The sequence below is a fragment of the Harpia harpyja genome, chromosome 9, assembly GCF_026419915.1.
Source record: "Harpia harpyja isolate bHarHar1 chromosome 9, bHarHar1 primary haplotype, whole genome shotgun sequence".
NCBI classification, from domain to species: Eukaryota; Metazoa; Chordata; class Aves; order Accipitriformes; family Accipitridae; genus Harpia; species Harpia harpyja.
The window spans coordinates 46,601,777-46,745,354 of NC_068948.1; the positions used below are offsets into that span (position 1 = coordinate 46,601,777).

The 143,578-nt window shown below is 50.9% G+C and overlaps 1 protein-coding gene across 1 annotated transcript; it reads right to left on the reverse strand.

Moving 5' to 3' along the window:
• Positions 1-11,314: 11,314 nt before the first annotated feature.
• RTN4R (reticulon 4 receptor) lies at positions 11,315-80,283 on the reverse strand. Its single transcript, XM_052797884.1, is given in 4 exon segments — positions 11,315-13,111; positions 13,114-13,276; positions 13,278-13,336; positions 79,864-80,283. Coding segments are annotated over 4 exon segments (1,719 nt in total). The 5' UTR covers positions 80,162-80,283; the 3' UTR covers positions 11,315-11,912.
• Positions 80,284-143,578: the final 63,295 nt, after the last annotated feature.

Below are 143,578 nucleotides of genomic sequence, written 5' to 3' on the forward strand. Positions count from 1 at the left end.
GTAATGACAATATAGGGCTGAGCCCTTCCTAGAGGGACCGAGGTCTGGAAGAGAAGTACTGCACAGGAGCTCTGCCTCTCTTCATAACTCTTGTGACACAGGGGCTGATGACTCTGTTAACCTCTCTGTTTTGGCTAGGTTTTGCTGTTGCAGGTTGTGACAAAGGATGGAAAAGGTCCCAGGAGTCCTAATGTAACAGCCTGCCAGCCCAGCAGCATGGTCCTGGGTCTCAGGGTACAAACACCCTTCCCGGGACTGGTCCCCGTTCCCCAGTGAACCTCCTACGGCCAGCATAGCACCTGGACTTTGCCCCCCCAGGTAGTCTGCAGCCCCCCCAAAACAGGAGACAGCACCTCTGAGTGCCGGTGCCCAGATCTCAAGTGGGCTAACACAAGGCAAAACAGACCTGGAGGAGGGAAGAGGGGGAGGACAGACTTAAAATAAGATTGTTGGGGAAAGCAAAAAAAAAGAAAAAAAAACCCACCACACACCCTCTCAAACTTGCATGCTTTGAAAATGTGTGAGTTTCTCTGAGGCTGCAGAGATGACAAAGAAGGAGCCCCAGGGAATGGGTCTAGGGAGGGGGGCCTCCATGGAAATGAGAAAGCCCCATATAACAGCACTGCTTTGCAAAGGCCCTGCAGGGGTGGAGAGGGATGCCAGTTATACCATCACAGCATATTAGTGCACTTTGTTTCTATATTATTATCCTCCTGTTGCTAGAGCCATTAAAAACTGTCTCTAAATAGCTCGGCATGGTGATTTACTAATTGAGTTAACTTGGCTGCAGTGGCTCTGGTGCTGAAGGATGTGGTTTGTGATTAGATAAGACCATTGCCCCTTTCAAAATGAACAACACATTAAGAGGTTTTTCTAGGTCATGCTAGACTGCTCAGCACAGCACTCTGCCAAGCACTGCACAGCCTAGGGCCCATGGCCCCAACCCAAGATAGACAGTCATTACAGCTAATGAAGGTCTGTGCTTTTCTTCCCCCGGAGGAGGCACGGAGACTGAGAAAAACCCAGGAGCATCTTCAAACTAGAATCAGGCTCTTCTGCCTCAAAGTCCAGGGAAGGCCAGCTCAGGCTGCTTGAACTTCCCAGGTCCTGCTACACAGGTGGTGAGTGAGGGGTCCCCATGCTCCCAGGGGATGCACGTACTCAGATCCCCCCCCAAGATGAAACCCTGCTTGTAGACCTCAGCTCAGAGCACAACAATGCTGTGGCATGATGGTCTTTCAGGGCAAAACCCACTGGTCCTTCCCCTGCATTTTCCTTGCTATTTCTCCCCCAGATCTGCCAGCACCATGACCCTGGACAAAACACTTGTTCCAGGAGCAGCAAATGCTTGGTCAGACTCTTCCTCACTAGGACACATCTCAGATGCATCTCCCAAGTTGTTGAGAGCCAACACAGACCCACACCAGGGAGGACCTGGCAGCTCCAGTCTCAGTTGTGCAGCAGTTGGTGCAGAGAGGTCCTGGGCTGCCCACAAGAGAGTTGATGGATCTCATTGCTCTTCCGTGCACACACGTATAGTGTTAGGCGAGGTAGTTCTTCAGTTCACATGGGGGCCAGCCTCCTTGGTTGTCCACACCAGCCAGCACTGGTGAGCATGTAGCTCAGCTTTGTTGAGTCTTCCCTTGGCAGGAAGACACAAGGCTGCAAGGGGCTCAGTCGCAGCAACCCGTAGCGCAGCCTAGAAGCAAGTTGTGTGATGCTAAGGTCCCACCAAACCTCAAGAGCTGCACCACTCCATAGCAAGAGTCAGCCCAAAAGGAAAATAAGATGGCAGCATGCAGGTATGTTCATTTAGGTGTGCCCCAATGTTTCTCGTACCATCGTGTCCTCCAGCTCAGACTGACAAAGAGTTTGAGGCAAAACCTACATTTCTAACGTCGCAGAACTCAATACAAGGAGATTCTTCTTCCCTCAGTAGTGCTGAGGCTTACGCCTTTGCCTGCACCACTATCCCAAAGGAGTGACCAAGGGAACTGCAGGCGACAGGCACAGGGGAAAGCAAAGCTGGAAAAGGGCTGGGGACAAACCGTGAGGAAAGACAACTGCAGCCAGGGTCCTGGAGGCACCGTTCCACCAAAGTGCTTTCAGGCGTGGAGATGCATTTGAGAAGACCTCCCACCGGTGAGCAGCTCCTGCGTCACACCTGCCTACGACCGCGCTGCTCCACAGCGGCTGCGGCCGCTGAATCTGCCCGGCTCAAAGCACGGAGGGGAGCTGCAACTCATCAGGGGAGACAAAGCTGCTCTCCGTGCAGCTCAAGCGCCAGCCAAGCGGGTGTACTGGAACGTGAAATAAAACCCCATTTAACAAGAAGCCTGAAAGTTTTTAAAAAGTGAAATCATCTCGGCTAGAGGCTGGTTCCCCCTGTCAGCCAAGAGCTTCAATTGGCAGCCAGACGAGCACCTGTCAGGGCTGGGCTGGAGTCATTAGCAAGATCAGAGTCCTGGCAGAACAGCGGGAGGCTGGACTAGATGACCTAATTTACGTCCCTTCTAGCTCAAAAAAGTCTGTGATGTATTTTTAATGAAGCACACACAATAAACTGCTAACATAATATTAGAGGCTCACTTCAAAGCTCAAATAGGCAGGGAAATCAAGGTGAAAGTTTCTGAATTCATCATTATTATGTGTCACTCATCTTCACTATGACAACCCCTGGGCAAAACAGATGTTTCCTTTCCAGTCTTCGGTACACTGTTTGGAGCCCACCCTCCTCCTCATTTTTTTCAAGCAAACCAGAAAGAACCTGGAAAGTTTAAAGCTTGATTAGACACCCCTTATACATACATGCATTGTTCGAGCCCCATAAAAGGTTTTGCAAGCAACAAAATTTAGTGACTCTGGAGAAGGATGGAACTAGGTGATTGGAACTAGATGATCTTTAAGGTCCCTTCCAACCCAACCCATTCTATAAGGCTGGGGTCGTACCTTAGACAAGCTTCAGGCCACCTGGGTTGCCTTCCATTCTGCTGTCCCCTTCTCATCATATAGCTGGTGCCTGTAAAGTTTATGATTTCATGAGATGTGTCAGGCAGCAACAAGAGCAGGGCTGCTCCCTCAGGGAAGGCAAGCCAGCAGTTGAGCTGGATCCCATGGCTGGAAGGGGGCATGAAATCAGCCCACAGCTGGGGTTCAGAGCAGCAGGGCTCCGTAGCCAGGCAAGGACATGACCAGTGCTCCTCCAGCATGGCTCCAACAAGGACTGAAGTCACCAGGCTGAACATAAATAGAGCTCGTGGGCCCATGGTTTGGGTGGAAACCCCAAACAAGGCTGGTCAGAACCAGTAGCACCTGTCAGTTAACTCAGGGCCCTGGCAAGAGTATCAGCTGCACCAGTGATATAGAAACAAACAATGGAAAATGGGATGTCTGTGTGTCACAGTTTTCTCCTTCCCAGAACTATTAGGCCACTCTGGCAGGAGAAAACAGATTTTTTTTTCCCCACAAACACCCATTCCTTCTGGGGTGGCCCCTGTTTCACCCAGTGGTTGGAAATAATCTCTTCAGTTGTTTAAAGACCACAACTCTGGTGGAAATAAGTAATATATTCCAAGGGTGGAAACAAATCAGAAGCCTCTGCTCCTCTGACTGCACCTAAATATTCCTGACCTCTCCAGGTTACAAGAGTTGGCCAAGAACAATCTGGTCAAAGACCAAAGCACGTCTCTGGTCCAACCAAACCAACGACACCGCAAGAACTTACCCTTGTGGAGTCCGGAGGGCCTTGGTATTGAACCTCTCTGGTGAGCTGCTGTTGCTGGAAACACTCCTAAAAGTGACACACAACCTCAAAACATACACAGTAAAGTTAAACATCCCAGCGTACTTTCCACCCCCACCCCTAACTCATAGAAATAAGGTGTGCATATGAATGCATTCCCAGACCTCCTTGTTTGGGAGACTTCAAGCTGCTTTCCCTTCAACACCCCTCATCCCCACCAGCCTCATCCCCACAGTCCCAGCAAGATCAGTCTGGCAGCAAGGGAGGGGCAGTGAGGAGTAAAAAGCAAGCATTTAGCAAAATACAGATTTTAACAGTCTTGCTTGGAAACCTTGTTAGAATTTCAACTTTTGCTGCCCAAAGCAAATGGGAACATTCAGTCCTAGCGTCTTGAAGTCAACTTGAAATTCGTGTGAGTGTCTGACATCACCGGGTGAGGATCGTGCCTGTTATCCGGCTTTGCTGCATCCTGTTTGAGCTCAGTCTCTAATTGTCATGCAGAAAGGGACTGAGCCTTCCAGGTAACTTGGTGGTAATTTCACTGCGGGGCGGAGGGGAGGATGGAGACAGCTGATGAACGAGCAAAAGTGATTGATCCCTGTCTCAGTGTCAGGACACTGAATGGCTGTTTGTCAAGAAACAAGAAAATGTCACTGGGATTTGTAGGCGCTTGTAACTATTACATAAAGCACTTTGACTAAGAATCGTATAAGATAACTTTCCGAGACTGCTGCTCTGAGAGTGTGTTAATACAACCACTGGCTCTTCTTGACATTTCTGCAAACAACTTATAAATATTCCATGGGAGCGGTTGCTCCTGCTGCCGCTGTTGTTGCGGTTTGAATGGAAATACCGGGGGAGAAAAGAGCAGCTCTGCCCTTATTTAGCAAGCGTGCAGCTAAATAAGAGTCCTCAGTCAGCCCACTCCAGGGCTTTGCTCCAGTGAAAATAAAAAGCAGTCGAGCATCCTGCCCTTCTCCTGCTGAAGGAGAAGCTTGGATGCGTGTGAAGACCCAGCACAGCCTCCTACCACCAGCCCCTCCGCACCCAGATGGGCGCTGGGAAAGAGGTTAAATGACTCACCTGAGGTCTCATACTGTGCATGTGACACTGCTGGAAACTGCAGCTCAGCCAGAGCTGTCTCTGTTGCTTTAATCCAAGGCTCAGAGGCTAAACACAGAGCTCCTCAAGCAGGGCAAGGCAGCGATGCGGAGGCTGATGTCTGAGGGTCAGGGGTGGGGGGCAGCACCATGTGTATTTGGGGACTGTTCAGTCTGGGGACTGGTGGGTGCTATAAAATAAAGATGCTGTGCCACTCCTCCCAGACTCAGACATGCTAGTGCATAATGCGCCCGGATCCCCGGCCCGCTGGGGTGATGGGAGGGATCATGCAGCAGACCTGGCGAGAGATGCTGCTGTGCTCCTGAGCCATGTCAGATATCCATGCCATGAAGCTCCTGGTCCTTCTCTAGAGGTGTGGGATCAAACTGCACTAGAGAGGCTTGTGCCGAAAGCAGAGCAGGATCAGCAGACACACAGGCAGCGAGCTGCAGGACTGCCGGTTTGAACCCCACTGACCACAACCAGCCAACAGGCGCAGTTTCACGGGTATAAAATGTCAGCTACCTACTCATGTGGAAAAGTCCAGCACTCCCTCCTCATACCACATTTTGCAGTCGTCCCTTTCTGCTTTAAATCCAAGCAGTAATACTCAAAACCAGCCACAGAACAACAAATGCAAGTAGGAGCCAGCCACAACCACACCGCCACAAAGGAGCTGAGCCATGAGCAAACCACTGCCAACAGCCCCAACCCACAAATAAACCACTGCAGATGGACCCTGACACAAGTAAACCACTGCAGATGGAGCCACCCACAACCGAAATGCTGCGAAGAAGCCCAGCCCATGACTCATCCCAGCTAGCGCGCCTGTATTGGTGCCATGCGGACTGTGGCAGCCTATCAAAAGCTATGATTTCATCCCCAAAGACGTTACTGTTTTTATACTTGATGACAGCTGGGCCTTTTTAGTACCTGCTGACCTAGAACAAGTCTCAAACTGTACTGAAGGTGGGTCATTTCAAGATTCGAAGTGCCTCATCATTTAGTGAGTGGGCAGTGTATACCTTTATGTTCATCATGCCTCTCTTTGCCAAGTCTCCATTATCCCTATTTATAGATGCCCTGGGAAGCAATTCCATTAAGTGTCACCTGCCTCAGCATTTCCCTGTGCAGTGCCCTAGTTATGGCACAAATCAAGGGGTCTCTAATTAGCGTTTCTGTCCCTAGCCAGATTCAAATACTTGGGCTTGGCTTTACAGGGAAGGTCTCTGTATAATTTCACAGATTCCTTGCCCTCACCATGGTTGTACCCAGAGTTCATGCTGTCTCCGGAGCTTCCCATCAGCAATCGTGACACCATGGTCCAATATCATCCCTAAGAAACCTTTGCCTCTCTTGCCTGTTCTCCTGCCCACCCCCATCTCTCAATGACTTTGGGTTTTTTTATCCTTTTCTGATTTTGAGGAGGCAGAATAGCAATAGCTCTTCTCCCTCACTGTCTAATGATAGGGAACTAATCCAGAAACACAGCTTCAAATTAGAAAACCTTCCAGCCTTCATTATTTCTATGCATCATGTTGGTTTGCAGCAAAACTCAGCAGGTCAGATAATCTTCTCTGTGTCAGAGCAGAGAGATGTGGAAACACCACTTGCCCACAAAGTTTAGGAGATCCTGTTTAGGAGCAGAGCTCTCAGCCCTGTGGAAGTCACAGGCAGCTGGGCATTTGCCCCATGATCTTCTATGAGCTATTGGGGAAGGATGGGGCAGAGATGCCAACTGCTTGCACCCCAGGGCCAGGGTTAAAAGAGCAGGTACTTGCCCTCACAAACAGGTAATTGCAGGCACTACTGCCAGAAGCAGGTTCCAGTCCCTGACACAGCATTGCCAGCTCTCAGCACTGTCCTGAGTCTTGTGTGATTTGGTGTTTCTCTGATGGTTCCCTGACTCAGAGGAGGAGTGGGGAGACTTCAGCCTCAGATGAGAAAAGCTTGGAAACACGGTCTCCAAAACCAGTACGCAGCTAAGCAGAACTCAGACGAGCTTCATTAAGAAGCCCCACATATAAAAGCTGATTTCAGTTTGGGGACCTGAGTAAAGTTTTTTAGCAGTTGGAGAGTCACAGTGCTGCTGTTTGGGGGACCAGCTTGGAAATGGGAGTCCCCTGTCTCAGGGGAAGGGCAGGAGAGGCAAAGGGAACTTGCATGTCCTCTCACACCCAGTGGAAGAGGGGCAAGAGGGGAGGAAAGCAGCTGCCACAAACACGTTTGAGGCAACTGTAGACTCCTAAAGTCTGAAGCCCAGAGAGACCACTAGCTCTGCCTGAGCTTGTCTCCCTCAGGACACTGCACTTCTTCTAGATCCCCTGCATGCAGCACAATGACTGTTCCTGAAACACTGTTGGGAACGCAATCTGCTGTGTGCAGTGGGCAGAGAACAAAGCTACCAAGGTCCAGTGCCTGGCCGTGGTCAGCTTTGGCTGGTCTTGTCCTGCTCCCAGCCTCTCCTGGTCATCTGGTGATGTGTTTCCAGCAAGGCTGTTTCAGCAGCTATAGCAGTGAGGTTTAAACCCAGCTCTGTGAGGGACTTTCAATGCACAGACCCAGACTGTTCATCTTTTGAAGGCTTGGAGGGGCTTTGCACAGGGAAAGTGAGAAATCCTCGGGAGACCACAGCTTACACTAGAACTGCTTGAGCTACATGTGTCAGAGCATCTAAGTCCTTTCCAATCAACATCTAGGATTTCTTATGAATCAGGCCATTAGTGAGATTTCTTTCACACTGCATTACCCCTCTATTTCTCCCCTGGCTTTGATCAAACAGGTCTTGCTGATGGAAACGGCGTCAAAGCCACAGCATCCCTGTATAAAATTTTGATCTCAGTGAATCAGTTATCCATTAAAAAAGAGAAAGCTAGCTTTCAAAACCAGTTTGATGAAATTTCTTTTACATAAAATGTGTCCGTGTCAGGTGTTGCAACTTGGCAGCGTGGTAGTCAGAGATGGGGACCTCTGGAGTGAGGCTCACCATACCTGTGTCAGGCACCTCATTTAGGATGGGACAAATCACCACCTGGGGGGGACACACTTTCGGACTCCATTTCCCCATCCATAGGCAGAGGTACAGTCCCACCTCCCTGCCTTCTGCAGGAGGATGGGAAGACGGAGGGAGAGGGCAGAGGATAAATACACTTCACACATTACCACGACAAGGAGGGACATAATAATCTCCTTGGCTAGCCTGGAGCCTAGCGGTGCTTACAGGTGGACCTGAAAAACGTGTTTCTCTTTTGGTACCGTTCCTGCTTGTTGCAAGGACAAGTGTGGAGCTGGCAGCAAATGATAAGTGTGGATCTGTGGAGGCAAATGCTGTCAGAGAAACAAGCATGAACACAGTGTCTTTCTATCATTGCTTGAAGGCCTGTGTTTTTACTGCATCTTCAACAGTGGGCACTGCGTTATCAAGGGTCTGTATGGTGACAATGCATAGGGGACACTATGTGCTGAGTTGTGCAGCTCTGCACTCTGTGATGAGGAGTCCCTTCTTCCCAGGACAGTCTGGACTCTCATCCATCCAGAGCCATTCTGGCTCCTTGCTGTTGACTTTATTTAATTTCACTCCTGGCATCAAGGACATGAGCAGAAAATTGGCTGTGACTTGCACAGCAAGAAAGGAAGAGAGAGTATCATGAGAGGGGAGCAGTCAACAAGATCCTGAGCCCTGCTTAGTAAATCCCATTTAGCTCAGTGACATCTGAGTGTAAAATAGGTCTAGGAATATCTGGAAAACTTGTGCCAACCCCAGCAAAGCACAGAGCAGAAGCGAACCTGCCTTCCTTTGAAGTCTCAAACCCTCACCAATACCAGAGCTCACCCTTTGCCTCTTCCAAGCTCCTACAGGTGTTCCTGCTATCCACTGCATCCCCTTCTTCAATAATTTGTCATTCAAATGGCCTTCTAATGCCTGTAAACACAGAAATTGGCATCTGGACAGCAGGAAATCTAGGAAATTAGCACAAGGGACTCTTCTGGGCTTGTGGCCAATATACAGTCCTAGGAGCCACTGAAAGCACAGCAGAGTCAAGCTCTAGAAAGCAGGAAGAGTGTCACTAGGTTGGCATAAAGCAACTCCTAGTCCATTCAGGGTAAGTGACAGTAATGCACTAGTCTGCTTTGTGTTAACCACAGGGAACATCGAAGCCAAACTCCTATGATGTTGATTTGGGCACGGACAAGCCCAGATCTCAGCTCTGTTCAGGGCCCATTTAGTTGCTGTGGGGAAATGCCACAACATGCAGCTGTCCTCTTTTTTCTTTTCTTTTTTTTTTCAGGTTCATCCTGTTTTTTTGCCACCTCGTCTGGTTTCCTCATGCCCATAGAGCTGTGGGCACTGGTCCAAGCATTTTGACCACAAGACTCACTAACTACTGTACAAGGGAGACATGCGGTGTGCCCTGAGACTATGACCAAAACAGGAGTTTCCACAGCAGCCCCCCACAGCATCCAGCACTTCTCATTCTAGCTTTTCTATGGGCTTTGGAGTGGTGCTGACCCCATGGCCAACCAGGCTGAGCTGCTCCCTGCTACTGTGCTTCAGCTTCATGCGTAGGTTTGAATCCCTCAAGAGTTTGGACGACGCTTTTGGATGAGTACATGAGGACAGGGCTGCTTTGGGCATGCAGGACCTCAGAAAATCCTTCAGCACTGGCATGAAGGGCACAAATTCTAGCAAGTATGGCAGAAAGCAGCTGGTAATGTACTGATCACTCACCTGTGTGTGTGGATAAGCATGCCCACAAACTGGACGTGAGTGCAGGCATCAGGATTGTCAAGGCTGTCTAGCTTACCAAGGCCCTTAGGAATCCCAGCACAGAGCACTGACTTCTTGCTTCATCCTTTGGGCAGGACAATGTATTTGCACGGAAACTTGCCTGGCTCCTCTGCAGAGGATGATGCTGGTCATGGAACTGGGATGGCAGCAGTCAGATCTGCTGGGATCCCAGGGCCATGCTGCACAGCATCTCCTGCCAGCGATACAGCTGGTACTGACAGATCAGTCCCCATCTCAGTGCCAAGAGTGAGCTGTTCACCAGTACGGGTCTATGCCACAATTTTTTGCCAGCCCCAGTGACGGATTAGGAGGAGACAGGTCACAAATGCAACTGTCTGGGCATTGCCCTCCCTGTCATTCAAACAGGGGGAAACTGGCTGTGGCAGAGGTAGAAAGTACCCAGCAACACCCCGTGAAGTTGTTGCAGGTGGGCCTCAGATACTGCCCAACTGGCAGCATCACAGTCTGTCTGGGACATGAGCCACCCAAGCACCCCCCCCGCTTCTTCCCATGGTCACTGTCCCCTCCTCATGAACCACCAAGCCTAGAGTAAGGCTGGCACTAAGTCACGACCCTGCTGATGTCCTTCACTCCTGGCTTGTGATGGTCCCTCCCTCCTCCACGTGTGGCCGTTGTGTGAAGCTGAGCACCAGTCCCACTGCTGTGAACCCAACAGTGGCCGATGCAGCCTGGAGACCCTCGCTCAGCCTGACTTGCACACATAGTCCTCTAGTGCATGTTCCCAGGGTACACCCATGACTGCTCTTGCTCTTCTCTGGCCCGCGCTACATGCCACCTGCCTGTGACAGGCTGGTCTTGCATGTATAGACCTCAATATCTCAACAGTCTTCCTGAAGAGAGGAGTGCAGAAGAAAATTTATAGTTTGATAAGGAAAAGCAACCTCCTGGCAAACTCTCTGCTCAACCCTGCCGTAACCTGGAGTACATGCAGAGTGCACGGGGCGGCTTTCTGCGGTACAAGGAGTACACAGCTAGAACTAGGCAGGTGCTTTATGGCCCACTGGGTGGTATGGGGGCACCCAGACATCAATGGCTTTATTTTCATAGCATCCCGAGGTCAAAGGTGGGGGTCATACAGAAGTTGAAGTCACTGGCACAGTGACTCCATGAAGCCCTGGTGGCACAGCCAGGAATGGACACCAGCTCTCCAGCACAGCCAGCCGGAGCTGCAAGGCCAGGAGCTGCGTGTCTGGGGAGATACACCCTATTTCATAAATCCAAGCTCCACTCTGAAACTACTTTCTGGTTCATTAATTACAGAGCTGAGTCTAGTTATCTGTGCATATCAGAAGAAAAATGGCCCTGCCCAACTTCTTGGGATTGCTTACTAATGTTCCTCTACCTGCAACCTGGAGTCCTCGGCTCCAAGGTGCTGGGCTAATATTTCCTGCTGTTCTGAGCATCCTGAAATATGAATGATGTTGGGCGAATTCAGGGGACAGCTTTGAAGGGAAACAGGAGCATTAGCAGAGCATATTTCATGCAAGGAAACCCTTTGTTGGCACCACTTAAAGATTGCATAACCCTGCGGAGTATGTCTTATTTATTACTGTCGTGTTAAACGCCCAACCTGCCTTCAGATCACGGATTACTCAACATCCTTTTAATTTTTCAGCTTTTTAGCTGGTTAGCATACCTCACCCCCTTGCAGATGACAACCATTTAGCAAAAGAAATCTTTATTTTATATTTTTTTTGTATACTTGTACACAAGTAAAATAAAATGCATATCTATATATACTGCAATCTTGTGAAGGAAAAGGTAGCATTCTTTAACAAATGCTGCCCGTAAACATGGTGTGATGGAATGAATACGGAAAAACTGCAATATTCATAAACATAGGATTAAAACAGCATCAAATTCATTACCTCTGCAAATGGGAACCTGCAATACTGTTCAGTGTGATGTCAAGTTACAAACAGATTTTAGACATTCTTTTCAGAGCATTTCTTACACTTTTTTTTTTTTTTCCTGTAAATAAACCGTATTTCTTTACCATCTGCTGTAGCAAAAGCTGCTTTGTGGGCAAGTGCAGTTCCGAAGACCAAAGGTATAATTCACAGGTTTCAGGACAAATAAATTATGTACATCTTGGTGTTTGTCTTTTGTGTTTTTTGTTTTTTATAAAGGCATCCAGTTAACTTTTGTGTAACAAAGCTTTCTCAGGGTGGATGGTAGTTTTGCTTTTGTTTGCAACATTTATGGAGGTCAGCAAAAGTCTAGTATTAAAGTGTCATCAACCCAGGAAAAGAGTTAATTTTAGCAGAATAACAGTAAGCTCCACACCAAGGGGGGGATCAAAAGGCTTAGGCTGAGCTGTAACGTGGAGCTGTTTCCTTGCTGGGTGAGGCGGCACTGGGCCTTTGATTTGTTCTTTTTAGAGCAGCCCTGCCTCTTTTTGGTTGGGACTGTGGAAGGTTCAATAGGCTCTAGAAATTCTGGTTTCAACTTGGTCAATGGAGGGTCTACAATGCTGGGGAAGGTCCCAAAGGGGGAATCGTTTATTTGCTTGTTGCTGCCATTTTTGGAAGGGTCCGTCTCAACGTACTTGGTTTTGGACATGTTCTCCTTGTCCTTGAGAGGGTTGTTGGAGGATGGCCGGCTGCTGTGGGAAGAAGGACCTGCCTTGCCTTTAGCTTCATAAATAAAAGACTTATCTGTTTCTGGCTGGCAGCACTTCGGGGAGCCGTCGTGGGAACCGAGAGGAGGGACCCCGGTTGGCAGTTTACCAGATCTGGTCTTAGTGCTAAAAACGCTTGTTCGTATCTGGTTGAAGGAGTCGACGCATCCTTCCAAGTCGGCGCTCTGCAGCCTTTTGAGGTCTCTCCCTGCCAAGCGGGGGGGAAGGTGGCACTCCAGCTCCGAAGACGATCCTTTAAACTGCTTAAACCAATTCCAGAGAGACCTAGCCTGGCAGTCACAGATCCACTGGTTGCCATTCAAGCGCAGGTACTGGAGGGACACCAGGGGAGCCATAGTTTCCCCCGTGAGAACGGTCAGGTTGTTGTTAAACAGATACAAGGTCATCACTTTCCCAAGGTCATGAAAAGACCGGCGGTGAACCAGGCTGACTCTGTTCTGGTGCAGAAGCAGCCGGTCGAGGTTGATTAGCCCGCGAAAGACGTTCTCTGACAAGCTCTTGATTTTGTTACCGTGCAAAAACAGGTAGGTGAGGTTTGCGAGATCTATGAAGGTGTCATCCAGCAGGTTCTGTAGATTATTATCCTGAAGGTAGAGATATTGCAAGGAGAACAACCCTCGAAAAAGCCCTGTGGAGAGCTCCAGGAGCCCACAGCGATCCAGGTGTAAGGTGTGGAGGTGAACGAGACCCCGGAAAGTGACAGGGTTGATAGATTTCAGGTTCGTGTTGTCGCTGAGATCCAACTCCTCCAGTTTGTTGAGCCCATAGAAGGCTCCAGGCTCAATGAGGCTGATGTTGTTGGAGTGGATCCACATGTTTTGCGGCAGGAGGTGAAGCTGGTAGACCTCACAAGGGTTATCTTGTTGTTGTGCAAGAAGATGCGCTGGCTCTGGATGGGTATCTCAGTGGGGATTGCTGTCAGTCCTTGCTGCTGACAACTTATTGTAATCTTCGGTTCACTGTAGCATACACACGCCCCCGGGGCAAGACTCCACTTCTGACTGGATGTTCAAGCAAAGCACCAAAATCAGCAGTTTGCTTCCTAAAGGATAACAAAAATAGTATGCAAATTAGCCAGGGTCATGGGAGAGCTCTTTTCTTTGCAACTAATAGATGAGCCTGAAAATCACCCTTCTAAGTGCGTTGCCACTAACCACAAACTACATATGCCAGGGGAGCCAAACAATTAAAAAAGCAGAATTAAAAATGCTCTACCACTCAACGCAATAGCTAAAATCAATATACACTTGTAGTGACAAAGTTTGAGAACCTCCTCAGCCTTTTCACACTTGGGAGGCCTCTGACTTTGGTGGCGAGAGTGATCATCATCATGTATTTGCGTCACGGGGTCCTGAATGCACATCTAACATAAGCCCTGTTCCAAAAGACCTTACCTCTGAGCAAAGGGGCTGTCTTCTGGGGGGCCATTTGTCTCTCCCCACAGGCATATTTAGCACAGTTCAGCCTATGGGAAAGCATCTGCCCAGCCATGGCCGATGCCTGCAGCCACGGGGTTGTACTAGGCAAACTCTGCGTCCCATTCCAGCAGTGCCACCAGCTCCTTGCTTTCTGGGATCATTGAACAACTCTCCAAAACAAGCAGGTGTCCCCAGATTGCACTCAAAATGTAAGATGGAGATGTGGCTTTTGTGACTTTCCATGCACAATTTCAGACTGATTTGGTCTTCCTGTAGGAAATAACTGTGAGGGATTCCCAGAATAACTTACAGGTCAGACCTGCCTGTAGATGTCTCAGGGCCAAGAACATCCTTTCCTTCTCTCGGTCAAACCTTTACACCACATATTCTTGCTTCCCTTCCTCTCTCCCCTTTTTTTCCCTTTGAATCTGTGCAGCCACCAAGGAAGAGGAGAAAACAGCACATTTTTCCATAGAGGGCAGATGGGCAGGGATGGGCAGAGGCTCTGCATCTTCTGAAAGTGGACCTGGGAGGGAGGGGGGTAGTGTGAACCTCCAAGCTGAGAGGACCTGCAGAGATACCTGCTGTTCCCTACCCATGGTGGGGGAAGGCGGGGAAAAGAGGCAGTTTCAGCAGTGTTTTCCCAGCAATTAGCAGCAAGTAATTAGATTGCTTCCTCTAAACCGCGTACGGGAGCTAAAATGAATGGGCAGCAACTGTAGCAGCGGGAGGCTCTGTTTGTGAAATACCACGTGCGAGCAGGGGACACGTTGTGTCTCCTTCCCAGCTCATCACAGCACCTCTGGCTTAAAAGACACGTTCCTCCCCATCGCTGGGGGATCGCCAGCCCAGGGACAACAGCAGCTTTCCCCTCTTCACTGTTGTTGGAGGTTTTTTTCTTCCTTCAAAGACTGAAAATATTGTTCAGGGCATGTTGATGCCTCATTACACCTTAAGGTAAAATAGCAGAGTTCAAAAAGTCAGGCAGAAAAGGACAACGATGCAGAATGGGATAAACTGGGGAGACTGGAGAAGCGCCTGGTCGCATCCAGCCCACGCGTGCAGCGTGCTGGCTCCCACAGGGCCAAATCCTGGAGACAGCGGCTGCATCTCACAGAAAAGGCTGAAAGGCAATCACGTTGCTAATGAAATCACATCATCTCTGCATCAAAGTAGCAACTTCAAACCCCAACGATAAAGGATTTAAATCATACGGAAATCTCACCAAACTGTTTACTGAAGCAATAACAAATGTATCGGAGAAGCCAAGGTGGGAAAGTTGCTTTTTCTGCAATAACAGGCTGGGATCCCAGGCCTGAGTTTTCAGTCTAGTCAAAATAATTCACCATGTGCAGCTAATAAATCTGTGATGATCCAACAGTCCATAATAGGCGGGAGACTCCTATATATCATAGTCCACATGGGAGAAAAAATAAAAGCTCAGCATGCAGAGATAATTTGAGCCTGATATTATTAGCTGCTGAGCATCCCTGGAAGGCAGTGTGTTGAGTGCAGTATTATGACACATGCTGGCTGGCTTGTCATGTTTTGACATATCACATCCCATTGTATGGAGCAAAGTAAACACAAGACAAGAGAAATCCCTTGCTGGAGACATGTCACACCAAGAGGAGCCTCCTGGAAATTAAAACAAAGGCTGGCAACTCTCTGACCAGCACAATTCCTCGCCAGGTGATTAACGAAAAACCTGTAGCCAGAGAAATAGGACTTTCTGGAGCCTCTTTCTTTAGTTTTTGTGATTCAGATGATGGGGGCCGGGGTGGCTCTGGAGGAACGGGATTCACCTCTCCACTCAATACCACCCACCCGCTGCAGCAAAACAGCGCTCGGACTGCAGACACCGCTGCAGGCTCCACGGCTCTTCCCAGCTGCTCCTCTCCGCCTTGGCAATACTGCAGGGGCTACAGCCTACTCAGGGAAAATCCAACCACAACCCAGATGCATCCCACATGCTTTATAAATATGTGACACGCTCACAGCAGAGTGAATGCAAAGATCCATTCCTATGGAGAGGAATCACAATGACAACACTCCTGTTCAAGCTCCAGCCAGGGGAGGCAAGTGCATAATAAATATGTGTATACATGGGGAGAAGAAAGAGGAGAACATGAAGCAGCAGGCAGAGGACAAGCCACGCATATGAATACCACCCTGCCCTGTGCCACCCCCTCCTGACAGCCATGCTTCTGCACCCTCTGGATCACTTGTGCATTGAGCGTGGAACCGCCAGCCCTTTCCTACAGAGAGAGCTGCTGGGGCCGGGGCAGCAAGGTCCCCGTCCCAGCTTTTTGGGTGTGCGCAAGGCTGGGAGCACGCTACGGCTTCTCCCCAGCACAGAGGAGCAGAAGGGAAGGGGCAAATCCTGCTCCCCTCTGAACCACGGCTTTTTCTTCTCCTGCTGCCGATGCCTCGGAGGCTGCCGGGAGCTGTGAGTCAGTGGCACTGATAGCCGGCTGCCAGTGGAGCAGCATAGGGAAATTAATTACAGGCAGGGCTAGCCTGTGTGCTTTAATTAGGGACCTGGTGTTCATGAGCTGCTCGGATTAGCTCCTTCCACCGGAGACAGTTACTGTCAATCATCCCCGAAGCTTTTTTTCCAGTTAGTTTCCCGCCGTGCATCTCAGCCGTGTCCTGACCGATCCATGACAAGCTCAGCACACCCAGCAGTCGTCAGAGGGTCCCTGGCCGGCGCAGGGCCTGAAGCAAGGGCAGGATTGGGGTGCCGTCCACAGACAGCCTTGGGAAGTCAAGGCGACCCTCTCTTCCCGAGCCAGACTGGGGTGTGCTGCGGCAGAGGACCGGAGGGACCGTGCCTTGGACTTCCCCTGCTCCTCCAAGGAGTTTCTCCATCACTGGTGTTTCAACCAGTAACTGTGCCTTGTGCTCGGTGTGTGCCCAGACCACAGTGGCCATGAACCAGCCAGACCTTGCGCCAGGATAGTTTCATCTGTCCAATTCCGGGCAAATATTACCTTGCTTTTTTCTGACCAGGTGCCAAGCGACCACTTTAGGACAGGAATGAGCACAAGGCAGGTCCTGGGACAGGAAGGTTGCCAAGACCTTGGCATCAAGGCACATTAACACAAATGCACAGTTTTAGGATGGTTTGAAGCACAACAGAACTTGTTCCTGTCTGCCTGGAATATACTCTCATATTTTCAGGTAATCTCTTAACTCTAGACCAAGCCCTGCAAGATCGAGACAGGCGAACGGTATCACTGCCCTGTGCCCCGGGGGCTGGAGCCCATCAGCTGGAAACAGGCACCTGTTTTGGGGCCCAATATCATGACTCAAAGCACAGACCCAAGTCCCTTTATGCTGAACCAAGCACCGCAGCATGGCGTGGGGCATCACCTCACCGAGCCTCTCGCTCTAGCACAGAGCTAGGGCCATAACGCAGGGGAAGGAGCTGGAGCCTGATCCGGGGACTGTACTGCAGAGGTGTGTACAGCAACTGGGCACCCCAGTGCCCATCAGCTGGGCACCCTGGCACAAAACCAGGCGCTCCACCTTCTTCTGTTCTCCTCCCCACCTCGCCTTGTTCCTCCCCCTTTTTGATGACCTCCTCCTTTCCAACCACCATGTCCCAGGACTTGTCCAGCTGAGGGGAAGGCAGCACCCAGGCAAAACAGTCCATCCCCAGAGAGGCTGGGATACATCCTGGCCATGCCCAGAGCCCGTACACTGTCCTGTACACCACGCTGCAGCTTGTTTCCCTTGGCACAAAGCGGAGGGGAAGGATGAAGACCTTCAGGGGCTGGCCAGGCAAAGGTCACACAGACACAGCTTGAAATTTGCCAGGAACAGTGTGAGTGTCGTGGGCTTCTGCTCCTCTTGGGAGGCACCAAGTATCCATGATGCTGAGGGGTCCCAGTGAGTGCTGCCCTGAGCAGAAAGGTCAAAGCCCTAGTTTGGGGCAGATGACAAGAATCCAGAGGACCTGGGCAGAAAGAGCCCAGCTACTCTGCAGCCTGGCTGGCACAGGCAAATGCCATCGTTTGTTTTCTTGGAGCTCTGGGTTCAGCTCTGGCTTTGGGGTCCTTCCTTTTCCAGGAAACACAGACCCTGCCCTTAGGCCAGAAGTACAGGAGAAATTCACTGGTGCCACAGCGAGGAGGGAGGTCAGAAGGTCCACTGTGTGCCCGTTCCCAGAAATACATGCCAAGCCCAGCTCCCAGTGGGGAACTACAGCATCCTTCCCTTGACCTGCCAGATAAATCCAACCGGAGTTCTGTGTACGCAGTGTGCTCCCACCACCACTGCCGACTGACTGACACCGGACCCTCGACCACCTGCTGGACAATTCCACCTTCAGGACTCAACCTTAGTGCCCATCCCTGAGAAAAAGGGTCTTGGTGTGACATCCATTCCCTCATCTCTTAGACAAGAAGCCACTCCTACCCCTTCCAGGATATGATTAAAACTTAACTGGATAGTTCCAGTCAAAAGCAAAAGATGAAAGAAAATCCACTACCTGGAACCTTCAGTCCCTCCAAGATGTTGGCTTTGAGTTTAGCATTTGTTCCTCCAGAGCTTTCTTAAAAGCCAGAAACCTCCTTCAGTCAAACTGCTGCACTTCCCCTTTGCCATCTCAGAAGTGTTATGACTCATGGAACTGGGAAGCAATTAAAGTGGGTCCATTATCTGTCTTTCCGCTAGTCCCCTGTGCGATCGCGTTGTCAAACATGGCAATTAGAAAGAAAAGGCTCCGGGGGCCTCTAATAGATGCTTTGCAAACTTTTTAAGAGGCCAAAGCAAAATGCAATTTTCTGCAGTTTGCAGAGCCGTGGCCTTTCTCTGCCGCTCTGCACTTGTCTCTATTGATTTGGAGATATTATAATGCGGCTTTCCTACAGTGGAGGGTCAATAATCATTTGAATTCTCTCCTGGTTGGACATAAAGGGAGTACTTTACAATACAAAGCCTTTTGCTGATGCACACAGCATTTTGCCTTTGTTTATAGTACGGAGACACTATAGCCGCTTAATTCCCTGTTCTGAACAGATACGGTTTGAAATTCAGCACATCGCTTTGAAAGACACTCTGCAAAGCAGCTTCAGCGTCTCCTGCTTCGTCCTGTGGCCAAAGGTGGGTCTATGCGTGTGAGTGTGTGTGTGCCAAAAGGAAGAGGGCAGCACTTTTACGCATTTCAAGTCAAAGGCGAATTGAGAGGTTTATGAAGAAGGAGAATTGGTTTGGACTAGTCTCACCCCAGGCTGGAGTTTCCCTCCCTTCTGCCTCCTTCCTCCCTCCCTCCGCTGCGGAGAGGTAGGCTGGTTCGTGACGGTGCAGCTGGAGCGGCTTTAGGGTGAGAAGGAGAGGAGCGATGCTTTGCCACCACACAAGCACCTGGGAGAAGCAACCGGTGTCACAGCTCTGGGGAACTGAGGACCTGGAGCAGGTACGAACAGACCAGGTCTCAGCACACAGGTGCCCACTGCCCTGCAAGCATCCTCAGGCAGCTGCCTGGCAGCCAGCTGCAGCAGAAAATTTTGGGGCTGTTGCAAGTCCTGTGGCGTATCTGCAGCTCCGTGGGGATGCGGGGGGGTCAGGCACCCCTCTCGAGGGGAACAGTCAGTGGGGACATGGGGAACGCAGCTCCGTGTCTGCTCTGGGGCGTTGAATTGCTCTCCAGGCTCAGCTGACTGGGTCAGCTCCATCTCCGTGGGCCGTTGCCGGAGCTCAGAGTCCCAGCTCACACCAAAACACCTATGCCCTGTTCCGGTGCCGAATCCCAGCTGCCTAAAAATAGGCGGCTAATTACCTTTTAGACACCCTTGAGGGTCTGAGATGCCAACACGCCTGCTGGCAGATTTGACGCAGCTCCTCTAGTAGACCTGTGCTGTTCCAGCAGCTGGAGCTGGGTCTGATATAAATGGCAGCAGGCAGCAATGTTTAGGCACCTGAACGCCACCCCTAACTTCTATAGGTACAGTCTCTGATCCCACATGCCCTGGGACTGCGTCCAGATCCATTAACCTTTGGGACTGTAGTGCTCTTCATTCCCTTTGGCAGTACAGCCTCAGTCCTGCTCTTTGGTGTATCCAGCCTCCACCCTGAACAAGACAGGATTTTAGCAGAAAAAATACCATGCATGGTCAGAAATGAAAGGTCATTTCCATAATGCATCCAGGCAGGGGATGGAGGCAATAGATGTGCCATTTCCTAACTTCTAGGTGTTCATCTTTTCCACCTAAATCATACTCCCTTAATGTGATTTTTGGACTTAATATTGCAGGGATATTTTTAAGGGAAGAAGGTAAAAGCGAGTTATATCATGTGCAATTCTTAGAATCCATCCTCACAAATCTCCAGAGGGGTTTGAATGCTGATTCTTCAGCACTGCTTAGGGCTGAGCTACACGACTCATTACGTGAGCTGAGTGCAGCACAAACCTTAACCAGGGCAGCTCCATCCATTCATAGGCGTGTGCCCAAGCAGCTCCCGGACGGCGATGCTCCCCATCCCTGCCAGGGGCTCTCCAGCGCTCCCAGCATTTTGGCAGCAGCGTGAGTTTAGCCTAACAACATTTGGGCAGGGTTATACTTTTGGTGGTTTGCCAGCATTTCCCTCAGCAACATCAGGGAGAGAAAGGAAAAGGTGATAGTTAACAGTATATTTCAGCCAATTTGAATACGAATTTGATGAGGAGCAAAAAAAAAAAACCAGTCTCTTCTCTAGCCAGAGGGTTTTCCTCCTGCTGAATTTCAAAGGCTTGCTGCAAGCCACGGAGGTGTGAAAGTCTCAAAGAAAAGGTCACCGGAAACCTTCACAGGGGAAAATATCAAGGGATTTAAATACAGGAGTCATTAGGTCCCTGTATAACAATAACACTAATATAAATTATTATAGCCTAGTAATGCCCTGTGAGGCCACGAAATGAGAAAGAGAAAAGCCCTCGTTGTAATACAAGAACGTGAGAAGAGCTGCACAGAGTCAGACAAGAGCCCATTTGGGCTGGTCTGACACAGTGGTCAGGAGCAGATGCGGATGGAAAGGCAATACTAAATGGTGTGAGCACTGCCCTGGCATCTTCTCCAAACCCCGTGCAAACAGTGTCCCAGGGCATGCCTGAGGCAGAACTTCCCTGTCTCCTTAACAGACTATGAAACCTTCTTTCCAGTCCCTCAGGTTTTCTCCAAGCCCTAGGTCATTGTATGAATGCTGGTCCAGACATTTTTGCTGTACTTCTCTGCATCTTTTCCAGGTCCTCTTCACTGTAGGGGTGGGAGGACGATACTTGGGATGCAACTGCAGCATGGACTTACGCAGAGGTTTAGTTGTCCTGCTCTGTCCCTTACAGCTCCTGCACTCTGCCTGCCATCGTTCAGCATCACGCTGAGCTTTGCAGAGAGCCCTCCACAAAGTCCCCAAGATCACTTTGCTGAGTGGCAATAGCTCATTTAGAGCCCATCATTGTGTTTGTTTAGGTAAGGGTCTGGGCTGTTTGCCAGTGTACATTACTTTGTATTTATAAATGCTGAATTGCATCTGCCATCTAGTCTGTGGTTATGAATTTTACCGTGAAACCCCTTGCTGCAACAAATCATGTGCCCAAATATCCACTTTCCTTCAAGCAGAAATATTATCATAGTTCACAGTTGTGCCCAAATCTTAAAATGTAAGCTGGCTGTAAGCAGTGACATCCTCCTGATCCAGCAGCCAGCTGCAGCAGTAGTTCACAGAAATAAGGACTTGGTAATCCCTACCTATCAACACAGGTTAAAGATGCTCCTTAAAATGGTTTACATAAAAAGAGGAATAAACTTTGCTCGCATCTTTGAGATGAGGTTATTCTCTTAGGCATTAAAAAGCTGACCTAGTTATCGCTGTTTCCTATGGATAGGCATAGGAAAACCCTATGGATATCCTAGGCCATGCTTCAACGAGTGCTCTTGCCAGCTCTGTGCTCTGCCATCTCACCTGGTGAGACTGAGTCTCTGCCAATTCTATCAGCAGAGGCAGAATTTTCTGCTGTTCTCATGTAAGATGTAATAAATCTGCGTGTTTTCCATCCGTCCTGTTTCCAACTATCTATCACATATCTGGAAGGGAAAAGCTTATGACCTTTTAAAGGGAAAAGCTTATGACTTTAGAGTAAAAACATGGAGAATTCCTGTAGAAAAGGCCTCCTATGTGGGTTTATACCATTCAGTCCTGGGCCTGATACCATTCAACCCTGGTCCTTCCCATGCAGATAGTGTAGGTCCCAGCTGCTGCTGGCCCATCCAAACTCTCCCAATATTCCCTTTTTCTTCCTCTGGTTTCTCCACTGTATGCAGAAGTGTGTCCCCTTTCAGGATGTGATCATCTATGGCAGCTTAACACTGGAATAACCATGGCCATGTTCAGCTTTCCTAAAGACATAATGCAAAGTCTTGGCATTGCCTTGCTCCTGGCCCTCTCTAGTGTCCCCTCCACCAGTGTGACACCACCAAGGTCCCTGCACCACGGCTTCCCCCAGGCCAATCTCAGCATCAGCCTTTGTACTCAGTAGAGCAGATGGGATTTGTAGGGATCTGGCTCCGAGCAGGTGAGTTTGACATGATACCGTGCCAGTTACCAAATACAACGGCAATAGCTCGAGGAGAAGCAGAAATCTCATGCAGATATCCAATGCAGGGGACAGTCCGTGACAAAGGCAGAAGTCCAAGGCAAATATCTGATATGGAAGTCAGATGAGAGGTAAGAGGTCGGGGCAGAAAATGCCCGGTGCCCAAAGGGAAGGTGAAAGCGCATGGCCTGGAAGAAGCATTTGGGGCACTGTGGGAAAAACGAGCATGAAGGAGGGAAACAGAAGAGGATGGGCAGGAAAGCTGTGGGCTTGCTGCAGGAGAGCCAGCAGAACAAAGATAGACAGACAGCCGTGAGAGCCTGCGGGTACAAGCTGAACTCTCCAAATCTACCTGTCATGAACTCGTCTTGGACGACCACTCTGGATAACTGTTGTGATCCTAATCCACTACACAGAGCTGCGATGGTGCCCTGACTGCAGAGCTGAGCTTGGCCAGACTGAGCCCAGTGAGCCAAAGAGTAAGTAAGTGGGCTCCTTCCTGACAACCTGGGAGAAATGTCACATCTCCGCTTTTTCCAAGTCTCGGGCACCAATGGCCATGGTATTATCATAGCTAACCCTGCCACACTGCCTTTTGCAAAGCATCATATGACTGAAATCCAGACCCAGCCCAGTAAAAATCCTAGCAGATCCCAGCTTGCCTAAGAAAGCAGACCAAAACAAGCTGTGATCGGTCCCCAGCACGGTGGGTGAGGGCATCATAAGTGGTCACGATCCTCATTTCCATCTTATCCAGATGGGATGCATCCAGCACATTGCATGAACAGGATCATCTATGATATAGCCACCATTCAATCCTCATACTGTGAAGAATGAAGTGACAAAATATGCATTGTGAATCACAACTACCTCCCACAGAAGTTAGTATTATCTGTGCCATATTTGTAAAAAATCAGGGACAAACAGGTGTCCAAAGGAAGTAAACTCTGCTTCCTGAGATGACTTAGATCTCCCATGGAGCCCAAAGCGTCTCAGGAATGCTTCAAAACATTATTACTAAGAAGCAGGGTTTCCTGCGTATCCAAACCTGGCACTGGTGAAGGCACTGTGTGCGAGTGACTCACAGAAAGGAGAGGTAAAGCTCCAGATGGCATTTACACCTGCTCTCCCCCAGCCATCTGGGACTGCACCCCACCTGGCAGCTGCAAACCCTACCCCCACATCTTCAGCACTGGAACTGCCCCATTGCACTAGGCAGCATTTTTCTCGGTTTTCCTCTAAAACGACACTTCACTCAGCTCTTGCTTACAGACCCAGCATCTGCAGATAAAGTGGAGTGGAGGAATGAAGTCTAGGAAAGAGCCTGGAAGGAAAAGTTGCTCCAGAAATTTCCCATGACCTCAGTTTGGTTGTCTGCGTGGACGTGGACAACCCTTGCAGCTGAAGAAACAGCTTGGGAGCCAATGCCCCAGGCAACACAAGCGGGACGGGGAGAGGGAGAGCATTTTCATTTCAACTTTAGACGCAACCACTTTTTCAAAGAACAGCTAGGAATGAAAACATGAGAGCAGACACAGGTGACTGAAGTTCCTATTTCTCTGCCCTGCTCACAACCTGATGCTCTCCTTGCCGAGCCTGGATGACCAGAGCTCTCCACCCCACCCCGTGAGCTGCCACCTTGAAGAGTGGAGTAGCAGAGCCATGCACTGAAATGTAAGGTCCCTACCGCGGAGCTGCCTTACAGCGAGCTCTGTGGTGCAGACAAGGGCATTTCTCAGGATTCCCCTGGACGCCTGGCCCCTCCGTCCAGGCGGCGGGACAGGAGCCCAGCCTGGCCATGCTCCCCCCTCTGCCTCCTTCCCCCGTCTCTCCTGGCATCCCTCCCAGCTCCCTGGCATGCACCCCCGCTACGTTCACAGGGCTCATTCTTTCTTTCCCAGATAAAAGCTGGGACTGATTTTTAATAAGTGTGCAAATTCAACCGCCGCTGTCTTTATCGGGTGTCGGCTTTGTCTCCTTTGCAGTTTCAGCATTAGACATGCTTGCCTGCCCTTCTGCAGCTCTCTCATCCACTCTCGCCAGATAAGAAACACAACACCCACAACTCTATAAACATATTTCTCTGAGATGTGCAGATTCTGTGAAGCCAAGCTAAACAAGAATACAATAGGATGCTAATGATACACCTTCCTGTTTGTGTGGAAATCGGGAAGCGAGCGATGGGGAAAGCATCCCAGCCTGCAGCTGAGGCAAGGCTTGAGCCTCGCTGAAGGCAGCAGTGCCTAGTGCCTGGCTGAGCTACCCACATCTCTTACAACGGGTATCCACCCCGAGTTCAGAGACCCCAGAGTATACCACAGGAATTTGCACCAGATTCCCATGCCGAAAGCCCTCTGTTCAACTTCCAGCCTTTGGGTCTCATTACAGCTACAGCAGATTACAGCAGCTGCCTGCTTTTTAATCAAGGTGGATAAAAACTCTCTATTCAGACTTCGGCTTCCCCTCTTTATCCAGAGATCATGTTCATCCATTTCACCACTACAGGGCATTAAATGTTCATAATCACCTGTTATCCAATATGGCCCTTAAATCAATTTTAGAGTCGCTGCCCTCGAGCAGGGAGTCTCCCAGCCTGACGGAGTGGCCTACATTCTGCGCTCTGAGATGGATGACCAAGCATTTAGCTGTATTAAAATTCATGTTGTTTCACTGTTGCCAGTCTACCAAGCAATTGCAATTGCTCTGCATTAGAGACTTGCCTTCATCATTATTTATCATGGCAAAATTTGAGTCAGCTGCAAACTTTACGGGCAACTAATTTATATATATTTTCCAGATCATTCATGAAAATAGTGAAATATACTGAGGTGAAAGATGAATCCTGCAAAGCTACCGTGCAAGCAGCTTGTTCGGCAATGATCCTCCAACAACAATCACATTTTGAGAGCTTTTAGCTGCCTGTTTCTTAATCCATTTAATAACTGTCCATTGATCCAACAGAGAGTATATTTTTGACCAAGTAAAACAAGTGCCTGACGTAAGTCTAAATATATTATGAAAATCCAGATACATGAGCAGAGACTGTTTTTTTCTTTGTCCACATCTAATACACCACAACATTACTCCATGCCTGGGGCTTGTTGGCATTGTGGCAATATGATTAATAAAAAATAGTGACAGCAATAGCTTTAAAAACAATATAAGAAAAAATTAAGAACTCGACTGGGTTTAAGAATACTTTCTGGAAAATCTACCAGAAATCAAATCTGGAAATTAATGGTATTTCTATGTCTTTGATCTTTAGCTACGTTAACATTTCTGCTTTCTCCCGCAGCACTCAGATCGAACCGAAGAGCCTCTCCTTACTGCCTGGGCTTTCCCACTTGCTGCTTTAAACCAGTGGTGGGCACTGGCCTTCCCTGCCTCTGGGACTCCCCTGGTTTTCTGATATTTATAAGGAATTAGTACTGGGACCTTGTCAGCCAATTTTGACAGCGCTCCCATGCACACTCCTTAGGAAGAGGCTTGCACATCCATCCACGGCTGGATTACCGTCACTCTCCATAAACCACTCCTGACGGATGGTGTCTCACCTCAGCTGGGCATCCCTCTCCAGAGATGCTACTTCACAGCCTCCACAGGCAAGGTGCTTAAGCACTCAGGATCATTTCAGAGAAAATAAAACATTTCCTTAGCACTGACTCCGTGAGACTTGGTTTTCTCCAGGACCAGGTATTTATGTCACTCTACCACTGCCCTGTCAAACCAATAACCTTTCTTTACTCTTCCACAGCGGGCAAGGCAGGCATTGCTGTCCCGCTGCCGGCCTTGTCTGAGAAAGGGATGTTGTAGCAACACATTTTGCTTCAGCCCCTGAAGCATATTACTTAATTAAAAGAATCAAACCATGAAGCTTATTGAAGGCAATCTCCATCCTATAGCCAGGACCTGCAAATCTCCACGGGGACACAGACTTCACACCCTGCAGTTCAGTCACTCCATGCAGAGCAGTTTTAGTGCAGCAGGACTAATTTCCCCTAATACTAAGTGGCTATTAATATTTCATGATACTAAGTGAACTTTTTTTCCATTTCATTTGCCATCTTTATTTGTTTAATTCTCCTCCTTCAGCACTGAGAGGGAGACCAAGGACCAACTGTCGATGTGGGGGAATTATGAATCATATCATCAAAGGAATTAACTGAAGTGAAAAAAGGAAAAAATTGGTCACATTGTGAATAGAAATTACATCAGAATCACAAAAATGCACCTGGGAAGCTCAATCCTTCAATAACATCAGGCACCAAAATGGCACCCGATAGGAAATATATACATTTACAAGCAAAATATCCCATCTCTTACAGCCTGCAAAAAGCTCATCCCAGCATATTCACTGTTACTTTTTTCAGTGTTTCTCACACTTGATGCAAGCCAAGGAAAAAGAAGAGTAAATCTTGTGGATTTGAAGACAGAAAAAAATGACTCCTCATTTTCCCCTGCGCTCTTTTCCCTGCCAAAGTGGAAGCAAACTCTCCTCTCTCTGGGGAAATAGCTTGTGCAACTTCTGACAGGAGCAAGGACAAGGTTCCGGCGGGTGCTATTGTCGTGGTTTAACCCCAGCCAGCAACTAAGCACGACGCAGCTGCTCACTCACTGCCCCCCAACCCGGTGGGATGGGGGAGAGAATCGGAAGGAAAAAGGTAAAACTCATGGGTTGAGATAAGAACAGTTTAGTAGAACAGAAAGGAAGAAACTAATAATGATAGTAATAACAATAATAAAATGACAATAATAATGGTAAAAGGATTGGAATATACAAAACAAGTGATGCACGGTGCAATTGCTCACCACTCGCCGACCGATGCCCAGTTAGTTCCCGAGCAGCGATCCCCCCAGGCCAACTCCCCCCAGTTTATATACTGGGCATGACTTCACACGGTATGGAATACCCCTTTGGCCAGTTGGGGTCAGCTGTCCTGGCTGTGTCCCCTCCCAGCTTCTTGTGCCCCTCCAGCCTTCTTGCTGGCTGGGCACGAGAAGCTGAAAAATCCTTGACTTAGTCTAAACACTACTTAGCAACAACTGAAAACATCAGTGTGTTATATCAACATTCTTCTCATACTGAACCCAAAACATAACACTATACCAGCTACTAGAAAGAAAATTAACTCTATCCCAGCTGAAACCGGGACAGCTATCCAGATGACGAGTTTCAAAGTGTGCTTTGTGCCAGCCTCGGCATACAAACCCCTTCAGTACTCTCACCTTCCAAAACCAAAATTCCACAAAAATTGCCCAGCAAACCATCTCAGCCCAGCAAACCCCCTCCAGCCTTGTGTAAGGAACCAGGCCAGAGATCTCGCACAGGGAAACTACGAATACGTCAAGAGTAAAGCTAGGAATTTCGGATAGTCCTTTTCTTCTGGTGCCTCTGTCTCTGCCTTCCCTCCCCTAGGGATTTTTTCAGAGATGCAGTGATAAGCAAACTCAGACAATCTCATCTTGATTACAGAGAGTCAGAAAGGCTCCAGCATTATTACTTACATCCTCATGAAAACCTACTCCCACCCAGGATTTAGATGCTGCCATTTCTGCTTCGCCATGCTTGGCCTCTGCCTTGCTATTTTCCTTTTAAGATGTTATATGGGGTGACATCCCCTTCACCCCCACCTTTTGCTGACAAAACAGTCCAAAACAGCTTCCCTTGTTGGACAGCTCGGTCAAACCAGCACCATGCTGTAGCATCGTGTAACAAGTAGCAGCCTGACACACCAGGCAACTGGGGAAAGCGCACAGAACAAATCAGGTTGACAACAAAGGAAACTGCAGACAAATTCTGCACTGACTGATAAAATGCCACCTCAAGGAAGAGTCTTCCCAGTGGTTCAAGGACCAAGCCTGTGCTGTTTCCAAAGGAGGGCAATCTCTTCTTGGCTTTGCACCACTTTTATCCTGGTCTCTGCTGCTGTGTATGCGCAGCATCTCCTGCCTGCATCCCTCTCCTAGGCATTATCACAGAGCAGCCTTTCTTCTTCACCCTGTCACAAACCTAAGTCTTCCTCTGCCCTGAGCAAAGCCTTGCGCTTCCCTTCATTCACCATTTTGTACTTCTGCGGGGTCCGGCTGCCGGGGAGGTCTGTGTCCTGCCCCAGAGCCGTCCACACTCCCTGCATCTCCAGCTGTGTGCTGGGTTCAGCTGGTGCCTTCAGCTGGTGGCTTCACATAGGTCTTTCATTGATAAAATACCTTCTGGATCTTTATTCTGCCCAGGTGATAGCACGCTTTGCTGAAGCCACCATGTGTCCCTCATCCTTAAGATAATGCTTTTTGAATCCCTAAATCCCCTTTATTATCAAAATATTCCAGCTCTTTTCCCAGCAGTCTAGAGGTCACCTTACATTTTTTCCATTCCCAAATGTACAGTCTGACATTTGCTAATGTTAAAATCCGGCAGATATTTCTTTCTCCTCTCCTCTTACATGTTTAAATCCTGCTGAAGGTGACGCATGCTTCTTGGCCCTTATGTTAGTTGCTGGTGCCGAGAGGCTATTATCAGAGAACCGGCTAATCCCAGATTTGGAAGGTCCCTCCGGGGTTTCCCGTGATGGGGTGGGGGGGGGTGTCTGATGGGTGGGTTTGTTCAAAATCGCTGCCTGAATTGAAATCAAACAAGTTCAACGTCCTCCCGTTCATCTTCCCTGGGACTCTGGCCAGCGCTCACAGCGCAGCATCCCCTCATCTCCGGCTGGCCGGAGAGCAGCAAGGCGAGTGAATCAGCAACAGCGGCAAACCTCCCCAAGAGCTGCCAGCCCCTAAAATGCAACTGCCGCAGCGGTTCTCCAACTCATCTCGGCTGCCTGTGAAGCTGATGGCACATAAATTTTCTTGCCACTTGCCAGCGTGAGTGTGCACGCCTCCATCTCCAGGTGTTGATGGACATCAGCGCGCAGGGGTTTGCTTGGCCAACTGAGTATGGAGAGGCTTGCAGGGGTGCCCGTTGGCGTACCGCTGTTTCACCCATAAGCCCAATGTGGTTGTCATATCCCCCAATGCCTGACTTGAGGCAGAGACCTGCACCTTCGTCTCCAGTTGGCTGGGCAAGGCACACAGATGGACGACACGCACTACAGCATCAACCAACTCACTCCTGACACATTACGTGAAACAGCAACTCGTACTGGATTGGGGAATGACTTCTATGGGCTGAAAGATCCCAATTGAAGCGTAATGTCAACTGGTTGATGTATCGAGAGGAGGACGTGTGCTGTGATAGGCCATTGGGACCGCTATTAGACCCAGACTCATTAGGCACTCTCGTTAATGATCTAGATGAGAATGGGAGAAAATAGCAGGTTAATTAAATTTGCCCCTACTGAGCTGGAGAAGCTTTTAGCATTAGTGGGGATAGATAAATGACAGGGACGGTTGTGGAAAAAAAATGGCAGATTGATGTAGGCTAGAAAAATGCAGCTACTTCTGGGGAAAATGATCAGCCTTCCAACTAATCAGTGTGAAGGGGAAAGAGTATAGATAAAAGAGGCATATCTGAGGAGCTGCCAGAGAGCTGCAAGATGATGGCTGATAATGAGTGAAGGGAAGGTGGTTTACTTGGGAGTGAATTTTTGCTCTGTGCTTGCATTGCCAAATGTTAGTTCTTGCCTGGGGCTCCTAGAGACTATCAGAAAGAATACAATTGTTATTATTGATCGCCGTTACAACAGCTCTTAGGTTCTGATGTCCTTGCTTAACCAAAACACCAGGAAACTTAGGGAAGTGGTGAGAGAAGGAGCATTATCCACAGGTGAACTTGGAGGACCGGCTCTGTGCACAGGTTGAAATGTCTTAATTGTGTGTCCTAAGGGCTGCAGAATCCTGGAAAAATACTAGAGGAAGCAGCATAGCACAGTAAATTAACTCAGCTGAAGGAGGAGCAACTGACCTACCAGGCCCTATAGCAAGGCTCATCAACAAGGAGATATGGAAAGACCACAGGGGAAAACATGCTGTCCACCCTCTCTGTTTCAAATGTGAACCTCAGAAACGAGCTGTGCAATGGCAGGCTACCCCATGTAGTCAGGTTGGTACCCACATGAAGACAGAGCTGCAGAGAGCCAGTGAACGAAACACACGCCAGGTCAACCCTAGGCAGGTTGTTTGCAAAGAGCTGGAAAAAAAAAAAACAAACCAGAAAGTTTTGGACAAAGTAGTGCCAGCCCAATTTCTGCATTAGATTGGAAGAGAGCATCTGGATGTAAAACCATCACCCAGACCAGCACAGCACAACAGGTCAAAGTTATTGGGCCTCCTTTTTGTCATCCTTATGCAAGGGAAGGGAAGGACATTTGGTGCTCCACAAAAAGAAATTTTTCAGGAGAAAAAGGGACATCAAAATATCACCTTTTAGAGGTATAAACACTCCCAGGCCATGACAGATGGGAATAAAAGCCCCCGCCCCAGCTCTGCTCCACACAAGTCAGAACTTCACCAAAATCTGCCAACTTAAGCCAGCTGCAGTCCGAGTGCTCTGTGAAATAACAGCAATGAAAGTCAGGTCCTGTGACACACAAGAAATTTCTCTCCAGAGCAGAAGCAAATGTGAGAAAAAACTCTTCGAGAAAGAGGGAGACTAAGTGTACTTAAAACCATTTCTAAAGGGAGTAACTTCAAAAAAGAGGGAGAATATATTCAAGGCAAATGTGGAAGTCTGACTACTTAACTACAGAAGAACAGAGACAAGGCAACTTGGCAATCTCTGAAAAAAAATGTTAAGGCTTGATAGTGGCATTAATGCACAAAACCAAAGCAATTTTTCTAATGCTGGCAAAATAATTTCTACATGTCAGGAGGAGCAGACCCACAGCTTTCAGAACCACAGGAGCCCTTACGCCTGGAGGGGAGTTCAGCCATTCTCAATAATCACAACAATATGAGGGAAGCCCATGCCTGAAAGACATTTACAAGAGACTGAGAAGAAAATCTAAATGAGAAAGAGAGAATTGAAAAGCACTTGCAACAAGGGACACATAAGGTTTCTGCTAAGATGCTTGTAAGCTTTGGTGCATCTGAGACTTGCACAGCCTTGCAGAAATTAATAAATGGGTGATAGAGTGTACCGATTTAAAAAAATAAATGTATATATAAATAAATGATTGTCAGCTACAGACCACTCATTTGAATACAGATTGTGTAACCACTGATCAGATCACATCCAGACACAAGCAATTCAGCAGAGGAAACAAATGAAATACAAGAGGCATGAAATCAGCATTTTTAACTTAGGAGCTAGTTATAAACTACCTAACCCAAGAGAAGAAACCCTCAGGATAATAGGGATAGACCAAAAGGCTTCAATTTAGTTCTGTGTTGGTGGATACAGAAGATACTGAGAATGTGTGGTACTTAAAGAACGTACTGAATTGGCTTTGATGGAGCAGAAGATCCCACCGAGCCTTCCACACCAGTGACATATCCTCTGAAGGGACACATCATCACCTCTGGCTCTTCTGCATTTGCTTCACCCACCCGTCTTGTAACAGGTCAGCTGGACCTCAGCGTAAGTTTACCATCAATCACCCTGTCTCTGTGGACCATCTGAAATAACATGCAGAGTCGAGGAAAGGTATCATAGCTTTGTCTACGATCATTAAGAACATTTCAAATTACATTTGCATGAAATTTGAACTAACGAATGCACTGACGTGACATCGAGAAGGACCAACCTTTAAGAGAAATGGTTTGAGCTGAACTTCAGATGAAGTCACTGACCTGTTATCCCAAAGGAAAGTACAAATAGTCTGACATTTTAGAGCATGGCCTCCCCAGTGACTCTGACATTAGAAAGAGAAAACAGCTTTAGACTACAAGAAGAGTTTACATCAGCTCCAGAAATCCAGGCTGACTGGAAACCAGGTCCAGTGCCATCCCAGTCACATTCACAGCACTGGTATGCCAGTCTAGACTCTGGAAGAACTGAGTTAGACAGGGTGGCCAAACACAACACTTTCCAAGCAAAAGCAGATGTTAATGGACTAGCTACCTAAGCAAAAATGAGAAAGTAAATTGAGATATTCTTGCGTATAAGGAGTACTATATATTTTTAGACACCTTTAACAACAGTGAGTTAGTGGACAGAGCATGAGAGAGCGCCTCGGAAAACAGAAAGACTATTTAAAAGGGTGGAAAGCAAAGCCCCTGTGTATAAATTGTGATCTTTAAACAAACAAGAACATCCCCCTTAAGATAATCAGCTGAAGCTCTCATTACAGTGTCACAAGATGATGCTTTTCACACAGACTATCTAGACTGGCCAGGCTCTGAAAACTGGTGAGCTCCCACAGCAAAGTGGTGGCCCTGCACATCTGCCCAGACAGAAGAGCCATTCCTCAGCAACTCCTCAGGGCTGGTGCAAGGCACATGCATCCTCGGAGCAGAGCTTGTCAGATCCCACGTGCAGGTTAAAAATCACCAGTTTCTAGCAAAAGACACCAGTGGCATCAATTCATAATGATGATGATGACGCAGGAGCATCACAGCGCAAGGAGAGGCTCCTTCATAGACCTGGTACCCTACGTAACTTGAACACGTCTACCTGCACCTCACTGGCAAATTCACAAGCTTAAAGCTATGCTTGTGCATCACTAAGCAGCATCTCAATGGTTGGTGAGAGTCTCCAGAGAAAGGGGGGCAACTTCAGGCATCTGAACTCTCCAGATCATAAACACATCCAAGTCGGTTTAAGACAAACCGATAAGCAAGCTGAAGGGCTGGATCAGTAACCTTAGCAGGAACAACTGAAAAATGAAATGTGTTGAGCATGGGTCTGCCATGACAAATACAATAAAAACTTGCAAAGAATGAGGCAGGAGATGAACCTGAGACTGGGACAGAGAGCAGAAGGGAGAAGGTCTGCTTCAGTCCCTGCTCAGAGGACTGCTTCTTTATTTGACATGACACATCTGGGAGTTAAAAATCAGAAATGCTCCACTGAGGAGAGATGAGGAAAAAGGGCTCCCTCCCCTGCTGTGGGCTCAGGCAATAAGCTCATGCTGTCCTCTGCTTGCACCCTCGGGATCCTTGCACTGCTGGCAGAAACTGCAGAGCACCATTCCCCTGCCCCAACAGTAGTACATCACTTGGGGGTGGCTGTTGAAAGCCAGGCAGCACGGACCACGGGGCTTTCTGACTCAGTCTCGTCTCCTCAATCTCTTTCTCATCCCCAATTGCAGAAGCATAGGCAGGCTTCACCCTCAAGCTACCATGAATTATTTGGAGTTCATTCTTTGCTGGCCTGATTTTCAGAGGTATCCCAACCCCACAGCCACAGGTGGGTGCCAGTGGGATTGACAGAGGTGATGAAGTTAATTTATGTCGGCACTTGCAGTCAGAGCTGTAGGGGAGGGGAGCATCCCGCACGAGAATGCCCCGAATAAACAACAGCAGCCTGGATGCTGCAGCCCTGCGTGTCACTGTGCCGTGGGAACACACCCTTCCTCAGCCACGACTGAAGAAAGTTAGGAGACTCACTAACTTCGGGACTTTTCGTGTTCACTGAATACCTAAGAAGCTCTGAGACTGCGGCATGTGGATGCCACATCCCCTAAACAGCGGGGAGAGCTGCTCTGCCCCATTATACAGCTGGGTCGTATGGCTCAGCACACCGCAGGCTGGGGAGTTGGTATTGGTAGAAAGACCAGGGCCAGAGAAGCATCTTCAAGGTTAGGCACCAAATATGGCAGGCTTCGTGTTGAGAAATAATTAATAAATGCTTGAGTGAAAAGATGTCAGGGCCCGGAGAGAGGGAGGTCATCAAGGGTTTGCCATCCTTTTCTCCCAAGACATCATTTTTCAAACAGCTGCCATACAACTGTGCACTACGACTGCTGCCACAACCTCTCCCCCGTGCTGAACTCCAGTCCTTTCTCCACTTTCTGCACCCAAAAAAAGCCCCAGCCTCACTCAGAAACCAAAACAGCTCTCATCTGCAGGTAAAATATTTTGGGGGAGGGATGACATTTTATTGCGACTCCCTTGACACTAACAGACAAAACAAGAGGGAACTCTGAAATGCTTTTAAACTAGGAGAATTCAAAGAAGGAATTCAAAACATTACCTGCGGTTTCCTTGACAGAATATGACCCACACGATGACTTCCCCCAGTGAGATTATAGAGCTGTCACTCACTCCCACCGCACAACACAGAAATTAGCAGATCAGGCTGATGATGAATGTCTTGTCTTCACGTTAAATGTAGGCTGCTCTGATCCCATTGCCCCCCTCACTTGTACAGCTTAGGAAAGGCAAGGGGAGGGGGGGCAAGGGGCAGGAGTCCCATCTGAGCCTCAGCCTGGCTGTCAAATGCGGGAGATATGCGGGCACCACATGCTGAAGGTCTTGCTAACTTTCAGGATTTTATCACTGATCTTAAGATATTTAGCAAATTTTTTGAAGTCCCAGCTTCTGGATTCAGTTCATCACAGGCTTCTCTCTAATGCTACTTTTTTTTTTCTGGCAACTAAGATGAAAATGCTAACTCATCTATCTCCCCAAAGCTCAGAAGGAATGAGGCAAACAAAATGTCCCAAAGTGTGTGTTCTCTGAGAATTTCCTTCCCTATTCAAAGCTGAGGTTTGTGGCTGCTGTTTGCAAACACAGTGGATGAGGAAAGGCTCAATGACAGGCTCACAAATCACAGCACCCCCCTGAAGAGAGTGACACCCCTCTCCTGAGCAACAGGGTACCATTCTCCATGATCTTCTGATTTTAGCCGGCCTCCCTGTGGCTGCAAGCAGGGTAGTGCGGAAAGAGCTCGAGAAGGTCTCAAAACCAGCTGAAGCCTGAGTACACGCTGTCCTCCGACGGAAAAACAGTTAGCAAAAGCAAGTTTGAAAAGTGGGAGCAGAACGCACAGGGATCCTATTGAAGAGGATGGTTTGGAAGGACAGCGGGGAGGGAGGAAGATGCTGACAACCCGCCAGCGCGGGCTCTGCGCGCGGCAGAGGCGTTGCTTAGTCCGACCTGTGGGTTTTGATTTAAAGGGCTGTGCCTTCTGGAGTCCAGATGACCAATAAGTGCTCGTCGCTTTTAAGAAAGCCCTTGTGCCTTGCAATAATTCACCACTGATTGCCTACATTTCCTTAAAAGAGCTCATTTAGAGTTGATTTAAGTACTCCTGGGGAGGGCAGGCTGGCAGGAGGGGGGGCAGTGATTTACAGACCTGGTGTCAGCTGCAGAAGCAGCAGAGGCTCTCCTGCCTGCAGCAGTGATGCTGGGGACTGGCTGGAGGGTTACTGTGGAGAATGTGAGGGCCAGGGACCCCCCAAAAAGGGTCCTGGAGATGATCCATGGCAGCCATAAATCTTACAAAATCCTGTTTCCCCCTCTTTAAGGGCCAGCTCTGACGCAAGCATGGATTTGCTGTGTAGCACAGATCCCAGAGATTAGATGATGTTTACAGTTGCATTTCACTATTCTAATTTGGGGGAGGGGATCTGATCAGTCTGGACTACAGACTCTAGGGCACAATTCAGCTGAGAAAGTGCAGGTGTTTAGAAAGAGAAACATCATGCTCTGGACTCCATTGACTGTAAAGAGTGCACAGATGACTTGCTTAGATGTAGACATTCAGGTTTGGTCAAATAAATGTCACTGGACAACCAGATCAGATGTACATATCCATATTGGGCTGATCTGTCTTTTTTTGAAGTGACACCTCCTGCAAGGGCCTTCAGTGAGAACTTGTGTGGACCCTGAACGTAGTAGGTTTTGCCCCACTAGATGCCTTGCTGCTTTACAGACCCTCCTGTCTGAGGTCTCCTGGCTCTGCAGATAGCTGCTCGGCTCTGGACAGCCTTGGAAGCAGAGGCAGGGGCTCAGTAATGTGCGTAGGCAAACCCCCAACGGCTCCCTCCGTTCCTGATCATTGCACAGCACCTCTGCTGAGCATCATGCCTGTGACACAGATGTCTGAGAATGAGAGGCAAGTGTCCTCCAGGACTGTCCTGCTCTTCATTCTCACCCACAGCCTGCTGTGGAGCACAGTCATCCCCAGGAGCCGGCTGGCAGGTCCCTGCAAAGCTCTGTCTCCTGAGAAGCAGCAGAAAAGCAAGAATAATCCAACAGAGTGCAAAATTTTAACCACATATATCCTTGTTTTGGAAGTGTGCTGCCTCTTTAAAACACTGTGGCTTATATTTTCATACGTTACTATCTGGAAGGACTGAAAAAGAAGAAGAATAGAGAATAGGAATAGCAAGTAAGAAAAGGATCGGTTTAGAAATGAGCAGAATGGGGAGCTTTCTGCTGTGCTTCCCTCCCTGTGTCGAGTCCCCCTCTCCATTACTGCCCTCCCAAATTGAGAGCAAGGCCAGCCAAGCAGGGAGTTACTCCACGCTCGCACCAGCGAGGTGCAGAAGAGGATCGGTGCCTCTCTCGTGTTCATTGTTTCCAACCCAGGAGCCTTGTCTCTGATTCCTCCCTGGATGAGGACTGGAGAACTGTCATAACAGGGACTGGTTTCCATAGCAAACCCAGCATTTTCAGATGGAGAGGCTCAGCCCTGCATTCACTAGAGCTGAAAAGAAAAGCATTTATTCCCCCATAAGCATGAAGGACAGGGAGAAGTCTAATGCCACGTGTGGTTTATATTTCATGAGCTTCTTCAAAGCAGAAATAGCCTGCTAGCGAGTGCCTGCTGGCAGCTCGTCTCTCTCTAACTCAACACATGAGTTGAAGCCTTCGCGATTCAGAGCTGAGTCTTGCTCCCTATTCATTGTGTTGCTGGTTTCACTCAGTAACCGAGGGTCAGCAGTGGGCCACGCTCTGCACAGGAGGATATGCTGCTCTTGGCCCACATGCATTGCTGAGCAGCAGCGATAGAAACCAGCACAAGGGCAAAACTGAACTGAAGGCACTGTAACCTCAGCGGCAGGCATGGGAGGACGAGACAGAGGGGCAGCCAGTGGACGTGAGATGGAGATGACCAAGAGTGCTGCATCCGACGGCAGGCAGGAAAACAGAAAGCAAGGGCCAGGGACACATGGGATTAAGAGCCAGATTCTGGAAAGCACCTGGGGAGGGGTTGGCCATTGCCAAGGCCAATAAACATGAGAGCCCACAGGTTAGGAAGAGCGGGGCACCCTCATCATCAGAGCTATTCTCAGCTCTGCTCTGCACCACCCTGCCCGATGGCAGTCACTCCACGGTCCCAAAGAAGCTGAGACTGGACTGTCAACTCTCTACCATCCTACAGCAACCATGAAAGTAGCACAGGGGCCACACTCGCCCTCCAGCATCTCTGCTTCTCATGCGAAGCTGCTTGCACAGGGACATGCCGGTGTTTTGGGCTCTGCCTGCACAGCTGCATGGAAAATGGTGGAAAGGACACCTTCCACATCCAGCTCCCCATGCACAAGTCCATGCGATACACAAGCACTAAAACAGCATATGGCATTTCTTACAGCTAATCACTGTTGTGGATCCGTTGATTTGTGGCTCTGCTGTGTGAATCCAAATGGGTTAGTTATTTAATCTTTCTCCACAGCCAACAAAACTATAAACCACTTTAAAAATTAATCCCATGCTCCCAGAAGCTGTGGGTTTTCAACAAAGGGACGGTGTTACAGAAGGTTGGGAGGGAAAACTTGTTTAGCTGACAAAGGGGAGAGAGAGATACATTGCCAAGGCCATAAAGGGTTACAGAAAGCAAGAGAAATTATTTCTCTTCTCCTCTGTGACTAGGGATCCACAGCTCACTTCACACAGCCTGTGTGCAAGTCAGTCACTGTGGTGTCATCTGCAAGGCTTTTGGGGACTGGGAAGAGATGGTGGGGGGGGCATCTTTCCCTGCACAGGGGCCAGCAGCAAGGAGGAATCAATCCTTTTCTGGACTGGTCCTTGGCATTCAGTACGGAAGAGCACCCCAGGAGAAGAGGGATCACCCGTCCAGCCCTGACCCAGAGCAGTCAGGGTGTTCGCCCGTAGTGGCAGCCCCATCCCCGGAGCCTTTTGGCAGGACTTGTGCAAGTGCTGCACAGACTGATGTGTCCCTGTCCTCCAGAATGAGTTATCACGTCTATGCAGAGCAGACAGTGCAGGCGTTTATTCCTCCTCCAGATGGAGAGATCTGCATTTGCAGTGGACATTAAATTTGTAGCAAAGAAAAAAAGAAAAACCGTGCTGCAGCCATAAACCTCCTTCCCTCAGCCAGAGAGCACAGAGCGCTTGTGGGGCAGTAGAAGAGATGTTGCCCAGCCCATAAGGGGATAAACGGGTTGTCCTCTGAGAGGTCTCACCTTTCTCATAGCAACACTAAAGGGTGGACAAGCATTTTACAGCCTTGTGCAGAAAATGCATCAAAGCATTTGTAAATGCGCTGGCAAGCATCGCCTCACCCCCCCCCCCCCCCCCCGTCCCCTCCTCGTTGCTTTTTCCTGGCTACAAAAATGAACATCTCCAGTCACAGATCGGGGCTGAGCATTTTGCAGGTAGAAGGGAACACTCTGTTTCCCAGCTTGGTGCTGGCAACTAGTGGTGTGGCCCCGTGCCCAGCTGCATTTCGGGGACAGTCTGCTTCCTCCCTTCCTCCGACCCGTGACATTCCCTTTCGTGTGGGAGGCGAGAACAGCCCGTCCTGCAGCCCTGTGCCCAAGCCCTCTTCCATGACGGGGAACAGATCCTCATGCCCTGGTGCAGGAGGAGACTTCCAAACCCATTTACAAATGCCCGTTGGTTAAGGAAATGCGGTAAAGGAGGGAAGATGCTCTTTTACGTATTAATTACATGTCAACTCATTTGCTCTAGAAGTACACCGGGAGCACATGAAGAATTACTGCGTTACTTAGAGAGTAAATGACCCCTAACTCATAACAGTGGTCTCCCAGCTTGGCAGCCATTTGTTAATAGCAGTGAAAAGCACCAGATTTCATTACAGAACATAACAATGAGACACCACACGTTCAGGGCTCCAGTATATCCCTGCCTGAGCACAGGGAAGTTATTTGTCCCACTGAAATCAGCAAGAGCTGCTGTATATAACGCTCCTAGCATCTCAGGCATTTGATTTTGGGACCAGGATCTTTTTCCTCCAGCTGAAAAGCCTGTAGCGTGCTGTCGATGCAGCACATCAGAGCAATGACCAGGGGCAGCTTTCACTCCTCTGCGGCTCTTCCCAAGCCAGAGACCCAGCAGCCTGTGCATTCTTAATTGACAGAATTAGGAAGCTTATTTGAAGAATACTTGAGTCCTCAGAGTCTAATTTCCTGCTGTATAAATAATACATCAGCAACAGCAGTCTCCAGGAAAAAAAAAATAAATAAAATAAAACCTAAGAAGCCCAGATGAATATTCTAGCTTCCATCACACTGTGAAAATCCTTTGCAGAGGTTTTTCACAATAGCCCCCAACTGCATTGTACCATTTCTCGCCTCGTCTGATTTAACGAAGGGGATAGGAGCTGAAAATTACATGGGCCTCGCCGCTGCAGGCGCGATCACACCTTTTGATGAGCACAGCGAGAGCCGGGGCTCTCCGGAATAAACGCTCCAGCCTCCCAGTACGAAGCCTTCAGCTGTATATCCAGTGAAGCCCACCGCCAGCATCGCCAGGAGCCCCCCAGCCTCACTCAGCAGGTGGCAAAAGGGCCCACGATAGCAAAGCACCGTGAATCTCCCAACCCGGCGCCAACGGCAGCGGTCCCGGTTCAGCCCCCACCGCTGCCTTTGCCTCCCGTGTCAGCCTCGGGGCTGGCACAGCTCCAGGAGATCGAACAGCAAGTGCTTATGTTATTAAAAGCCACGTTGCTGTACATTACATACATATTCATGGGTGGGGAGAGGGTGAGAACGGCGCAGGCATCTGTAATTTTGGCGGATCGCAACTTTTTAGGGCTGAATTTGCAAACTCCCCTCACTAGAGCCGGGTCCAGGGTGAAACATCAGTCCGGTGTATCAGAGCGCAGTTCTGGTCTCGCTGGACCACTCCTTGCCCCAGCATCACCCCACGCTTGCGTGTTCCATCCCCAGATCATTTCGCACCGCTGTTTAGCAAAGCCGCACGCAGCTGCCGAAGCCTGGACTTAACTCCGATTTACTCAGCACTGGGACCTCTACTTTTTGACTTCATCCTTGCTTCAGCCCCGCTCTGCTCCGCAGACGTTGCCGAGAGCTGCAGGGAAAGCAGCTGCATCTTTGCCGGCCAGTGCCGTGCTCCCGGTGCCGGGGGTGCTGCCGGCGGGGAACCACCCCAGCCGCGGGATGGGGAAGGGGCTGCAGCATTCGGGCGTTCGGGGGTTCGCCTGCCAGAGCCGGGCTGCCTGCGGGGCTCCCACAGACCGAGAAGCAAACAGGCCTCTGAAAGGCTAAAAGGAATTGAGAAGGGGAGCTCGAGGACTTCATCGGAAATGTTTCCGCAGCACAAATATTTGTATTCCTCTGATGTGGGATTTACAAGCACACACTCGACTCCGGCAGGGAGAGCCTGCAAATATGAGCGAGGTCTCTATGTACTCACCGCTTGCTCCTGCCTTCCTCTGTCTCTCTGGCTTTCTCTCTTGTGTTACCTGTTATTTTTTGTGTGCCTGAACCAGGGAAATGTGGTTTCTGGCAAGCCAGCCAGTTAATGGCTGCTCTGGCTAGAGGCAAAGCAGCCCGGGAGAAGGGGAGCATCACAGGAGAGCTCGGGGTGCTCGGGGACGGCCCCGTCTCGCAGCCTGTCCCACGCAAAGCCCGAGCACCCTGAGCCCCCGCTGACGATGCACCTGGAGGCACGAAGCGGTGCGGAGACCGTCTCCCTGGCTGTAGGTCTGTGGCTGCCCTGCTACAGGCAGCTCCAGAGGAATCTCTGCTGCCTGCACGGTCTTTTCCTTCAGCTCCCTCCCGGCAGGCAGCCCCATCGTTTCAGGGGTGTTCCCTCGTTCGCACCTGATGGGCAGAGTAAAAGGAAGGGCTGTGGCAAATGGAGTTGTTCCTCTCCCCGCGCTCTGCCTCAGAGGACCACAGCATCATCTCCGCCTCGGAGAGATGAAATCTGGAGCAAACGCGGCAGACAAAGGGGCCCGTTTGAAACAGCGCTGCCGATAAATAATTCATGGGAGAGAAGTGGTGAGTCTCAGGGGAACCAGTGCAGGGATCTGTGAATCTGGATGAGTTTGCAGTGCTTTAATTATGCAAATTGACAAATGTCTCTACACTGAGAAATTCTGCTAGTCCTGCAAAAGAGCAAGAGCTGGAAAATAGCAAGAATCTCCCAAGGCTGCGTGCCTAGCCAGCTGCCAGCCGCAGCTGGCAGGGCGAATCTCACCCAGGCCCCTGCGGAGCTAGCTCTGCTGCTTTAAAGGGCAGCCAGCAGGATCTCCCGTGCAGTAGATGGAGTACAGTGCCCTGACAGCTTCACCTGATCTACGCGGCCTCGGCCTCAGCCCCTCTCTTGCACCAGCACCCTTTGCTCCCAGGATGAGCCAGCTCAGGGAGTGGGAATGCACAGCCAGCTCAGGGCTGTTGTGGGATCACAGATCGCGAGTTCACATCAGATAACTTCAGCAAGGACAGCCGGGGATCCCCCGAAGACCTTTCCCGCTGATTAGCTCAGCCGTGGTAAAGGCAAAGGGTTGTGTGGGGAGATGCGGTCTCTGCCCCCCCAAAACACAAGGGTGGGAATGTGGGACACTTTCTTCTGCGTGTCTCAGAAATTGCTGTCTCGTGGCCGCAGCCCAGGCGCTGGGCTCCCCCGGGCTGGCCCTGAGCCCTGCATCAGCAGGAGCCAAACACCCAAAGGGTGGAGGACCCGCAGTCGCCTGCTGAGGGATGCTCACTTGTGCCCGGGCGGATACGGGGGCTATCCGTCACGGCTTGACGAAGCAAAGCCTTTGGCTTTGAAAGAGACTTTTGTCACACGGAGCTTTTGGAAAGCCGAGCCTTCCTCGGCCTGTCGACAGGCCAGGCAGAAATAGGGCAGAAGGAAGCCGAATCTGGGGCACTGGGGGCTGGCAATCTCCCCGGTAGCAGCTAGCCCACGTGGGGCGCGTGGAAATCAGCTCCATTACAGAGCGGGCGTCCCCTGAGACCCCAGACGCTGCCTCCTCATTCCTGTGCCCAACACGCCGTTTGTCACTGGAGTAGATTAATTTGGTACCTGATCCAGCCTCATTAGGATCGAAAGGAGGACGGGGCACAGCCTGCTGAGAGCAGGAGGACGGTCGCAGTGAAGCCCGTCACGGAGAAGGGCATCTTGGGCTTTTGGCCGTGAGCAAGAGGAGGGACCCGAGGCCACGGACACTGTCGTCCCCGCTTCCCTCGTGGCTCCGCGTGGTCAGGGCTGTAGAGCCGAGGGGCTGGGTGGGACGCAGCATCCTCCTCCTGTGTTGCAGGCTGGCCAGTTACAGACCCCAATTTCTCACCGCAAACCATTCACCAGCTATAGTTATCGTTTCCCCACTACATTAACGGTTGTCGGTTTCATTTCTGAAAACTGACTTTTCCTCAGTTTTGATGAAAAATATTTGATTTTCTTTAAAGATATGCAGTCCTCTGTTACCCAAACCCAGACACTTTCACTGAAAAATTAACACTGCTTCTGAATTATTTTTGTGCTTGTCTCTTTGGAAGAGGGTGGGAGAAGAAAGAAAGGGAACTGTATCATTGAAAAAAAAAATGGGAAAATGTCGACGCAAACAATATTTTATGCAGAAATGCCTGGTTTGATTGAAAATCCATTTTCTCACAAAATAAATTTTTCATGAAAACTGTGTCAGAGCCAAATCCAAACAGGGACAACCTGGAGCGGAGACAAGCCACCTCGTTCCACTGATGCTGATTTATGCCAAGCTGCCTGGAAGCAGGAGCTGGTGGCAGCTGCCTTGACCTGTCAGGTGCAGAAAAAAGCGGTTGAGCCTCCCAATCCCAACGCAAAGCAGGGAACAACGAGGCTCAGGTTCTTCCCAGCACCTTGGCAGCCAGAGCATCACATTGCTGGCTGCACTGCTGCATCCCTAAGCAAACCATCCTCTCCCGTCACATTTTTGGCAGCCTGATGGCAGGGCAGGATGAGGGCAATGGTTAAGGTGAAATGCAAGGTCTGTTTGGGGGTGATCTGCTCTGCTACAAGCCAAGCTGACACAGCTCAAAGCAGGAATAGTGGGGCACAGCCCAGCACCACATGGTTCCCCAGGATCCCGCTGTTTCTCAGGTTCTCCATCCCCAGAAGAGATTGGAAGGGTGACACCCCAGAAATACTGTACTCCACTCCAGGGCTGCAGAGCAACTCCGATGAGGTTTGTCCCTTTCCCAACGCACCCATCGCTCTGTGGATGGAAAAAGCTGCTCACGACTGCCAGCCCTCAGGGCTGCAGCAGCAGCACGTGACACATCCCCGTCTGCAAGTGCCTGCAGAGCTGTTCAATCCAAGCGGGACAAGCAACCGGCCCGTCAGGGGACTTGGGATACTCTGGCACCAGGTCCGTGCTGGAAGCAGACACTGGCAGCTGGATGTACCCAGATGTCCTCCGTTTCTCAGACAGGCTTCTCTTAGGGGTTTGCTAACTGAGCTGCTGGTGTGTTAAAGACTCGTCACTCGCTGCAGGCTCGGTGCTCACGTCAGTCACCAGGTCCTCAGCCGGTGTCTTGGAGGCACGGGGTCTGCTGGCTGTCTGCCCTGCACATCGCACGGGCGGCTCCGCGCCAGGAGCAGAGCCGGGCAGGAGCACACACCTCCCAGCACCCCAGGCACGGTCACTGGAGCTGCCGGTCGCATGGAGAACAAGGAACGAAGACCGAGAACCACATACGAGAAACATGTTCTGGCCACAATCCCCTTCCTGGTGAACAGCTCCTGTATACAGTGGGTCATCCCCTGCACCTCCAAGCAAAGGTTTGGATACCGCACTGCGCCAGCAGCCCCAGGATAGCTTGCAGCACGCAGGAGCCTTGATCGTATTTGGGGAATTCTTGGGTAGATTTTGGGGTATGTCTTCAGATCTCTGTGCTCCCATTCGTTTGGCACGGTCATCAGCTCTGGGAACAGGTCAACTCCAGCCACCCCCCCAGCTGCCCCTGCCATTGTAGTTGTGCTCCAAGACCAGAGCCGAGACGTCCCCCGTGCCAGCAGGACACACGTCCCCACGTGCAGAGAGCAGCGGAGAGCTCAAGGGGGTCACGAGCTCCTCACCAGGGCACGTCCAGTCCCAGACCTGCCATAAAAGCATAGTGTGGTCCTCCTGCAGAGCCAGCATTTGTCAGACACACCAGCTCCTTTGCCCCGGCTGGCTTGATCCACGCTTTTGATGCATTGCAGCACCGGGTCCGTGCCGGCAGCCACGTTTCTTTGGGGCCACCAAACCCTTTGCAAGGTTGCATCGCGAGCTCTGGCTCTTCCGCGGCACGACCAGCGAGTCCGTCCTCCTCCTCCTCCCTGGGGGACTGACCGTAACGATCTCTGCCAGGCCCTTGGGTGGGCACAGCCTTATTTTGCAGTTCTCTTTTTGGGCAGCTTGGCCAGGTGGAGAGAGAAAGCTGCATCTGACCTTGAGTGGGGATCAGAGGTCGGTGCAAACTCACTTCATTCGGCGCAGCCCGAAGAGGCGAAGGCCCCATTATTTTCTGCCTCAGCACTGGAGACAGACAGCAGCATCTTAAAACAGGATTCTCTCATCAATCATTTATTGGATTTATGCAGCTTCACTTAGGAACCTGATTTATATTTCCTCTCAATTTACTGCATTTGAATTGTTTGCAAATAGGCACGTGAATCATCGGTTGGAGCAGAAAAAAAGCTATTTTCAAGCTTCATTTAGGCCGTTCGAAGCATTAATTTTTAGTTGCAAAGGCCATTTTTTGCTAAATTGGTTTTTAGATCTTGTCTTCCTTGTGCTGGGTTATAAATTTAGTGCTGCTGGAGCAAAAATGATCAGAATTGGATTTTTCAGCCTTTTGAGGCAGGTGCAAGGGCCCCATTCTGTGCTGGGTTGCACTGCAGCACCAGAGAAGATAATTTGGCTCTCGCCGTTGAGACAGAAGTACCCGCCCTCCCCCCCAGCACAATTTAGCACGAGCTCTTGAGGACAAACTGAAGCCCTGCGCACGCTCTCTTGTCTGTCTCTGGCATCAGGACTGGATTTTTCCTTCAAGCATATTCTGAATCCTTAAGCTATCCTCCAAGGCCATCTTTGGTCTTGGAAAATCACCTTTGAATCTAGCACAGGAAAAGCCTTCAGCTCAGCTGTTTTAAAGGTGAACTTGTTTCAGGGCCACAGCATCCCAGCAGCATGTGTGGGTGGTTGGTGGATGATGTTTTATTTAAACACAAAGGCATGAGATTCCGGCTCATTTCAAACAAATCCTTCAGTGGGAAAATATGCACATATTTTTGACACAAATCTGTCCATGGCTCCATTAATTCTCTGCCAAAGTGCTTTACCTGCTGGAGCAGATGATAATTCAGCAATGTAAACAGAGCCTTTTAATTTCATTTTGGGATCACGAATGGAAACAAACTGATTAACAAAAGCAGGGTAAACAATGGTTCTGCCTCCTCCTGTTAGTATTAATATTCACCTAGTATTGATGCTATTCTCCCAGGAGCCTGTGTCAACACAGCGAGCTGGGTGCTGCGATGCCTGCGCGTCGTGCGGAGCCGTTCACGCCGAAGGACAAGGTTCGGTGCCAGGAGGATGGCTTTTGCAGCATGCACGCCGGGAGAGTGCCTTCTCCACAGCAAGATGCACCAGCAGAGAGGGGAATGCATCCCCTCGGCTTTTGCTGCCTTCCAGGGAGCTCCCTCTCCCTGCTGCCAGGGTCTGCCCCACCACCCCGGCGGGTCCGCATCCTTGCACGCCCGGTGCTAATGCTGCAAGGGAGTGACTCGGAGGTGGGACACGAAGCTACTTGGCAGGTGAGCCTTCAGGCCTTCCAAGAGGGTTTTGCTCAAGGGCAAGGGGAAAGGATAAAGCCGTGACACCGCAGAGTCCCCGAAAGCAGCCCCGGGTGGCAACCCCAGCCCACATGCCGACCTGCATGCTTTGTAACGCTCCGGCACTGCAGAAAGCAAGCAGTGTTTGGGAGGTGACACAGCACGTATAAAAGTGTCGGTAATCTCCTGTAAATGATTTAAAGTGCAAGCATGGGGGAGTGAAAAAATGTTATCCCAGCTTGAGCAAGGGCAGAGGGAGGTGTTCAGAGCTCTTGTTCGGGACACCTCCACCCGCGCTGCAAAGCCAGGAGAGACCGTGCACCCATCATCCACGGAAGCCCAGGGAAGAGCTGGCTCTCTCCCAGGACTGGCAGGGCACACAGTGGGACTGGGGACATTACAGCCGCTCCTTCTCCACACCACCTGATACCACAAATGTATGTTCAAGCAATAAAAAACAGCCAAGACGTGCCTCCTGCCTGGACAGCAACTCCGCCACATCCAGCTAGCTGGGACTTGGTCCATGCTGAGATGCACACACGGGTGGCAGATGGCTTGTGGCAAACGTGCCGCTGGCTCCTGGAGAAGGGGAAGGGCTACGGGACAAGCTACAGAGATCACGCTCAAGCCACAGGCGGAATTAAATCTTGATGATCTGGTTTGTGTGCCATTCCAGCTGCTAGAGAAGAGAAACCTAGAAGGCAGCAAAGCTTTGGTGCTACAAACGCAGCTTTTTCTTGCTTTATTTTGTGCTAAACACAACAGCTGCTGTTTTACTCTTTGCTCTGCAGAATGATAGGCTGGACCTCTGCAAGGGACTGGCACGTGTGGGCAGCTGAGCATCTTTTAACATACCTCTTGACCCAGTATGAGTCATGAGCACCATGATGGGAGAGCTGGTTTGGGGAATGCAAACACTGGCATCAGAGGATGCCATCTCCATCGGGAAGGTGTCTCCTGGGACACCTCAGGAAGCCCTGAAGGAAGTGCTCATGCCCAGCCTGGTGTGTCTGGGGACAAGAAGGAGAACAGAAAGAGAACTCTGCGGGTCTCGTAGCGAGGTGGTAGCTGCCAACAAGAGACCAGGGAGGTGAAAGGAAGGCACAACATCCACACCAGGCTTTGCTGGGCCTGGGGGTCAGGAAGGTGATGTCTAGACCAAGAACTCACCGAGATGACTTATACAGATATCTATACACATATCCTAAAGTCTATGACACTGTGGATCCAAATAACAGATTTCACTGGCTGTTGTAGACCAGTTACTTAAACCTGGGGCACTCTGAGATGTTGGACATGTCAAGTTATTTGCTGACCTGGGTCAGAAACCTGGGAGTGATCAGCATGACATTTTCCTGCTCAAACTGCGGCAAGTCAAGGTCAGGGGGACAACTCCCATTCCTGGTGGAGGGACTAAGGAATGGGTGGAAGTAAATGCAGGTGGAGTGGTGAAGTACAGAGCTGTTAGGCAACATCAGAGCTTTGCAACAAGGGGACTAGGAAACCACGAAAAACAAGGGTTCCAGCAAGGTAATTTAGAAATTGTGTAATAACAAAGTAACCACCTGTGTGCTAGTTTGTTGCAACTTAATTTCAATTCCAAGGTTGTCATAAATATTGAATAAACAATGATTTCTGAAATACTCTTAGTGCAAGTTGTTTGTGAAGTAGTTCCTGTTGCAAGGCGTGCTGGTAAGCAGGGGGAAAACTGAGCTCAAACTGCGAGAGGACACCAAGGACCTCCTACAGTGTGTAATCTGCAAACTGGTACAATATGTCCTTACGACTGCAGTTCAATTACCTCTTGCAAGAAGAGGTGAGCGGGTAGAAAATCAGCACCTGAGGGTCCCATTTTGTTCATCAAAGAGATTTTTTCTCAAATCAGCTTAAGAGCATTTCGTTAGTGGGCCTGCAGAAAATAAGGCTAGCAGCAAGACCCCAATATAAGGAATCTCCAACAGCGGCAGAATAAAAAGATCCTCGAGATGGTGTCTGTGATATGGATGGAAATGCCTCGAGAGTCCCCAGGACATCCTTGGATCCTGCATTTGAGCTCTGCGGTTCCCCCTGCCAAGGACACAGAGGAGCAGTCCGCCAGCCCAGACGGGCTCCTGGTGTCTCCAGGCTCATTTTGTCCAGGAGGACGTGCTCGGAGCGGCGGTCGTGGCAGAGCAGAGGCCAGAGGGAGTCAGCCAGACTGGGAGCTGGGAGCGGAGCTGGGTTTGCTGGCACACGCGGTCCCATGGGGACAGCATCTTGCTAAAGGCAGCTGGTGGTCCAGCCAGCGCGACTCCCACCCCAGCACACACAGTGGGAGCCTGGGAAGCTGGGGCAGACACTTGTCACCATCCTCCATTTGTGGACCGGTGACATCAGATGTCCTCACTACAGAGAAACGTCCGTAAGAGGAGATAGCCGGGTCCCTCCAGCTCAGAGCTAGCTTGGGCAAGGTGAGTTACTGTTCCCGTCACACTCACAGCAAAGTTTCCATCTGATAGATCAGAGCACAACAAGCTAGGAAAGGCAATAAGACTATTATTTGGGAGCTTTTGTTTAAAAATAATTCATACTGTTTCAGAACATCTGCAATGTTTTACGCTACTTATGTTCACTGTGTGATTTATACACATTTTACCAAGCAGCTGCATGGTCTGTCTGTCTTTGGAAACTAAGCAGTTAGCACCGATGTGCTGTGGATTTTCACGCGCGCACACACAGAATAAACCAACCAGAAAAAAAACATCCGTGGGATGCTTTACTGTAATTTTAGAAAACCGTTAAAAAAAAGACAGATGAGAGAGAGAAAGAAATCTCAAGCTTCTAAAAGTTAAATCCCTGTTTCTGCAACACTTAAGCAGCTCTGAATCTGGGTCTTAGCTGCTCCTATGAACCCATTTTTAAATTCTTTTTTTTTATACAAGAACTGGCATATTGAACCAGAACAAAGATCATCAGGGCTTTCATCCTGTCTCTGGCGCAGCCACCAGCCTCCACTTAGGTAAGAGTAGGTGAAACAGGGCAGGAATATGCTAGCCCTTCCCCTGACGCACTGTCAAAGGTAAGAGTCAGCAGTTTGGAGACTTCCAAAATTGGGATTGCACGTGAACCATTGGCTTTATGGCCACCAATGGATCCCGGAAAGCCAGTTTGCCTTTCTCCTCTTTAAACTCACTCTTTCTTTTGAATCCCACAGCATCCTGGGGCAAAGATTTCTAGAAGTGACAGATGTGCCATGAGACTCCGGCTGCACCATTTTACTGAGCGCTATCAAGTGTTAAAAACAGTGACTAATTACTCTCTGCTCATCTGCCCTGCCCCTCTCATTGCTTTGGAGACCTTTGTGTAGAAGGTCTCCAAAACTCTAAAAACCTCTATGTGGGTCCTTCCCTATCCAAGACCTGTTTTGTACCTCTGATTATCCTGGCTGTGCTTCTCACAAGCTTTTCCTTTACTACAGCATCTTTTCTGAGGCGGGGCAACAAGAAAGATATGGGTTATTTAAAACATGGACATACCATAGGCTTATTATATACATATTAAAAAATCTTCTTTGTGGCATAAAATCTTTGCACATTCAAAACAAATTGATTCCTTGTTAACATTAAAAAGTGATCTCAGTTTTCAATGCATGAACAAAGTTGCTGTAAAATTCTTGTACACAGAAGCTGACATTTCCAAACAAAGCGGTACAAAATTAGCCTCATACTCCCAGCTGCAGGGAATTAAGAAGGCTTTTCTAAAGCATTTAACTGCTTGAGGAGCCAAAGTCCCAATAAATTCAACCTGCAAACTCTGATGATGGGATACGGTCAAACCAAAGCCCCTTGGCTCTTTCACTCGGAGACTCTTTAGTACATGCAGAAAGTGGAGTTTGTTGCTCAGCAAATGTGTATCATTCCAATAGCAAAGATTTTCCTTGGGCTTTGGCACTGCTTTTCAGTATGGATGAACATTTTAAGGACTAACCTTAAGAAATAAACTTCTTCAGAAGAAAAAGTCTCCATAGAAAAGCTGGGAAATTGGTGAGAAACTAATTAAAGAAACAAGCACAAAACAACCACTTTAGCAGCACAAGCCTGTAAGACGAAAAGAAAATGCAGACTTGCAACATGAAAAGAAATAAAACTAATTTAAATTTTAAAAACATCTTTTTTTTTTTCTCCCAATTGCTTTGTGCTTACCCTGATTTCTCTGCACGTAACAGCCCCTGGCCACAGCTCAGCCATTGCCATTTCACACACACATCGACAGTCCTCTGCAAAGCTGGGTTTGAAGCAGATCTGTGCTTGTTCAGACCACCAGATTCTTCTCCAGCCAGGCAGGAACAGCGTTTGGGGCAACGTACGTGCTTTCACGGAGGATCTTCCTCCTCTTAACCCATGCAGTCCACTGCAATCCTACACAGGGCAAGGGATGGAGCCCACGAGCCTGGTGGCTGACCTCCAGCAACCGTGTGTGCCATGGGGTGAGCAGGGGGGTCCGGCCATGCAGGAGACAGGTCAGGGACCTGCAGAGAGAATAAACCTGCCCCTAAGGCAGCTTCCCTGCCCGGTCCACAGTCACTGGCTGGAAAGCCCTAGGAGATAACCGTGTTCTCCAACCTCCTGCATTGCAGAGGCAGTAAGACTACCCGGATTTAATTCTCGCGGCTGATCAAGAGGGAAATGCAAAGTCCGTCGGCGGAACCTGCCAGTGACACCAGGCTCGCCATCCCCCTTGGCACAGCAGCTAGCTCCTGTTCCTGCTAAACAACATGTGCTTTAGCTCCAGCTCCTGACACCAACCCTTATTTAACCTTTGCCTGCTAGTCTGAAGAGCCCTTGTCACTCAGGTATCTCCTCCTGCATGGGCCTTAGCAGCCACGAGCAACTCCAACGGGTAAACTTAGGTATCTGAGCTGGGGCTGGTGTAGCCGCGGTGGGCACGGGACCCACAGCTCTGTGCTAGACCCTCCCCAGGCTGACGCCCCCGCTGACTGCCCCTCTTGCCTCCTGGGAAGAAAGCCTGCCCCACACAGGTCCTGTCTATCTCCTGTATGGTGCTGTCACCGTCTCTTCCAGTTTGGAGCCCCTCCGGTCTGCTCTTGCGCAGATCTATGGTGCCTTCTGCCTACCCCAGCTCTCACTGTCCGCATTTCTGGTCTCACTTGGCTCAACCGACTTCAGCCAGGGGAACTTACAGACCCCAAACTTAAAACAGCAGCACGGCTCAACTAGCCCCATCGCACTGTGTCCTCCCAGAGCAGGAGCAGCGCAGGCACGACGTACATAGCGGGAACCAAGTGCCGAGGCTGTGGTCTGACAGCCCTCTCGGGGGGCACAGCACTTTCCACCAGCACCATCCATGCAAAGGGTGGCCCAGGTCTCCGTGAGTCCCGTCACAAGCACCAGTTGCGGATGCCGGGGCAGATCCCTCAGGAGGGAGCTGCGGCTCTGGTCTCTGCCGAGGAGAAGAGGCTGCGTGGGGTCAGCAGCGTTTCCAGCCACTTCACAGCCTGAGCCTCACGCTCAGAAATTGCAGCAAGACGGGAAAGGTCGAGCACTAAGAGTCCTTGATGCAATTCTTTGCAAAACCACTCCGCAAACTAAAAACACTCAGACCTGCTATTTAAAGAGGGGACTTTCCCAGGAGACAAGCTTGGCACAGAGAATAGGAGAGGAAGGAGTTATTAGCCTTCCTATACATTGTCTAGCGTTGCTGCTAGCATAGCTCTGGCCTGGCTTCACCTGACACCCATGGAAATGCCTGAAATGGGTGTTGCAGAACCTGTGGAAAGGGGAACTCCTGCAGAAAGCATGGCCAAGCACGGAAAAGGAGGAGAACAAGCAGTGCCTGCTTGGAGGTATTGTGCAGACCCAAGCGTAACTCCCTGTCTGTCAGCTGGAGTAGGAACAAGCTCCTGGCTAAGGGAGATACGGACCTGAGCTGCCTCCAGCTGAGCTCAGGCTCATTCCTGCTTTCTGCACCAGCCGTGACATTGTTGGTGCCTCTACCCACTGCTGACGGGGACAACGGGGAGAGCTCTCACCATGAGACCATTCGCGCAGGGACATGGACAACAGGGCAAGTGAAGCTGTGAGTCACCATAAGCCTTAGGAAGGAGACAGACACCAAGAAGCTCAGCGCAGGAGGACGGCAGGACCAGGATCCTGTGCGTGGACCACGGGTGCGTGGGTGCCATCCCTCCCAAGATGGAGGGTTTGTAGGATCTGCGCCCATTCTGTCTAAAATCAATCACTGCTGCCTGAGTTTTGTCTCCGTTCAGACACCTACGAAGCCGTCACCTCTGCACCTTCGTGGCTCTGCTCACCCCCTGCAGGGGTCCTGCCTGTCCTGGGAGCCCAAAAGAAAGCCATCCACCCACCGAAGTCTGCCACAGGCAGCACTTGCAATCTCAGGAAAGGGTCCTGAGCCAGAGAAGAGGTGCTGACCTCTATTAGCAAGGCTCCTGGTCCACCCCCAGCCCTGCTCATATGTTCACCCCCTGCCCCAAATGCTGAGAAAATGCCGATTTTTCACTTTGTCTGTGTTTTTGCAGTGAAAGGGAGTATTTCTGCAAAACTCACGGAGCTCAGTGTGAACAAAGGAGGAGGAGCCAGCAGAACCAGAGGGATTTCCACTAGACAGATTTGCAGCGCAGGGAAAGAAGCAGGAGAAACTTCTGTGCACGTATACACCTGCCTTTGCCACACACTGCATGTGCCTGGTGTGCACACACACCTGCAGTTCCTACTGTGCCCCTGCAATTTAGGCACCATCTATTTTTCCCTCAAACTTAAAACTGGCAATTAAAACTGTCACTGCCCTGAAGGCAGGCCCACTGAAGGACTCTGATGGTTCTAGCTCAGCATCCCAGGATAACCATGTCCAGCACGCTCCTGGGAATTTCTCCTGGACCTACCACAGCTCCCAGTGATGGAACAAAAGAGGGGGACCTGCTAACCCACCGGTCTGATCCTGGCTGCAATCCACGTGGCAGAGAAAAGGGCAGCCAAGCTCTGAGAGCAAAACTGAGGAGTGATGTCCAGCTTGGGAGGGAGCAGCAGGCGGCTGAGAGTGCACCAGGGCAATCCCTGGTCCCTGCAAGTTGGAGACAGGTCCCAGGTCAATTCTGGCCCAAGTCTTGGTGCCGCTCTCCCTTGCCATCGACACGTTATTCTCATTATCCTAGCCTCAACTGTCTTTGCTCTGCCAGCAGAAATGAGCTGGGATGCTGGGATGCTGCCAGCAGATGCAGCCCAGCGGGACTATCAGGGATGCACGGTGCCAGCATGCAGGGCCATTGCCCTGCCAGCTTGGACTGCGCAAGTAGTTCCCTGGTTTGGCCATGGTCTCCAGCTCTCTCGGGTGATCTAGGGTGCCGGCATGTCTTTTTTCTCCAGGATTTCTGACTCCTCCAGGAGAATGACATTTCCCTCCCTTCGCCCAGGATGCACCTGGGTGCAGCTCCCTCCAGCTCTCCTGAACAGCCTAGGTACCGGCTTGTCTTTGGGAGACATAGAAAGCTCACGGCCTTTGCATCTCAGAGGGGTTGGGAGTCAGTCCTTGGTGCAGGGAACTGGGATTGAGCCTCAGCCCTGCCTCTGCCACCCTGCATTAGGGGTCCTCAAATGAGCCCTGAGCCAAGACTGTGCACTCCTGCAGCCTTGGGGCAGTTGTGCAACTGTGCGGGAAGGGAAAGGGCTCATAGGAGTAAAGCCAGTTCACCTCTATTTTGACCATTTTAACCACCTCCATTTAACGCCTGGGCCCAGGCATTAGCTACAGCATGAACTCTCCAGTGAGAGAGTGGAGCCTGCAGGCATTGCCTCTTTCCAGGCTGGGAGAAAACAAAGTCAAAAGCCCCCTGCATCCCCTGTGCCAAGCACTGGCATTGAACAGCGGATAAATGCAGAGGAAGGAGGGAGAGAGGCTGCTGCTGTCGAGGAGAGGAGAGGTGCTGGCACAAGGCTAGCCAGCTTCACACAGAGAGGAATAAAGTAAAACAAAACTTCATTGTCTGTGTCCGAACGCACCAGATCCAACTCTTCCTGCTCCCCAAGTCTGTGAATCTGACAGGGCATGTCTGAAAATAATAAATGCTCATCAAAAATGTGGCGTCCGGCCAGTGTCATAGCTCAAGTCACAGCGCTGGGACTGAAGGCCAGCAATAAACGTAATCACGCATCAGTGGCCTTCTGCAAGTCCAGAAGGGAATTGGCCCATACTGCAACAAAAGGCAGGCAGGATTAAAGTATCGCTTCAGTGCAAAACCATCCCAAGTGAGTTTAGAGAAATTGTAAAGAAGAGCCTAAAACGATACCAACAGCCAGGAAAAACGGTATGAGGTTGAAGACACATGATCTGCCTCTCCTCTAAAGAGAAGCTAAAAGAGGTGACCTGATAACAGCACCTAAGCACTTTCAGGGAAGAAAACTACAGGGTACTCAAAGGCTCTTTAATCTAGCAGAGGATGGCAAAGCAAGATCCAGTGGCTTAAGGTTACAGCCAGAGAATTCAAATCAGAAATAAGATGAGTCACAGTGATTAACCACAACCACAAACGGTGGAGGGAAACAGCAGCTCCTCCATCTACTGGTGCCTTCAAAGCCAGACTGCTCAAAATACAAGCTGCATTTCCACACCCAGTCTCTCAGGCGTAGCAGGGCCAAAGAGCCTGCACTGCATCTTTCACGTCCCTGCTCCCGAGCCCTACCAATGCGAAACACAAGATCTTGCCCTCTTAGACAGCATTTGCTGACGCAGACAGCCTTGGCACAGAGGCAGGTAAGGTCCTGGACCTGCCTTTGCAAGTATTTCCCGTTCTCCCACGGCATGTCTGGGGCACTCCACCGCTGGCCCGCCGCACCATCTCTCTTTCAACAAAGCCCCACAGGAAAAAGCCTTAATTGACCGGCTTGAGGGATGTGGCGGCCAGTCCCTCCAGCACGGCCAGCCCAGGCTGTACTTAACACTTGCAGCTCTTTCAGTAGAGGTCCCAGCTCTGGGTCCTCAAGACGATCCCTGTATTGATTACAGCCAATGCCTGGCACCTCCAAAACCGGCCCTTTCAAGGTGGGACTTCTACGTTCATGGTCCCTTCCCTTCCCAAAAGCAGATTATAACACGCATGCTCACCCGGGGCGGACAGCAAGCCCCGGCAATGCAAACAGCACACAGCTACTTCTCCCCAGGGCCCGCTCCTTCCTCGTGCCCTCTCTGCTCCCCGGTTTTCAGGATTTTGCTGAGATTCTGAAACTACGTGCGGCCGGCGAGACAAAGTGGCACAGATGCACACAGCCTCCCCCCTGCCCGAGGAGGGAGGGAGGGTTTTGAGCAAGTGCACCATGTGGCAAACGAAACCTGCCCCCTGAGCACGCTCTTGCCGTGGTCTTCATCGCTGCTTCATTGCCAGCTTTGCCCTTGGCCATCTTTGTCCTGGGCCGTTCGCTCGTGCGCTGAGCATCACCCTATTGCACCTGATTTTCCAGCCTCTCTGCATCGCGCACTGAACTGTTGTTTGCGACACCTCCCAGTTTAGCACCATCTGCGCCTTTCATTACCATGCTGCGTGTGCCTGCCTCCAGCTCGCTAATGAAGCTGTTAAATAAGAAACACCAATTGCCGCGTGTGTCCCCTGCATCCCACGCGCAGCCTCAGCACCCCACTCTGCGCTCTGCCATTACCCATCGTCGCCCTCTGTTTACAACCCCCCAGGCAATCTTTGCTCTTTATGACAGCACTTACAACCCAGGCTGTTAAAACTCAGTCTGAGACAAAGATTTCATGTGAATCTGCACCAAATGCTTTAGTAAATCTCAGTCTTGCACAGTCTCTTCATTTTGTAATTCCAGTCTAAAGGGTAGAGCCAGCTGAGATGCTTTTGACAGAGCATTTAGAAAATGCAGCACTCCTGAAAGGGACTGCAATGAGGAATCACAACTATGGTGACAGAGCTCCCCAAACAAACACCTCGACACAATTTGCTTTAATTCCTTGTTTCCCGAACACTTAAACATCTATTCCAAAATGGATCCTGTAGCTTCTTTTTTATTGGTGAGAAGAGTATCTATTACTCTGCTCGGGAACTACAGAAAACAAGATGCTGCAAAGCAGCCGGGATTATATTTCCATGGGAAAACTTAAGAGTTATTTTTGTTCTTCCTTGGGAAATCTGGGCCGGGGAGAAGAGGGTGCTAACACTGAAATCTCCCACAGAATACAAATGCTGTTTTTTCAGCATCTCTCCTGAATAGTAATCCAGTTTTCTTAGCAGGATTAATTCCTTATAATCCTAGGGCACGGTTTGCCCTTGTGTCAGCTCTTTCCTCAGCCCTTGTTCCTGAGCTTAGTAGTGTCAGAGTAGCATTGCCGTGCGTTGCCCCTGCAGCAGGACTGGGTCCCAGGTTGCCGAGAGGTCTTTTTCTCCAGTTACCCCTTGTCTGCCAGAGCTGGCTTTAGGGGGGGAAGAGCCCCATACCTGTCGGGAGGTGGACGCTCAGCACCTGCACAGGTTTGCTGAGGTCTGGCTGCTGTGTGCCCAGTCTCACTGAGCTGTAGACACCATGCTTCCCTCTTGCACAAAACTCCTGTGCAGGGAGGCTCCAGTTACGGAGCTGGACCTACCGACCGCTTCCAAAAAACTGTGCATCCAGTGGGGCTAAGGGACTAAGCAACCCGGTTTGTATCACCAGGCCAGGTCCCTGTTTCAAGGACGCACGTCTCCCCTTCCACGCCAGGGAATCATTTAGGGAGTCTGGGGCTCAGCTGCAGCAGTGGCTTCCCCAGAGAGGGTGTGCTGGTTTTGGTTAGGATAGAGGAGCCCAAAGCTGCATTGGAGAAAACCGTCCTCTGAGACCTCATGCCACCACCCAACGTTTGTCATGGAGCCGTTCAGCGGCTCAGCACCAGCTCTGCGCTTGGAACCAGCCGGGACGCAGTTGGCTTTGGCCCAGGACACCCAATTTCTTCCCCCTTTTCCTGCTTCAGCAGGGACGAAAGTTGGCACCCAGGCATTCACTGCTGCTGTGGGCCATCCTGGCTGCCCGGCCAGATCAGCACCAACTTTTTCCTGCCCCAGCCTAGGGGAGACCCCTCCATCGGAAAAAGTGCATCGTCCTCGCCTGAAGACAGCCAAGTTACAAGGCAGGGGGAAAACGCAGCTGGGGCTGAAGAAACCACCCTGGCTTCCTGCTGGCTGTAAAGGGAATGGGTGATCCTACAGTCTTCTCCACGGCCAGGTGAACATGGGCTCTGCAGCGTTACAGATACGAAGGTGGTCCAGGACTGGCCATGGCCAGCTTGGATTCCCAGAGTAGGATTGCTCCAAGGCATGACCAGAGAGGATGCCTTGGTCTGGAGAGGAAAGGTGAATTCACAGCTCAGCAGAACACAATAGGCATCCAATTGGCTAGAGCGCATCTTCTGTTAGTCAAAATAAAATGTAGATGCTTAATTATTAATCAGCTCATATGCAAAGTAGGTATCATAGCAGAATGGGGGAGGGGGGAACGCATTGTTCCTTAAGAATAAATATTTAACATGATACAGAACAGCATCAATTTTTAAAGAGAAGTTTTTGTAACTGCTGAAGCTCTCGAACTGCTAAAGAAGCAGAACATCTTCTAGCAGCAATGCCAGCTTCCAGAGTGGGCAACAGCTATTTCCACACAGGGACTGCAGAGGAGGAGGAAGGACGCGAAAGCCTGGGCCCCAGGAATAGCAGTTTTGCAACCATCATCCTCCTACGCCCACAGCAGAGCAGCACTAAAAGTGCAGCCCCAGTTGGTGGGGTCAGCTGAACTGCAAAGGGCTCAGCCTGCCCTGCTGTGTCCATGAAGAAAACCCAAGTGATTCCTCCCGATTTCAGGTCTGCACAGTGAGAGCAAAGGATTGGGAAGCCGAGATGCTCCAGCCATTTATGCTTTTGGGGACGTGTGAGGAAGGCTCGTGCTCTCTACCCTGCACGGGGCGGGTGATGCTGATGGATGCAGCACCCGGTGTCTGGGAATCTGCTTACACCCACCCACGCTCTCACCCTTCCCTTTCCCCGCTCCTTCCAGTGCCTCAGCACCCATCAGCTGCTTGGGGCCCTGCCTGCAGCCTCAGGAATGAGTCAGAAAGCGAGTTATTCTGCCGGTCCCTCTGCAGGGAATACAGTCTGCTCCAGCCCAGCTCAGTCCACAGAACCCTCCTGGCCCCAGCACCGCCAGGCGCTGAAGCCGGAGGAGCCTTTCTCCCCCCTGTGCTGCTCGGGGCTCATCCAGCACTCCCGTCGGGATGCTGCTGCGGCAGTCAGCTCCCAGACGAACGTTCGGCTGCGAATACCTGGTGCACGCTGGACGGGGCTGACAGCCGGGAGCCTCCGGCAAACAGAGCCGGAGTGATTCCACCCACCACCGGCTCAGCTCTCTCCTGCCCCGGGCAGCTCCGCAGCCGGGGCATCACCTGGGGCAGCTGTGGGCAGGGGCAATGGGGCACTGCCCCACGGGACGGAGAGGACGAAAGGGCTTGCGCAGCGGAAAGCAGACCCCACAGCTCAATCCCCACTCTCCTAAGGGCTCGTGAAGCGGGAGCTAATCTGCCCTTTCAGCTTTCTGCTTGTCAGACAAACCAAGGGACAGCGAAGCCATTTTCTCAGGTGGGAGCACCAGGAAACGATGCCGGCTGAAGGGAGACCCGGGGCAGGTCCCCGGTGCTGGGCTGAGGGGCAGACGGGGCCCAAAAACAGCGGTACCAGCTCTGGGTATGGATGCAGGGAGGGATGGGAAGGCCAAAGGTGCCCGTGGTGGGTGGCATGAGCATGGAGAAAGGGTGTGCGTGGGACAGGGACTCTGCAGGAAGGTTTCCCAGGCAGGGCAGGGAGCCTGGTGGGAAGCGGCAAGATCCCTGGCCCCACATGCCGTGCTGGATGAGCTTTGGGAAATCTCCGCTTCTTAAGTTTCCCATCCCCTGCCAGAAGCCAAGGGGTTTTGGATACCGACTCCAGCTTCTTCCCAGCACAGACTCAACACCTGCTCGCAAGCGGTGCGTGGAGCAAGCTGCAACACCACTGCGAGGCAGTGGCGGGATTGTCTCTTCCCTGCTCCCGAAGTGAAAGAGTTAAAGCAGCTACAACCATCCCGCAGCTATCCCTGCTCCCAGGGACTTCAGGCTGGTCCCCTCTCTGCTGATGGGCCACAGGAAAGCTATTACACTCTCCCTTGATATATACCTCCCATAAATCCAGGGACTATAAATTAGGGTAACCTTCTGCTTTAAGGGCTGTCTGAGCTCTGCAAAGACATCCCAAAGTCAGGCAGATTCTCACCGAAAGACACAAGTATTCTGTCCTCACTTCCCTGGGGAACCACGGCCCTGGGACAAGGAGCAAACGCACCCCAGCCCAGGGGCACAGAGCAGCCGTGCCGACCGCTGTATTTGCTCAGGGCTTGGGGAAAACCCCGATTTCTGTCCTCAGAGGGGACGGGAGACCAAAGCTGGTCTCTGTGCCACTCCCGCCGTCCCTAGGACCTGTCACCCCTCCTCGCGACGCAGCTCCTCTCTGCCGCTGTCCCCGTGCCTCTGGTTCGGAGGAGCGACCGTCTCGCCGTCGAACCACAAACTGCCGCCGTGCTGAACACAAGGGGATGAGCACCAAGTCCTCACCATTGCCTCTCAGAGGTCAAAGAAGAGGGCTGTAAAAAAGATGCAGCATTTCCCTGCTCATCTTTGAAAGCACGTTGCCCCTGTAATGACTCTGCACCATGTCTTGGCAGGAGCGGAGACAGCTCTGGGCTAGCACAGACCCTGTTCCTCCCCTCCTCCACCAGACCTAAATGGGTTACTGTGGCCTTACGCCACATGTCTGTGCTCAGGATCCAGCCCCAGAGCTGACCCTCGCTCCACCAAGACCGCCCGAGCTCGCTCTGCCCCGTCTCATCCTCCCCTCTGCCCCTACCTCCCAAACGACATCCCCGCTGCCCGCACGGATGCTCCAGGCTGTGCTGGGAGCCCCAGGGTCACAGGCAACAGAAATGGAAACGGAGAGACCAAACTGGGATTTACCTTCCTGGATCTAGCTCCAGGCTGCTGGCAGGAGTAACGCCGCTGACCGCAGCCCCAGGGGAACGGGATCCGCCGGTCACCCACCGCCCTGGGGCAGAACAAACCCTTCGCAGAGTTACAGCCCTTTTCCAGGAGACTTTCACCTGCTTCCTTCTCACTTTGCTTTTTGCTTCCCCTGGGGCATCCCTCCTGCCTGCCAGGCACTGAGTCAGTCTGCGGGCAGCAGCGCGAGAGCGGGACCCACTTTACGGAGCCCACCCTAGCCTACCTGAGCCCAAGTCTGTGGAAAGACAGCAAACTGAGCCCTCCAAGCACGTGGCACGTAAGGCTGATTCGCCCACCCTGGGGGAGGTTGGTCTCGCCAGGCTGGGGGGGGGGAAGCAGAGGGGTGCAGATCGGTGGTCTGGGGGGCTGCGCTGCAATGGATCTGAAGTTGCCAGCCCAGTGGAGATGCAGGTTCCAGCTGCGTGAGGGCTCCCAGGCTGCGGCAAAGCCAACTCGGGCAAGAGCAACAGCCTACGTGTCTGCAGACAGCTCGAGTCCCGGCCCATCTGCAAACGCCCAGGTGACAAATACCTGCAGGACCAGGGGGTGGCTGTGGCACGTGGCTGCCCTGCGTCTGGCAGGACTGCGCTGCCATGCAGCCGGACCTGCCGTGACCTTGTAGCCACGGAGGATGCAGGAGTTGGAAGATGACAGCCAAGAGCACGAAGACATTGCCATGAGCCTACGCCACAGGGGCCAGCGCTTGCCAGCCACGACCCAGCTTTCTGCCTTGAGAAGGTCTTGCTTTCACAGCACCAGCAACGTACGTGCATGACCTTGAAACGCACAAGACCACATGCAGGGCATGACAGAGCAGATTCCCATCGCCACACTGCCATGGGCTGCCATGGGTTCGAGGCAAGCCTGCCCAGATCCGTGCGGGATTGACACCTTCTCTTACCCAAGCTACGGGCAGGCGGCACCAGGGGTGAAGGGGACGGGACCCAGATCTAGAACTGGAGCAGCCTGGTGTAAAGCCACTGCATGTCCCCTGAGGAGCAGCCTCAGCCCTGGCTCTGGTGCTGCCACTCAGCGTGTCTCACAGCTTAATCTGGGCAGAGCATTAACACACACCAAAATTTAAAGTTGAAACTAAGCAGATCAGCTCCCCAACAGAAAACACCCCCAAGAGCCCAGCCTGCTCATCTGCTTCTCGATGAGAAATCTAATAAAGCCATTGAGGTGAGTTAGGGCTGGGCACCATTATTCTCCCCCAATTTGCACTGTCAGCCCCTTGTAAAACATGACATATGACTCTGAAAATTCATCTTGGGCACCAAACAGAATTTATTCTGCTGTAAAAAAGAAATGTGCAGAAAGAGATGGTGAACAGTGGCCCAGGGACCTCCACGCCACTGAAAACACACACACGCACTGATCTCAGCAAACAATTGATTCTATTCCCCACCGCTGCCATCCGTCTCTGCTCCATCCATTGCCCAATGTGGCTGGCAGGAGAATATGAGTTTTAAAGGTCACCACTTAATGATGTTAAGGAGCCATCCTCCTTTCCAGATAAAATACTGATCAATCTGTAATATTTCTGACTGGACTTTGCTCACGGAGAAGATACAGGGGGATTCTGTTCCCCTTTATGTTTCAAATACACTTAAAGCCTTTTCTGAAATCAAGCTGATAACTCACGCTGGGGACAGACACGGGCTGGAACTGACACATCATGCGTCCCGTTTGCAGGCAGGAAGCCAGCAGAAGGGGTGATGAAGTGCAGTTTGGGTTGCTCTACAGCATAAAGTGCTATTATATCCTTACATAACTTAACGTATAAACGTTTGGCTATTGCCTCTCCTGTCACCTGTGGAGAATTAGAGCAGTTAGAGCAGCCCTGGACCCGCTCTTCTCCACGCATTTCACACTCCGGGGCTCCCAGAAGGCCTCCGGTGCAGCTCAGAGGCGCTGGTGCCGCAGCTCTGCCGGTGTACGGCGCCGCTGCTCGACGCTCAGCAAACTCACAGAGCTGGAGCATCTTCTCCCCGTACAGCTTTGGGAGGCCTGGGACCCTGGGCAGGCACAGGGACAGCGTCACCCGTGTTTCCGAGTGTCGCATCCCGGGGACTTTTTGTCACTGAGACTGTGCTGGGCTGTGAAACATCCCTCCAGCGAGGTTCCTTGCGGACCACTCTGGCAAGGCCTGTCCGATTCTTTGCTGAGCCACTTCCAGGCTGCTCTCAAAGCACAGCAGCCAAGAAGAGCTTGTTTAACAGGTCCGGCTCCCTACGGCAAAATCCCCGCTCCGAGGAGAGCCGGCAGCACCTCTGTGTCCCATCCCTGCCTTGCAAAGGAAGCGCAGGGCAGCCCTCCCACAGCCCAAGCATGGGACCTGGGCTCTCCCTGCTTCAAAAAGCAGCCTGACTTAAACATTGGCCTCCCGAGCCCTCTCCAAACACGGGCAGCCTGAGGCAGGAGCGCTCGGCGATGGAACTAGCGCGGAGCCCGAGCAGCGCGCACCGTCTCCCACCTGCACCTCCCTCCAGCCTGCTCCGCATCCAGGCTCTCGGCCAGAGACAGCCCCCTCCTGCGTAGCCTGAGAAAAAGACAATCTGAATACACAATCTTCAAAATGAAGCAAACAGCTCCATTTGAAATTACACCGAAGAGTATTTAATTTGCTTTTGGATGTGCAGCCTGAAACAAGCGCTCTACCAGAGGAAGTGTGTTTATAATTTATTCAGCAGCCAGCACATTTCAGAGTCTTTCAGAAGTCCTCCCAAAGAATGCCACAGATGGGTGGGCAGGGGCATTTTACTTATTTTTTATTTTTTTAAACAAAGTGAGCAGGGTCAACTCTGAATTTCTAAAGCATCTCAGAGGTACTCAGACTTTTAAAGCTCTCCAGAGACAGCATTCACATCTTTTCCTCCATTCTTGCTCATTTTGCTCTGCAAAGTAGATCCCTCCAATTTTGTTTTGAAAACAAAACAACCTAAACCTACCTGCCTTGCTTACAGAGCAACCAGGCTCCAAAACTCCTTGGTTCTTTCAGCAACAACAAAGAGCCAACTAACATCCCAGACCTGTCTTTATTCCCAAACAATCCCACGTGAAAATAATCTATCTTTTACTAATCTAGGCCAGGAGCTTAGAGCAGCCAAGGAGCCTGGATTGTGCGCACAGGCAAACAAAAACAGGTCATTTTTTTTTTTTTTTCTCCTTTTCTCTCTAGCTGGATTTCAAACGAGCTCCCAGAGGCGGACGCAGTTTCAGCTGAGGCTGAGCAAAGCTGCATCCCAGAGGGCTGGAAAGCCCCTGAGCCCACAGAGGCCTCTGGATGCATCACAGAGGGTGGGATGTGCGGCATGGTCTCCTGGACCTGCTGCCCCCCATAGATCCTTGTTTCCCCAGAGCTTCCAGAAGCACCTTGGGGACAGGGCTGCAGCCAAACCTCCAGGCTGCCCCTTAATTAATCCCTTAATTCAGAGCTGCCCCACGAGGCTTTTCCCAGAAACGCCTGGCAGGGACATTGCATGATCATTTCAACCTGTGACCCATTTTAGATGACGCTGAGCAGGTTTTCAACTCCCTTAGTCATTGACGGGAGCTCCTTGTTTAAAGACCATCAGCATTTTACAAGCAGCCAGAGTCCCAGACCAAAGTCAGGCCCCCATCATGTCCAATGCTCCTACAGACACAATCCCTATCAAAAAGAGCTGGATTAATCCAGGGAAAGGGGTTCGGAGGCAGCCCCCGCGGCTGGCAGGAGCTGTGCCACACTGCTACAACGGCAAGAGCTTCCAGGGCAGCTGCCACAGCTTGGTGGCAAAGGGGTGAGATTGCCAACTTGTCCAGCTATCAAAGGCACAGGAGAAACAAGGCATGTGCTTTAGCAATGAATATGACCTGTAACTCATGTTTGTTGTACCATCTTCTGGCAAACAGTCTCCAATGTTATAACCACGACTTCAGCCCTTTGCTCTGCTAGAATAAAGCCTACTGCTGAACCGAGAGCCGACTGATTGCCTGCACAAAACTACACCAGCCACTGTTTCCAACAGATCTGGGCATCTGCAACCCCAAGTGAGACCACAAGGGTCCACTTGGAGAGCTGGGGGGGGGGGGTGCTCTTGTGATGAGTAAAGGGAAAAATCTCCCCTTTAACTCCCTGAGCCACAAGGCAAGCAGTGGGGAGAAAATCTGCAACAGCACAAACAAATGCAAGCTGTCCCAAGGGTATCAGCCTGCCAGAGCAGTCTCCTCACTCGATGTGCAGCCTGTTGAGCCTTCAGAGCAGCAGGATTCATGCAGCTGGGCCGTTTACGGCTGCTTGCCAAGAAGGAATTTGTAACTCAGGGCAGGAAAGGGCCCCCATGAAGGTGCGACAGCCACAGCCGCTACCGTTCACACTGGGGAGAGCAGAAAACATCCAGGTATTCCTCCCGATTCTCCCCAGGCTCAGGGGCCTGATCTTACTGGCTGCATCTCAGGCTTTAAATAATCCAGAATAACCAACAGTTCTGGTTCCTGCAGCCAGCTCACGCTCACAGACCTCTGCACAGGCATGGAGCATCCTCCCGCTGAGGAAGAGCAAGCAGAAACATCGCTGTGGTCCGCCTGACCTGGGAAAGCAGCTTAGGGGTAAGCACAGAGACGAGAGTAGCAGGGAAGGGGCCAGCACACCAGAATTAGCTGCCCAACGGAAAGGGGATTACGTGCTCCGGCATGTCCTGGGGGCAAGCCAGCAGCCAGGCCTGGCAGGCAAAAGCTAGCTGGGGACTGGAAGAATAAAGAAGTCAGGGCTGGGCTGGCCAGACAGGAGGCTGGGGATGTGCTGCCTCTGCTGATGGAGCTCCCATCCCCAAGCATCTGTCCCAGCTCTGCTGCAGAACTGCTTCCCAGCAAGGTGGAGGCAAAGTGACAAGCTACGCTGAGGAGCTATGCTCCATCGTCCTCAAAAAAATCCACGATACTGAGCACAGGAGCTGAAGAGCAGCTGCTTGTGCCCATGGCGTAGGGTAGGAGCACCCAACAGAACAGGAGCTAGAGGCGAACGTGGAAGAGCCGCATTTACTGGCGATATCCCAACTCTGAAGCAGTGTAGACAGAAAAGAAATAAAGGCAAGAAATGTGACAGATTAATGGTCTAGAGCTGAAATAGGAGATTAGAAATTTCAGAATATGCCTGCATATTCCAGGCGCTCTTTAAATTTGTACAATCATCTAGTTACTCTATTATGTAAAATTTAATTGCCTAAGAAATCCATATAGCTTCATGCTCTCAGCAGCCAGAGCCAGGGTTTCTTATTTTTGCAATCGTTATTCAGGCTGGTTTTAAAGATTGAAATACGAGCCCTCCTGGGTAAAGGGAGTTTACTAATTCAAGTGCCACTGTTGGGCTGGAGCACAGGACACGGCCAAACCGCGGATGCAGGCAGGTTCTGCGTGGCCAGGCTGCCTCCCTTTGCTTTGCACGGTGCCCTGCTGCCAGAGGGTCCACGGGGGGGGCTGTGAAGGGTGCAGAGCAGGCTGCCCGGACAGCCCTTTTGGTTGGGATAATCGACCCAAAACCGGCTACTGGGATTCAGCATGTCAAGACACACAGGTCCAGGGAAGAGCCGAGCCCTTGCTCAGGCAGAAATTACAAGGTTTGTGAAACTCCGGGCAGCGGAGCCGGGCTGGCACTACAGCAGGGCACGGGGCAGGCAGGAGGGTTCGTAACACAGCACCACAAGGGCTTCTGCTGCTCTGCTCTGCCCTGTGCCGAGCCGGCGCTTAGGGAGCACAGTCATGACCCACCGACCACCAAAGACAGCCAGCACCACCCCATTCCTCCCCTTATCGCCCCGCTGGTGAGCAGCCTGCGTGGAGGGATGGAGAGAAGGGAAGGCTCGGAGGCAGCGTGATTACGAGAGACTCGCTGACACTCGCTTTGAGCTCTGGCAGCACTTTCTGAGAAAAGCCCATCTCTTCTGACAGATCTGCAAGGACGAGAGGATCGGGGCTGATCCCGTACCAGGCAAAGAGCCATTTGGATGGGAAGGAACTCCTCGGCAGGGGCGGAATGTGGAAGGCTGTGAGTCACGTCCACGGGCAGCACACACATCCAGGCAGCGCGGCATCTTGCTCAGAGCCTGCCTTCTGCCGGGAATCACCTTGTTCGGGCGCTGGTGCCTCCGGGACAAGGTGGGAATCCAGACCTGGACTTGCCAGACCTGAGGGCAGACAAGCAGCTTCTGCAACACACCAGAGACCGAGGAGAGAGAAATGAGGCACCGGCCGGTGGTTCGTGAGCTCAGCCCTTGTAGGCGACCACGGGATCCCAGCAGAGCCTCTCCAGGCGGAGCAGAGCTGCTCTGCCATCTTGTTCCACTCACAGTCCCTGCAAGCATCCGATCGGCTGCGGAATAATCAGCTGCTGAAAGGCAAGCACTGAGCTGTGCTGCTCGGGAAATCTCACCTGCAAAGCCATTCACGCCCCTCTTAAAGCTATCAGGCAGAGCGGGGCATGCCGTGGAGCGATAGCAGTGAGTAATCCCCTCAACAGACACTCAGCCTTGCAGAAGCAAAGCAACCAACAAAGGGATATTTAAGGTTACTACTGAGCACTTAATATAGTTTATATTTACAGCTTAATGGCTTTTCAGCATCACTAACTTCCATTCCAACAAAAAGACTTCTACTGTATTGCCTCAGCTTAAGTGCTAACTACATCTTCACATTAATAAATATTTTAAAACAGTGGAACTCTAAACTCCTCTGGCACAGAGCCGGCATCTGCTCAGCTGGAGTTTGCATTTGCACATGAGAGAAAACAGACGGAAAATCACCTTCCGGATCCCCAGGACCACATTAGCAAGGCACCTCTCCAGAACCATCCCAGAGCACCTCTGCGTGAGGGAGAGCTGCCTCTGCTCTCCTCCACCCCCCAAAGCAGCAGCCACAGGGGCTCCCGTGGCCCCTGCAAGCCAGCTCCTCCTCTGAGGTCTGTATTTGGATGCCAGGCTCGCACGGAGGGCACACGGGGCTCTGCCGGCACGTCCCTTCCCAGGGATGTTTCCTGGGACTCACTCCTGGGTTGATGGGGCCAAGCCCTCAGCTCTGTCCCCCAGGTGCTCCTCGAAATTCCCTTTCCCCCCCTGTTGCACCCGTACATCCCACACCCTTCCACGCCTGAGCCCTGGGTGCTGGTACCTGCAGGGGGAGGCCCTTCTGTGCGGTACCCCTGTAACCCCCAGCCCTCACATACGCCCCAAAACCTCCTTCCCCTTGCTACCGAGTCCAGCAGATTCGGGCCACAGAGCAGCTGCCTGGGCACAGCAAGGAAATCACAGGCTGTGAGCAGAAGATGGGCAGAATTAGCTCCAGAAAAAAGACGTAGCTCTGTCTTCGCTCAAGCCTGAGGGGGGTCACAAAATGAGCAGGAGACAGAGACACCGTGGGATTTGGTGGAATCGACCTTCATGGCGTTAAGGACCATCTCAGACCTTCCACCTTCTGATCACAGCGCATGGCGCGTGCCTTAAAACCACCTTCATCAGCATGAATTAGCAGCATGCAAGAAGCAATCCACATCACAGAGAGCCATACCCACACCAACTGCTGTCCATGCAGAGGAGAGGGAGATGAACAGGCTCCAGAGAGTTCTGCACAGCCTCCAGTGGAGAACGGGTTGAGCAGAGGACCTGAACCATAGTCATGAGAACATCCTTCTCATAAGCCTCCGTCCAGGACTTTCCCATAGACACTGCTCCACAAGGTCTGGGTTTTCCCACAGAAAGGTCTCAGTGTGCAGAGTTAGCACTGGTTTAGCGGGTGGGCTGCACTGGCAGCGTTGGCCCCGTCTGGCTGCACTGCGAGGCTTGGGACAGGGGTACGGGCAGGAACGTGGTTCCACCTGCCAAACCACAGCCCTCAGAGAGGCTCGGCGTGTACTGCCCGAAACGCGAGGCTGACAGATGGGTCATCTGAGGGTGCTGTTCCTCATAAAGCTCCTTCTTGAGAGCATTGAGGCGGTTCAGCTCAGGGAACTAGAAGAAAATACAGAGCGCGGCAAGATGGACCCGCTCAGGGCTGGCGCGGGTCCTTTCTGCAGCAATTAGTCCATGGATCCCCTCAGCTGTAATACGGGTCTGTGGCCACAGGACCCTCTCCACCAGTGTCCCTCCAGGCCAGGCTGGGGCTTGGCTTGGTCCTCAGCTGAGCATGGTTCTCTCATGCAGTCAAGTGCTATGGCTTCAAACCCCTGAGAGATGCAAGGAGAAACCTGAAAAGCCAGTCGTAGTCTAAAGGCCACCCAGGCTCAGGGAATAACTTTTAACTAAGCCAGGAGAACATTAGCTATGAGCCACCACTGTTTAGAAAGACCGACAAGCAAGACCTGCTCAGCCGTTCCAGCCGCATCGGCCAGAGGGCTTGAGAGCCTTGGCCCCATCACCAGAGACGTCCACCAAGCCTTCTGCTGCCAGCTACAACACCCAGCCGCTGGCCTCTAGCCACGGGCTGCCTGCAGCAAGGTGTCCTAGAACTGTCTCCAAGCGAGCTGAGATCCTAATGGAGCCGTAGAGAAAGGCATGATGTCCAGCCTGGCTTGACCGAGACCACAGCCAGGAGCTCAGCAATTTCCAGCAGGTCCCTTGAACGACACCGGAGGGTGGTTCTCCCGCAGCGGCAAGGCTGCGGGACCAGTGGGACGGGGACCAGGCAGAGCTCCTGGCACAGGCTCTGCTGCTCCACAGACACCCTCCCCGTCGTGAGACCGAGATGCTCTGCTCCTCCAGAGACCCTGCATCACGCCAGCAAAGCAACCTCTCTCAGATCAAGGTCCTGTGGACCACAGAGTTGGGCCGTGCTGAGGTGTCCACCCTCTCCTTGCTATAAAACACGAATTCCTGCACAGCCTCCTCAGCCAGGAATGAGGCTGTCCCACACTAACTGCATCGGCCTTTTCAAATTTAAAGCTCTTGCCACAAACTCGTCCTTTGGCTCCCAGTGGGGCATCCCTGCCGGCAAGGGAAGCAGCTAAGAAAGCAGGCAGAGGTACCGCTTTCACATGCAGCGATGGGATGGGGTTTTGTGTCCCTTCCGAGGGACCTAATTGCACGAGTCACACACACACACACACACACACTCTCACGCTCCTCTGCGAATCCAGCAAGCAAAGCCATGGCTGAGAATAGCAAACATATATCAAGCACAAGCTGGGTCATCTCTGCTTTTAATTGTCTGGATGGTTTGCTACAGGAGGGAGGGGAAAAAAAAAACCCACTTTGCTCTCAAGGATCCAGCTCTGTAAATGGCATTATGCCTCAGCTTGGATAGGAAATTTTACAAAGCTCAGTTGAAGGAAAACCTTGACTTGTACAGTGAGAGATAAAAATCCTTAGCGTTCACAAATGAATGTACCCATCTGCTGTGCACCGTATTATCTCTCTCAAAAAGAAAAAAAAAAAAAAGAAAGAAAGGAAAAAAAGAAAAAAGTGAATTGAACTTTGGATGCTTTTCATTTCCCTACAATGTGCAGCAAACTGTGATTCCTATTCATTAAGAGAGAAGATTGACATTCATTATAGTGTGCATTAAATTCCTCATTCTTCTTCTACCCTCAAAATTAGTCTACAGAGGGTAGTAACTAGTAATTTCTATATTGAATTTCTAGTAACTACAGTGGGTTTTTTCTTCCAAATAAGCAAGGCAATTATAATAAGACACACTTCTTCCTGAAATGGTAAAACAGGCAGTGCCATTTGAAATCTCTGTTGCTTTCTTTTACAGCTGCAGTTAGACATGTGCACAAGCAGCTCACATGTTTGCTCCTGAATGAATTTTGGAAGAAATGCCTATACCCCGGAGCACAGGCAGCTCTGCTGTAGTTGCAGCTCTCGCCCAAAATGTCTTCCAGCTCTGGATGCGTGCAACCGCAATATATTGTCAGAGACGGGAGACCCATCGGTCCCCGCCGTGCACCCACGGGCTGTGGCAGGGAAGTCCCTCGTGTGCCCACACCTGCACCGCAGGCAAAGGTGCCTCTGTACAGACGAGCCAGGAGCTGGCTCCCCCATCATTTCTTCTCCTTCAGGTGAATTCCAGAAGAATTAGCCCCTCCACGATGCCTTTGCTATTCCTTCGCTGCTGGCCAAAGTCCGCCGGCTCACGAGTACAGCAGCAGCAGACACAGCGCGCTGCTCTCCTCCCTGGCATGACCCAGCCCCAGGGGCAGGGGGCTTGCAAGGACCCCCCCAGACTCGGGGTCCAAACCCGGCTCCAGCCACCATCTCCTCGACCGCACATGGGTTACCCCGCTCTCCCCCGGGACCGGACGGTCTCACGTGTAGCTTAGCCACCGCTGAGGTCCCTTGTCTCTGGAGACGCAAGGGAGGTCTGTGGCAATTCAAACGAACGTGATCTTAGCAGAGCCATAAGGGTAAGTAATTAACGTCTGTGGTTTTAACTAAGCAGCCCCATCTCTCCTCAGACAGCAGGGGACCCGCAGACATTACACACAGATCAGATATCAGGCGGCATGGAGAAGCAGGCTGTCTCCAGAGCCAAGAAAAGCAGCACGAGGAAGACGGGAATGGGGACAAACACTCCTTCGTCCCTGCAGCCCACAGCTTCTGATGCTGGATGCACGTCCAAGAAACTATCTCAGCTTGTACAGGCTGCCCTGGTGGCAGGACCAACCTCCAAGGGTGCACGGAGGTGCCACCCACCTTCTACGCGGACTTTTTAGCCAGCCTGGGGAGAAAAGCACGTGGGAATGAGAGCCTCTGGCCCTGCACAGGGTCCGGCTCCCCTCACCTTGCTCCGGAGGCCATCCAGCCCCTCCTTCCAGCCCAAGGCACATCCAGGAGGCAAATCTCTCCAGGCAGAGCCCCACGCTCTCCTCTGTCCCAGGTCTGCCGACGCAGCTCCGCTGCTCCTCAAACAGACCCCGGATTGCAGCGGGAGCAAGAGTGGTTCCCACACGCCTGGCTGGCCGTAGCCTGCCGAAGGAATTTCTTAGCAGGGCAGACAGGGTGGGAGCATTACACAGCGCCGGGGCAGACATGCCGGAGTGCTTTAACCCGGTCAGTAATCTGTGAAAGACCCGTCGGCACGTGCAGCCTCTACCCGAAGCCCCCTGCCACCCCCTGCATCCAGCCCTTTGACGATGCTGTGGGTGCACTGAGGCCACCGCACTCTTGCTTTCAAGCAGAGCGGGTGCCGCCGCCTTGGGTCACTGGAACCGGACCTGTCACCCTCCCTGGAAAGGGAGTTACCATAGATAGTGGTGGCTGGAAACCTTTAGCATAGGTAGGTACCCGAGGAGGTGGGCTGGGGTGACCCCCTTGGGACCCCTTGCTGGGGATAAGGGACACGGCCACTTAGGGTGTTGCACAGCTGCCTCGGGAACAGCTGGAGACGGCTGAGTCAGCACAGCTGGAGAGGTACGTGTGAGTGCCATCACCGCACAACCCCCCTGCTCCTTTCCAACCCGCCCGCTGTCCATCTAGACAGTGAAGCCTGAAAGCAGAAAAAGTCTTTTTACAGAGACACAGCAATTGTATGTATCTTGCTATTTTCAGGCCAGACTCCAAGGTCCCAACCTCTGGCCCTAAGGGACAAACTCGTGGCTGTCAGAGCTGCCCTGCAAGGTGCTGTGGGGCCAGGAGACCTGGCAGCACGACACGTGCTCACCCAGGACAGGGAGTGCTCAGGAGAAGGTGCAGATGCCAGGAACGGACATTGAAGGACGCAATGGGTTTATGAGGGGCTGAACAGCCTCTTGGCACAGCCAGCAGAAGACAGATAAGTATTTCTGCCCCAGGGCAGGTGGAGAATAGAGTCTGTTATAGAAACCACCTGTCTGGAGCCTGTCAGGGCTTTAAGATGCTATCTGAGGATTGTTTAGATTTTGCATCTTTGCCTGGCGAGCTCTCCTTTAGCCCTGCTGATTTGCGAGTGCGGCACCCAGATGCTTGTCACACACATCGCTTCATCAACCCTCGACTGACACAAATTGGGAGTACCGCAGGGAGTGAAAGGCAGTTTGGACAAGGCATGCTCCACAACGGGCTCAAAACGTCACGTTATCAGGATCAGCCAAGTAATAAACCTTGTCAGGGACACTCAGACCTCTGAACCCACCAAGCAAGGGACACAACTGCTGCCTTGCTCCTGAAGAAACTGCACCATCAGTGGCAATACATGAATTGAGATAGCTTTAGTAAAAGCAGGCTACCTCTTTTACTGGCTTCACTCCCACCCAGTAGTAATGCTATGTCCCTCTTAGCTATTGCCCTTGATGTCCCAAAGACAGCAGAGACCAGGAAAGCCCAGCCCGTCTGGTAGAAGAGCAACGTGGAGAAGGGGCACAGAGGAGTAGGTCTGTCTTGGTCTGACGCTGCTCCCCAGGGTAAGGGCATAGTTAACATGAATTGAAATTCTATGTCCCCAGAGGCAGCATATCACAGAAGTGGGTGACACCAGCACAGCATCCAGATCTGGGAGAGGAAACGCTTCCTGAAATGGAAATATTCCTCAGTGAGCTATTGCAAAAAGATTTGGAGGCAGAGGAGAGGAAACTGCTCCAGGTCACTCAGCCTGCGGACCTTCCTTGCCAGCTCCCAGAGGACAAGTGGACGGTAAAGCCCTTCTTCTCAGGACCTAAGTTCTCTGAAAGAACAACCCGTGGGATTTGCTTGAACGGTTCCTCCTGCAGTAGGGCAATTCTCTGAATAGCTTTCCAGGGACATAAATCCACCACAACTCAGGACTTGAGTTCCCCGCCCAGGAACCCACCTCCTTCTTGCATCTGTGTATTAACCACAGCTGCAGCTCAAACCCCAGTGTCCTTTCTCTTTAGACAAGCGTGGACTCCCCTTCTGAGAGGCGATTTTTCATCAGAAAATGTGAATATGGTGAAAGCTCCATATATTAGTGCTAGTTTTGAGAAAACTTTATGAGGAGGGGCTGTCTCTGGACCAGGAAGGTACTTCTGGTCAAGGAGCATGCAAAGTCCAAAGTTACCCCAGTGGTCCAGGCACCCATGCAGGCTTCGGGCCAGTTCAGATCCCAGTTAGCCAGCGGGATCAGAAGCGTGCTCCATGCAAGCCATTGCTGTGAGGTGATAACGCTCTAATCCCCACCTCCACGTGGAGCCATTCTTCTTTGCGTAAATAATCCAGCCTATTTCAGTCCGGAATGCCTGCGTAGCCCTGGGGCGGGCTGTCTATGTCTGGTACAGGGCCCTCTTCTTGCCGCACGGGCTTAAACCGGTGTCCCTCGGGTGACACCGGCCATCGGCCACACGCTCTCAAGCTGCACAGGACAGGGAAACCCATCCCTGCACCGCTCTCATCTTTCCATCCACATTGCCGAGACAAAGACCATGACATTTTTTCGGTGCCCAAGCAGCCACAGGGAAACATCTGGCAAAACCAAGGGCTCCGGCAGTAGCTGCAGCCCTCAACTATCAGCTGGGAGACCAGCAGCTTTCCCGTGCGGAGCCTGCCACGACTCCCTTTCCTGCACTGCCTTGCTCCTGGGGGATGAGGACTGAGTGGGCAGCATCCTCCTCACCCCGACTCGTTGCTCCCTGACTTGGTGGCCATCCCTGTCCTGCGTTCCCCTCCAGTGCTCACGGCCCTTCTCCTGGAGACTGCTGTGTGCATTGTTTATTAATTGAGAAGTTTCTAATACACCTTGTGATGGATTTGTAATGGCTCTTATCTGAATTTACAGAGTTACAGAATACATAGCAGAGATTCGACATTCTCTTAATTAGCACCCAAGCAAATAAGAGCACACTAGATCTGGAGATCTTCAGGGCCTCACGCTCCCCTTCTCAGAGCCACTGGAGATGTGAGTGTAATTTCAAACAGTTAAGGCTGCTTGGAAGGGCACCTCCAAGGTATTTGTCATCACTTTCAAAACCCTTATTTACTCTCTGCTGTTTCCAAAAACCCCTCTGGGAGCTGGGAAATGAATCTATTTTCCTACTGAAACCCATCACATGGACATCCTGCCTTGCTATTTTTAGGGATGCTTGTGAAGGCAGGCTACATTCTGCTCTGTTATTTCAGGGTCTTGCTAGCCTGGAGCTGCCCACGCTGGCTGCTATCGGAGGGTCCTGGAGGAGAGCCCAGCTGCACACCTTGGCTTGTTCTTTGAGAGCTCCTGCTCTGCTGACCCTGAAGCATTTGTCCTAAACAAAGACAGATCTGTAGTGGCAACTGTAATAACTCAGGGAACTGTAAAAGCTGCAGGGAACGCTCTGCACCAGGGCCACGCAACCAGAGCCATTCGCAGTGCTCTTCAGGTACATTCTGCCTCCCCAAAGCCACACCTGAAGCTGGCACAGCCCACATAAGTATGGTGGAAATGCCACAGAAATAGGCATGTCCACGCCGGCAGGAACTCATAAAAGCAACAGAGCTGATGTGGCAGGAAAGGCTTTGGCATGGATGGTCCAGCAACCAGGGCAAAGCCCTCCTGGAATGTTGATACAGTCTCTGTTTATTCACCCGTGCTGAAATCCATCTTCTTTGCACAGTCACTCCTGCCTGCACTGTAATCACACTTTTTTTTTTTTTTTTTTTTTTCTCCACAGGTACCTCCCAGGGACAGCCTGTAAACTCAACCCTTCATCTTAGTCTCTGGTCTGAGCTAGGACCGTCCTATCAGTCACTGCTAGCTTTGACAGCCGGGATTCCCTTCAGCTCTTTCTCTGCTGCGCATTCAACCGAACGGGGAGCTCCCTCCTGCCGCCGCAGCAGCATCATCAGGATCCGACCCCGCAAGCGTTCCCCTCCCTCGAGGCAGAGGAGCCCTCTCCGGCGCTGGCTCCCACGAGCCGTTCTCGCCACTGTGAGATGTGTCACTGCCGACAGCTCCCCGGCCCAGCCATGGGGACGTCATCCTCCGTACGTCACTCAGGAGCCAGCTCAAGCCACCGAAACACGTTCCGCCCGTCACATCGCATCGGTTCAGGGCAGCTTCTGCTGGCAGCAAGGCAGAGCACGGGAGCTCCCGCTCGCAGGGAGCACCTCAAGTGTCCCTGGAGGAGCCAGCTCCCCACGCTGCGGGCCGGCCAGATGCATCCCCAGAGACGGAGCACATGCCACTGATGCCCGCTCCCCTCCCAAGACCATGCAATCCCAGCTTGGTGCCCTGAGTGACATTTCCCAGGAAAAGAACAGCACAGTAAATTCAAAGGTTAAATTTGCATATTTCCCGGTGCTGCTCTGAAGAGCCAGACAGCCGTTCGGGATGAACTGCTGCCAACCTGCTGCACGGGGAGCACAAACACCCTGTGCCCACCAAGGCTGGGGGACCCTTTTGGGTGGCACCATGCAACTTCTCCACAGTGACCTTTAAGTTCTGAGAGGGAGCAAACCGAAGGACCGCAAGCAGTGGAGGGGACGACGTTTTGGCCATGCATCTGCAGAGCAGCCCAGGGCACCAAGGAGGAAGCCAGCATTACCTCCATTACCCCATCTGAGGAAGAGCCAGGACTGGATGCGTTCTGGGAAGAAGCAATGAAGACACTTCTATATTAACTAGCATGACATCTGCTTTCAACAGTGTGCCTGGGACTGTATCGCTCCAATAATGTGTCCAGGGAGGCCACAAAGAGTCTCCACAAAAAGCTCCAAAGGCTACAGGCTCAGCAAAATGCTGCATATTAAATACTCTTTATAGTGTGTGCAGAAGGACTGTTACAAATTCAAATGAACAAGGCGCGAGTGAATCACCCGACAGGGAGGGTTTGGCTTCAGCTAAGCAGAAGCAAAGCAGCAGTCAGGGAGGGCTCTCAGTGGGAGAGGGCTCAGGCTCAGCCACAAGCTACTAAAACACAGGGAGAAACTCTTTGGCAGCACGCATGGTGGGAGAAACAGAGGTCCTCCCCTGAAGCGTGGGCACAGGACTACCTTGCAGCACCAGTTTCCCAGCTCAGCAACACCACGTAGCTCAGCGTCAGTCTTTCGGTAACACTGAGCAATGCGTATCCACCGTTGCTAAATGCGTATTCAGTATTGATCTTTACCTACTGCCTTTTGTTTCCCCAGCCTTGTTTCTGCTCCTCCAGATGGTAGCATTATGCTTTGAAGAATAAACCGCTCTCTCATCTCCTTAGCAAGCTCCTCTGAAGCAAGACATCAAGGTGGCAATGCTTGAGAGGGAGCAGGTCGCGAGGATGCACCTGCACCCAGAACCGTCGGGTGAGGAGAAAACAGGGTCCAAAGACGGGCAGTGCCACGGCTGGTGGCACCAGCTGCTGCTTCTCCAGAAGGAGCTATCCTGGTGGGCACCGGTGACGACCCCTCTTTGCATTCCTGCAGGCAGCAGGGCTGTCTCATAGCCTCAGCTCTCCTCCATCCCTGCCAGAAGTGCGAGAGCCTGCAGGTCGGCGTTGCTGGATGTTTTTCTGAAAATGGAAATACGTGGCCCTTACTGCACCTTCCGTGGACTTTCAGCAGGACCTTGTGGGAGGCAGCTCCGGAGGACCCTCCTGCTAGCGAAATGCTCTCCTCCTACGCTTTTCAGCGTGTTGCCATCTGGCTGTTCTATCGGAAGCAACAGCCAAGCTATCCTCCCTGTGCCATTCGTCACCGTGCTTTCTCCTATACACTGGCCCATCTTTTCCATCTCCCTTTGTCATCAAGTAGCTCCAGCCCCTTTGAGGTCTCTTCATGTCAAACTCTCTTTAAGTCCTCAGTAATTTGGGCCAAAAAGAGAGAAAGGTGTGGAAGGAACCACGATTCTCCAAGGGAGGAGGCACCGCTGATTTACATACAGACCTTCCATTTTCTCCTCATCCAGTTTTTATCCCCCTTCACACATGCTCCCGTTCTGGCTGCCAGAGCCCCATGCCGAGATGCGCACCAGGCTCCCAGCTCCCCTGGAGCCCGGCGCACGGGTGAGGACAGGGAGCACCGCTATGCTTTTCCCAGTGCTGAGCCTCTTGCCTCATCGGCTCCAAAACCATCAGATCACACAGGGCTCAGCCCCTGCAACAGATAGCAACGCTGACTGCTGCCCAGATGCTTGGCGTAGCCTGTCACTCGCATGTATTCAGCAGAGCCGTTTGTTTAATTATTTTTGTTCCGTGTCTCTGATTTTCCTGTCTCTTTTGGGTGACAAACAAGCTGGACCCCCTTCCCTGTCACAAGCCGCATGCTCATCCCGTGATCATTTTCACCCCTGTCCCATGACAGAAACAAAGGCATCCCCTCGTGCAGCACTCGCCAATCCCTGCTTGCTTGTCCAAACACACGTATGGCCTCTGCTCACGTAGCCCCACACGCGTGCACGTGGTATCCACGTGCATCCAGGCACATCCACACTCTGCGATGGGCATTTTGGTCTTACAACCACGCATACAGCCTCACGATCCAGAAAGGACTGGAGGGCCACTGCAAGGCTGCACAAGCGTGCACTTGGCCTGAATGATTGATCTTGCCCATCACCTCCATCCTTCCCAAGCATGAGAGGCTTGGGGGAAGCAGGAGCGGGGAGCTGGGGATCACGCGAGCTGCTCTGGCAGGCTGACTCCAGCCTGAGACAAAGGTGGGTCAAGGCTCTTTTACAGGAGCTGTTGGGGTGCACTTGCAAACACTGTTCATCTCCTTTTCCTCTCCGTCAATTTTGACACTCACGAGGAGGTGCAATTTTCCTTACCGCATCATTTAGCTCCCATCACACCGAGAGATTCCTGTGCCATTATAGCCCTGTCTCCCATTATCACTTCCCACGTCTGCTGGTGCCAAGTGTCAGGCTCATTCTTTTAATTCACAGGATCTCTCAGTTTTAGAGAGAGCAGTAAATGCCTGCTCCTCCCCAGCCCTGCACGCAGGGAGAGCTCACGTCTTTTTTAGCAGTCCAGCGCTGCATTCCCCAGGTTCAGAGCAATAGAGCCCGGTACCTGCAGTACCGCAGACCATCGGTTTGCCTGATCTTCTCCCCCAGGGATGTTCAGTCTGCATTCGGTCTCTTCCGAACACAGGAGATGTGGGGACAGGCGGGGGGGGAGGCAGACCTAACGACTGTCACCCTCCTCTCCGGACAGAAGGACAACAATACGCTGACGAGGATTTATCGGGAGGGGCCGCTGGCCCGTGGCCTCTGGATGTCACACGCTAAATCGTTTGCCTGACAGCAGGTCACCAGCAGAGCTGGACCTCGCGCCCCGGCCAGGCAACCCCGTGCTCTACCCACTGGCCCGTACGTTGTCTGCATTGCAGCAGGCAGCGGCAGACGCCTCGGCTCAACTACGCCCGTCTCCCACCGGCACACAGTGAGCGCAGGCAACCCCCAAACTCCTCACTGGGTTTTTTAGGAGTTTTGACATCAGCAGTTTCCCCCCAGTGAGCCCATGCCTTAAGGGGTGGTTTTACGAGCAAGAAACAGGGCGCAAACGTGCACGGCAAGGGAGTCACGCTCAGATGAGCGGCAGCGAAGCCTTCATCTTAGGAAGAGAGGAGCGTCCTGGTTTTGGCTGGAATAATTTTCTTCCCAGTAGCTGGTATAGTGTTATGTTTTGGATTTAATATGAGAAGAATGTTGGTAACACACTGATGTTTTCAGTTGTCGCTAAGCAGTGTTTAGACTAAGTCAAGGATTTTTCAGTTTCTCATGCCCAGCCAACAAGAAGGCTGGAGGGCCACAAGAAGTTGGGAGGGGACACAGCCAGGACAGCTGACCCAAACTGGCCAAAGGGGTATTCCATACCATCATGCCCAGTATATAAACTGGGGGGAGTTGGCCTGGGTAAGGGGAGATCGCTGCTCGGGAACTAACTGGGCATCGATCGGCAAGTGGTGAGCAACTGCATCGTGCATCACTTGTTTTGTATAACCCAATCCTTTTACCATTATTATTGTCATTTTATTATCGTTATCATCATCATTATTATTTTCTTCCTTTCTGCCCTATTAAACTGTCTTTATCTCAACCCACGAGTTTTACTTTTTTCGATTCTCTCCCCCATCCCACTGAGTGGGGGGAGTGAGCAAGCGGCTGCGTGGTGCTTCGTTGCCGGCTGGAGTTAAATCATGACAAGGAGCAAGCTAGAAAGCCTCAGAAACCCAGCCAAAACCAACACAGCTCAAACACTTCCAGAGCATCCATCTCAGCTGCAGCAACAGGAGGGATGAGGGTGCAGGCAGGGAAATGAGTCCACAGCACACAGAAAGCTGCCTTGGCTGGCACCCACTGGGTGTTTGCCAATAAAACAAGCTCAAAAGGCAGGCACCGAATACGTCAGAGGGTTGGGATCCCCCTCCAGCACCAAAGGCAGAGACTGTTCAGTGCAGGGAGTCCCGGGGAGCCCAGAACAGCTCCTCTCAATGCCTACCAGTCCTGCAGCCCATCCATCCCGGCGCAATCCCAAGACGTTTCATATAATGCTACACAGGTGGCAAGGCTGGAGCAGGCAGTCTGTTCTGGGGGATCCTCACGATAATAAAAACATGCCAGGTACACCGGGGTGAGGGGCAAGCCCAGCTCTAACACCCACGCAACACGCACCGTGCCAACTTGCCACCAACTCACGCACGCAGCGACACACGGTTGGTCCCTTCCCCACGTGCCGGCTCCCGGCAGGAACATACCGGCTTTCCCAAGGGAGAGCAAATTCCAAATTCCCCGTCCATCTGATGGGAGAGTGCCAAGTGGCTTCTCCACGCCCTTCCCCAGGCAGGCTGCAGCCACAGATACCTCCTTCTCCACCAAAAGCGGGGTGCGCGCATGCCCCAGGTGGACCCAGGTCAAGCTCTCCCAAGCTCCTCGTACATCCAAGGTCCTCAGGAAATGACCAAGCAAACTGCTTTGAAGAAGACTTTGTCCTCGCAGCCCAGCTGGCCACCCAGAAGCTTAGGATTAATTGTAAGCCTAGCAAAACACTAGGAAAGCCAAAAATAAATACAGCGAAAGAAGAGCATTTCCCACTGGAAAGCCATGGCCAAGTAAAGTCAGTCTCTTCTGGGCTGGTTCCCAGGAGGCAGCTCAGATTCATTTATTGTGCCACTCATATAAACGTCTCTCTTTGGCTGTGCTGCTCCCTTGGTGCTCCCTTCCAACCTGGGAGAAAAAGGGCCCATTATTCAGACATAAAGCCACTCGTCGAGCAGGAAAGCGGAGCCCGGGCAGACGCGTTGCCCGAGCGCCGGCAGCAACCCCAGCCCCACACAGAGCCTCTTGCCAGGGCTCAGGACCACCCTCCGCTGCACCCGGAGGAGGATGCAGCCTCGGGAAAACCGGAATAGTGCTCGCTGACCTGGGGACGCCGTTGAGATAATCACTGCCTGATTTCCAGGCACCGCGTTTCCCTCGGAGCGCAGCCGGCGCTGCGGCAGCAAAAATCGTGTCGCGATACAACCGGCTCTTGCTAAAAAGACCGGGAGAGGTGGTTCATCTACCCTGTGGGTAACGTCAAACCCAAAGATGTTACCTCTTCCAGTCTTAGGTTCAAGCCACAGGCCCTCGGCCAGGCGCTGCCTCCAAGCCCCAGGTGAAGTCTCGCTTAACCGCACGACGTCAGAAATTGGGGCTTAAAGATGACACGTCGAAGCCTGCACGAGCTGATGCCCCCATAATGCCCAGACGGGCTTGACTGGCAGAATCCCTTTGCTGTCTCGCCCAGAGGGTCTAAAATTCATTTTGTGGATTGAAATTGAACCAGCCAAGCGAGAGATTCGGCAGCTGTCGGTCTCCACAGAGGAGTGCAAACACGGGGGGAGCAGGGGCTGGGGAGGAGCGATGCAGCCCACCAGCCCAGCCTGGGCAGCTCCCCAGGGACTTCCCAAAAGTCTGGGAAGGGCGCACGGGCAGGGAACGTCCCACACCACGGGCAGGGAAAGGCAGCACCAGCACACAGCCTTCTCGCACCGAGATCCCACGCTGGCCACGGCTCTTTCTCTGGAAAGAGCCGGGCTGCTCCGCAGACCTTCGCGCGCTCCACGGAGACCCCAGGGCGAGGTCTGCAGAGGGGTGTTAAGGCAGAGGAGCGGGGCCAGAGCAAAAAAAAAAGGCAAGGCAGATGCGTGACGTGAGGAGCCGGGCGATGCCCTCCTGCCTGCAGCTCCCAGCTCCTGCAGCAGGCGACCAGACCAAGAGCAGAGGCAGCGAGGCGATGCCCGCCTGCGGCAGGCGACCCCTCAGCACCAAACGGGCTCATCGCTGATGCTCAGCCCAGGGACATCTCTGCCCTGAGTTCAGGCGACGGGCAGATCTCAGCTTGCCCCCGCTGCCGATTCCCCCTCCTGCCCCACATCTGGCAGCAGCTGCTGTCCCAGCCCACGGGTGGTGGTGGACGGAGAGCAGGTCCGACGGGCCATCTCCACGTCCAGCTTCCTCGCGGCGGAGCAGCCTCCCGCCATCCATCAGTACGCGTGTGGTTAATGCTACCGCTCAGGACTGTGAGCTGCTGTAATTACCGTTATTAATTCCCCCCTCCCTTCAGGATATATTAGCTGCAAATTGAGAAAAGAGGGAGGGAGAGAAGTCCCCTGGACTTGATAAATCAGCTGCTGACAAAGAACCGACGTCTGCACTTCAGTACGTGCGGGATGCAGCCCCGGAGCGTGCCAGCACCGCTCTCCCTCCCACCAGTGCCTCCCCTTTGCTGGCTCCCAGCCACCTCACCGCATCCCCCCCACCTCCAGCCCTGCTCGCTGAAGCCGACCCTTGTTAGCAAAGGCCAAGGGACTTGGCTGCTCGTGATTAACGCCGCTTCTGCCCAAATCGAGCCAAACGTGGACCGCACAAGCATCCAGGAATGGAAACAAACGCCCCGAACGCAGCTGGCACGACGCGCTTGGAAGTCACCGAGGGCCTTGTGTTTGTGGTAGCATCTCTCCAGGCAGCCGTGCCGCTTTAAGGAAAGGTCCGAATTCAAACCAAGTTTGTTAAGCGGAGGCAAACCTCAGCTGGTTTCGTCCTCACCAGAGTTAAAGCCAGTCTAGACGAAGGTGAGCGGGGACAGAATTAAACAGACCTGTGATACGAGTGCCTGCGTGGACCTGAAGCAATTGGCCTTCATGGTGGCCAAGGTGCCCAGAGAGGTCCCAGCCCTGCTGTTTGCAGGAGACCCAGAGGAAGCCTGAGCTTATGGAAGGAAAGCTGCCAAATCTCTTTCAGCCCTAGGACACTGAAGACCCTCCTCTTGCCCCCGGGGTAGCCATTTCCAAAGCAGCCCCCGCCTGGGTGCACTCCACAGCTTGCAGAACTGGATGTGCAAATGTTGGGGGCCGCAGCTCCTCGCAAGCACAGGGCTGCAGCAGAAAATGCCACAAAATCCTGGAAACCCAAGCTAACACTTGGTGCCATTACTCCTGACAGCAAAAGTGGCCTGAACAAACAGGAGGGGAAGGCTACCGCCAGTTTGAAGCCTGCTGGTTCTTGCAGAAAGGCTGCTGACCTGTGCAGGACAGAGTGCCTGGCGATAAAACCAGAGATGCTTCACTTCACCTGAGACAAACAGCTCCAAAGTGCCCTCCAGACCAGGACACGGACGTTCTCGTGCGGCACGAAGAGAGACGGTAAGCAGTAAATACAAGCCTGCGTCACATTACCCACCCGACAAAACAGGCTGCTGTCGAATTGTGTGGATACTGTGAACGACAAGAGCGTTGCCAGCGCACAGCTCCTGCCTTTTCTCTGAAGGGAAAGGGACAGACAGCCCTCTAGTGTAAAGCCAACGCTAACCATGTTTGCACGGGCATGGAAAGCATTAATCAGAGACAGATCCACGCCGGACACGTGCGCTTGGGCAGGGACCTGTGCCCAGGGAGAGGGTTTTCTTCCCAGCTTCCCACTGCCCCTCAAAACACGCTGATGCCAAGGAGATGTGCAAGTCCTAAAGGTCCTGGTGGCTTTCAGGTGATCATTTTTCTCTGCAGAGACATGGAATCATAGAATTGTTTACGTTGGAGAAGACCTTTAAGATCATCGCGTCTAACTGTCAACCCAACAGCACAATGCTCACTAAACCATGTCCTGAATAGAATGTTAACAAACTCAGTATTTGCTCTTAGGATTTCAAAAGACGCCTTTTGTCGAAGGAGGGTATGTAGCCTTCGCAGCCTGACACCAGCACTCGGAAAAGGCTTCTGAAATCCCTCCTTGCCCGGCAGCTGATGGCGTGTCTCTGACAAAGCCCCCCATGGTGCCTGGAAGCACGGAAAGCTGAATCTGGGGCCTCCAAAGATTTTTTTCCTTTCCTCTCCCTCCTCCCTTCTGATTAAGAGGCAGACCAAGTTCACATCTCCTCCCCGCACACGTTGCTGTGTTATGCACATGGGTATTGTACGTGGCTCTGATCATCACTCACAGCCTTAAGAAAGACGCACAATTAAAATCAATATTTAAAGTCATCAAACAAGCACACACAAATTTTAACAGCCACACAATTCACTCTGACATAACGACGCAGGGTGCAGAGTCGAGAGCTGTGCTGGAGTGCCGAGAGCACAGTTCTGCCCACAGTCTTCAAAATTTAATGAAAACACACCAGTTTTAAACACTTTCCCAAATCCAGCTCACAAAATCTGTCACTTTGATGTGAATGGTCCCAGTCTTAGACTAATCAGTCACTTTTACTTTCTCTTTAGTAGCTAAAGACGCAAATGAACTCCCAGAAAACTGCACAGCTTCAGGAGAAGAATTTAGCAGCCAGATGGTTCTTGCAAAAGATTTGTTCTTAGGAAAAAAAAAAAAAAAAAGTTAACCCGTTTCCCCAATGAACAGCACACAGGAGATGATCTGACACATCAGCAAGCAGTTCTGAACTGTTATCTTAGAGCATCAGTTCTACCACAGAAGTGCCCCTTCTTCCTAAACTGTCATGTAAATTATAATTATTGCTAATAACTGATCAATTAGTACAAGTCCATGCAAGGCACTATAATTATCCCGTGCACTCAGGGAAGAAAAGAAAGCATCAAATTTGAATGCAAACATTCCTTTGTTTCCAGCAGGAAGGTGCAACACAGAGAGATAAAAGAAAGCACAACTGTTAAAAAGGCAACAAGATTCAAAGAGCCATCTGAGGGAACGTGTCGAACTCCCACGAGATGGAGCAAAGCTGTGACGGGCTGGAAACTCCCATCCAGGCAGTGAACCTCACTCTACTGGTGTATTTGCATTTGCTTTCTCTGGGCCTTTTTTTCATCTCTCAATGTGGAATTGCAGCTGTGGATGGGGATCAAAGCATAGCTGACAATAAAGGCTCTCCGGACCTTCATGGAGACCTCCTTGGATAAAGTACAGAAATGCAGGCCAAGAAAGTTTTTCTCAGTCAACTCCAGGAAGTAAACAGCAAAACAAGTATCATTTGGCGAAAGGACTTTGATCACCTAAGGATGTTGATGGTGGAAGGGAGAAGGCAACCCATGTCAAGGACTAGACTCTCCTTAGCTGTCTGGACTGGAACTTGGGCAGCAGCACGGGGAACAACCATTCAGCAGGGTGATTTGGAGAAGCCAAGTGCAGGATGGGAACCCTGGACTTCTTCAAATGTTTCTGACCCACTGCTAAATAACACTTCAGTACAGTAAAGAAACAAAGTCACATGCAGGTAGACATCTCTTTACTTAAATGTTCAAGCTTTTTGAATGAGCGAAAGAGGAACAGTATGAAGAAGTTACTCACCTGGTACAAGAAGTGCATAAAGTTCTGCACCTGGGGCAGAATAACCCCATGCATCAATACCAGCCTGCAAACTGCGAGCGGCAGTCTGCTGTAAATGGCCTGGGAGCTACGGTGGACACCAAGGTGAGTATGAGCAAATGGTTGCTCCTGCTAGGAATACGGCAACTACATCCTGGGCTGTGCTGAGAGGAGTGTGGACAGCAGAGTGGGGGAGTTACTGTCCCTCTCTGCTCAGGACTGGGGAGGCTGCACCTCAAACTCTGTGTCCAGTTGTGGTCCCCTGAGTCCAAAATTAACGTGGGGAAACCAAAAAGGTCCAGTGGAGGGTGAGCTACATGGTCAGAAGCCTACAGCACATGTCCTACAAGGTCAGGTAGAGGGAGTTAGGATGGTTGGGTCTGGCAAAGAGGAGGCAAAGGCAATCTCATTGCAACCTACAGCTACTCAAAGGCAGTTATAAGGATGATGGAGCCAAACACACCTTTGTGAGGCCAGATGACACAGCAAGGAGCCACGGCCAAGAACTGCAGTTTGGGAGGCTCAGTTCAGACATCAGGAAAAGCTTTTAAATTGGCTCCAGCGCTGGGAAAGGCCAGCAAGTCTCCATCATTGGAGATTTCCAAAGCTTGGCTAGAGAAAGCCACAGCAGACCTGATCCGACATTAGCAATAGTCCTGCTCAGGGTGGGAGTCAGGACCCTCCAGAGGACCCTTCCCACCAGCACCTCCAGGATTCTGGGATCTGGCCATCCTAAACCATGTCCTCAGAGAGGTCTCTGCCACTGCACGGTGTCCAGGAAAGGCTTCCAGCACAGGGTGCTTTTAAGGACTAAAGAGCTTCTGGGAAACTCTGCTTTAACTAACACTGATGTGGGACACCATGCTGGGAGAGCTGTAACCAGTATATAGAAAGTACGTCCAAGGGCTTCATCCCCAAATGCAGTCAGAAAAGCAGACACACGGGCACAAGACAGAACTGCGTGGAAGCATCTGCTGCCTTCCTGAGTGTCCCTGCCAGGGACCCTGACTGTGACCCCCACTCTCAGGTCCTCTCAACGCCTGAACTCACAGGGACAACCACATACTCCCATCACGCGTGGACCCAGGCACTACGCGCACCGTCACTCCTGCTCCACCACTGCCATGCCTAGTGACAGACAAGAGGCACCCCGACCATGCCAAAGGGACACAGGCCACTCATGGTCCCGATCCAGGCCAGGTGACAAAGGGCTTGGGCAGCCTTGGCCAGACAGGCCAAGAAGTCTGAGCTACGGAAGAGGAGAGGACATCTCCATCCTTGGAGATTACATCCATCCTTGACAGGACAAGCCCCTGAGCAACCTGATCGAGCTTTGAAATTAGCTGTGCTTTGAGCAAGAGGTTGATTAGATACCTCCAGATCTCTCTTTCAAACTCTTCTATGATTTTATGAAAGCAAATACTCGGTAACCCCTGCCTTGCCTGACGCATGCAGAGAGGACCCTAACACTGCTGGCTGTCTGGGGAAGAAGGGCTGCAGCCTGTTGTCAGGCTGATGCCTCATACTACTTGAGCTACCAAGAAACCATATTAAAAATGACAGCATTGGAGTACTTTCTTGCTTCCAACCTCCTCAACGTTTTGCACATGCTTGCGTAATGCTTCTGCTTTTCTTGACAACCAGGAAGGCTAAAAAATAAAACTCAAGTACTTTTCTAATCCCCTGATTCCAGGAGCAGAGAGACTTGAGAGGGACAACAAATACTGTAACATCTGCTGGTGCTATTGATCAGCTCCAGGCTACAATGCAAAGGTTGTGAGGAAGGCAGACCAGACCAGAGAGACAAACCTGCTGTTGATGCAGTAACACCCCTAAGGAGAATATCATCCGTCTTGTCACCTGACACTGTGTCACTGCTAAAGAACTGACTGGCAATTGCACAGACCTCCACGTCTTAGCTCTGGACTGACCTTTAAGCATATTCTGGGTCCCTCAGGAGATAACTCAGCATTGCTCTCCCAGCGTTTGAGCTGGAAAAGCTGAAACTAAATCACAGAAAGGCTCATTGACCCAGTCAAGGATACAAAGAAGTCAGAAGCAGGGCCAAGACCAGACTCCAGAAGCCCTGACTTCCAGGAGCTCTCTAAAAGCAAAGTAAATATGGACAGAGTCTGTGCAACACCACACGCAGATGTGTTCTGCCTAACACACAGGCAGGGCCTTTCCATGCATGCTGCACACAGGCCATAGGAAATACCTGTGTCACTTTGATGCCAATCTGCTCCGAGTCTACGTATCATCACTGACCACCACCGTAATGGATAATCAGCCACCCAAAACTCACGCTGCTGTGTGTCCCGATAGCCATAAGAAGACACCAGCACAGGCTGAGGTGAGTTTGCACATTTTAGCAAAGTCTGTATGAATTGCTTTGGCATCTCTGTGCAAACATGGAAGGATCCACCCTTGGCTTCTTTTAGCTGATGATGACTTTTCAGTACAATTGTCTCCTTTTCCCTCAGTCTCTGGAAACCTCCAGGAGTTGCAACCACAAGCATGAAAGGGGAGGAGAGGTTGGGCTTTGTAGATCACAAGCCTCCCTCCTCCCTTCCACACCTCTGTGTGTGTCTGTGATGGAGAAGCCCTGAAACCCTGTTACTCACAAATCCCAGACAGATCCATCTGGCTTGAGGACACAGCACAAAGCTTTCCCAACGGACAGGAGGGAGAAGCCCCTAGTGCGATTCCCAGCCCTCGCAGGCACCACTGTGATGCTGCCTCTTACAACACCTCTTTGCAGTGCTACAGGATACTCCTATTCCACTGTGTATGTGCCTCCCACACTAAAAAAAAAAAAAACAAACAACAAAACCTCTTTAGGAACATCAAAAGAGGAGCTCGGCACTCAGAGGTATGTCTTAATGAAGGTGACAGCAGCAGAAAGCATTGCAAATCCAAGGGGAAGAAAACGCACACCTAATTAGACCGACTCCTTTCTTCTCCCTTCGGTTCTGCCTCTGGCTGGATGCGCAGGGTGAATCCTGCACTGGGACTGCAGCTTCAGCCTCTCCACGAGGATGCACCCTGCAGCACGGCGGGGCTGAGCAACTGGCACAGCGGCCATGTGCAGGCTCAGAGCAGAGATTAGAGCTCAGCTCTTTGCAATCTTCCTTGTCCTGCTTTGTGCTGAGGCTCTGGCTCAACTGATTTTCCCTCTCCCTCCTCCTTTCCCTCAAGGGTCAGGAGGATGGGAAGGGAAGGAAGACGTTGTGCTTTCCAGGGCAGGCAGCAGCTCCCCACAGCCAGTACCACTGTGCATGCAGGGTGCGTAGCAGTACGCCCGAGAGCTGGCCTCCGGAGCATCCTTCCCCTTCCCTGCCCCCATCTCACAGTCTCCCTCGCTGCTTCCAAGCCGAAGAAGGTGGAAAATTCACATAGGTGCTGCTAGATTTCACAGATTTTGCTTGTTCCTTTGGAAGGCTTAACGGCCAAAGTCGTCGTCAGTGCCAGAAGATTACACAGGCACAAGGCCTTCATTACTAGCACAGTGATCGTCACCGAGTTATCGAGACACTTGTGGGGATGTGAGTTGTGGACCCCCACATCCTCTCCCAGCTTCCAACTCCACAGCAAGCCACGAGGCCGAGCGTACGGACAGACAACCATTCCCCTGCCCTCTCCTTCCAAGCCCCCTGAGCAGGGCAGGTAGCAGACGAAAGCAGAAGGACCACCTCAGCTGCGTAGCAAACTGTCCCCTTGCTCCTTCCCACCACCGACTCCTTCACACTTATGAACAGGATAGGCTCCCAGGAGGTTCTTACTCAAGCGAAGCCCAGAGCATCTGAACACAGGATGGAGGTAATTAATGAAGGACCTGCTTTGTTAAGACAGGACTGCCATGCTCCCCATGCTGGTGGTGAGCCAGCGGAGAGAGCAGCGGCGGCTTTTCGCCGCTTCTAATTAACTTATTTTCTGGACCAGCTTTGTCTAACGCTCTTAGTGGGGAAAACACCACAGAGCCGGCAGGGACACAACGACATCTGCACTGACACAACGCCCAGGCACGGAGCGGTGCAGCGGCACCTCCGCCTTTTTGCCCTGATAGTCCTCTTTAGAAAACCTCTCCAAACACATCCTTTGATGGTCCCACAGAATATAGGTCTGAGGTATGTGCTGCCTGGTGAGGAAGCAGGGACCAAGCCCAGGAAACGTTGCGGCCCCTTGATACAAAATGAACATTATACAGGAAGGAAATATAAAATAATACACTGATGAATGGTGTTTTCTCTCAAGAAAAAGAAAGAGCTGCTGTCACATCAGTGAATAAGTAGTCTCTGAGGTTGGTGTAAGTTCTCCTATCACAGGGTTTTGTGTTTGGGTTTTTTTTTTAAATAAATTTTATAAAAGAATAAGCATGGTAAGACCTCTTTCAATATGAATAAATCGTGTTAATAAGGCAGTAAGTGCTGAGAACACCAGGCGAAAGCTCTGCCTGTCGAACTGCCCCTGGTGGCTATTTCTGGCTTACAAGGCACTTGAAGTATCATAGCAGCCCACGCTGGGAAATGTAGTCCAGATACAGTAGGATGGTCACTCATCTAAACATAATCTCCCAAGGTTCATAAGGACTTTACAGTCACACCTACCAGCAATCCAGGCTACCCAGCCTCTCACAGGAGCAATTCATAAACTGCAGGGGGAAAAAAAAAAAAAAAAAAAATTCAAACCCCTCAAAACCCTGTTCTATAAATAAAGCCGTTTGTAACACAGTTTTTATATTTCATTATCTCCTGTGCCGTTTCATGTTATGCCGGCAGCAGCTGGGAATGTCACAGTGTAAAGTGCTGTGCTGCAGCAGGATCGGGAACGGCGAGGGAGAGGTTATCCTGGGTGCCCGTACCACACCCATCACCTGGATACTGCTCCGCACAGCTCACAGCCGTCCTACAGCATCACGGTAGACAAGCAGCCCTCACCACCAGCTCGGCACCAGGAGCCTGTGCACAAGCACACACAACCGCTGGGTTCAAATCAACGGGCGACCCACACGCCAGGCGACGGTGCAGCACGTAGCAAACGGATGCCGAAATATCAGTGTCCCCTAAGGGCCCGCAGGAGAAGCCGTCACTGCAACCTGCTCCCAAGGTGTTTTCCAAACAGGAATAAATTGGCCGTTTGAGATCTAAAACCGATACAAACTCTCTAAGGGAGGCGGTGTGCCATTTGGATCAGAGCTTGGATGTGTCCTTTGATCATCACAAATAAATCAGCCCGAGTGCCCTCCAAAATAGAAAGAAAGAAAGGGAAAAAAAAAAAAAAAAAAAAGATTGTATTTGTGTCACTGATGGGAACAGGAGGCGAGTTGGAGATGGCACACACACCAAGAGACTCCATGCAGCAAGAGGCTCTGCATGCCAAACGCTCCCTTGACCAGCAGCCTGGACAGCAGCGGAGCTCCTACAATGGCTCGATCGCTCGAGTTAAAAATTGCAACCCGCGGGCTGGGTTTCCAGCAAACACACCTGGGTGGCACACGCCTCTCCAAGCGGTCCGAACCTGCGGCGTGAGCGCATGTGTTCCTCCAAATGTAGGTCTTTATTTCGGGGTTTTTTTACCCGGAGCGACTGCGAATGGCCAAGCCGCGACCGACCGTACAGCGGGGCAGCTCTAACAGCCCCCGTCTGCTGCTGCCAGCACAGACCCAGCCCCATCCCTCCGCACCGGGAGCCGGGAAGCAAAGACTATCGCCAGGGCTGCCAAAGCAGATGAAAAAGGGCGATTTTCAGCCAGAGGATCCGGCTGTGCCAGGCCGGCCTCGCCGCACGCCGAGCGCCTCTCCCCGAGGCGGGGCGAACCGACGTGGGGTCCCCCCCCCCCACACCCCCCCCCAGCTCTTCCCAGCCTCTGGCAAAAGGCCACCAGGCTGAGACGGAGCAAAGGGGGGAGAGACCCCCGCCGCACCCCGGTAATCGCCGTCCCTCCGGGGCTCCCGCAGCCTCCGCAAACTTCCCCGGCCGGAGGTACCCGCAGGCGGCCGGCCGGCGCTCGGGGAGCGGACCCGGTGCTGGGAGCTGGGGGGGGGGGGGGAGAAAGCCGAGCTGGCCCCCAGCCCCTCTCCCTACCCACGGGCGCTGCGGCTCCGGCCCCCTCCCGCCGGGGCAGCCGCTCCGTGCCCCCGCGGGATGCGGGCTGGAGAGCGCCGGGTGCCCCGCTTACCCCCCTCCTCCCCCCCCACGGCGGCAGTTTGCCCGCTCCAACTTCGGGGGGCAGCCCCGGCACCCTAAGGCCGAGCCGAGGCAGGGGGCGGCCGACCGCTCCCCCCCCCCGCCCCCCCGCGGGGGCTCAGCCCGCTGCTCTCCTTCCATCCCGCTGCCTTGCTCGGCGGCTGGAGCCGAGCCGAGCCGTGTCGGGGCGCAGCCCGGTGCTCGCTCCCCCTCCGGCCTCGCCTCTCCTCCGCTCCTGCAGACACGGCGCTTCCCCCCCCCCCTCCGCTTCTCCCGGGCCGAGCGCCCGGCTCCCGCCGTGCTCAGCCCAGCTCAGCTCCCGGGGTCCGTCCCCTCTCCCCCGCGGCGGGACCTGGCCGCTGCCGCCGAGTCCTCGGGAGGGGGGGGGAAAAAAAAAAAAAAAAAAAAAAAAAAAAAAAGTTGCGGCGAGGGAAGTTCCCGGTGCGGTGCGAAGTTGGGGACGTGGCCGCCTCGCCCTGCCCTGCCGCCCCCGGGGAGCCCCGGCGGGGCGGGGGGGGACGACACACACACACAATACGGGGGGGGGGGGCTGGGGGACACGGGGGCCGGGGACGCACCTACCTTCAGCTATCGCCCTCTTCATCTTAGGGGTCGGGGAAGGCACGTCTGGAGGCGCAAAGTCGAGCGGCAGGCGGTACAATCCTTGCGAAAAGCGGGGCAAGATCCTCGTGCAAAACTTCAGCCCGAGCGCGGAGCGGCGGCGGCCGGGGAGGGGGCTCTCCCTGTGCCGGAGCCCTCGCTCATCGGGGGAATGAGCAGCCCCCGAGCTGGAGTCAGCATCCAGGCGAGGCTCCCCCTCCCTGCCTGCTCGCCTGCCTCCTCCTCCCTCCGTCCTTCCTTCCTTCCTTTTTTTCCTTTTCTTCCTTCCTGCCTCCCTCCCTCCCGCCCGCCGCACGCACGGGGCCGGGGCTGCGGCGGATCCCGCGGGCGGCGGGGAGCGCGGAGCCCTGCTGCACCGTATCCCGGGAGCGAGCGGGGCGCAGGGCTGGAGAGGCGATGAATGTTTTATGGGATCATGTGGTTTGACGTGAGAGGAATCAGCCTAGATCGGATTTACTGGCTGGAGGAGTGAGAGGGAGGACGGGGGAAGAGGAGACGGGCGCGGGGATGGAGGGAGGGGCCGCGCCGGGGGGCAGACGGAGAGTGCAGGGGCCGCTCCGACGGCGGCGGAGCCCCCCGCCGTGCGCGGCCGCGGCCCGGGCAGGGCTGCGAGGGGCCGGGCGGCTCATTCCTGGAGGAGAGGTGCCACCTAAAGGAAGCCGCGGATAGGGACGCCCGGGAGGGTCGGGTTTGGGGTTTTTTTTGTTTGTTTTTGGTTTTGGGTTTTTTTTTTTTCCAACCCCCCCCTCCCAGGCTGTGGTCCCCTGGAGCCGGGGCGGCTCCGAGAGACCCCTGAAAGCGCAGGAGCCTCGCCCCGTCGCCAGGTTTTGCTTCGGCTGGAGAAAGCCTGCTAAAGACGGGCCCTTGGGCAGAGTCCGAAAGAGCGAGCTCTTCCTCCCCTCCCGCACGGCCGAGCCCTCTCGCCACATCCCACCCCTGCTCTTGTGGGATCGCTCTCCCCTGCGCAGGAAGGGCAACGGCTTACCTCAGTTTACCCAAAAAGCACGACGTTTACACTGGTGGTAGATGAGGCAGGGCGAAGCTGGCTTTCCCCATCCTCCTCAGCCCTCCCGCAGGCTTCCCTCCTTCCCTGTCCTGGAGCGGACAAGCGCTTACTGCATAGGCAGCTCCCATCTGCAGTTGTCCTGGGAAGCAGAAAGACGGATTTTTATTAAGTGAACTCATTTGCTCGGTGGGGAAAGGAGGAGGGAAGGATGGCGGCAGAGAAAGCCGAACGTCTTGAACATGAAGACATGGTGGGTCTGTCCCTGCTAGTCAGAGGTTTCAACCTGCTTCCAGATAGGCATAGATATCTATATCTATGTACACACAGGTATATGTATGCTATGGAATATTCGTTCCTCTCTTACAGCTTGTGACCCCACTATTGACCATCTCTAGAGCAGCTTGCTCTCAAGGCTTGTGTCATAACCGCATCTCTTGAAGGCCTACCCAGTTTGCATCTTTCCACGTGGGCATTGTTCCGAGATGAGCCAGGAAAATGTTTCTCCTGTGTACAGTAACCCGTCTCATCTCACCCAAAGATCAGTGGGGTACTTCATGCTGGCACCACAATCACCTGTGGAAAAAAAGAAATGCAATCAAAGGAAGGCCTAACTGGACATTTGAGCCAGGTGGAGGTAGTTTACCAAGTGTGGGCTTTAATTATGCAAACAGCCTCAGCTGTCCAAAGGTACCAGGGAGCTATGGCTTCCAGATGTCTTCTAGATAGCTTTTGCTGGCATTTTATTGGTCATCCACAACCAAAGTGGAAAAGGAGAGCAGGGGAAAGGCTGCCCTTAGGATATGTGGGTGGATCAGTCTAAGCAGCATGCTGGAGCAGGGCTGAGATGCAGAGCTTCCAGGACCAGAGCAGGAGGGCTGCAGCTGGCAGAGCTCTGGAATGGGCCCCAAGTTGGGACCTGAGGGTCAGAGCAGGACCTACCTCACCTGCAGATCTTTCAGGACCTTCAATGCCACCAGCAGAATAGAGATGAATCTGGCTTTTCTCAGGACAGAGCAAAGGCTGCCAAATGCAGCCACGTTGTCATGCATTAACACCCATCTTTCAAGGCCTACATTTTGGGGACTTGCTGAGGAGCAGCTGGAAGCAGGATGTGCTTTGAGGAATGCCCACGCACAAGTGCTGGTGCCAGGACTCAGGGTGCGGAGAGTCTGGGGGCACCTACCTCAAGATCTCGGCTCAGGGGCAGGACGGTGTGGCACCAGGAGCCAGGCTAGTTACCTTCCCTTACAAACCTTGTAAACTTTTCACCTTGGTCAGTCGCCTTCCCCTGCATCAGACTCCTCTGCCACCGACCGTTCCAGTTCCCCCTTCTCCTGCTAGAGTTTCCACTTGCAGTGGTCCACCTTTTGAAATTCCACCTAAAAATGATCCAGAACTGTAGCCACCCAGACACTCTCTAAAATGGTCCAAATGTAAAGGTATAGCCTAATGCCTTGAGCCCCTCTCCTCCATTCCCCTGGAGATGGGAGATGACACCTGGGGAGGGCAGGGAGATACCTGGCCCTCTGAGCACTGCCTTTCTGCCCCTCCAGAGTGCAAGGGTACAGGGATAATTCCCTAGTTCTCTTCCTTCCCACACATCCAGACTGCATACCTAATTGCATCCCACCTTAGGCATACACTTACCTTCTCTTCTCCTTTTGCCTTGCATGCCCTGTTCCCTCTACTTGCTCTGCGTAAGGGTGATCTCCAGCTGTATCCCTGCCCATCCTGTATCCATGCCTGCACCCTAACCAGTGAGTGCTGCACCCCTGCCCTTCCCTGCACATACTAGAGCTTGGCACCGGACAGCCCCTCTCTTCTCTGCAAGTCCTGCACACGCAGCCCCAGGCAGCACTTAATGAACATGCTGCTGAGGGAGCACTATGCCCACAAGGTCAAAGGCTGGGACCCTCAGATGGGACTGTGGCTTTCAACATAGCCGTCTCCTTCGGGTGCTTGGGCCAGTCTGCGGCAGGTCGGCTCTGAAGGAACAGAAGGGATGTCTGGGGGGGGTCAGGGATAAAGGAAAGGTGAGGTCTGGGAACAAGGAGCATTCCCATGCAATCTGCTGGCAGCACGCCTTGTTGTTGATTTGTGGACATCTCCTGGGGAGGGAGGATGATCCTGTCTTGCCCTGGCCTTTCTGTAGTGACAGTCCGGGTACCACAGTTTAGGAATATGCTGCTCCTCACTTTTAAACACACCTTCAAGCACTCGTGTTTCAATAGTGCCCTCTGACTTTGCCATCCCAAGCGGTGCATCAGGAGGGAGAGGTCACCTATGTGCAGAGCATCAAGATCGCTGCAGATAAAAGGACCCTGGAGCTGGAATTGTCTGGGAGAGGGCTGGAAGGTGAACATGAGCAACGAAGGAGTTAACTGAAACTATAGTCACAAGGCCGAAAATTACAGGTTGTACCAGGAAGGCAGCCGGCTGCGTGTGGCTGTTTGGCTGACATTTCTGAAAGGTTAATCTTGAAATGGAGAAAGCACATCTGTAAAGGGCTGCGACTAACTTTTCTTGCAGATTCCTGCACCGCTTTGGGCTGGTTTGAGACCCAAAAGTTTGCTACGCATAGGTCACCGTGAAGTAACATGGTGGCTGTGACCTTGGCATGCAAAGTGGTATGACGGGTATCCTAGTGCCAGCTTGCTTTCCAAGCTCCTGTTACAAGGTACAGGAGACTGGCTCTCCCTCTGTGCCTGCATGTTGGACATTTGTGCTTTCCATTTCCCAACACGTCTAAGCGCTGTCTAGCAAGGACTGGGTGAAGGAGAAGGAGTCTCCCAAGTAAGAGACCTCCTGGGGGAGCTGAGGTGGCTTGCAGTGACAGCATGAGTAATTCCGTGCAGCTCATTTGCAGCTTGGAAAGGAGCCAACATTCACCAAGATCAAGAGACACCTTGCTTTGACTGGATAATTACATGTTCGTCTTTACCTAATGCTTAATCACACTTAGATCAATTCTCTGCCTTTGGATTGTGGGTCTTGCTTGCAAAGTGTCAACCGTTCACTTGCTCTCTTTAACCTATGTTTGTGAGCAGAGCGGCTCTGACATGTTTGGGGCACATTTCTGGGTCTACGGGTGCTGAGGAGAAGGTGGAAGAGGGAGGTGGATGTGGAGAAACAGAGAGGGCACGTAAAATGGGAAGCCATTGACCTTTGCTGTGCTTACACCCACCTCTTTTTTGGCATAGGACCTAATGGAGCTGATTCCTGAATCCCAATGTTAAATGAAGTGTAGCTTTTACCCTTGCGCTGATCCAGCAAAGGCTTTTTACATTTCTTCCCCATTGTCTTGTGGCCGCACCTTTCCTGTGTCTGATGTGGTTGTGAGCATCTGAAAACATCTCTTGGAGGAATAAGGAGGCAGAAAAAGGGCACTAAAAGACCAGGTGGTTTGCTGCTGTGCCTAGGCCAAGTTCTGGAACTGCCTGTGCTTGCAGGAGACAGGAGCAGACATGAGCACATGGTGCATAATGCAGCATTGGCAATGAGCAGGTCAGGGAATATTACCTTCTCCACTAGATAAGGATCCCTCTGGACCCCTGGGCAAATCATCCTTCCGGAGATCCAAGAACACCTTGTCTTGAAGTAGTTTTCACCTGCTCTGAGGACAGGCTGTGGTAGTTTAGGCTCAGCCAGCAACAAAGCACCACGAGGCCACTTACCCACTCCTCCCCCTCTGTGGTGGGACGGGGAGGAGAAAATATAAAGAAAAGCTTGTGGGTTGAGACAAGGACGGGGAGGGATCACTCGCCACTTATGGTCACAGGCAGAAGACAGACTCAGCTCGGGGAAAAAACAAAATCAATTTAATATATTACTAATCAAATCAAAAAAAGGATAATGGGAAGTAAAACCAAATCTTAAAACACCTTCCCCGCTCAACTCCACTCCCAATTTTCTCCACCTCCTCCCCCCACAGCAGCACAGGGGGACGGGGTCAGTTCCTCACACCTTGTCTCTGTCATTCCTTCCTCCTCAGGGGCAGGACTCCTCACTCTTCCCCTGCTCCAGTGTGGGGTCCCTCCCATGGGAAACAGTTCTCCATGAACTTCTTGGGCAAGGGTCCTTCCCATGGGCTGTAGTTCTTCACAAACTTCTCCAGCATGGGTCCTTCTCACGGGCTGCAGTCCTTCAGGCACAGACTGCTCCAGCGCAGGCTTTCCCATGGAGTCACGGCCGTCTTGGGCGGCATCCCCCTGCTCCTGCATGGGCTCCTCCACTGGTGGCAGGTGGGCATCTCCTCCACTGTTCACCTCCATGGGCTGCAGGGGCATCCCCTCCTCCCTCACTGACCTCGGTATCTGCACAGGGGTTTCTCTCACATTCCAATCTCCTCTGCTACTCCAGGTTTCCCCTCTTAAATCTGTTCTCCCACAGGTGTTACCACTGTCACTGATGGGCTCAGCCTGGGCCAGCAGCAGGTCTGGCCTGGAGCCAGGGAAGCTTCTAGCAGCTTCTCACAGGAGCCGCCCCCTCCCCTGCTACCAAAACCCTGCCACACAAACCCAAAACACAGGCATAGGCAGACAATGGGTCAGACTCTCAAATACAAATGTGAAAGGGCTCCCCAGACCCACCAACACTGGGACTATTGACACAGTTTATGTTTTATACCTCCACCTGTTGTCTTATATGAAGGGCACATAGATCATGGCTCTCTCTTGGACATTTCCAGCAGCTGAAACAAATGTTCTGCAGATTGGCCAAACATGGAGGCACAGGGAGGCTCTACATCAGCAAGGCTCCTTGGCCAGGTTTGCACACATGAGGACAAACTGTGCTGACATGATTTATCCAGACACCCAGCGTAGTTACTGCTCCATTTTCAAGACTTGAACTGAGGCGCACCGGTGGCCAGATAAGTTGTATGCTGACAGAGTGACTCTTCCAGCAGGCCAGACTACCATGAATGCAATATTGCATCATCCTACTTGCACACCAAAAAAAAAAAAATATATATATATATACACACATACATATATATAAAGAGTCCCAGGTCACACACCAGGTCTGATTTCTTTCCTGCAGTAGGATACCCCACTGAGGAATGCGTCCTGGGTACCAGAATGCCTCAGATGGCTGTACGAGCAAACAGCACACTGCAGGGCGACCCCAGTAACCAGAAGGCTGAAGCGTGGCTGGCCACTCCTGGACTCCTTTGCTGTCATGCTAGAGACGTGCTCACTGAGTCCCGGGCCCTGGTGTGAGCTTTGTCTGGCTTGAACCATCCACCCCCACTATGGCGGGCACGACGCTCCATCTCTGTCAACTGTCTCAGCTCATTACCATATTGCATTAGTTCAGGAAAAGGCACTGAATATCTGTATTGTTCTTATGTGCTGTTTTGCTCCTATTGACATGAAAAACTGCGCCAAAGCCTTGCAGAGCTTGGGTGGGCAAGGCAGAGTGAGAAAAGCTTCCCCTCTGTCAGTGCATCCACCCCCTCCACAGCCAGCAATTCCCCATGGATGCTACCTCTCCCAGGAAAGTGAATTATGAGCCTCATAGCTTCTGCTTCGTGATTTCTCTCAGATTTCAGGCCTCTTCTGCCTGAGCAATAGGGTCGGCTTGGACGAGTTGTTCCTGTAAATCATCTCAGCACTTGCTTCGGCCTGACACATCAATCCCCTCTCGTCACGCAGTAAAAGGTTCCCACCTGGTCCTGGCAGTGCTGCTGAGATTGGGATGTGCCAAGGATCCTTCAGAGCATCATAGGGCCATGCAGGAAGGGCCACAGATTTATTCAGGCATCTCTTGCCGAAAGCTGCTCGGTTTCAAGCCTTCGGGGTACTTAGCTGGATGAGAGCTTGGACATGGCTTAGAGCTGCCCTGAGCTTGCTCTGCACTGATGGTGAAGCAACTGGGAACAGTCAAAGATGGTAAATGGACTTTGAAGAAGGGGAAACACAAAGCCCTAAGAGGTTTCTTCAGCGACTTCCTGGCCAGATTCTTGATTTGAAGGAGGTCCTCCATGGTGGATCTGGGTACGTGTAGGCTCTGCTGAGAAAGGCTCCAAATCCCGAGTGTCTGGCCTCATTAGCAGCTCAAGGGTAGATTGGTCCCCTGGATTTCTGGGCAGGATGGGCTTTTTTCCTTCCAAATGATGGACTGGATAGGATTCATGACCAAACGGACCATATGAGGGTAGGAGGTCCTCATCAGCATGTGCAGAGGGAGCCAAGGGGAGTGGGGAGAAAGGCAGCAAAAGTCTAAACACGGACCTGCTCCTCCATGGAAGTGAACCCGGGGACTCCACACCGTGCACTCCACGTGTGTTGCCCGCAGAGTGAATGGCATGGCTGTGCATCTCACAGGCCCACCCAGTGACCTGCTCCAGAGGAGCCCAACAGAGTCATGGCCTCTCCATTTCGGCACTGCTGCTCTCATCCACAGCTGTGTGAACGCCAAACCTCCAGAAGAACAAAGCGTCCAAAACAAGCAGGTAATTTGCGGTGGAAAGCCCTCCCAGTGCCCCTTCAGTAAGACCTGGTGACCAGATCCTGCACATGCTCTGTGGCTATCCCTGGAACACCAGGCCGTGTGTTGGAGCCAGTGTCCGGGGAGTGGGAAGAGTCCCGAGAGCACCAGTTGAAGAATGGCCACCCCATCACAGCTATACCAGTATGATTCAACCGGGGTCACCTTCCAGGTCCTGTAACTGCTCACAGTTCTGCATTTCAGGAGCTCTGCTGTTCCCAGGTACAGCACACTGATGGTGTGGGCTGTAGCTCCTAAGTTTTTTAAGGGGTCAGCTTTTTGTTTTCCTCCAAGCCAACAGTGTCTCCAGTGTGATGGTGCCAATCCTGGATGGATGCTGCTGCATATTGTTTCTCTGCCTTGAGTTACTGAGACATGCTTTCTCCTACTTGGTTTGTTTATTGTTTGTTTGTTTGTTTGTTTGTTTTCCAGTTTAAGATGAGAAAGGGTTACTCTTTTTTTTAAGGCTGACTCCTACTCTCTTAAATGTTGATGGATGTCCTGGCAGGGGCAGTTGTAGGGACATGCAGAAAGGCTACTGGAGATCACTGGCAGAAAATGAACATCTAATTCGTGACTAGGAGCATCTGCCCTTAAAGCCTGATTCGAAACGTCATATATTTCATGGAGGAATGAGAGCATGGCAGTACCACATGACCAATCAAAACAGCTCTGATATCAGATCTGCAGTACTCCCAACAGAGTTAGCAAATGAGTTGCAGACCGGGAACTATCTGCAAATAGTTTCCAATAATGAATTGAGGTGTGAAAGCTGCAATCTGCTCCTAGACAATCTGTAAACAGAGGGAAGAAAAATTCACCAAAATAAATTATTCATTTCAGATTACTCTCCTAGCTCATGTCTTAACTTGAAACTCTCCAGAGCCTGCAGAGATTTCCAGGGATGCTCCTATACCTTAAGCAGTGCTGTGTTGGGGGCAGGCACAATGACGGTGAGGCAGATAAGGGTGTCCTGTCACCACTTGGCCAGCGCTTATCCCTCCCAGCTGATGTGGATTTGCTACCAAACATGAACCAACTCCATGGGTCGTCCAAAGACAGTGAGGGTAAGGCTATTCCAGGCCAAAAATTGGACTCTTCCCCTCTCCCCGCTGCCCTTATCAGAGAGAGATGGAGGAAAGGGAACCACCCTGGAGCAGGAACAAAAAGAGAGGTGGGATGGGGATGGGGGGGGAAAGGAGAGCACACAGCTAAGGGATAGAGGAGCAGGACAGGCTGGAGGCAAATTATAATTGCAAGCTGGACCAAACCATGTGGGACATACAGATGTGCCCCATCATGGCATTGCATTCCTGAATAAGGGCATGTGTGCTGGATGCTGGAGCCCACCTGCGTGATGAACCAGGAACTGTGCCCAGCCATCCTTTGGAAATCTTCCAAACAGCCTTAGGAGAAGAAATTGGCCCTTAAGAAGAATGAGTTCTCTAAGAGTAGCTTGAGGTTTCTTGAGGGCACATCTGACCGGACAAACACCACTGACCTCAGGCAGACTGTCCAGGCGATGGGGACTACGAGCAGGCTGTGTTTGAATGAGTGCCCACGAGTGCCCATGCACTCTTTCTGATGAGTTTAAGGCTTGGCATGGCTTGATGCGTGAGAAACTGGCTAAAGAGCAGAAAAACTGCACATGGTAAAGAGAAACATATGGAGCTGGAGGAAGGTGCAAGATAGGAAGCTGGGATATGGCAGTGATTATTTGTTCAGTCATCTGCAGAGATTGCTCCCTCTGAAGTGGCTTGAGCTGTTTATGGGTCCTCCTCTGCAGGACCTTCAGCTGGGACAGACCAGATTTAAGTAGCTTTGTCATTTTGACTGCTGGTGCCCCGTGGATCTCCAGATGCCTCAGTCTGGCTCTTTAGTTTTCTAAAAACTGTAGTGCGGTCACAAGTCTTCAAAACTCAACACGTAAAACAGCAGACAGGACTGGAGTGAATTAAGGTGTTTCACAGAAAGGTGGGAGGCACTATTGTCTTCTTTTATTAGAATTAAACAATTAAATAAAACTCTTGTGCATGTTTTCCTGAAAGCATAATGTGGGGGACATTGAGCTGACATACAGAAGTGCAAAGTTCAGAGCAGAATTTTCCATCCCTGATCATGCCAAACTGGGCAGAAGACTTGAGGAACAATGTATTGCTCACAATATAAGAAGGTTTTAGGTTAAACGTGACCCCAGACATCACCTGGAGAGAATCTGTGTAAGTTGGACTTTTTCAAACCCTATTTTCTGTCCTAAAACTTGCTCTATATTCAGGGGAGTACGGTAATACTTGAACAGTGAGCTCAAATCTGGTGGATTTGTCCTTGATCCATTTTGGCAATTATTGTCCCAAAGTACTGTGATCTCCCCAAATGCCAGTGTTTGGCCTTTTGGAGCTGCCTGTCTTACAGCCCAGCTAACGCTAATCACCAAGCCACAGGATTACTGTTGCATTGTTGCTGCTCTGGACCACAATGATTTTTCAAGATGTGTTCTGAAACTATTGAGGCTTTACAAAGACCATTTCAGCTTTAAGAAATAACCCAAAGAAAATGCTGGCAGTGTTGTTCAACCAGCTCTTAATGAAAACTTTAGAAATATCGCTGTCAAGGTAATGGCTTTGCTCTGTTGACAAAAGGCAGGTGAACATTTGGGCACCTGACCAGAGTAAACTGGGAAGTGGCGAGAGTAACTCATGGAAGTGAGCATTTTGGCAAAAAATACTGCTATGTACAGTGAGAGGGAGGTGGTGGTCTTGGCGGTGGCCTGAACCTAAAAGACCTCCTGTGGTTAGGTCACCTCGTGAATCCCACTGATCTGGCAGCCACTTGTCATTCGTCCTTTCATATTTCAGTTAAGAGGCTGAAGAGATGACTGAAAGCCTGTTCTTGCATAGTGTGTCCCCAGGAAAAATGAAGTGCCCACGTAGTTTCCTAAAGAAAGTGGTTTTCAGGAAAAGACAGAAGGCTGGAGGTAAACATAATGCTTCTCTGTGGGAAGACTCAGCATCCCATGGAAATCAGTTCTTTTCATTGAAAATTTGACTATCCGAAAACCAGCTGCTTGATTTAGAGACCTAGCAGCGGCAGTAAGAACTGCGAGCCTGATGTCTCTTGTTCCCATCTCCTATAAAACCAGGACTCCTCAAGGCCATGCTGACCGGTTCTTGACCAGGTGAAGGCATGCAGGGACACTCACGCCATGCTAGCCGCTCATCAAGGGTAAATGTCACAGTGCATCCTAAGAGGTGGGGTCCAACCATGAATGCTGGAGGATGCTGTAAGAATGAGACATACAAACCTCACCTCCAGCAAAACCCTGCCACAACATTTCTGAACTGAAGGGTCTCCACAGTTGCCTCCGTGACGTTCCTCCTTGCGCTGACTCCTGGGTGCTGATGTTTGTGCCACCCCTCGGCTAAGGATCGTAAAATGGGCAACTCGGGGATGCTGATTTGGGTTTTTTTGTTCCAGAGATCTCAAAGCACTAGAGAGCACCTCACAATTTCCCAAGCTGCAGGCAGAGGTTCAGAAGCTCCGGGGAGCTGGTGCAGGTGTTACAGCTGTGCCTTAACATGAGCTTTTGGCTTCTCGCTGTTCCTCAGATGCAAGTCACCCTGCTCTGGCATTGCAGGTGCTCTCCCTGGACTGTGAATAATGGTGCTCTGCTGCTGCCTTGCTGAGGAAAGGGTCCCATTAGATGAACACCCCTTAAGCAAGTGGAAGAGTGCTTGTGCAAGGGCTGTGTTCAGATGGCCAGACCAGGCCGTCTTTGAACTAGGGTGCCATATGGTACAGAGACAGTGCTGTCCATTACTTTGCAGTGAAATACTGTTTTGTTTTACGATTGTTTGCAATTAGCCTCCTGCAGCAGATGAATAATCTGTTCTTGTTGATTTGACAGAGACGTTGTTTGGAAAGGGGACAAATAGCATGTTCCGCCTCACCCAGCAATCACAGGCATTAAAGGAGAGAAATATGGACACACCAATAATTCCCAGTGACAACTCCAGTAAATTTAGCAATACTGGCACAAAGCAAGCAATAAATGCAACAAACAGTGATTGGAGGAGCCACAAAACCTGCTGCCCCAAGTCTGATCAGCCACTGGCCACTTGGGCATGGCTGGAGAGAGGGGTCAGGGAGGGGAAGGGGGCAGACCCCTGCCCCAGGCTGCTCGGCTCTGAAGTGTGACAGCCAACGGCACCGCAACCCCTGTGGGAGAGATGCTTTCTCGCAGTCAGAAAATATAAGCCATTTTCAGAAGGCGAACAGATTTTGGTTGGGAGGTGAGGGAAGCGGAGGGCCAAGAATAGAAGGGAACAGTGGGCGTAATTCTGACTCCCTGCTGCATTCAAAGTAAAGTACAGGACAAGTTTCAAGGAAACAGCGGGCCAGACCTGGGGGGAGCTGGCAGAGAAAATCGAGCCTGGCAGGGTGTTGGTGATCCGACCATGCTGCCCCGGAGGAAGCAAGAGAGCATCAATGCAGGCACACTGTTTGAGGAGCACAAAGGCGAGATACATCACCGCACTCATCTCAAGCAGGGTACAGAGGTATAAATGATAGTCCCCTCATTAGGGACTATAAAGACGAGACATGAAGCAGGAGAAGATGATCCTGGGTGACAGCGGTGAAGTGGATCTTAAGCACAACGGAGCTGAGCATGAAACAGAGGGAAATCATTCAAGTCACTGATAGTTGATCACTGTCATAACATTTTCAAATATATATATATATGTATATGTATCTGGCCGTACAAACCGATGCACACACGGGAGTGGTGCTAAGCACACTGGTACACAGCAAACTGCAGAGCACCGCTTAACGCCATCTATGCGGTGCAAACAGGAATTGCATTAGGCCTTCCCAGAGCAGAAGGGATGGCAGGACGAGGGGAGGACATTGCTTTCTGCTCAGCTGTTTGCCTCTGTTGCTTCGAAGTGCAGCATTTTCAGCAGCTTGGCATGGTGCTGCCAGATGCCTGGCATGGACCGTGTGTGTGTGTGTTGACCCATGCGATGCTGGGGACATCGGGTAAAGTCAGCAGCTGCAGGGCACAAGGTTAAGAGACAGCTGCGGGTGCCAGGCAAGACAGCCCTGAGCATTTCCATGCTGCAGGAGCTGCGACTTTGGCTTCTTTTCTCTATGAGTGGCACCTGCAGGGCAGGGGGCTTTGCTCACAGTCTGCTGGAAATAACTACTTTTGCTACATTTGCTCAGCACTGCAGCTTTGGCTTGGGCACAAGCTGAAGCAGCGGTAGACGGGCTGGAGGCAGAAGGCAGTGTTAAAAACGTGCTGCTGTCCTGGGCATCTCGGGGATGATGGGCAGGGCTGAAGGGGCCTTCCCTGTGAATTGGTGTGGAACAGAGGAGCTGTGGTGCCAAGGCTGTCCACGGCCGGAGCTGCATCTCTGGCAGCGAGCGGGAGCGATGCTCGGGGAGCAGTGCAGGAACGGGGTAGGTATGGAGGAGACCAGCCCCTGGCAGCCCCTGGCCAGCCCCGCAGACGCTGGCATGCAAAGGAGAGCAGCGAGGGATGGGAGGGCTCTGTGAAAAGCCTCAGCCTTTCAGCGCAGAAGGAACCTCCTTTCCTGAGCAGTGGGGAGACGACCTGCCCCTGCTCCTGCACATCGCATCTGGGGAGAGGAGCTGCCCTGGGGGCACGAGCCCTCATACTGGATACATGGGGACCATGGTGGTGGAGGTCTTACCCCTGCTACTGCCCTGGGCCCTGGGAGCAGGGCAGGACTCACTGCTGATTCCTCATTCCTCCTCCTCAGGTTTTTTTAAAGCCCAGAGCCCATCTGGCATAGCCCTTTGGCTAATGCGCCCACCTTAATGCCTTTCCCACACTTCACAGTCCTGCCTTTTGCTTTTGTGGCACTTGATCCCATTCTCACCTCTGCTGCAGTCCCACAGCTGCAGGCAGGCAAGGACAGCAATTGTATCCCAGAATGAGCCCGTATGAGGATGCATCCCATCCAGCTTTAGCTCCTCTTGTGCAATTAATCACATCGAAACTGGAAGAGGGCAGGTCCACAGGACTAAGCAGATCCCCCAGCAGTTGGTCTGTGTGTCTTGTTGGCTGTCTTGCCTACACTAACCCTGGCTGAGTTCCCACCAAAGCAGCAGGGGAGGGCCTCATGTAAATACTCCTCTATCTTCCACAGCTGTTTTCATGGCAAACATCATCTGATCTGGTCTAACAGACGCCTTGTGGAGAAGGGCTGTCAGTCACGTGCGCTGGAAAACTGCAGGCTGGGAAGTTCTTGCACCACTGCTTGGGCGTGGAAGGATCTCCGATGTCTGGACAGACCTTGGGGCTGCTCTCTTCCTCAGGCTCCAGAGGGTCTGTAAATCACACAGACAACTTGATGTCACACTAAAGCAACAGAGAAGCCATCTCTGAAGGGCACCTTCCTGTATATGTGTGATAATGTGCTGTGAAATATATAAAATCGTTTCAGAGTAAGGAAGATCACTGATAGGTTTACCAAAATTTACTTGAAAAACTGTTTCGAAGCATTACAAATGTAGCTTGCCGATATCTGGACGTGTTTGCTGTTCTCTGAGAGGGGTGGGTGGTAGGTGCCTTCCTGCAGTGCTCCCGAGGAGCTCCTGTGAATATCAGAGCTTTGCAAACCACACTTCTGAAGTATCCCTGAAATGACAGCCCTGCAGCCTGCACATCACTGGAGAGGGAAGATGAGCTCCGGGAGGATAGGAAAGTCTTTTTATGTCAGGCTGAATATCATCCTACCAGCCCTTCAACTCATGGTCATGAGAGCATTTTTTTTCTCCTTTAAATTGCATAGAGTATCTGATGAGCTGCTGCAGAGCTCACAGCTGGGTTGTCCCCCAGACCAGGGATGGCGATGCCTTGGGAAAAGCGAAAACCAGGAGAGAGGACCTCCCTCAGCATCCCCTGTCAGGATCTTGTCAGCCTCGTGGGCCAGTTCGACTTTACGGGGAGGTAAGACGGACCGCGTGGGTTTGCCTGCTGCCTCCAGTTGGTCCCTTTTGAAACAGTGCTCAGGCAGAGCTGAAAGCATGTGTGAAAGAGGATTGGGGCTGGGGGAAGGTCCCGAAACTGCTGACAACTCATGGTGGCTACCACCCAGACGTGAAGTATCACCCAGTGGGGTTTCCCAGGCAGGCAGGTCTGGGTGTCCAGACTGCAGGCAGGTAATGCAAGTGGGCTCCGATAACCTGGGCATTTGGAGAGTCCTGAGGGATGTCTGCAGCCATCTCCCAGCCAGGCTTTGTCTGTTCTCTGCATCACACGGGTGACGAGCAGCCTGTCTGGCTCGCGGCTCCTGATAAACACAGCTCCCCATTCACTTTTAATAACAACGAGCAGAAAAGGACCGATGAAAATGGATTTTTTTCCCTTTCTTTTTCAGGAAACCTGGCAAGATGTCAAAATGCTCCGCTGCCACTCTGTGTGTGGAGAATGTTGCCCAGCTCTTCCGCGTGCTCCTTTGCCAGGCCTGGAGCAATTGCAGATCTTATTTTCAGCAGCTGAACTGGCAGCGTAAGCGGGAGGAGAAAGCTTGGCTATCAGTCATCAGGAGATACTAATCACTCCCATGGAGGTGTTTACTGGAGGGGCGTATGTGTGTGCATGCGTGTGTATGTGAGATGGGAGATGAACTGCCATTAGAATTGCAGATCGTGCACTTGTTAGCAAAGTGCCTAGACCCTGCTTTACAATTTGCTAATAATAAAGCATTTGTTCCCAGGAAACAAATGCCCAGATTTATGTCTTACTCACAAAGGACTCCAATAGATATATTGATACCTTGTGAATCTGCAGCAGAGACAGATATCGAAAACCGGCTGTTTACTTGACTCCATCAAGCTCCTCTATTGATAACTGGGAGGCATTTATTTCACTATGGATAGACCACTTAGAATTGCTAACTCTCTGTTGCCAATACGTCCCATATTTAGGGTTATTATATCACCATAAAATAGTTTTATGGAGCTATGAATATAGGCACACATCAATATCCACAACGGCAGCCACTGCTGTTTCATTTGCCTGACAGTGCTGGGAGAGCCCAGGCAGTCCTGAAGCCCAGAGGACAGGGAGCAGAGGTTTCAGGGGATGAAGGAATTGCTCTGTGTGCCTTTCACCTGCCTGCGTGCAGAGCCCAGTAATGCCTCCTCTCTGGAGAGCCGGCGTGCAGGCAGTCTTGCTTTGGCACTCATAGCTCAGTTTACCAGCCCATCGAGACACTGCAGTAACACACTGATGCTCTTGGGCTGGCTGGGAAGCTGCCAGGCACCGAAAAACAAGTGCAGGGGCTCTAGCGTTCCTCTACAGCCGTGGCTGCACAGTCACGGTTAGGGTGCTAGCCGGAGCGCGTGGGGATGGAGGCTGTTTGTGGTGCTTCCAGGTGAGCACGGATAGGACGTGTCGGAGCACGGTTATTTGTTCTCCTGTTTGGCAGGTGGTGCTTTGCCCTGGGATCATTTTCCAGAAGACCTCATCTCCCAAGGGAAGCGCGGCATGGAGAGAAGGACCTCAGGTGTCAGCAGGAGGAGTTTCTTCTACAGGGGGAGTTTCAGACGGAGGAAGGACAGACAGACAATGCTGCTGGGATTCCACTGGGGGTTTGTACCATCCATAGCTAAGACCTTACACAGCCAAAATACCCGTGTAGGTCTGGGCTCTCCCTTCCCACCCCATTCGCATGTTCAAAATCTCTAACCGCATGTTCAGGCATGCCCTTATTTCTTGGTGATTCATTAAATCTGGAGTAAGCTCTCCAGGTGGCAGGTCTGCATGCACGGCACTGCAACTGCTACCAAGAACGGGCCTCTCTGAGGCTGCGTTAGGCATTGCAGCTTACATCCTCTATTACGTTTTAGCTGCTAAATAATGCACTAATGGAAAAGGAAACCTTAGCCAGGGCATCTAGATTAAGATGCAGAGCAACCACAGCTTTTAGCTTTAATTTTCTGGCTCCAAGTGATGTATTTCTTAGCTTTATTTGTACATGTATATGTATTTTTTTGCACGGGCTTTCCAAGAAGAGAGGAAACAGATTTTGACTATAGCACTTGAACTTTTGCTATTAACATTCTCCCTCACAATAAATTTTTGCTTCACAAGGAAGCTGCTGGATATAAGAAACCAAATGCAGACAGTACCCAAAGCACAGAAAAGGCTGAGAGGTGCCTTCAGCCTTTTCAGAAAACTCTGTTAAGATGGTGTAGCTCTCTGATGATATATTAGCTGTATCAATCTAGCTATCTTTCTGCTTACTGCTGTATTCGCCTTTGAAGGGGAGTGGGTTTCTCTTTATGACCTGAGAGATTTTTTTATTCTGACTATTAAATTAATAATTAGCGCTTCATTTACTGGGATCTCCAATGCCCAGACAGTATTGATTTATCAAAGATGGTACAGTGGAAAGATGGAGCCTCTTTCACTGAATTTTTGGGCAGAGAGTCAACAGGGCTTCTTAGCTATTAAAAGGTACATTTCCCATGCAGCAGTCCAGAGAACAAGCAGGCTGGCAGAGAGGAGCTGAGGAGGGTGTATTGCTGCAGGCTGCTCAGCCCTGCGCTGGCCTGCCCAAAGCCCTCCTGGTGAGCTGCCTCTGGGCAGGGCACTGGAGCTGGTAGCACCCCAAGGCTCCCGCTGGCATCCCGTTCCCAGCATGGCACCGTCACCCATGTTTCTGCTGCTCTTCTGATCCCCATAGACAGCCCATGCTGAGAATCCTTGGGGCAGAAAACACCTTTCCTGCAAGGCTATGCTGCCTAAGGGGGACTCCAGGCTCAGGACACTCCCCGGGGCTGGGCAAGGAATAGCCAAAGTCACCCCTCTGTTTCACCGAGAGCTTGTGATTCCTCTGGTGAGTTCTCAGCTGCTTCAGGAAAGAGAAATGAGCATAGGAATTTGGCTAGGGAAAGTAGCCTTGCTTACCTTTTGTATGCCATAATTACTCTTCTTTCAACTGATTTTTAAACCAGAACCTAACTCACCACCACCACCCAAAAGCTGGCTGGTCTAATCCCAAGCATTCAGCAATTCTTTTATTTGAAGCAGCCGTTTATGAACTAATAAAGCATCACTAAGAAATCATGGCAAATTTAACTGAGGAGACTGCCAGTCACCAAAGCAAGAGACTAGAGGTTATCCAACTCAACATGAGCATCCGCAGCCCAGCACAGGATATCTCTTATCAATTCCTTTCGAAGTCTGGTTCCAGAATACACCCAGGACCCAATGCACCCAGAGTACGCCTGGAGTTCCAGCCCATGGGGTTGTACTAAGGGAACGAACACAGTGGAGGCTCAGCAAGAGGCTCTGCTCCCTTCAGTTGGAGCTGAAATGTGGGAATAAGGGTGCTGCGCCCAGAGCACAAAGACTTGAGCAGAGAGAACGAACTGCCATAGATACACTGAGTGGCAGCAGCATCACATTGGCACAAACAGCTGTGCAGAGGATAAGCAGACTTAGCGAGGCTTTTGCCCACAGCTGTCCAGCATGAGGAAAAACATATGTAAAAAAAAGTCTTTACAAATAATCTTAATCTAATCTGTAGCTACAAACTCTCTACACTTAACCACAATCACACGTCACATCCAATGATGCAAAGTGTGTTACACTGCCATTCACGTGCTGGCTTGTAGGTTTTACAGCACCACATGGCATGTCCTCTCTGGGTCACAGCAACAGGGCCATTGTCACACTGGGCATCTGCATCTCACCTGCAGCATCACCCCGGGTACTGCCAAAGAGAAGTTCAGCGAGGTTCCAAATTGCACATATTTACAACATGCCGTCTTGAGATAAAGACGGGAGACATTTAAGGGATTAACGGACTTAATTTATCTACAACAGCTGATCATCTTTCCATGGAAGAGCCGTTCCCAGTACAGCATGGTCCCTCCAGTGGAGTGGAGAGAGGTTAGAAACTGCTCTGGGCTCTCCAGGTATGTGTTTTTTAACTTTCTCCCACCAGAGGCTTGTCTCTCCCTGTGGTGCCCAGCAGGAGAGTGTCTCTGCACACCCCACTGTCTAAAGGCTTCTCCTGTGCTATCATTTCCACCAGCAGTGGATCAGATGTCTGCATGTTCCCTTCTGCATCTCAGGGATGCCTTGTGAGACTGAATTCCCAGCTGGGAAAGCATCCTCCTTTTCCCCGCTCGGCTCTCCCACTTCGCCTGGCAACAGCCTTGCACTGGCAATCAATTCTGCCCCACAAGTCTGACCAGCTGCGACATCCTGAGCAGGGGAAAAGGAGGGACCAGGCTGGATTTGAGAATAAACAACCCCGCCAAACCAGGTGAGGTGACCCAGAGACTCCAGCAGCATCTAGAGCACATAGCAGGAACAGCCGTGGGATTGGGGCAGTTCCAGAGACTGGAGTCAAGGGATTCCAGCTGTATCTCACCTCTCTCCTAAAATTTCTGGGGGTTTGGTCTGTAGAGCAAGGATTAAAATCCTGAAGACCTGACCATCAAATGTCCTAACGGCAGGAGGCAAAGGCAGAGCCCTAAATGACCGAAAGCAAGCATTGCCTCCACCTGAGCACATGATTTTGAGGCCCTTTGGACAGCTGGCATCCGACGGCTTGGTGCTAGGAGCGGAGAGCTGCAGGAAGAGTCAAAGCCAAGAAAAGCTGGCGCTGCCGCCGCCGTCGTTTGTCAGACAGGGACAGCACGTGCCCGTCCAGCTCCGAAGACCAGGCGCCCGAGGGAGGGGAGCACCTGGCTGAGAGCAGAACAGTCGGTCTGCTGGCGACAGCACGAGGAGCCGCGGGGACACGTCTTCTCTGCTGGGGTGTCCTGCTCTCCTGGGTGACCCTCAGGCTCCTCCGAAATAGCCCTGCTTAGTGGCTGGCACCCTTGCTGCCAGCAGGCATCATCTGCCAGCTGCCACCTGAGCAAGTGCCCAAGCCTGGCATAGCAAGCATTGGAAGGATTTTCTCTTGCACTGGTTTGAACTGTGGCTGTAATGGGCTGTTTACTGTGCAATTCAGGAGAAAGGAGCGCTGACTACATTGCCCCAGATGCCTCCCAGTAGTTAATAGAGTCGTGAGCAAACCGTGCCACTGGAAACATCATTGAAAATTCATAAAATGACAGAAAAAAAAATCAAAGGCTTTGTGTTTGAAGCTAACTGAACCAATGTTAATTGAAATGAATTTGCAGATATCGGCCCAGGCCCCAGCTCCTGCACTTAGGGGACTTCTTAGATGTAAGAAGAAGCAACCAGTTGTCTGGCAAGAGGGGAGCTGAGCAGCATCCAGGATGGTCTCCAAATAGGAAGCTTTTACGTTCTGGCCTCATCATCCCAGATGGACTCAGGACCTCCACAGGCTTACGCAGAAGCTAGTCCCCAGCTGGTGCGTGGTGCAGACATGCTGCTCATTTTCTGCTTCAGGGGCCCTGGTTGCTGCCATCAGGAGGGTCAACACAAGCCCTACAAATAGTCCAAACAGCTTGGAGTTAAATCTACAAATGTTTGTGGCTACTGGGGAGTTGCTTTATCTTTTATCAAGGCAGAAGGGCTCAGTTGCAGGAAAGGAAGGAAGAAAAGAGGACAGAAAAAAAAATCTGTAAAATTCAAGGACATTTGGAACAATCTCTGAAAAAAACCTCTAATTATTTTTAAGTCAGTTTCCTCATTTTTGAGGATTTTTTTTTAATAATAATTTTTGAACTCTCAGGTTGCCTGGGCTTTCACAGGGGAAACAGAAAACCCCTTGTTATTCTGGGTGAGTAGCAAAGAAAAATGGGATTTACCCATCAAAGTCTAGGCATCTTCCATCTCTGTGCAAGCACCTAGAAGTAGATTCTAAAGCAAAGTGATCCTACTAATCCCACTATCCTAAACACTAATGAAATATTCAGGATAATGTTAAACTTGACAAAAACCAGTTCTGTAAGTACTAGAGGACCGTTTCGTTTTTACAAGCGTATTGTAAGTTTGGAAATTCCAGTGCAAACTGGAGTCCCTGCACTCTGGCAGGGCCACATGATTCGCCCTGCTCTTCCCTGGGAGGGATCCCGGCTGCGTGACCAGGGTGAAACAAACGACACCGATGATTTAAGCCACTGCCTCTCCGCTGTGTTGCGGAGAAACCACCAAACACCCACATTTCTTGTTACGGAGCAGCACGGCCGGCTGAGCAGCCCGTCAGTTTGCTGGACCATCAGCAGCCATATATAGCAAAGCAGCTCGATCCACAAGACGTGGGCTGAGGAGCACCAGAGCAGGGCATCTGTCCTCCAGAGATATTAGAAGAAACTTTTCCTGTGTGGTCAGCTCTGGTTTGGAAGAACAGAGGTGTTCTCTGTCAACAGGGCACAGGATTTGGGTCAACACGAGAATCCTTGTCACTGGAGAAGGGTGACCGGCACCCTGCCAGAGCGTGGAAGGACCTGCACATCCACCTCACCCCAGGGGTGCACACCCTCCTACAGAGTACACTGACCAGCCTGCACTGTTTGTCCAGGGGATAAGGAGAGAAAGGGAAATCCATCATTTTTAAAACTAAATACCTGCTGCATCTGTGGAGACCCAAGAGAGAATCGACACGGAGCATTTTCATTGCTGTTGTTCCTCATCATCTAATATTTTACAGCAAAAATCTCCTAAAGCTGTGCCACTTCTTCCTCTGATCCCCACCCGGTATAGGAAGGGCAGAAGGAGAAAGGTGGGGATCCCTTCTCTGCGATGTTGTCAGTGTTTGCTGTGGAAATAGAAAGTTTTGAGCACTGAAGCTACTCAAGAAGCAGGAACAAATGTGCTTGAAAAGATAAACTCTGGCCTCCAGAAAACAAATTTCAGAGAATAAAAAGTCAGGCTATCTCATGACTGTCAACTGCAAAGAACTGCTTTGTGTTTCATTAATTATATTTCTTATTCTCTTGTATTATTTTCTAAATTTCCATCATCATCAGTTTATCCTTTTTATAAATGTTTCACAGATGAATTCGTTCCCTTTTTGCCTTTCTTCTTGCTTTTCCCTTCTTTTAATAGGTATTTCCTTATTTCCAGCTCCTCTGCTGTGTTGTCAGTGCTTCAGCTTTCAGGCTGACAAGTCTATCTCCTTCTTTCCTCCTTCTCTTTCTATTTCTTATCATGTTTAATTTCTTCCTCCCAGCTTTCTCTCTCCTTAGGCCAGGTCTGTGCTGAGGCTGCTGTGGCTCTTCTTACTCAGAAGGACAGAAATAAACTTGATGGGGTAGGGAGGGCTTTTTTTAAAAAAAATGAAATACCAGCCTGTGGGGAACAGCCTGGCCATGAGCATTCCACGGCAGTTCACCGGGCTGCGGTTTAAAGACAGAATTCAGCAAGGAATAGATTATGATTACTTAGGCGATGTGGTTTGGGATGTGATTGAACACGAGCACTCGGGGACAGCAGTACGGGACGCGAGTTTGAAGTTAGCAGAGGGTGGGCAGCAGTAGACTGACCGCGGAAGATTTGGATCTGAGCTCTCCTGGGGGAGCAGGATGGGAAAGCTTTGGGGCTGAGTTCAGGGAGCAATAAGGTTTAGGGTGAGCTGTCGTGGTGGAGTGGGTTGTAGTGAGCTTGAAGCAGGGATGAGAGTGGCCCAGGCTTTCATAGGAATAGCTGATGATGAGTCAGCCCAATGTCCTGGGGTGAGTTCTTGGGTTGGAAGTTTTAATGTACCCACCAGGCAAACAGCCTTGGCAGTCCTGCAGGCTGGAAAGCACTTTAGAGGTTGCACCTTCTGGGGCTTGGGTGGCTACCACGCGGGAATATTTTAGGGTGACTCCTCTGTGTCTGTATATAACAGCAGTACCGGTTCATTGACCTCAACAGGGATCTGAGCTGATTCCACCACCAGGAAAAATCTTCTTAAAATAAAGAGGGCACCAGGGACCCAACCCATTCACTGTCACTGCCTAGGGAGCAATCGTCAGTGAATTTGGAGACATGACCTGATGTGTAATGCAACAAGAATGTAGTCCAGGGCAAGTGCTTGTGGGGTGGGAGGTTGAATGAAACCCTGCTCAGCAGGGCAGTAGGGTGGCTGAAGAGGCCAGTGTCTGCTCAGAGCTCCCTTCGGGGTCAGCTGAACACGCTGTGCGACATCTGACTCCACTTAAAGACAAGGGGAAGGTCCTAGGGACACTGTGGGAATAGCAAAAGCACACTGCCAGTGGCTAATGTCTTGTGTAAATGACTGCCACAGCACAAGAGCAAAGATGGGGTTTGGAGGCCACGCGGTTTCCAGGCTGCGTTGAATGTTGGTAGTGGGTGTAGAAAAAGAATGATGGAGCTGGAGGTTCTCTGGCCTGGCCATCTACAGTACGATGTTCTGCAAAACCATACCTAAACGTTGCTGAAAACCCAGGCTTTAAAGCCAAGTCACTTTTCACAATTAAATCCCTCAGACGTCTCTGGCATTAGCCTTTCCCTCCTGGCTAGACTCAGTAGGTTGGGTGCTCACAGACATTTTGTAATGCTGAACTGGAGGAAATCCAGGCGCTTCCCAGAGTTTGGAGCTCAGCTTGTCTTAGCTGAGCTCTGGCTGGGCTACCTGCGTTATGTACCAGTGGCTCTGCAGAGTGGCTCAGAGCCACTGCAGGTTTCCAGTGGTTTGCACACAAAACAGAAATCTTTGGCCCATTCAGATTAATTCTTGGAGGGTTTCCATGGGATGTCTGATGCTGGGAAGAAAAGCTTCAGAAATACACCTGCCTGGAGCAGGTGAGTGCTACTGTCAGTGCTCTGGGAAATAAGGCAGTTAAGGACATTCAGAATAAATGTCAAGAAATTGCAAGGAGTCACCTGCTCATTATTTTTATAAGTTCTTGCTGAAAGAATGCTTCTTTAGGTAGCAAATGATAGTGCCGTGAGAAGCATAAATGTCATGTCTTTTTTTTCTTAATTCACACTAGGCAGAAGCATCTGCCTGTTACAAGTTTCTGATAATGAAGGGCATGTAATAGTGACCCCATATAGCATAAGCGAGCCCTGTTTAACATGCTCATGCTTCCCTAGGTGTTCATTACAAAGCCGACTGTGCCTGATGCAAACTCATCCATCCCATTATTGCTCTGCTTTTTATTTGGGGATCACTTGAGCAAGTTGAGAGCTTTGGTCTTTGAGGGAATACATTTACATTTGAAGCACTTGTGCATTTATTATAAGTGGTGTTCAGGGTGGGAGGGTCATGGCTTCAATCAATATGATGCAGCTGGACTTACAAAATAGGAGGAAAGAGCATCGCATGTACTCAGTTCTCTCCATCCTGAAGACGGGGCATTTGTAAAGATGCGGTATTTGTTTGCTTCAAGTATTACTGGCAGAGGAACAGCACATGGCCATCACTGGGGTAATGAGGCCTCTCCCAGCTTTGACTACATGCCAACAGGCAGGAGGGCAGTTGGGTGTGCAGGGAAAAGGGGATTAGGACCTGAATGTCAGCTCAACGCGGGGCTCGCCTGGGCTCCAGAGCTGGCTGGGGGCCTGGAAGCTGTAAAGCAAAGCCAGACCAATGCTTTCCCATCTCACATACCTGCTTCTCAGTGGTGGAGCATGCCCTGCTGCCATGGCCATGCAGCTTCCAGCGCTGGGCCAGCAGTTCCTCTTCTGTCTGTCAGCTTGTGCCAGATCTTTGTCAAACTCCCGGTATCCTCTGCCATTCACCAGACTGATCTCCATGCTTCAAGTCACCAAGTCCATGTTTGCCCCTGGCTTGCTTATGGACATGTCGACTCCTAGAGGAGTTGGAGCAGAAAATTTCCCTTGCCCCAGGGTGGGTTGCAGGACTGGCATGGCAGGTCCCAGGTCTATATGGTGTCTATACAGTGCTCCTGAGTCTGCATGGGGGCAATGAGGAGGCAGAGCAGAGCTGATGGGGAAGGCGGTGGGGGAAAGGAGGCTGATGTGATATTCAAGGGCAGGGCTGGGAAAGTGGAAAGGCTGAGAAGAGAGAGGAGGGATATTGCCTGGAATTCAGGTCTGTGAATCAGGAGGCACTGATGGAGATCACCATACAGATGTGCACCTCGGAGGGTCGATCCCCACCTGCTCCCAAGCACAAGGAGAGGGCTTTGATCATGCTCATCTGCTGCCTCAGAACCAGAGGCAACAAAGGAGGGAGCAGAAATGTGAGTGCGCTGTTTGCCCATCCAGAGAGGAAAAAACATGTGGCCGCAAGCACCATGCAGCTAGGTCACAGGCCTGGGGATATCATGCTGTTCTGAGCTCACAACTACCCAATGTGACTGCGTCAACTTTCTTCTGTACCAGCACCAGGGGATGTTTGTCCTTAATATTACATTTCCAAGATGTAAGACTGGAGAGTTTAGCAGAGAAGAGGCTCAGAGAGAAGCCAGCTGGTTTGAGTGTGAGCTGGACATGAGAGAACCAGCAAACTTTGGCAAAAGTTCAGCTAGCTCTGGAGATGACAGCCGGACTCTTCACCACCTAGACCGACCACCACCACATATTTTGTCTATGCTCCAAGGGCTCTGCAGGACACTGACCTGCTAGATGTAAGAAAGACCATCAATAAAGCTTCTCACCTAGAGCGATGGGAGTTAGATGCTTTTGAAAATGGTCCCATTCACCTCTGCACCTTTCTTCTCTTCTCTGTCCTTGAATGAAATATCATTCTACACGTAGAAGTGTTTTGAGGCACCAGCTCATCCTACAACACCTAGGTACGACACCTAGCACAACAAGGCATTGGTATTGGTGAATACCGCCTGGCATGTATTTCACATAATAAGCCCAAGACTTTCCTGGAAGCTGGCTAGCCTTTGCAAAGCCTGAAGTGCCCCCACACCATGTAGCTGCTCACCGGCTGCCGCACGCCTTCCTCTGCAGTCAGGAGCCAAGATCTTCCCTGACCTGGATCAAGGGACATGGCAGGGACATGGGAAGTGTTTCCCTGCAAAGGGTGCTGGAACTGGTACAGTGCAGAAGCTGTCCAAGCACCTTGCCGGTCACCACCAAAATGAGTTATCAATGAAAGTATGACCACAAGTGAGGGACGAGCCAGTTCCCCCAGTCTACTCCCAGGATGCCTATTCCCCTGGCACCTCTGACAGCAAAGCACAACCATCTGCTTTGCCACAAGAGGCCATTTCTGCAGGTGAGAAGTGATGGGAGCTCTGAGATGCCATTTGCATGGGCTGCTGCTCTCCATCCCCCTGCCACCCCCTCCCCTCTTCCTTCAAAGGTTTTGATTTGTTTTCTTCTCATTTTACAGCAACTGGGATTCCCAGTCCTAGCTGGTGATTAAAGCACCTGCAAACCTGCCTGATGGGCCTTTGGGAGCTTTTGATACCTGTGTGCATTTGTGCACACGTTTGAGAAAATGTAACTTACAGATCTGCAAACACCTGTGGAAACCCCCCACCACTGCAGGCGGGCAGCCTGGATTTCAGACAGTGCCTGTTTGTTTTATTCCTCCCTTTGACAGTGATCTGTGAAGGCTGCCTTAGTCCTCGACTTATGCTAATGGCCCCATGCTGAGGAAGGAGTGGAAGCACTCCTTACCTTTTCAAAACAAAAACTTGCTGTTCAGTCTATCTCTGCTCAGCTGCTGCATCAAGAGGTGGCTGAAGCTGTGAAATGGCACTGCAGCCGCTGTGTCTGTTCTGGTTTCTGTTGGATCCTACACCGGACCCTTCCCCACTATACCTGTGTGCCTTCCAGTAGTGCACTATGCAATGTGAAGTGCATCAGGTTTGGTCTTGTCCTGTGCCAAAGCAGAAGCATGTGCAGCCTGGTATTTCAAGGAGAAACTGTCTGTACTCCCAAGCTATATGTACGCTTTTCTCAGAAGGAGCAAGGCACAGAAATGTGCCTTGTGCTTGCAGCAGAAAGCAGGACAGCCCATGCTGCTGCAGGTTGCAACAGCTTTGGTAGCTCCAGGGAAAGCTCCATCGTCCATCCAGTGCTCCCACGCTAGACAGGCATGACTACACAAGGTTTCAGGAGACAAGGAATCAGTGGAAAATATTTTCAGGGGAAAAAAAAGTCAGAACAATTGTGATAAAATGAAAGATGTTTGGAAGATATTATTTTCTTTGTATTTTTTATTCAAACATTTCCCAGTTTTCTTCTAATTCCACCGCATTTCTCAGTCAGCTCATCCTTCCCAGCTTTCTGATTCACTATGGCCATGCTCTCTGTGCTTTTTCTTCTGGACCTGTGAGAGCTACTCCCTGCCCCTGTCCTGCAGCCGGCTGTACGGAGCCTCATGCTCTCCTGCCCAGGGAAAGGGCTCCTGGCTGCTTCCAGGCAGCATGTTGAAGCCGTGTTGGAAGTCAGCCTTCCCGCGGCTGACAGTGGACATGCAGTAGGGCCACCCATGCGGAAGGTGGTATTTTCAGCAGGCAAAACACAGGCAACTTTGGAAGGTGGCCTGCCAACATGACAGGCACCCACATCCTTTTTCCCCTACCCTACGTTGCACTACCAGATGGTTATTTAAGAAACAGAGTTTGTGGGTTCTTTTCTGTGCTCCTCAAGGTCTGCCCCATTCCCAACACCTTTTGAGAGTGTTATGGCAAGCAGCGCACTGTCTTGGCTCCTGCCAAGAAAGAGGTTGATTTTCCTTGCTGCTGGCAGTGGACCCCCAGTCCCATCAGTTTTAGCCGGGGTTCTGGCTCACAAGCAGCTATCTCCATGGGCAGGGAGAAGCAAGCTGCCCATCTCCTCCTGGAATTTTGTACATGCAGATGCTCCAGTGGCAGTTCTGGGGCACTCTCATCCCCAGGAGGTGGGGAAAGGAAAGGACAGGCAGCATTTTCCCATGGCAGACAGCTCCAGGGAAGAGACCCGATGCCTCGCTGCCACTTCCAAGCAGAAGTTGTCTCTCTTGGGGGTGACAGCAGGGTAGAAGCCATCAGGGTGTTTCCTGCCAATCCAGCTCTGCATGGGGCTCCTTTTCTTGGAGCAGCAGAGGCTCGAGGGAGCAATGTGTCATTGCCTGCATCTCTGCGATATAGCTCGTAGGTGGGAAAACATGTTCTGTAGGTAGGAAAACTCCCACAGTGTCTTTTATTCAGCAGAAAACATCAACAACTGCAGCTCTGCTGCCTCCTGACACAGGCAGGCAGGCGCTTGCTTGCTTTCGGACCTCCTTCTGATTTGATAGCTGGGGAGGTTCACTGACAGTTGCCACCTGTGTCCACAAAGATGTCTTCTAGGCTGTGACCCTGAGCAAGAGCCATTACACCTGAAAAAACGCGTGGCGCACAGCCAGCATGAACATGCCCCAACAGATCAGCTCCAGAGAAATTCAGACTTGCTTTCCAGCAACCCAGGGCCTGATGCTACCAGGACACTGTGATGCCCACAGTTATTTCAGCAACAGCAATCGGCAGACATTTCTGGAGCTTACTCAGGAGAGGTGAAATTGGGCCAGCAGCCAGCATGCTCCCAGCCAGGCAATGAGCCCCTGCACAGCCAGGCTGCTGCCATGACTCCTCTCATCACCACTAATTTCATTAGGGATGAAGACCAGCTACAGCTTTTGTCCACTGATGAACAAAATCGTCTTCAACTTCCCCCTCTGAACACACATTTCCTTTCGAAGCTCCCTAATTCCCCCTCTGTGGCTGTTTTGGAGGAGGCTGCTCCCACATTGTCCCAGTCCCAGCACTGACTGGGAACACCCTGGGACCCAGCCGTCCGGGTCAGCATCATTCCCAGACTCGGTCTCTGCCAGCGCATCCAAGCGGGCACAGCTGAAAATTTAATCAAATCGCTGGCGCCCCGCACCAGGCCAGAGCCTTCCTGATAGCACTCGAGTAGATGGAAATGTAACATTTGAATGAATGGCCCTTTAATTATGCTTTATCTGCCCTGCTCTTTTGCTTCCCGCTGCAGAAAGCCAAGTGAATGTTAATGGGAAGTAGCTCCGCAGGGCGGCTCACAACCTCACACCTGCTTGCTTTCATGCTGCTGGATGCCTGCGCAGAGTATTAATTAAGCAATTAAGGCAAAGGAGGTGTCTGCTGGTCTGCAGCCCTAGTGAAATGCTCCCTTCAAGGACTTCAGGCTCTTACAACACCTGCCGTTAGTGGCAGTCCACTGTAAGCTTCTGGGACCAGTGCAAAAGGCCGGCAGGAGCGGTTGTGTCTTAGTCAGGCAAATGCAGCATTTGAGCTGCACAATGAAACCGGCTCTTTCAGGGATTTCATCCATGCAGAGGCTTGGCTTGACCTTTCCTTTCCTTTTTTTTTTTTTGGTGGGGGGGAAGCTCGCTCTGCTCTGAGAAAAGCACTATCTGAGCAGAATACAAAAGCTTTAGAAAAACTCCCATAGCAAAACCTTCCTGAGACTTTTTTGTCATCTGCAGTTCGGAGACGAATGCTGCTGTACTCTGGCCCAGCTGAGCTGTCTTTGAGAGCCCTAGTGAGGGGCATGTCGCACAAGCTGTCCTTGGGCCAGGCTGGCGATGGAGTGGTGCTGCATCTCTGCTGCTCCTGGATAATATGGGAGATGCTGTGTAAGTCTAGGATTTATCTCACCACTGTTCAGTGGGGGAAGGAAATGGAGATAAGCCATCAGCCAGGATTTGACTTGAGACCTTGGAGAATTCACTATCTATTGTCCTCTTAGACAAATACAAGAGAAAAGATGAAAAAGAGCAAAGGCCTTCAATAGGAATTTATTAATTGATGGGGCAGGCGGTCTGTAATGGCTACCTGGAGCCCCATGTGCGGGGTGGGAAGGAGGGATGGGTTCCTGAAGGGATCAAGGCTATTTGCTTCTTGGGAGGACACAGAGCATTTGCTCCTTTGTGTCAGCCCTCCACGTGGAAGAGTCAAAGAGATCACACGCAGCCTGACCCTGACATCAGCTCAGTGATGTCATGGGCTTGGGCACTGATGTCCAATCCTGCTACTAAAGGGTGGCATGCCCCGCAGTGCCAGGTGTCCTTGTGTCCTAATGTGGATTACTTTCTCTCGTGAGAGCTGACCAAGAATTTATATGCCATGTACTTTGGACAAATATTAACAAAAATACGACGTGGTAGGTAGAGCACTGGAAGGAGCAGGTCTGGCTGCCCGTCCAGATCTGCCATGTCTAACATGCTGAGGACAAGACTCACCCACCACATCCTACCTCCTCCTCAGCCCACTTATCCCACCTCCAGGGCCTTTCTCATGCTCTCTAGCCGAAAGCCAAGTGCAGCTGGTTCAATCTGTGTTTCTCTAACATACCTGATAAGGTCACCTTGCAGAGAGGCCACCTTGCACAGATGCCATATCACAGGGTCCTGTGTCCAAAGGAGATATCCAGAAAGCCTTTCCAACCCCAGCTGCAGCCTGTGATCCTGCCCATTGAGGAACCCTCTCTCCTCTTACGTTGTATCTGTGGACAATCCTGGGCACCGAGAAAAAAAAAAAGATACCTGAAAGATACCTGTCCATTACTGATAATTCCTTTGCTTAATCCTAGGGAGAAGCAGAACTGGGGAGAGGATTTTTGCTATCCAGCCATGTACAGCCTGAGAGAGCAAAAATCTAGGGCTACAGCTGGGCATCTCAAAAAACTTTATACTTGTCATGCAAATAGGCCAAAGAGCTTAAAAGAATCACGGGTGTGAAAACCAGGAACAGTGGCCTAGAAAATGTCTCCTAACGGGTTAACGAATTAATTTACAGTCACCCATTGCCTTCCAAATAAGGGGTGCTATTAGACATGTTGTATAAAGTCAGCTAAAGAGCAGTGACCAGGATCACAGCCACTGGGAGGGAAATTAAAACCTGCAGCCAGTCAGCTTGGACTGAAGGATTATCCCTTTTCAGGTGTACTGGTGTTTCGCCTCTTAGCTTCTCTGAAGATTTTTTGGCTTTTACACATGCCATCTTCTCTTTCTCCCCTGAGCTTCTCAGAACTTCAATCATTACTTTGGCTTAGAAAGGCTGATATTGGCAAATGACCAGCTAAGCCATTGTCATAAACTAATAGAAAAATTTAGGTTGCAAGGGGCCTCTGGAGGTCTCCACTTGCCTATTCTGCTCCAAGCAGGGCTAACTCAAAACCTGCACCAGGTTTCTCAGTGCCTCACCCAGATGCGTTTTGAAAATTTCCAGGGATGGAGATCCTCCCCACATCCCTAGTTCTGAAGGTGAAGAATATTTTCCTTATGTTCAGTGAGAAATTTCCCAGTTGAAACTCATGCCCGTTGTACCTTAATCCTCATTGTGCACCTCTGAAAGAGTTTGGCTCTATCCTCTCCGTACGCACACACACACCCTCCCCCTTTAGGTATCTGTTTTCAGACCATTTCTGCATTTTATCACAGCCACTCTAGTTTTGATTCTGACATTCATTCCAGCTGGGATGAATTCATTATTCACCAGGGTGGAAGCATCCTCTCAATTCTGTCCTGTAAATCAGGAACTAAAACTCAAAAGAGGATCAGTCTCGGGACAGACCTATCTGAACAGCCCTCCTGTTTGACAGAGAGCTTGTCAGGAGCTCTCTGAGAACAGCCGTTCACCTACTTGCACCCCCATTCTTTTAAGAAATCTAGAGTATATTTCCCTAGTTTGCTCAGAGAACATCCTGTTGCACTGTGTTAAAAGCCTTAAAGTCAATATATTTCACATCTATTGCTTCTCTTTATCCACCGGGCCAGTTACTGTCAAAAAAATTGGTCTGATTTGAAATGATTTGTTTCTGACAAATCCCACATGGTTCTTTTTCATCACCTAGAGATATCATATGTACTTATAAACTGAAGGCTTTGTACTTTGTTCTTTCTTCTTTCTGATATCAAAGCCAGGCTGAGCCAGTGACGCCATTTACCCCCTCTTACTGCTGTCTCCACACCGCCCTTCTTTGGTCCTCCCCCACCTCCTTAACATGAGTTCTGGAAGATATGGCTCGGCTCAGAGATGACAGCAGCTCGTTCGAGCTGCTGGTGCAAGCTGCACCCAGGCCCTGCCACCTTCGACATGTCCTGCTTTGCTCAGACTGGGGACCACTACCACTAAATTACCCATCCCGTTCAGCAGTGTACCGACACACCCCTTGTTTATTACTTTGTTTTTAATGGTAATTAAATTACTTCATTTTTAATGCTTGACATGCCATGTTGCTTTCAATTCAAAAAGTTTCCTAACACCCTACCTGCATGCTGGAACAACGCTTCTGTATTCCTCCTGTGTAGCCTTTCCCACCCCTTCCACCTCGTCTAAGCGTCCTTCTTATGTTGGAGCTCAGTCAAGAGTTCCCTCTTTAGCCAAATGAACGTTGAAAAGAATTGTTCTCATGCTTGGGCGATGTTGTCCTTAAACACCTGCCAGTTCTCCTGAGCTCCTTTACCCTTCAGAGAGTAAAGGATCACCCATGGGATCCCACCTACCAGTTCCCTGAAAAAACAGAAGTCTGCTTTCCTCCGCAGACCTCCCCTGTCTTGCGGTCACTGCAAGCAACGCAGATATCATTATCCCATCTCCACTCAGCTCCTCCTTGTTTGAGCAGTACATCCAGGAGGGCATTATCTCTGGTTTGTGCACCCAAGAAGTTGCGTTAAGAAGTTGTCCCAGACAACTCTTACTCAACTCCCAGTTGTTATCACCATCCCTCAGCATACCCAGTTTAAACCCCTCCTCACCATTCTGGTAAGCCTGTTATTAAAAATGCTCTTGCCCCACTTTGTCAGGTGGATCCCAACCCTGCCCAGCAGTCCTTGCTCACCACAGAAGGGCACATGTCATATGAGCCAAAGCACTGCCTATGACACCAGCCAAGTGTTAACTCATGGGTTGAGTCCTTTCCTACACAAGTCTTTCTGGTTTCCCTTGCAGGATTGAAGACAACAATATCTGGGCTTCTAAATCCTTCTCTCACCCCTGCAGCCCTACAGTCATTCTTGATTTCTTACAGGTATCCCTTGGCAGCAGCATCGAGTCCATACAGATTTGCAACAAGGCATAACAGTCTGAAGGCCAAAAAAGCCTCGGCAGCACCTCCACAACGTCCAAGATCCAGGTCACTGGCAACCTACAAACCTCCTGTATCATAGCTCAGGTCAGCAGATGTGTGCCTCCATCCTGCACAGGAGGGAACCCGCCATGACCAGCACCAGCTGCTGCCTCCTGCTCCTAATGCTTTGCTCAGGTCTGGCTGAAACCTCCCTTCACGGGGCTTGGTCCCCTTCCTTGGCTATGAAGGATCTGCACCAATTTGCTAACACGGATCAGCAGGCAGAGAAAGATCATCTCCCGTGCTCCTGAAGTCACAAGTGTCCAGACTCCCCCATCATGGAAGTCTTAATCCAGAAGTCCTTCTAGCCCCATCTCTTGCCGTTGCTCCTCCTTTGCACCACAGAGCTCAGGCTTTTTTGTCTCTTCAAGATCTCTGCAAAGACCCTGTCACTCTCGTGTTCATCCTCCCTGCAAGTGCAGTCTGGCCCTTGCCCCCACAGCCCCTTCATCTGCCAAATCAGCATCTCAACTGGTCCTCGCCTCCCACCTGGGAGTCCACCATCACCCCCAGCTCCAGGAGAGGCACCAGCCTCTCCCTGCAGTTACAGACCCCTGGTGCAAGCCCTTTTAATGAGGGACCCACCAACTGGGAAACAGCCCATAGAAATAGTTAGCTGGCGAAACCTCTAGATGATACCAGAAGAAAACAGAAGCAACAAACTGCATATAAGAAAAACAAAACAGAGAGAAAAATAGAGATAAAAAGGAGGTAGACGGACAGACAGACAGATAAATCTATCAACCAGTGCACCCATAGAACAACTGTGTGTGAGGTGTGGGAGAAGAAAGAAGAAACAGAAAAACACCAAAACTCCCCTACCTAAATGAATAAAAAACAATGAGAAATACCCCACAAAAAACTGCTGGAGGGAGCCAAAAAAAAGACTAATAAAAGCTTCTGCCCCTCCCTCCAACAGTCTCAAAAAGACCTATCTAAATAATTAAGCAATAATTGTTTCACCTTGCCCTGTGTCAGCATGTCACTCTTATGTACCCTCAGTTTCTTCACCTAAAGAATGGCCGGCTTTGTAGGGAACGCCGAATGTTAGCAACAGGAGCAGGAAAGGCTCGCACAAGCCTGTGATGTGCAGGGGGACATACTAGGACGGAGAGACAAATCAGTCCTGTCAGGTCAAAATCCAGCACGCTGAATCCTGCTTTTTTATACCCTGAGCTGCCAGCTGAGACCTATGCAGCATGCTGCGTGCAGCGCTAGCCTGGTCTTGCCCCATGCACTATGCTCATTATGGAGTGAAAGTGGCTGTGCTGGACGGGGTCCCTCCTCTTTTTCTTGATCAGCTGCAAAATAAGAAGGTGATAGGAAAGTTTTTGCTACCCTCATTGAAATAACATATATTTGAAAGAGAGTTATTATATATTATTATATATAATTGATATATGTCTGTATGTATTGTATACGTATGTACCTATGTGGCCTCTAAGACTGTGATTTGAGCTGTGATATAAATTGCAATGTTTTTCGTGTAGAGCATTGATCTGAGAAATGTTTACCTGTTCCTGCATTGCACACTGCAGTGTATGGTGGAGAAGCTGTCTTCATGAACTCTGCCCTGCAACCTGCTGATGCCCAAGGTGTGCCCACTGCTTTTTAATGAGTTTCCTATGCAAATGCATCCTTCTGCAAGGTGCCTGTCAGCTGGTGAGAGGCTGACCATTGCTTATCCACCACAGCTGGCCTCAGTGTAAATAATGAAGATTTAGGGAGTTTATAAACTCTCAGTTTTCCAGCACTGCTTTCCAGAAGACCCCAGACTGAGCGCTTCAGCTCTGGAGAGCTGCCTGCCTTGCAATGGGCTGGCAAGCACCTTGAAAGTCAGCCAGTCTATCTGATGTCGGGGTTTTCTTCTCCCAGAGGAATAGGCTGCCACGTGGGAATCCGCATTACCTGGAAATTATTCTGACAGCAGGGCAAAGTAAAAGATGAATAAAAGTGACTTTAATCCATCAAAGCACGGATCACACCTCGATTGAGCAGTTTGTCATAGATACAAAACAGGAAACAAATATGTGCACAAATGTTCACATTTACTGAAGATCCTTTTCTTTAAGGTCTCTCCTCTAGTGACTGCGGAGAGACGGTGGAGTTGATCCAGACCAGGATGAGTCAGACCTGCTCCCGGGGAATGCGCATGTCTGCAGTGGTCCTTTCGCTGGACAGGAGCCCTGAAGCCTTGCTGGATGCCCTTATCTAATACCTCGGGAAAGCAGGGCTCTCCAATGACAGCAGCAGCCTCCCTCCTCTCCCCAAGCCTATTTGTTTCTCGAGTACAAAGAGAACCAGACATTGGGGAATGTCAGCATGCACAAATTTATTGCTGAAGAATATGGAGCCCTTGATCTCATTTTCCTAAGCCGTCAGGACAAAAGTATCAATTCTCTTGTTGAGCTTTTCAGCCAATCTGTCTTACGCGGGGCTGAAGGAGAAGCGCATGACTAAATTACATCATTGGGGTTGGTGCGCACTCTGGAAGACATTGGACCTGGACACAACACATGACATAAGGGCAACCAGAAGGACAGCTATGGAGCCAGTCCTGCCCTGCTTCTTTGGGGAAATACGGAGTTTTCACAGCAGCATTACTGGCATGGCGAGAAAATGAACTGTCAGTGGAAAGAGAGCAAAGGACAAACAAAAAGAGTGAATTTGATGTTATTCACTGAGCAAATGTTTGAACTTGCTGAAATTCATCAAGCTTCAGGTATATGTGATTGTTTGGGCTGTTCCCAAGCACCTACCCAGCCCAAGCCCAACATCACAGCAAAGAAGCCAGCACAGATTGCCATGCTTTGCCGTCACAGGCAGAGAAGCCAGTTCCCTCTCTGCAAGGACAGCTGTGGCACCAGCAGGTAGGTAGGACCAGTCAGGTCCTCCCGACATCCCTGTGAAAGCTTCAGACACTGCTCAGCAAGTCAGTACAGTGCTCATGCTCTGAATCGTTACCATCATGGGGAGGTATGCCCTGGGAGTTTGCTGAGGAGCAGAAAAATACCCCCATGTCACAGGAAGGATCATGAATCCCACATGCGAAGCGTTTACAGGTAAAGTAATTCACTAGTTTCCAAGTCAAAGTCAGTAGTGTTCTTAAGAGCATCCCCATCCCTACTTTACCAAGCCGAAAAGGTTGACCAGGGTTGGCAGCTCTGACGATTCAGTCCTCAGAGAGCTGTTATTTTTCTTACAGCCCCAGATGCAAGAGTCAGGGGATTACATGAGACTCTTGGTCTTGAATGAAAATCATATCAGAGCCAAACTTGTGACTGCAGAGAAAAGCTGGAAACATGATTCCTAACAGCTCCAAAAAATAGAAGGCAAATAAACAGAGCTAGAGTTTATTAATTTTTAAAATCTCATTATTTTTGGACAGCATAATGTTTTCTGAGACCTGAGTCAAGTGTTTTGAACGCCAGGAGTTGGTGAGGGAGCTGTGGAGTGTCTCAGCGCTCTGCTGCCCACATTCATTGCAATCAGATAATGAGCTATAGACAGGCTTGTCTCAAAGCCACCATCCACGGTGTCTGTTCCCTGACAGTGTTTCTGGTATGTTGCCGGTGCGCATTATTTTTTTAGTGTGGTAGTGTGCTTGATCTCCCAGAAGAAGTTGTAGAAGGAGTTAAATCAAGAAGCATGGCACATCCACACGCTCACCTCAGCATCCCAGAAGCTGAAAGTAAGTCTTGGAAAAATGAATTTGTTGGCTCTTAGCCTGCGTCACTTAGCGGCCGGCTGCGCGCTCCCCGATCTCCTCCTCCGCCTGAGCCTCACGGGCGAACGGATCAGGACAGGACCTGGCAGAGCCGGGGCAGACCCCAGCCTGGCACAGCCACAGCGTGAGCAGCAGGGCTGAGCACAGCGCGGAGGCAGAGCAGCGGAGCGGCGAGCCGATGCACTCCCCATCCGTGACTTGTTCGCGAGGACACAAGGTGGGCTTCCTCCTCCTCTGCCCCCCGCGCTGCCCGCGAGCTCTGCTTGCCAGGCCACACGGTGGACAAATGCCACCAGCATCTGAAGCAGGACCGTGAGCAGGTTGAAGCAGCAAGCTGTGCAGACAAGGCGCTGCAGCCCCTTCAAATGCAGCAGGGAGAAAAGGAAGCGCATCCCTTCACTCACCTCGCCCAGAGCATCCCTGGGAGCTCTGGAGCTAGCAGAGCTCGCGGGTAAATGTCCTCAGGTGACAGCAATGAGTGGGAAGACTCAGAGATTGCCATGCGGGCATGACACGCGCTTATTCTGCAACCTCCATCTCATCTCTGAATCTCATGCACTGGTATGAGCAAGCACGAAGATGAGGGGCCTCTTCAGTAGGAATTGCCCACAAGGCTGGTGCAATCTGAGCTCTCCTGTGTCATGCTGGAGCCCATGGCTGACTGGTGGGTCAAGGTGTTTTGCTGGAGAGGATTATTCAGGATATAAGGTACATGCTTTTATCAGACAGTCATTCTAATGTGTCAAAGGGAGCAGTGAATGGTCTTCAGTGAGGGGTGAAAATGAACTGGAGATTGTAACATAAGAGATGTGGAGCATTGTACAATTCAAAAAAGGGGGTTGAAGTGAGCATTAACCATTTGAGCAGGGATCCAAAACTGATTTATAGGGCATTTCTGAAAGGAAGGTGAGGAGAAAGGAAGGCAGAAAAAGGTCCACGTTTCACACCTGCATCTTTGTGCCCAGCAATCTGCCAGCGCCTGGTGCAACCAGGAGAGCGCAGATCCCTGCCCGCCTCTGCTGTATTGCTCAGGAAAATGGGCTCAGCAGCATCCTGTCCCAGTCTGGTGCTGATCACCCTCATCCCGGCCTCACCCTGTGCCAAGTCCTGTGGGTGCAGGGCAATGCAGGGAGCCCGTGGCATCGTGGGGTCTGCAATGCCAGTGAAATAGGTGCTCTGTATAACCCTAGGCTGAAAAGCATTACTCCACTTGTGGCATGAAATTTAGCAGTCAGGTCACGGTAACATGCATTTGTGTGTGTGCGTGTACGTCTGGTCATGATGGCAATGTAGCCCAGTAAATATAATTTTTTCCTAGTAGAAAGCCAAAAGCTCTTTATTGACCTGACAGTGGAGTCTCAGGACTGGTCAGTCTTGCCTTGGCCTGAGCTGCTTTTAACTTGTTTTAACAACTGCTTAGCAATTAAGGAACTATTATTACTGTTTTAGCTAAAATCTGTGCACACCATGTATATTAATGGCATAACAAATCCATGAAATAGAGCCCTTTATGTTAAGTGGGACTGTGGGAGGCTGCTGTGCAGGTTTCAAACTTTAGCTGGGAGTCAATGAGAAGGGAGCATAAAAGAATAACACTGGGGTCTCCCAAATCAAGGAAGAAGAAACCCCACCATGAACATAAGACTTCTCCCAGCAAAGGACTGAGGATGCTGGCGGCTCTCTGTGACTCCCCACCACCATTCTGCCTGAGGAAGCCTGGCACTCTGGGCCAGCTCTAAGTACATTTAGACCCAGAGGGACATTGAAAGGGTGAGCACAGCATCAGAGAAAAGGACAGACATTGGGAATTTTTTTGTATAACAGTTGTGATTACATTACAAAATAGGGTTTTCTGTATGAATTAGATGACTTGGACTATTAGAATGCCAAAACATTAACTGGACTTAGACTTAGCTCCTTATATGTGGTGCCTTCCCTTTTGCCCATAATGAGACTTGAGGGGTAAGAATAGCCTGGAGGAGGCAGGCAGACCCTAAGCCCTAGGGGAATTATGGGGTTTGTCCCCTGAGGTCTGTTCTCCAGCCACCAGGACTCAGTCCTAACATCTCCCAAGCTGTCCTGGTGCAGGTGGGTGTCTGCATGTCCTGGGCGCTGTCTCTCCAGCTACACACTTTGAATAATTCAGCCCTGTGTTTTTTGACATACTCATTAATGTTGTATTAGCAATTCACAGCCTGCAGTATCTTGTCAGCTGTTGAGTAAGACAATATTGCAGAACTGCCAGGAACAACCCCAACCTGACCAGCTCTACTGCTCCTGCTTAGGCAGTGGCTATGATCACCATCTGCTGAATGAGCCTGGCAGTTTGCAAATGGTTTCAGAGTCTTCAGGATTAGTCTCAACCAGTTTGGGGATTTAGCTTCTCTGGATCATTCCAGACTCCCCCATCTGGAAGTGAACTGGTCCAGACTGGACAGGAGAGCCCTTTGTGTTCAGTCCACGAGCATCCAGCTGTGTGCTTGAATGCATCAGCCAAGATGAGTGTGACTGGTTGGTCCAGTAAATGTACGAGCTGCACCCAGGGCTCTCATCTCTCCCAGGAACTCCCATGTCTCACCCTGGACATCGTAGCAGGTTGCAGCTTTGGCTGCAAGGGCTAAGCTTCTACCACCTCTGCTCAGCACAATTTGCCAATGTGCTTGGGAAAACTCCTCCCTCGGCACAGCCCTTGCCCCTTCCCCACTCAACCCACAGCATGAGCTGGGAACAGGGTCAGCTCAAGCATTTTGCAGCTCTCCCTGGGTGCTCCTCCCTGTGCCTTTCTGCCATTTCTGGAATAAATCGGCTCTGAGTGACTGATCTGGGTTCCGTGCCCAGGGCTGGCAGCAGAGCCCATGCTGCAGCTGGTGGAGGGAGAAAGTTTTTGGCTCAAGCCAACAACGTCATGAATGAAGCACTGTTTTCCTTGAAACATCCCGAGGCTGCTGCTTATGGAGCATGGAAACACTGGCGTTTGCAGGGCAGGCCCAGAGTTGGTTGTGTGCATGAACTCCCAGGGTTTCCTGCAGCAAGTGCCTGGAAACGCTTCAGCAGGAATCATGGCTCCACTGAAAAGCTGGTGGGGGGATCACAGCATCTCCTCTTTGAGTATCACTGTCCCACACTCCACTTCCCAGCATGGTCCTTTGGAGAAGGATGCACATGATGCACACCATTGGGGTGGCTGGCGGATACACTGAGACTGTGGCAGAACTATGATTTGGTGTATGCTGTGACCCGGCTGTCACAGGCTCCCCATGGCTGCTGCCAGAGCTGACAGCGACCTGACAGCCACATGGCACCAGTTCATGGGCTCCTGGAGGAAAAGGCAGTGGCTGGACCTGTCAGGAATTACCTGCTCCACGTGTCCCTGGAGCATGCTCCCTGGCAGGAGTATGTTGTAGACCCCAGCACACAAGGGTTGGGGATTATTTATACAACACAAACAGTCCAAGAGCCAGGCTTCTGTCATGTCCACCTACCTGGAAGTATTTTTTATTTGCCCCTGATCTTGAGGGAAGGAGTGAATAAGCACTGATCCATATCCTGATCTGCAGAAAGCCTGATTTTCCAGGAACTCTTTTTGTGAGATCTGTTAGCCAGTTCTTAGTCCATTTATCAAGTGCTTGACTGATGCAGTTTGGTGTTAATTTCAGCCCGGCTTCCTAAGGAAGCAGGAATTATGTGATATTACTGCCTGTCAATCCCGCTGTTGCCACCTTCTGTCAAGTTCAGCTGAGAGGTAGAGCTCTCAGAGATATGGTGTTCTGAAAAATACCACAAATGTATGTAACCAGGCTAGAGCAAACAGATCCAAATTAGTGCTCTGCTGAGAAAGGCTTCCTTCTGAGATCAACCAAATTGCTAGACACAGGAGGAAGCACACAGGAGGCAGCCACAGGAAACCAAGCGTGATCATTTCTGCTGCCTGTGGAGCTATTTTTTAAACAGAATACTCTGTGACAGTAAATCAAACATCCAAGAAAATGTTAAAGCCTCTCAGTTTGAGAAACAAATTAAGCGCATGTAAGTAAGTGCTGCTCCTGGAAAGAAAAAAAAGCAGTTTCCTGGGCTGGGGAATTGAACTGGCTTAAAACAAACCATTCAGCTGTAGCTCTCGGTCAGCTTTACGTGGTATGAGCTCACTGGGCGTTTGCCTCGAATCCTGGTGTCAACAGGGAAAGGATACTACCAGACTGGAACATGCAGGCTGGCGTGGGGTAGGCAAGGCTGCCAGCAATGCTGGCTTATGCCACCGCTAAGTGAAGCCCTGCTTAACAAATAAGCTTCACCAAGGACAAGCTATGGATATTGTTTCATCTCCATTCCCTGAGCACTCAGATCCCGTGTGGCTGTCTCCATTGCTTCCATTGGAAGTGAAGTTGCTGGTCTGGAGTCCTCGTTGTTGCGTTGCTTTGCTCTCCTAGCTGTCCAGCATTAGCATTCACCGCATCTCCAGGATGCTGTCATTTGCTAGAGCCAGTGAAGAGTTACCACCACTGGGCCAAGACTTTACAAGGCAGCTGATGTGGGAGTCCTGAGGAGAGGTATCCTATTGACTGGGCTCTGCTTTGCCACGTTACCAGTTACAGGTTGAAATGGCTCCTTTGGGGAGAGAGTCTACTTGTACTTGTGGTTTCCCATGTTTCCAAACCACTTCAGAAAGTCCTTATTGTTCACTGACCTGCCAGCTATGGATTTTTTTTTTTACTGTCTTCAGCTTTCCTTATAAATTTCCTGTCTTTCCTTGCTGCAATTCATACCAGTAACTGTGGTTTCTTTCCCTTTCTCTGTTCTTTCCATGTTGCGTTTTTATATCTAACAGCCTCCTTCATTTTACCACTAAATCAGTGTAGACTTTTAGGCAAAATTGTCTTCTTTCTTTGAGGTGAAATTATGACCTAATAAGCTCTCATTAAAGAACTTCCCATCTTCATTCACTTTTTTTTTGATTAAAATTTCCCTCCAAATTAATTCCACTCATAATTTTCCCCAGCTTTGGGAAATGAGTCTTTTTAAAGCACCATGTGAGTGTGTGTGTCTATAGATATATAGAATTGGTTGGGACTGTTCTCTCTTTGCCTATATTAAATATAATCAGGTCATGATCATGGGTCCCTAGGCAACCACTAACTTCCAGCATGGTGATTAATTCATCTTTATCCATCATAATGAGATCCAAAATAAATTACCTCATGTTGGGTGCAATACCTTTTCTGTTAGAAAATTACTGTCTCTAAAGTGCAATAATGCTAACAATGTTTGACTCCTGGCTGCACCAGGTCTCTGGCGTATGCACACGCAGGGCTGTGATTTCTCTTTTTGTGCCTCACGGAGTGGTGGGGATGTAGCTGCTCATCCTCCTGCCTGAAAGACCTGTAGGAAATCACAACTGGCCCCCACTATGGGGGACGTTAAGGAGGAAGAAGGGGAGAAAGCAAAGACCTTTCCCAGGCATGTTCCCTTGGGGACTTCAGAGGGGTCCCATGTACCTTTAGCATCCAAGGTATGCCAAGGTGGGGTATCAGACCTCCCTGCCTCTTCCCAGAGCCTTGCCTAAATTTTCTAAGGATCTGGTCTGTATTTTCCTGCCACTGATGGCCAGGATAGAGATGACATCCAGTCTGGAGCATGCCTGATGGTGGATCTGCTGAGGAAAGAGGTAGTAGAGCTGCTGGTGGAGAGTGACTAGCTGAGCAACATCAGGGACCTCCAAGGCCAGGCACCAATCCAGCTTGAGAAATCGGTGTCACCACCAGTTTCTGGGGAAAAATTGGCAGCTCCTCAGAGAGGAAAGCAGCTGCTGGTCTTCCCTGCGTGTATCTAGTCATAAGGCAACCTGCTGAGATCTGTGTGTTGTCTTTGGAGGAAATGAAGGTCTGGTCCCTATGGTGACATTGTCTCCATTGCTCTTCTTTCCTCCCATTCTCCAGGGAGGAAAGAAAAGCAATGGAGGCAGTGAGGGACTTGGAGTGCATGGGTACACTGCAATAACAGGCTGCTCTTATATGGCCTGTGATCACCATGTTTGTCTTAGGTCAAAAGGCAGGTACCATTTACATCATAGTTACATATTGGTGAGGGGAAAGCCAAGGTTTCTGTCTGAAGGCTCAGCCCTTTCTTTGGGTGTCTAGCTTCCCTTGAAGTAAGCTCTGGAGACATCACAGAAAAAAAATGTTTTGCAATTAGAGCAGGGTCGGGACCTCAGGCTGCCCCTTTACCCGAGGTGTCCCAAAATCTTGCACCAAGAGTCCCACTGTCTTGCTTCCTCCTTGGCACGGCTACTCATTTAATTCAAAGTGAGACCATTTCAGGGGGAGACACAGCAATCAGAAGCATAGTATGGCAGGAGGATAAGCAAAGGAGAATTTGTCCCTGAGAAAGAGCAGGTCTACCCACTAAACACACCCATAGTCCCCACCAAACATGGGGACTGACGCTAGCATCGCTGGATGATCTATGTCCAAGGGATGGGCAGGGAGACCTGGGATACGGGGTGCCTGAGTCAGGGAGCTGCAGCAGGATGAGGAGATGCAGCAGAGGCACCCTAATCTGCTCCCTGGTGCAGTGTGGCCAGTTCTATCAATTTCACTCCTGCCTGTGACAGATCAATCTGAAGCCCTTATCCGTTGCTCCTTTAATAAATCCCCCTCCTCTGGTTTTTCATCTTCCGAGGAGATTCGCACACAAAAGGCACCAGCCCCGCGCTCAGCCTGTGAGATTACCACCAGGAACACAGTGACTGATCTCTGGCAGGGATGCTCATACATAATGATTTCCAGAGGACATGTCTGCAGGGCTGGCTAAGCACCAGATGTGAGAGCAATCAACCAGTCCTGCTAGCCCAGGCTAGGGTGAAGAAGACAGTAACAAGAAGCTGGGGGACATGGGGTGAGCTTTCCAGTCTGTTCAAGGGCTGCTCTGTGAGAAAACAGAGACTTTGTGCAGAAGGCCACTGAATGCAGCTATCTGAGAGCTCAAGGATGCGAAGCCCCAGGAGTCTCCAGTTCCAGTTGTCTCTATCTGGTGGCCATGCAGCAGATTCCAGCATTTCCTATGGCTCATGGTCCCTCCTCAGCTGTTCTGTCCCACCTTCTCTTTTCTGCCCTGCCTCTCTGCCACAGTCCTGCCACACTTGCTGAATTCCCTTGACTACTGAAATATTTCCCATGCCCTCTCCAGGGTCTTTGCTTCCCACACACTTCTGGTGGAGTAAATGGGATCTGAGCACCACTGAGTACAAAGACGACCATGCCACAGTCCAGAGTGGGACTTTTTGTAGGGCTCTCAGCACAAAACAGCACAAAAAAGCACAAAAAGTCTTGGCATACTTATTCTCAGGGCAATAAACACTATCAAGAGTCTATGTAAACTTTAATGAGGAGTTCGGGGGCGGGGGGAAGGAACAGTAGTTAAAGCATTTGGAATGTATTAAGTAAGTCTTCCCTTGTAACAGCATCTCTTACTCACTTTCCTTTAGCAACAGAAAACCTTAATAGAGAAAGGTCCCTTGTCTGAGAGCCTCTTTGAAGTTATTAAGGAAAGTAATAACTGTGCTTTCTGGGGTGGGGGAATAAATCAATTGAATGATACTAGGCTAAGGTGCTGTCATTGCTGGAATTTGATTCTGCTTTCTATAAGGAAAAACAAGGCTCAAAATACATTAACATGGCCAAAAAGAACAGCAAAACAGAAAATATGTCTCTGGTGAGAGATCAAATTGCAAGTCACTGTTGGAGGAACACAGCTTCAGTACATTCAATGATCCATTCTTCTGAGACCTGGCAAACGTACATCACCCATGAAGTTGCTTAACCCTTTCAGTGGCCTCATCAGTTGAGTGCTTCCAGCAATACCGCAACGGATGCAATTACGCCCAGGTAAGCCAGCATCTCGCTACACAGAAGGAAATAAGGAAAAGATAAGAGGGAGAGGAAGGAATTAGAGCAGGGGAAGAAAAGCCAAAGAAGAGAGGGGAGCTGTACAAGGCTGTGTTCCCAGCATTTTCAAGGCTTGGCTCAGATATGCACGGTGGGTATTGAACTCATCATTTCTGGCAAGGTTTCTCAGGAGTTGGTGATGGAAGGATGGATTCCTGCATCCCAGCAGTGGGATGCCAAAATGGCAGAGAAGATTTCCTACAGTCCATGATTATCTTGATGGATGGTTTCTTTACATCTCTTTTAAAAGGACCCTAAAACCAACCAACAGGTGTTCACATTTTCTCCAACAATTCGGACCTGCCCATGACACGCCAAGGTCTGCCCATTTGTTTCCAGTTTGGCTTTCTTGGTTTGCCCTCTGTGATCTCAGAGGAGAGCTCTGTTAGGCTTTTGACAGCTCAGATCTTCACACAGCCTCCCTTTCCCAGGAAAATCCTGGTCTTGTCTTGAGTGGTTACTGCGAATCTGCAGAAAGGTATTGAAGTAAGCCAAACCTATATGGAGCCAAGGGATGCTCCACATAGGATGCCTCACTGAGGGTGTCATTCACACTGCAGAGTGAAGGCCTTGAATATTAAGGACTATCATAATTCAACATATCCTGAGCCCTTTCCTCACCTCAGTGTAAATATTTGCATGAGGACTTAGCTAGCCTTGAGATCTTTTCCAAGGTGGAGGGTGTAAGCTCCAGCACACCTAAAGCCAGAGGTGGCCTGGACAAAGTTTCCTCTTACCAGATCTGTCCCAGCGCTGATCATCCTGTGAAGGACACTCTCTATACTCAAATTAAAGCCTGTTTGCTTGACAGAACATGTGCACAGTGGACACTTTTATTGTTTGCAGTGTAAGGAAACTGGCTGAGAAACCTCTGAACAGCAAAGGTATCGCTCCCACAAGACAAGCTATCGGTATATTTCTGTCTGTGCAGCAGCTTGAACCAGGTTTATAAAGAAAAGAAAGCAGGGAGGAGGAGACAGGGTCTGCTCTGAATGGAGAGAGGGAAGGTGGAGGGGCTGAGCCGCTCAGGGAAGTGCCATCCCTGCCCTCCCAGCTCATTCCAGTTCCAGCTCAGAAGAGCAACTGTCATGCGGGTTGCTGCCCAGCTCTCGTGGCTGATACACATCTCAGCGACCCTGGGTGAGGAATCCCAGAGGAGAGAGAGGAGTTTTGCTGTCAGGTCTGCTCTAGGATTGTTTTAAACTTTCTTGTGGTTTCATAACTTCATTCCACATTTTGCAGTTACAAAGTTGACCTGATGCCCAGGGTAAACACCAGACTATCCTCTTTTCTGCCTCTTCAGAGTGACTTATCTGGACCCCCACTGTCAGTGGGGAATGGTGATGCTTCTGGGAGCAGCTCAGCTGCATTTCTTCAGACATCTCTCTCAGCAGGAGATTCCCTGTGCCCTAGAAGTGCCAACTTCTCTCCATCAATGGTAAAGGCAACAAAGACGACAAGCTCTGGGGAGCAGGAGAAGATGGGATGCAGCTACTTTGCACAGAGCTGTGTTTGGACAGATGAAACCCAACCAATTATTTCCGCTTTTAAACATGCCAGGCTCCAGAGGCAAATCCAGATAAAGCTGAACAATGGGAGTTGTTGGATCTCCTTGAAGATGATGGCTTCAAACCTAACAGTTCATGCAGGCACACCTCAGGGTTATGTACCAAGGGGACAAGGAGCAGGAGAATAATATATCCTGCTCCAGAAGGAGCAGAGAGATGCCTCACTGCACCAGCCAGTCCTGATCATCATCAGCAGTCAGCTGGGCACTGCACACACAGTCTTTGGGTTTTGGGCTGGCAAGTGCACAGGACTGCTGGATATTTCCCATTCTACTTCTAATCTTTGGAGGTGGGTTTAGAGGAGGCTTCTTGCCCAGATTAATCACTGCAGAGAGACAAAGGCCGTGTGTGTGTTTTGCATGTTGAGGCCAGACATCCAGGGCCAAGTGTCAGTCCTGGAGCATCTCTGAGTTTCAGGGCCTCCTTCAGGGAAGTGATCTGCCTGCGCCGAGAGCTGCCTGCTGAAACAGGCAGGAGTGGAGAGCAACCCTTCCTGAAGGGTTAAGCTGAGCTGTTCAGAAGATGAGTTAAGTTACTTCACACCATCTAAGCCTCTCTAATGAAACCTCCTCTTGCCGTTTGGAGGTAATCTTCCTTTGATCAAACCCTCTTCTCTTCTGATGAGAACACAGTGCAGTAATCAAGAAGCTAATCTGAGCCATAGCAGCCTCCCAGACCCCTCATAACCCAGAGCATCACATTCCCAGCGGCTGCTTCTCAACCTCCCTCTCCTCCTTGGTCTGTGCCAGGCAGCTATGCCTGCACTCCTGCTCCAGCCTTCCAGCCCTCCTCTGGCAAGCAAGCCTTGCAGAAATCCCTATACGTGGCTGCACCGGGGCAGGTGGTGTGCTTGGGTGCTTTTGCAGGGCATGTGGGCTTCTGAAACAGGGGCCTTGAGCCAGCCGGAGTGGAGAGGTAGATCTGTTCACACCTTTTCCTCACAGTGAACTCTCTCCAAAGACCGAAAGGGCTTTTAAACTCCAAATCCAGGATTTATTAGACTATAAACTTGAATAACTAGTTTTCTGAAAAAGGAGGAACTCAGAGTGACTAGGCCAGATGGAATAGAAATAAAAAAGCTTATAAACAACTCTATCCCTTCCCACTGTGTCCCCATGGATGGGTCTTTACCTCTGGCTTGGTTTTATCTAGCTCAGTGGCTTTCTGAGTTGCAATGAACTCTTACTGAGTCCCTTCTGGTCCCTGGCACATCTTTTCCTTTCTGCCAGCTCACAAAAAGACTTGCCCCAGCTGGGAAAATGCCATCCCATTGCATGGAAGGTCTCACTGTGCAGGATCAGGAAAGTGACTCAAAAAGGACAAGATCCACCATGGCTGCTCTGATGCTGATATGAATTACAGCCTACAGCTGGGGGAAGGGTTATCTTCCTTGCCTTTCCTCCCTCCCTCGAAGGAAGGACAGAAGTGATTTTGTGGGAATACACCTGGGAACTTAGCAGGAGGCTCTGACTCTGCCTTGCTTCTTGCATTTACTAGGACTGCTGGATAACATGGCCTCTTGTCCAGACATGATGCATAGGCCACAGGGATTTATACCCATCCTCCTCAAGCAGTGGGTTCTGACTCTTGGCATGTCAGAGCATCTTACAAACACTAAGCAGCACTTAAGATGATGAACAAGCTACTTTTCTCCCAGCACGATATGCGTACACTTGTTACTCCACATGCTTTCATCCTCGGGTATACACTTACCACTTAAGAGGCAGAGGTGTGGGACTTAGGTGCTTGAAAATGCAAATTCAGGTCTGAACATCCAAGAAGAAACATAGAAGCAAATACTCAAATGGTTGAGCCCCTAGAATGGTCCTTGCACTGAGAAAGAGAGAGGCACCTGAGCCTCTCTGCGCACCAGAGCATTGCACTCTGCTCAGCAAGAAGATGCGCCTCTGCAGAGCAGAGACAGCCTCATGCAGAGTGGCAGGTGTTGATTAGCTATAGACAGAGATATCATCACTCATTTCCAAAGGTGGGGAAACCAGGGAGAAGCCCAGTATATCCCAGGGCTGCCTGTTCTCAGGCAATGCAGCTTAATTTTGCAGGGGCAGATTGCTGGAGGATTGCTACAGCCAGGCACAGAGGTGTTGCTCATCTCCTGGGTCTAAAGCTTTGGGGTTCTGCAAAATTGAACTCTCTGGGATGAGGTGAAATTCCCACTGGAGTCCCTGTCCGGGTTTTTCTGTATGTTGGAGTGGGGGAGCTAGGTGTCAGGTGAAGCCATGTGTGACCGTCCCACAGGAGGTGGGAAGATCTCCCTCTGCCAGCAGCAAGCAATGAGAAAAGTCGCCAATGTCTGCCCTGTATTTAGGCATAATTTTCCATCTGGATTTCTCCTGCTGTTTCCCATGGAGACCTCAGCCTGGTTTATTCTTTCTCATGAGCATTAGACAAGAAGGAGCATCCCTGAGTGTGCAGTGCTGTCCCCCGCAGGGGGTTTCTGCATTTCCCTGGGGAAGAGACAGCCTGCACTCCACGTCCTACCCGAGCAGTCTCTGCTCTATCTTTATCCCTGTTGGACCTAATATGGGCACAACCACAGAGCCAACATCCCAGTCTCTGGTGCAAGCTACGCTATGACCACATCAGATGGATCCAGACCTGCAGGGCAGATGGACTGGGAATCCTGAGTCTGACAGTCCTGACAACCACATCTGCAAATTAGGCCTTTCAGCAGCATCTGGGTCCTGCTAAGGCTCTACAGGACTTACCATCCTCAGGACAAAATGCAAATGTTGGGCAAGGAAATCTGAGACCTCCAGGAATACTAACTACTAAATTCAAGTCCCCAGGGTGGCTGTTAAGTCACTCTGTGGATTTAACCTTTGGTGTATTTATTGTGTTCTCTTCTCTCAAAGGGGGAATTTCTCCTGGGGATCTTTTCTCAGCCCAGTGCTGCCCATTATCTCCTATCGATCTGGAAGAGAATCATAATAATAAAAAAGGTAATTGCTGGTAAAATCCGCAGAGCAGGAAATGAAATGCCACACGCCACCAGCGTATCGTGGCAGCCGAGACTGAGCCGTGCCAAGTCCCGTGCCTGGGGATCCGGGTTGTCCCCACGGTCAGGCCAGAGACCGAGCGGCAGAAAGCAGAGCTGCACTGGGAATGCAGTAAGCATGGCAAGTGGTTCACAATTCTTGCAACAGGCTGGAGCGCTGGGCTGGACGGGGAGGGCAATGCTGTTGCACACCGGGCCACCAATTCTGTAAGGACTTTTTTTAAAGCGTGCTGGGCTCAGGAAAAGCCACTGACTCATCCAGTTCAACCTTTCAACTGAGCCACTCTGAGAGAAGGTAAAAAAGAGAGATGATCATAGGCATGTTCCTGAGGAAGAGATTTCCAAGAGCAGGATGATTTAAATTAGGAGGAAAAGTCAGAACAAGATCTGATGGCTGTAATGTGGAGCTTGAAGGAACAAGCTGAACACAGAGAGTAAATTTATAACAGTGGAGGGAGTTGACCATTGGGACTGGTTGCCAACAGGCGCAGTAAATTTTCCATTAATTGGCATTTGTAAATCAAGCCTGCACGTCTCAGAAAAGTCTGCTCTTTCTCCTCAGCTTGGGTGAGATCTGGGTGCAGTATCACTGGGTGGGCTTCTCTGGCCTGTGTTCACCAAGAAGTCAGGCTGGATCCCGCCTAAAGAGAAATAAGCAGCACAGAAAGTCCTTCAGGCACGTCAAGGGGTGTCATCTCTCTCGATGCTGTGTCCTGCCAGGCTGCACAGGAGCCTGCCCCTTCTTAAGGCTTTTCAAGTCTCAGACACTCATTATCACTTCATTAAATGTAATGGCTTTGGGACTTCCAAGGAAAAACACCATCTGGTGACTGTTAGGGAGGATCCACCACAACCATGCTGCTGCTCAGCAGTTCTGGACTGAGCAGATCTGACAAACCTCTGTTTAAGAAGTGCAGTTGGTGCTTCCCGGGTCTGGATCCACCTGCACTTTAAGCTGCTGTAGCCACATCCTGCTGCTAAATGATGGATGTCTGCCACCCTCCCATGTGGGGCTGATCCCACCTTCACCCTCCCTCCAGCACACATATTCACTTAGCTGGGACAGCAACCTGAGCTGGGAACAGATCTAGCTGAAAACTATCGCAGCCTTCCCTTCCAGTGGGATTAAGGTCATTCCCTTCCGCACAGGAGCTGACAACGTTTGCAGAGAAAAAAAACAGTGACGGCTGTAGGACTCCCCTGGGGATTGTGAATATCCCCTCTTAAAAAAAGAGAAAAAGTGCAAAACTTTTGTGTCTTTCTTTAACAACCCTCCCCAGCCCAGGCTGGTCAGATGTGATGCTGTCTGGGTCCTGTGCTTTGCTTGCCCAGCCCATCCCTGGTGTCACCCTGGGGAGAATGGGGACAGAGAGTGCAGGCCCTATTTCCAACGAGAAATCAGTGGCAAAATGAGTAATGTGTGGATCAAGCACCCCTGGGGAAGACGTGGTTTGCACCGAGAAGGGAGCATGGGGCCGCCATCCACCCCAGGAAACCTAAGTGCTGGAGAAGGGGATACAGGGATAGCTACGGCAAAATGCAGCTCTCTAAACAAATGACCAGAATCACAGATTATTTCTGGCTTTCCCTGCCTGGATGGAGGTAGCAGGCTAATAACTCCATGGCTCAGCATGTGCTCCCACAGGACAGAGCGGCTCTCCGCCGTGCAGGATGGCAGCATGGCAGAGCATAGTTACATTGTTTAGGACCCAAGCCTGCAGCCTGTGATATTAAAGTCAAGGTGTAGCACACAAATCAAAGGTTTTTCTTCCAGAGGGGAAGAGCAAAATCTGGCCTGAAATTGCAGCCACAGCCCAGCAGGACATCAGCTTTCCACCATTGGAGAGTACAGCCGCATTGCTCCTCCTCTGCTCCTTATACACATCGTGGCAGGGTAAGCCAGCATTGCTGCTCTGCAGGATGGAGACCTAATGTGCCAAGAGTGATGCTGTGGGAGATGCCTGCTAAAGCTGGAGAGTCTCATCACTTTCCACAGGCTTGAACCCCTCCAGGTTCTGCAGGGGGCAATTAGGAAAGTTCATCCTTGGGCTACTGGGGTCCAAGTGCCCTCTGGCCCCACCTGGACATGGTAGCAGCTGGGGTGGCAATCAGAGGATGTGAAAAAGCCGCAGACTAAAGCTGTAGAGTAATAAAGAAGGCAGGAAACCTACCTCCTGCCAAAAGCTTTGTGAGCCTTGAAGAAAGGGATGATTTAAGGTGTCTTGTGTCACCTCCTGGATCCCAATTTGTCATTCTGGGACCTTGTCCAGGTCTGTATTCCTGGGATACCCAGGTGAGCACCTCCTTTGCAAGGATGCCAATTACTGCGCAGGGCACAACACAGTAGGTTGTGCTTTGTGCAGTGCAGGGGAACTGGAGCTGCCTGGAAAGACACCAGCCCCGGACCCTCTGCTGTGGGTCCTGGGGAAGGCAAGGGTGTTGCTGGTGGCAGAGTGAAAAGATAACTGTGGAGCTATGACAGCAAACTAAATGGTGAACATGTCCTTGCCAAGGATTTGGATTAAGCTTTTGAAATAATGCTGTATGTTTGCTTGGGAGGGATCACCCCCAAAAATGACAGGGAAAAGAAGGAACTTTAAAAAACAGGGACAAAATCCCATGAAAAAGTGCTCCAAAATGAGCTCCATCTAGGCTTAGGAGGAGCATTAAAATTTCTGAAAAGAGGACATGTTTCTGCTGGCATTTATTGTCCAAAGAGTATAATTTAAAGATTCTTGCTAGAATGAGAAATAAAATCTAGAGAGATAACATAATGAAAAGCCAGACAATCACACAGCCTTACCCTGAGAGTCAGGCAGCAAAGGATCAATCAGATTTCAGCCCTTCACATAAAAGAAGTGGGTTCTGCCTTTTATTAAGCTGATGCAATGAAAATAAGACCTCAGGCAAAACATTGCTCCCCATTGTACCAGGAAAAGTCCAGAGGGCTCCTGTGAATCAGAGAAGCAGCAGCAGCAGCTAATCCCCAGGAGAAGGCTAAGTGGGATGGGACCATGTAACTGCTTTCCAAAAAGCACGCAGTGTCCATGCAGGCATGGTGGGCTGCAAGCACCGCTCCTGTAACGACAACTGGAGTACAAACACTGTGTGTAGGTAGCAGAAGCTCGTGATTTGGACGGGGAAATTGGGAAAACTCCATTATAAGCAAGATAACCAGGACCATGAGCAAGACCAGAGTGGGAGCGGAGGCGAGGGACAGCATCATGTCCTGGAGTCAAATCT